General features: G+C 39.8%; 4 protein-coding genes and 1 long non-coding RNA gene across 8 annotated transcripts; 3 read left to right on the top strand and 2 right to left on the bottom strand.

Annotated features, from left to right (window-relative positions):
• The first annotated feature begins 1,436 nt into the window (after nt 1-1,436).
• On the top strand, nt 1,437-31,116 carry RHPN2 (rhophilin Rho GTPase binding protein 2). The gene is made up of 15 exons (XM_063410671.1): nt 1,437-1,628; nt 11,529-11,644; nt 14,773-14,901; nt 17,593-17,668; nt 18,662-18,739; nt 19,404-19,528; nt 20,457-20,623; nt 22,883-23,070; nt 24,345-24,501; nt 25,355-25,474; nt 25,571-25,765; nt 26,546-26,622; nt 27,365-27,511; nt 28,241-28,396; nt 29,674-31,116. Exons 1-15 carry the CDS (start codon nt 1,560-1,562, stop codon nt 29,923-29,925), a joined length of 2,052 nt encoding a protein of 683 aa, XP_063266741.1. The 5' UTR covers nt 1,437-1,559; the 3' UTR covers nt 29,926-31,116.
• A 1,970-nt stretch (nt 31,117-33,086) lies between these two features.
• On the bottom strand, nt 33,087-36,362 carry FAAP24 (FA core complex associated protein 24). 2 transcript variants are annotated; one of them, XM_063410672.1, is made up of 5 exons: nt 35,821-36,362; nt 35,376-35,527; nt 34,609-34,748; nt 34,147-34,299; nt 33,087-33,573 (listed from the first exon to the last, which is right to left on the bottom strand). In XM_063410672.1, the coding sequence occupies exons 2-5, from the start codon at nt 35,485-35,487 to the stop codon at nt 33,331-33,333; spliced, it is 648 nt and encodes a 215-aa protein (XP_063266742.1). In that variant the 5' UTR covers nt 35,488-35,527; nt 35,821-36,362; the 3' UTR covers nt 33,087-33,330. The 2 variants fall into 2 exon arrangements, with proteins under 2 accessions (XP_063266742.1, XP_063266744.1); XM_063410674.1 differs by lacking the exon at nt 35,821-36,362 and adding an exon at nt 35,658-35,757.
• Nucleotides 36,363-36,476: 114 nt separating this feature from the next.
• CEP89 (centrosomal protein 89) lies at nt 36,477-76,092 on the top strand. Of its 2 annotated transcripts, XM_063410669.1 has the most exons (19): nt 36,477-36,611; nt 38,351-38,457; nt 39,644-39,799; nt 42,193-42,364; nt 43,628-43,733; nt 45,668-45,696; nt 46,882-46,936; nt 48,251-48,469; nt 48,852-48,994; nt 49,346-49,396; nt 50,505-50,588; nt 51,483-51,584; nt 54,817-54,928; nt 55,562-55,742; nt 56,679-56,846; nt 57,548-57,689; nt 58,980-59,069; nt 68,419-68,588; nt 74,786-76,092. In XM_063410669.1, exons 1-19 carry the CDS (start codon nt 36,573-36,575, stop codon nt 75,009-75,011), a joined length of 2,352 nt encoding a protein of 783 aa, XP_063266739.1. In that variant the 5' UTR covers nt 36,477-36,572; the 3' UTR covers nt 75,012-76,092. The 2 variants fall into 2 exon arrangements, with proteins under 2 accessions (XP_063266739.1, XP_063266740.1); XM_063410670.1 differs by lacking the exon at nt 38,351-38,457 and having other exon boundaries at nt 36,478-36,611.
• Nucleotides 53,928-68,412, bottom strand: LOC134557562 (uncharacterized). Of its 2 annotated transcripts, none has more exons than XR_010082065.1 (2): nt 60,857-68,412; nt 53,928-54,230 (listed from the first exon to the last, which is right to left on the bottom strand). It is a non-coding gene; the product is annotated as an uncharacterized LOC134557562 (long non-coding RNA). The 2 variants fall into 2 exon arrangements; XR_010082066.1 differs by having other exon boundaries at nt 60,851-68,412.
• A 15,725-nt stretch (nt 76,093-91,817) lies between the features above and the next one.
• SLC7A9 (solute carrier family 7 member 9) lies at nt 91,818-110,675 on the top strand. The gene is made up of 13 exons (XM_063410954.1): nt 91,818-91,919; nt 92,015-92,140; nt 93,368-93,515; nt 94,439-94,681; nt 95,238-95,363; nt 95,694-95,793; nt 97,200-97,244; nt 97,801-97,924; nt 99,680-99,783; nt 100,580-100,676; nt 108,562-108,711; nt 109,268-109,442; nt 110,386-110,675. Exons 2-13 carry the CDS (start codon nt 92,036-92,038, stop codon nt 110,448-110,450), a joined length of 1,482 nt encoding a protein of 493 aa, XP_063267024.1. The 5' UTR covers nt 91,818-91,919; nt 92,015-92,035; the 3' UTR covers nt 110,451-110,675.
• Nucleotides 110,676-143,845: the final 33,170 nt, after the last annotated feature.

Below are 143,845 nucleotides of genomic sequence, written 5' to 3' on the forward strand. Positions count from 1 at the left end.
ATCCTTTTTGTAAGATAAGTATCTTTTCTAATAGCTTAACATTTAAAACATTTTTACACACTCAAAACAGAAATTGGAGCAAGTTTTCTACTTTAACCTATTTGTATTTAATGCATATTTTGATACATTCATCCAGTATCTTTAGAATGATTGGGGGGAAAATAGTGAGGTGAGTGAGCAAAATCACAATGAACAAACTTTGGCTGCTTTCAAGACAGCAAATCTTTGGAACCTGATTTCTGAGTTGCTGACTCTAGTATTCTTCCTTAAAAACATGCAGTAGACAATTAATTAATTAATTTAACCAGCCTGCCCTTTGGAGACCCCAAGTAGTTTCAAAGAACTGTTTCCATTCCATATAATTACAATTATGTTTTTTCCTTTGATAAAATAAAAAGTTCTCCAGGTTTTTTTTTTGCCTGACACAGCTACACCATAATTCGAAGAAAGCTAAAAACAGAGAAGTAAGGCCGGGAGAAGTGGAGAGGAAGGTAAGTTGGGTCGTAGCAATAGAAGTATTGCATCTTTCAATGCTAAATGCGCAGCAAGCTCTGTAGGTTAGGCATGGCTAGGAATAGGAACCAATACTGGCAAATTCCTCAGAGAAGTGTCCAACATTTGTGAGACCGGGTACGCAATATTGTTTCAGCCACGGGGTGCCTCTGCAGCACGAACACCTGCGATGTTGAGGCTAGTCCCGCCGCAGTTCCCTGGAGCAGGGCCAGCCCTGCCTTTCCCTGAGATACCGCTGCCCTGTGGAGGGGCCCGGCTCCGGGACCTCTCCCAGGCTCCTGCCTTTACACACAGCAGGGTGCGGGCAGCAGGGATCCCGCAGAGGGCCCGGGGAGAGAGCAGTCCTGCGAACCGTGCCGGCAGGTCGATGCGCACCCCAGAGCCAGCCGCTGCAGCGCCCGTGGCCGTGAGGGCCCTGGGCACCGCCACGGCGATCCTCGCTGCGGCGGCACCGCGGGGCTGGGAGCAGCAGCAGAACGAGCCTGCTCCGAGGGGCAGCCACCCGCGGGCAGCCCCGTCTCCCCACGGCGGTCCCCGAGGAAAGCTGGTGGCGGCCCCACGGTGCCGGGAGCAGCCGCTCCGGGTGGCCACCCGCAGGGGCTGTCGCCAGGCTCGGCGGCGCGGGAGGCCGCGGGGAAGCGCCGGGAGGCGAGCAGCGCCTTGCGGGCGGCCCGCCAGACTCCGGCACGCTCCAGCGGAGAACGGCCGGAGGGCCGAGGAGGAGCGAGGCGAGGCGAGCCGCCACCGCGCAGCGGGGCACCGGGCTCGGCGCTCGGTCAGCCACAGCCAGCGCCCGTGGGGCACCTCAGCCACCCCGCCAGGGCTTCCCGGGAAGGGGCGCGGGGGTCGCTGCAGGAGGCTCGACAGGAGCACCGGGCGGCGGAGGAGCAGCGCCGTGGGGCGGGGCAGCTCCTCCCCGCCACCGCCGGAGGTGGGGCCGGGCGGTGCCGAGGGGCAGCGGTGGCATTTCCGCAGGGTCGTGGCTTCACGGACAACAGCTCGTCTCGTAGCAGTGGCGGAAGGACGGCTGGCCGGCCCGCCCGAGGATGACAGACGCCCTGCTGCCCCGCGGCTGCCCGGCGGCGGAGCCGGCGGGGGACGGCTACTTTCGGAAGGTGGGAAGCTCGGTAGCCAGCCCGGGGCGGGTGGGTTGCGTGCGGACTGCGCTGTGTGCCCGGGGCAGCGCCTCCCGAGGCCGGTTCGGGGCTGGGGGTCCCCTCACCGTCGCTCGCGGTCTGTTTTCTCCCGACGGAGCGTCGTGGGCTCCGTCCTGTGGCAGCTCACGGGTGGGGAGCAGCCTTGGGGGTCGGGACGGGACCCGGCGCTGACTGAGCGCGGCTGCCGGGACTGCCGGCGCGGCTCCGGCGAGGCCACACGCCTTGAGCTGGCGGAGCACTGCGAGGGGACCCTGGCGGCCCTCCCCTGCTCCTGAGCCGGGCGTCACCCCGAGGGACAGGAGCCCTCGTAACTTCCCAAAGTGAGTGAAATTGCACTCGTCAGCCTTCTTTTTGCTGTCTGTATTTATTTCCCCCCCCCCCCCCCTTTGCTCTCTTCCCCGTTTGCTACTCATTGCGTCTCCTCTCGCGCTCTCTAGTAAATTGCCTTATGTACCTGTAAGAAAGTTTACTGGAGCAAGGTAACGAAGTTAATAGATTCGTTAGGAAGTTCCTAATGAACATCTGCCCTAATTACTTTTGAGACTGACTGGGCGGCTTTTGCTATAAGCTGCACCTGAGTTCTTTCTGCACAACAGTAATTATAGTTAAATATTGCCTGTAATGCGGCCCTGTGGGGTCCTGTGAACTTCACTGGAGGTAAAGGGCAGTGAGTGCCGTTTTCAGAGAGCTTTCATTCGGCCTTCCCTTGCTGTTTTGAAGTTCCCAGCACCTGTAACTTCCGTCCGTATGTTTCAAGTCGCGGTGTAGGTACACGGGGGTTTCGGTGTAGGTTCCGGATCCAAGACCATGAGCTGTCTAGTCTATGGAGGGGGTAAAAAAAAGCTGCGTACATCAGGTTGTTGCTGCTTGTCTTTGCGCACAAACAGCCCCATTACGAACTTCAGCAGCCACCTGCATTACGTGGTAGGGAGGCGCATATGCTTTACTTTGTTGAACTCTTTACAGGCCGTTTGATTTTTTTACCACAGTATTTATCAAATTCATAAGCCTGCAGGAGCTTAAACAACAACATTGCCCTTTAGCAGAGGAACTGTTTCTAGTTGAAAAGAGCCAAGCTTTACCTGTGCCAGCCATGCTGCAAGGAATCACTCCCACCTTGTAAATAACTAGACAGACTGAAACAAAACTTGGACTAAATCTTGTCTGGCTTCCTCATTTGAGTAATCCTACTATAATATTTGGTGAGTAAGTCACTTTTCTCCTTAGCAGGACTTTTAGTCTTTAGCAGTCTTTCCCAATCATACAATGTGGCCAAGCTGTAATTACTTAGTTTTCATAGCTGTGTTTTCTACATTGTAGGAGGCTCGTGCCTTGAGGCATGTTAGTAAAAAAGTTGATTTTTCATGAACTTAAGTTAAATAAATCAACTCTTCCACCTATTTGTCTTTACTGATAAGGGCTAACTGAAATTTAGTAGCCAAGTTGCACCTCAGGTCATAAGAGTAGTAGATTTTCTACACTCAGATTTGCTAAATGACTGAGTTTATTTTAAATTAAGTTGTTGTATGTTACAGATTAACACAGTCACTGAAATAGTATAAGATCAGTGTAAAGCCTATTGGACAGGAATGAAGTTTTTCTCCTATATGAAAATACTGTAAGATCAATGTGCCCATGAGCATTTTTCCTAGTACTTATTGCTTTAAGATGTAAGTAATGAAAAAGTGGGAATCTGATAATATCTCAGTGAGCCACATGCTGCAGTGAAACATTCTTCCCTCTGATCCTGGAAAAGTTGAGCCAGCTCATAAGTATCTTTAATAAAGTTATGTACTTCAGATTAGGTTAGATGCCTTTGGCTCCTAAAAATAAGCAGGAAAACAGTATACCTTATATATGTTATATGTTAGTTGAATGGTCTCAAAAGTTAGAGCTTAAATTCTGACTTAGAAGTTTGAGGTGAAGGGGGAGGAAAAACAAAACACAAAAAAATGCACCAAAACAATCCCACTCCTGGAATGTTCAACAGGTACAAGCTGAACCCAAGGAGGTACTTTAAATGTGGTATCCACATGTCCCTTTGAATGGTATACTTGGTGATTTCATGGGACTAAAATTAGTGACAGAGCTTTTGAGGGTGTCCATGGGTCTTCCCCTCTGAGTTACCTTGGTATTGTTTTCTCCTTCCTTTCTAAATCACACTATTTGTTTCCTGAAATGATTTGAGGGTTGTTTTACCACTTTTGTTGGTACAGAATCACATCAGTTTCCAAGGATAGTCATTGTGTTTTTAGGTTAAAAGATACTTAATTGACCTTTTTAATCCTGTAAGCTGTGCAGCAAGGTGAAAACACTTGCTTTGCATTAGTCCTGCTCAAACATGGCTTCCAAGCACTACTTACACGGTGAGGTTGCCTCCCATACTTTCTAAGAATATTGTGCACAGTGAAATTTTATAATTGAGAAAAAATGGGCAATTTGTACAGTATCCAATTGTTTTAGACTCTTGATAATTTCTTTTGATGAATGGACTACTATGGGAAGTGTACTCAAAATCTCTCTTGCTCTTTGGTGTATTATGCTTTTTGAAGTTTTAAATACAGCATACCAGAAAGCAGCCCTCAGTATCCTCAAGATGCAGTATGTAAAACAACTTATTTATTTAAGTTTTCTTTAGTCTTTTTTTTTTTTAATGTAGGGAGTGGGCCCAGTAAAACTATGACTTACTAGAAATGGGGAAACAGATGCACAGTCATGTTTCCTGCTTTGACTTTTGTCACACTAAAAGGTGACTCTGCCATGTGAGTCTGAGATGTGATGTGTGCCAGCAACTGAGGTCCACTTGCACCCTTTCTCAGATTTACTCTCCCCATTCTCTTCCAGTGATGCAGAGCTGCTCCAGATGGACCTTTTCCCTTCCCTTACCCTTTTTCCATTTCTTTCCCCATAGCAAAGACCTATCATTTATATATGCAAAATTAAAGTTTTCCTTAAACCTGCAAGATGCTTTTAGTTGGCTCAATGTTGGTGTGTCTTTTGTTGTTGTTTTTTCTTTTTTAATAATCTAACTTTAAGGAATTACCTGTGCAGCCACACAGGGCATGTATAACTCTATCACTGTTGCCCCTATTCACTTCCTCTTATACTGCCTGTCCAGAACAGCCCTCTTTAGCTGTTTCATGAACTGCAACCAAACTTGTGAGAAGAACTTTACTTTTGAAAGCAAAACAGACAACAACAAAAAATATCCTTGCTAGTGTCCTGAAGAGGGTATGGCAAAATGGAAGAAGGACCTTACTTTCCATCAAAAAGAAGATGGAGAGTGTGCCTGTAACCTTTTAATTTCTGAGAAGATAATGTACCAGGAACTGGTTCTGCTACTGTTCTGTTTATCTTGGCGTAGTTCAGTGTACATTGCCAGGGCACACTGTACCTGTTCTCCTAGGTGGTGTGAGTATTCTTGGACCATGAGCCTCATAGCTTGACCTATTCTGTACAGAATTTCACATTCTTTCCCTGTTACTGATAGCAATCTGTGAATCAACAATGCATATCCCACACATCCATCCAAATCTTGCCCCCAGTCTTTCTTCTCTATGAAAATAATGATAAAACTAATGATAAGAGCAAAGAACAATTTGTTTTAAAAGTAGTGCAAAGTATTTAGACAAGAAGTATTTTTCAACAGACCAATAGTAATTAAAGGTCTGTTGTCATGTGCTGCTTTGCTTACATGAGATGCTTCTCTTAACCATGGTTATTTTTTACACCTGCCATGGTTCTGTGACTTGCTTGGCCTCTCAAATGTCTTCATGGGGTTTTTCAGTTACCTTTGAATTTTATTTTTTTTTTCAGCACACCACCTCACTTAACTGGTAAGCTTTTGCAAAGTAACTATCCCTGACACATATCAACATACAGAACTCAGGATATTTATAATGTAGTCCTCATCCAGTCACAGGATCCAGTGCTTACGTGATGACCTATTAGTAGGGCTATGCCTGCCTTATTGTTTGTTTGGGGGTGTTTTTTTGGTGGGTAGAAGCAGAGCAAGGAAGAGATACCTTGCAAGATCTTTCTACTATGTTTTTCCCATCTTGGCTTTGTGCTTTGTACCACCTTACACTGGTAATAACTGTTCAGATTTCTCTCACCAGCCAGAAAGTTGCAATAAATGGTAAGAAAAAGCCATAGTTACTTTTCCAAGCTTAACATTTCTGCAGCTCTCTAGGTATTGGGTGGCTCAACATGAAGCATCCCAGCTCCAATTTGGTTGTTCCAGATAGCAGTCCACTATGCTTCACAGAGGCAGAGCAGTAGGACAGCTAGCTTAATAAATCGTTAGATTCTGATCAGTTGAACAAAGGTGCAGTTTTTTTCCCTTTCTTTAAACTTTGCTTCCATCTGTGAGGTTAGATACTTATCATATAGACCAAGCTGATTCAGAAAGAATAATTGTATATTAGTCCCCTGTGCCAGGGAAGAAGGCTAAAAGTGGAATCAAGCATCTCCATAAGTGAAGCACCAGACTGAAGATGATAGGTATGGTAACTAGCTCATGAATCAGCACTTCCCTAATTAACTCTGTGTGCTTCCCCTCTTTTTGGGCTTTTTTCTGCAGGGCTTCCCCGCACCTGTTGTTAATGTATCAGTTTACCAACCTGCCACACCTGTCCTTCCACTGGGGTTTAGCTCATGGGGTTCTTTTTAAGTCATTAGTAGCCAGGCAACCATCAACATTAGCATTGACACAGGAATATTTATTTGGCTATTTGTTCTCTTTCCACTTGTCTGGCAAGACAGAAACAACATAGCAATGATTCATAACCCTTGTCATCCAAAGTCCACTTATTATATACAAATTCATAAAACCTGAAACAGAAAGTAGGCCTTGATGTGAAACTAAGAATCATCTGAAATGTGGTTAGTCAAGAGACAGATGTCTCTGATGAAATATAAATGTTAATTTTGCTTAGAGAGTGCTGTGACAAGATGGAGTTCATGTAGGAAATACATATTTGGAGTCTAATACAATAATTAGTTCTTTGACTTTATATTAATCTTTCGGCCAGGCACTTAGAACTATAAAATACTTTGTTCATGGCACAAGTAGACCAAGCTCTGGAAGACCAGATCTTCCCGACTTCTTTATTAAAACAAAAAACAACAACAAAACACGCAGATAAAACTTGTACTTCTGAAAGATCTGCAATATATAGCTACATTTTCAAAACTGAAGTAGTGGTAACATCCAAAAAGAAACATTAATTATAGTACTGCAAGAAGGTAAGGAAATGACAATTTAGCAGGACTTGGGATCAGTTCTAGACATCCTGGTGTGAAATATGCTGTTTGCTACAATTGCTATTAGAACCAAAGAAGTTGTGTGCACAAGTTCCGTACATACTTGTTATTTAAACATACGTGTTTAAATACCTGGAGGATATGGGCATTTGTGTACACTGTTGGGCTTGACAGGCAGCACAGGTTGCACTGGCTGGAAAGGACTGTTTTCCTTTAAGTAAGGAGGCACACCCAGTTTCAACTCTGTGTCACCTTCAGACAGTGTGGCTCATCTTAAAAGTTGAAACCACTACTCTGTAAATCATATTTATGTTAATTTTGAATACTTACTGCCATGACTCATTGTTTGGCAAACAGTCGTGATTTTTGCGTTCATCATGACTGGACTTCTGATGTGAACCATGTAGAAATCCTGTTTGGGAAAGGGATCTTCTACCTGCAGGAAGACAAAACTAAGCACTTGCTTGGGCCTGTTTGGTAAATGACCTTTTAGGATGCAGAAGTTGTGCTTTATGCAAGGGGGTATCTTTCCCAGACTGTATTTCTTGAGGGGTTGTTTCACATACTGGTTATTTTTGCTGTCCTCTACTCAGGCTTCTACCCATCAGTTTCATGGCAGCTTGATTAGAATAAAGAGTTTAAGCCAGCAATGGAACACAAATGAGCTGAGTGTCCTCATCTCCTGTGCAGGAGATGTAAAACACAACATTTTCCAGAAAGTTAAATATTAATTCCTTGAAGGGTTTGTGAAGTTAATGGGAGCCATATGCTTGCAGCAGGTTAGTGTACCCTGAAACAGACTCGTCTAGCCATAAGAAACATCGTACCAAAATTGTCATACTTGCAGACACACTGGGGGTTATATGGATACCTTGGTCTGTCAGTGCTTTGTCTTGTTAGGGCCCAGGGCTAGTTTTCCTTCCCACAGAGAACAGTGCCTGGGGACCTGAAATGAAGGGAAACATCTCTCATGCTTTTTCTCTTTGCAGAGTTTCAGATCACTGCAGTTTTGTACTTATTGTTCAGTGGGAGCTTGATCCAAAGTTCATTGAAATTAAGAGCTTCATGAGCTTGGGAATCAGGCAGTTGATCTTGCTTTAAAATTTCCCAGAAGTGAAGCTGCAAAGAAGTTATTTGAATGATGTCATCAAATGTGTTTGTCACACAGAAAGGGCCAGGGAGTTCTGGGAGGAAACTGCAGCTTTACAGAAAAACCTGAAGGGCAAGGCAAGGATACATTTTAGAAGGATGCTTGAACTAAGTGGTCAAGAAAGAAGTTGGAAGGAAATACCTGTGCATAAATATGGAAAGAACAGGTCTGAGATGATAATTAAATACTTAAAATGAATGCAAGAGCAAGAGGAAATAATGGGTGAGGTGCAAATGAAAAATGGCATGGATAGAATGGAAGGAGATAAAGCTTTGAATAGCAGTAGTAGAAAAAAATACAGAACACAAAAGGAAAGAAAAGCAAAGTGGGGAAGAACAGCTGCATCCCAGAAAAAGAACCAGACTAAGAGCAGAAAGCAACTTGTGGCTACAAGACTATGTTGACACTGAAGTGTGCCTTGCTTCTGTCTTAGTGTTTAATTGTGTGTAAAGGAGCATAAAGGGTTTGACAGTTAAAAGACTACTTCTAATCTGAGATGAATGAATGAGTTTGGTGCATTCCCTCCAGTGTGTATTCCCTCCAGTAAAAAGTTCATCTTCTCTGTGTGTCATGGTTTGACACTGGCCAAACACCAGGCACCCACAAAAGTTGTCTACTCACCGTGTCTTGCTCTCAGCTGGGCAGAGGAGAGGAAAAAAACAAAAAGGAAATTAAGGAAGGTCTCATGAGTTGAGATGAGGACTGGGACAAAACACTCTTAAGGGCAAAACAGGTTCAAATTTAAAGGTGTAAAGTAAATTTATTATTAACAGAATCAGAGGAGGATAATGAGAAGTAAAGTAAGCCTTTAAAACACCTATTTTCCCTGCAGCCCCTCCCTCCTTCCCACTGACGGCACAGGGAGACAGGGCATGGGAGTTTTGGTCAGTTCGTCACTCCAGATCTTTTTCTGTTTGCTTGGGAAGAGGAGTTTTTTCTCTGCTGTGCTGTGGGGTCCCTCCCACAGGCAAACAGTCATCCCAAAACTGTTGTGGTGTGGGTCATTCGTCCACAGGGTGCAGCTCTCTAAAGATAGACTGCTCTAGTTTGGAAGCAAGGATCCTCTCTATCTGTGAGAGCAGGGGCTCTCTCTCTCTGTTCGGGTCTCCACTGGATCACAGCTTGCTCTGGCATCCACCCGCTCTGGCTGAGCACTTTTCCCATGGGCTGTGAGTGGATCTCTGCATCCCCTGTGCACTTCATGTATCACAAATTGTTTGTTTCACCACGATCCTCACCACGGCTTGCAGAGGGAGCACCTCCGCCCCTCGTTCTCTCCCACTGGCCTTGCTGCTGCCCTGTTGTTTTCCCTCACTTCCTCGTCTTCTCTGATGAGCGGTAAAAGTGCTGCTCATAGGTACCACTGCCACCAAGTTCCGCTAATTCAGAGGTTCCTGCAGGATCCCCCAGTGCCCACAGGTTGATTTTGCCCGGGTTCCCTGTCACAATCGCTGGCTGTGTTTCCACTGTGTCCGGGCTGTGCCGCCTCTCGCCGCGAGGGAGGAGCGGCCGCGCTGCCCTCGCACCCGCACGGCCGGGCAGGGCTCGGCGTGGGCTGTCCGAGATGGGAAAAACCGCGTGTGCACTGTTGGATTTTCCTCTTACGTGTGTCATCACAGAGACGCTATCAACTTCTCTGAACGGGCCAGCAGCGTGTCCACCTTCGGAGCCATGAGATTGGCTCTGTCAGACGTGGTGGAAGTTTCTAGAAGCTTCTCACAGAAGCTACTTCTGTGGCCCTCCCCTGCTGCTAAAAACCTCGGCAGTGCCAAATCGGCACATGTCAAGCTTGCTGTGAGAGCTTTCTCAATGGAGAGAGCTGTGGGCTTGTGCTGTGAGTGGTATTTTACTGCAGAAACATTTCAATGTAGTAATTCAGTGTGGTGTGTTTTTTGAAGTTACGTGGCAATGGTGCTTCTGAAGATGTTTGCACAAACTTCCTGTTCCCTATTTATTATAAACTCTTCAAACTAGATATGTAAAATTAACATTATGGGCTATGTGCCTTCTCAGTTGAACTAAAGCAGTCTGGTTTGATTGGCTCATTTCTCTGTTTTCTAGTCAATTTGCTTTCCCTTGACAACAAAAACAAGACTTGAACTTCAAATACATGATCAGAATTTCATGTTCTATTTAAATATTCACTTTTGTTTTGCTGGTTTGTCATTGCTTGACCACTCAGAGCTCATTAAGAGACTTTCAAATGCTCTGAAAACAAAATTAATATTTTTTGTCAAAACTGAGAGGGAGAAGTCCAAAATAGCTCATAATTCAGTGGCTGGAGTAGTTGAAAGAAGACTTAGAGAGGTCTGAGCCTCCTTCTTGTGTAGTGGACAATACAGCAGGAATCTGATAAGCTTTGTAATGATACTCAGTGAAGCCACTCAAAAGGACATTCTTCATTTAAGGCTAAGCTTTAAAACAGTGATTTTATCTGCTTGAGAATTATTAGTTAAGGCTCCAGAGGTGCTGGTGGACTCTGAGTACTAAGATTCAAAGGCATTTAATACTTTTAAAAAAGGGGTGGCAGGGGCAAGGAATAAACTGTGGAAGGGAAATTTCTAACATATTTTAAAAAGGTGTTAAAATTGTGTTTCCCTTAAGTAAAAGAAAGACAAACATGCAGTCCTATTCATCCATAGCAGTTTTATCTTATCAGTGCTCAGAATACAATGGCTCAGTCCTGCTCAAACACAGGTTTCAGCTGTTTGAGTCTTGTAAGGTATGCACATAAATGGGGGCATTCTTGTGAATTCCAGATTTCACACTTGACTTTTTAAGAGTCTAATTTGATAAGAGTCTGAAGGTATAATCATTTTACGCTGTTAAGCTCTGTTTAGGTAAATTTGAGATGTGAAGAGAGGAGCCTAGGGAAGGAGGGGTAGGAATTGTATTGAAGGTGTGAGCTACTAGAAGGAAAGATCAGAGATCCTAAAACTGGGAGCTGGTTTTTGAGCCCCAAACTTTGAGCACCATTGTCTGTTTTGGACAGAGTTGTATTTCAAGGCTGCATATATCCCAGTATTGAACTCTGATATTTTGCAAGTGTTAAACAGAAGCTTTGATGGGAGTTGCTGTCTTACCAGATACTGTTTTCATAAAATCCTAGAAACTTTAAAACATTCTGTCAAATTTGATTGCATTTGCAAAATACCTTGAAAATATTTTTAGGGGAGAAGAGACTGGCTCACATGCGTACTTAAGATCCAAACCAAGTATTTTCTGTCTGAGTTTTGATGATAAAATATACTGTGGTCATGGTCTCTTTTGATTTTAATGAGTCTGAAACAAGAAATACTGTCATTGATGTCAGATCATCATTGTTGTCAAGGTAGTTCATTTGTATTCATACAGAAACTGTGCTATTAAAGTTCATTTAAATTCAATGTTAGTCCCTCAAGTTTTTTCCAACAGCAACAAAACCCTTGTTTTTTTAATTCTAGGGATGTAATCCTCTTGCCGAGACTGGACGAAGCAAACTGCAAAATCAAAGAGCTGTTCTAAACCAACAGATCTTAAGAGCAGTGAGAATGAGAGCTGGTGCTGAAAATCTCTTAAGGTATATGTCATGGTTTCTTAGTTTTCTTGCCAGAGCAACAGTTGTTTAATTTTCTTTTAATTTTGTAGAAGTCTCTTAGCTATTGTATGTTCTCTGTTTTTCCTGAAACATGCTGCATCTCTTACTGTAGAATGATTTGTGAATCTCCCTGTATTTTTTCAAGCTATAGCACTACAGAGTCATTGCTTGCTTTCAAGTGCATTTTGAGTACTGCTACGTTGTAGTACCTGAGCTGAATATTAGACTTTCTTAGGTTGTTCTCTTTGTTCAGCTTTATTGCTAATGATAATAGCAAGTCAACCTTGCTGAATATTGTAATGAGTCCCTTTTACTCCTCAAATTAAATCAAGTCAGGGTATTGCCGCTATGCTGTTGGCTTTTTCCAACACCCTTTGGTTCTGTGCTGCATAGTAGAAAGGACTGTCCACTGCCTTCTTGACTCCATGTAATAATGACACAGGAGTAGCAGGGTAGCACACGTAATTTAAGCTGAGTTACCACCAGTTGCCACCAAATTCTCTGACAGTTTGAGGTAACTTCATCTATTACATTTTTTAGGATATGTTTTCATATGTGACTGTCCCCATAGGAATAACCTTATGTGCACCCTGTCTTAAGGCTGTTACACCCTGTGAAAAGTGTTTGGCAAACAGCCTGTAGATTTCCAATCTTACACAGAAGAACTGAAAATTATCCCAATTCTCATCTGCAGTAGTTTCCTGTAGTGTCTGTTTCTCTGCAACTGGAGCAACAATGGATCTTCAAAAACAAAATCTAGTAAAGATAGTTAAAGAGGTGAAAATGCTTGGATAAATTAAGTTTCCTTAAACTTGTCATTAATCAATAGGTTGCCTATTGTCTGTTACCTGCTTTTATCTCCTATCATCAAGATGTGACAGGTTGAAAACTTAGGTAGTTTTAGCCTCTGTGACTGACTTAAGTTTGCTTTGTTTTCTGGTAATTGACTTAAGGAGTGAAACTTAGAATTTTACTACTTTTTGTATGGCTTGCAAACTGATTTTACCTGCTTTTGAAACTGAATGCTGCATTCAGTTAATGTTTCTGCTTGTCGATTCAGGAGTGCTTTGGAACGGCTTAAAGAGATGAGTGATATCGAATGTGAAAGCTGCTAACGTTTAACTTAGATATCCTAAAGTTCAGTTTCTGATGCCAGTATTAACTGCTCAAATACTGAAGTTGCTATTTACAGGAGTGGGAAGTAAATCTACTTAAGAGTAGAGGAACAGACTTATTTTTAAGATTTTAGAAATCTAGAATGAATTTACACCTGTTGAACTATTAAAACTTGCTAGTTCTTTGAAAGAAGCAATTTTAAAAGTAACCTGACCACTAGACAATTCACATGACTCGTTGTATCTACAGTCTGCTAAGGAAAAATGTAAACAATCTTTGTTTGCAGATTCTATTTGAATTTTATCAAGTTCTAAAAGAAACAAACCAATTGCTGTCTGCAAGAAGCCTCCTGGAGTAGGATTTGAGAAAAAAACTGGAAATACAGGTTTCTTTACTTTTGGCTGAAAGTAAGAGCTAGGCTTGAAGCACATGATCCATATAGGGCAAAGACTTTTGTTAGAACTTCTAAAATTTCCTCTCCTTTTTATTGTCTTTTGTTCTGGAAGTTGAGTTAAATTCAGTATGGAATTATGTGATTCTCGACAATATCACATTGTCCCTGTAGCTGTCTTTTGCTGGTTGTTGCTAAAAAGTGTCTACAGTGTAAAAACCATGAAAAGGTAATCAAATCGACATGGATGCTCATAGCAACAGGGCAAATAGAGAACTCAGTCTGGATGGAACTTTGGGGTTTCTGAAAAAGATATTAGAGTCTCTCCTGTGGAGGATGGTAAGCTAGACCAAACACAGAGCCTTAATATATCATAATTAAAGTGCTTGTAGCATCAAAACTTACCCATTTATCTGTGTGGTGCTGCTTTTATCAAGGAAGATCCACCCCACCATATGTTTGTATCCAGTTTGGCTTATGAAGGCAACAGATGTTAACATTGCTTAATTTAAACAATGTAAAGTATTCAGTAAAGTACAGCATAGAAAAATCACAGATAACTCATTTATAATATGAAAAACCAACTTAGAATTTTAGCCTTGGAATAATTAGTTCTTCATCAAAGTGCTCCATAAAACTACAGAATTGCTCTAAATGGAGCCTAGATTTATGAGATGGTTGTTCATAAATATTTATGAAAGTGAATTTTGTCTTAAAGGTAAATGCAAAGCTGCAAATTGAAGTTTGTTATTGTCTTAAGATTCAGACTCTAATATAGGGGTACAATATCTAAAGCATGGATAACTTTTATCTTAAACTCATACCTGTGGATTTATAGATACAGATGAACTTAGTATCTTGAAAAGAGTAATATTCTGATAAAATGGTTAGTATGGAGAATCAGTTTAGAAAATGTGATATAAATACACAAATAAGTAATCACACAGAAATGGTCAGGGGGTGTTAAATACTAACATCCATTGTACTTGCAGTTCAAAGTTTTGCCATTTAAATACACAAATGGCAAAGGAAACAAGCAAAATCATATTTACATCTAACAAAATCAAATTATAGAGAAAATTGTCTTGTATTAAAAAGATCTGGTTGAAAGATACTTCTGTAATAATTTTTTTGGGAAAGTTGTTTTCTTTTATTCTTAAGATCAGAAGTCTCAACAGATCTTTATTCAGTTTATAAGATGGGGAAGTCTTTGTTGAAAAATGTCTCCTGACTCCTCCTACCTCCACCCACCTATCTTCTTCGACAAGAAAAACCCCATAATCTGAAAATAGGATAGTGATTCTGTTTCAGATGCTTTAGTTTCGTTGATTATTGTATCTGAAAATAAGCTTGACCCTTAACCATACATGGAAGATCTGGCACCCAGGAAATCTTTTGTTGCTGCATGCTTTTATCTGCAAACTATCCCAGGCACTCTCTTGACAGAAAAACCTAATAAATTCTGAAACATGAGATCTTGTATCATCTCTTAAGGAGATAAAAAGAAATCTTAAAAATGCTGAGAATGCTTGCATTGGAGGTTGAAGGGGGTCAACCAAGCTTGTAGAAAACCCAGCAATAAAAAATTGTTATGTCTCTGCAGAGCAACCACCAACAACAAAGTACGAGAGCAGGTACTACTGGAACTGAGTTTTGTAAACTCAGACCTGCAGATCTTAAAGGAAGAATTGGAAGGACTTAATATCTCAGTAGAAGTTTACCAAAATGCAGAGTAAGTATAAAGCTAAGTTATTCAATTATTAACAGATGTTCTGTTTACCCTTGAAAACAAAATTGTTTCTAGGTGAGTGTGAATGTTGGACACTAATCATGTGAAGGAACAGAGAGCTGGATAGGAAGGGAACATACTTGATGGTAGATTTGTTGACTAAGGGTTAGTCTGCATATTTGTCCTTCTCTTGGGAAATGTGTGCCACTAGTCCTTGGATATGAAGTTCCTTTGAAGAGAAGAGTGTGGCAAGGATTGAAAGCTTTTGGGACTGTGCTGCAAACAGTTGGCACTTAGCAGAATTTCCAGAACTGGGATGGCTGATGGGCTCAGTGCATTCTGGAGTGAACAAACTTAGCGATACAGTAATATGTCTTCTCAAAGGTGCTGCATACAACAGTCCTCCCTTTAGCTGGAGAACAGAAACACAATGCTGATTTGATGTTTAGAGCAATCTAGGTAATCTTGAATGTGCCCTTCAGTGACAGAAAAACACAAATTCCTTGGCTAAAGCAGAGGAATTTTTAGTAGATGAAGTTGGATTTTTTTCCAAGATATTTTTCTCCACTTTGAAGAGCACACTAATTTTTAAATTGCAATGGATTCCTCAAAGATAAAACTTCAAAGTTAAGGAGTATTCATTGCCTGCATACTGAAATGATTTCTGCATCAGTTACACGTCTTGTTGCTTCTAAAATGAAATATTTACTATTTGATTAACAGCAGCTCAAGGTACAAATTGAAATGCTTCATAATTTTGGGTCCCTCTTAGCACTGCTCTCAGTTAGGTGTTAAACTTCCACATGGATTACAGGGGATTTCTTAACGTAACAGGATGAAGCACATTTCCAGAGAGGTAACTTCCACTGAATGCTGACTTGATGCAAAATATCTGTGTTGCAGTTTTCTCAAACACCAACTTGTGCTAAACTTCTTACCCTCTACCCCCATAGCAAACTTTGACAATTACTTGATGCAGAAATATTTTGGGGGTTTTGGTTGGTCTTTTTCTTTGATATTTGGGGTTCTTGTTCAAGATTTTACTGGTCTTTATAGATGCGTGTGAGCACAGAGAACATTTATGGCTTTGGAAACAAGAGCAGGGCTCCACAAGCACTATTTCTTTTTCTAGCTAAAGAATATTAAAAATATTTGGATTCTCACTGAAGGATGAGCAGTAGGTCAGGCCCCAAGGCAGCCAGAAGCCTTCAGGCTGGACAGCAGTATGCTTGTTATTCTCTCCTGATCCTACTTTCCCAATCTGTTTTGAATAATGTTTTCCTTTCTTATGCTTTCCATTCTAAGCTCTGAATGTTTCATCAGTGAAAATAGTTAATTTCCCTGTAACTGCTCTCCAGCCTTTAACAGCAAGTACCTATTAATAGTTGCTCTCTGACTATTGTGCACACAGTTGCCAACATAAGGTTACACCCATGGTTTACACCCATGGTTTACTGGATTAGCCTGTATTGTGTTAAAACAATCTGAAGGTTGGCCCTCCCAGTACTGGCACACATTTCAGCTGGATTGAGAAGTGTGATGCTGTTTCTAGTCAGTTCTGGAAATCCAACATCACTTCCCTAACTGTTCTGTACTCTCATGATGATGGCTCCATGGGTGTGGCACCTTAGCTGTGGAAAAAGATTGAGTTTCTTTGAATGACCAATGCTGATATCTACAGGGACTGTGGATGGTACTAGAATGGATTAAATTAGTCAGTTAGGATTTCTTTTCCATGTGTCTCACTTCCTTTTGAGGAAAAACCCTTGATGTAATCTGCAGTAAAGGTGTTGAGGTTTCTTCTAAAAGCCTCATCAGAAATCGGATAATTTCCACCATTTGGAATGGTGTTGTGGCTCTGTATCCTGGAAGTTCTTTTCATGCTAACAGAGCCACTTTCTGGATCATGAAGGACTCTTCCCTGCTGAAGAAGCTGCATGCCTAGTGCCACCCTCTCAAGATGAAATTTTCATAAGTAAGAAAGCTGGTTTTGCTGACAAGATCATAAATGAATGTGGGATTTTGTAGTTGGTAATGGAATGCTCTAAACAATGATTAGATAGTCAAAAAGTTGTTCTCAGGAAAAATGAAAATATTAGATGAACTTTATAATTGCTTGATAGTGATCTGTTAAAGCTACACAACAAACTATGTATCTGGAAGTTTTAAGTCAGTTCTCATCCTTATTGCCCTTTGATGTTCTAGGGTTGACTTGTCTAGAGGTTAACACCTAGCATTGTCTAGAAACTAAGTAGTTCTTGGACTTCTACTGCTAGACTTTTCACTGTGAAAGCTGGGATAGTTTGGCCCTGCTTCTCCCTGTGTTATGCACATAATTACTACATAGAAACCATTGGTAGCATCTAAAATACTGATTATTACTACTGATACTTACCATGGCTCTTATTGTGGTCTAGCAGCTCTGGAGTTAAATTGCAGTAAGGCAGCCTTTGAGAGTCTCCTTTTCTTTGCCTGAAGGAAAATAGGCTTAAATGAAAAAAAAAGTGCAAGCAAGTAGATTTCTTCACTCTCTCCTTCAGAAGTACAGGCCTTTAGGCAGATTTTCTTGTGCAGGAAGGAACTGTATATTTTTCTTTAACCCATCAGTGTATGAATTTCCTGTCATCAAATCAAATAAAAGTAATTATAACAGAAGCAGAAAAAAATCTGAATCTTTTTGCTTTTTTTCCATAGAGAGACTTTCAGTATTCCCTTGGTACCTCTTGGCCTAAAGGAAACCAAAGATGTAGACTTTACACTCCCCCTCAAGGTAAATTTTACATATACATTTCAGAATGAGTAGTTAACAGAAATAACTTCCATTTCAGATTTGTTTACAGAAACAGAAGTAATTTAGGTACAAATTATTTTTTGTTTTGCCCTAAAATTAAGATCATGATGTGTTAAAAATTAACTACCAATTATTTGGGTCATTGCTCCTATATAATTAGGACAAGAAGTCCAAAAATGTTGTAAGAAATTCCACTTTGAAGACACAGTTAAACCAAAGAATAAAAATTCTTTCCATGGTTTTGTTTCTAATAGGAGTATTGATTACTGATGTAAGTATGAAACGAAGTAGTAATTAAGGTTTTACTCTGCATAATGTAGTGATACACCAGCTCACACCAACCAAGATAGCTCAGCTGGGAAGCAGTGTTGCAGCATTAATGTTTGTTAATTAATATACTTTGCTGGCTACTTGAGCCATCTTCTGTATTTTGTGAACCTCTGTGTATTATGCAATATAGATTTTTATCTCATGGTAAACCCTCTTGTATCACTGTAACATTTGTCTCTATTTTTACTTTTGTGGGTTAAATTTCATGGTCAGATCATGGTACCACTTCCTGTCATCATTGCAGCTTTGTTATTTTAAGTGGAATTGCCCTAGTATAGCTCACAAGAAGTTGGCAGTCTCTTTCTGTTAACATTTTATGGTCACTTGATCTCCTGTCATTTTAGATAACAGGGTTTGTTTGTCCCTTTCAAAACCACTAAGTGTTGTTGTTTTAAAACCAGTTGGAGCTAATGTAGCAGATGTTTGGTTCCCTTACATCACAGTGAAATCTGTCTAAGATATAAATCATAGTTCCACTGTCTTATTGTAGTCTCATTGCTATTTTATATTGTGCTGTTGACTGAAAGGGAGTAGGCACCATTCAAATCACAACTGAATCAATTTCATACTGTTTCTAACTGCAGGAAAAAAGTTTAGGATCATTTCAGATGTTCCAATTTTTTATCTTTTTCCTTTTTTTAGGACTTTATTCAGGAACATTATAGTCAAGACAGTTCAGAGTATGAAGATGAAATAGCAGATCTCATGGACCTGAGACAAGTAAGTTCAAGTATGGTATACTATGAGGTCTTTCAATACTACAGGTGTATAGTATTTACATTTGTAAATGTTTGTATGGAATCAAAACACAACATTTTTGCTTAGATCTTACTGACTTCATTTCTGAGATGTGGTACATGAATCTCTATTGTCCAAGAGCTGTACAATCCGAGTAAAGAAAAAGTGAAGAAACGGGTGAAGTTATCCAAAATAATTGAGCTATTGATGTAACTTTGTAAATTTTGTTTATCCAAGTCTTGCCTATTGTCTTGTCTATTTTTTATTTTTAAGTATTTTAAATTTAGCAGAAAGAATGTTCAAGTGGATTAATCTAGCAAATTACTGTGGTAGAATGGTGGGTATTTCTAACTATTGTTTATTTCCTGTACTGTGCTAGAAACATAAAATACCTACAGTCTTTATTTAATTAACTTTGAGACTTTCCAAACAGATTCTGTTTGCTTTTTTAAAGGTTATGTGCTACTTATGTGCAGCTGAAAAACTTCTGGCATGAATCCATATGGCTTTAAGCTTACTGTTCTCAGATTCCACACATTTCTATGATATGCAGAAGCCCAAAGGAAGCAGAGCTTTATCTTTGGGGTTTCAGTATTCATCCTGTAACTCAACAGAATGCACTTAATTTTAATCTATTGTCTTTAAGGCCTGCCGCACTCCCAGCCGAGATGAAGCTGGCATTGAGATGTTGATAAGCTATTTCCTGCAACTTGGTTATGTAGAAAACAGATTTTTCCCACCCACCAGGCACATTGGAGTTTTGTTTACATGGTAAGTGTGTAGTTCATGTTTCTCTTTAGTCCTTTCCCACCCCCCAGAACACTGGTTGATCATTAGCTGTGTTTTAATCTGGAGTATGTCAGTGTCTGTCTCCTCTTGAATCCCTGCAGTGTGTGTGTTGTCCATTTTGTTTTTTGTAGTTAAGAGTAAACCTGAATACAATACACTCTTTTTTATATGCTGAGAGTGAAACCATTGGCTGGATTATGATTTGGGCTACAGGTTAGCACAAGGCAGAAAGAGAGAAAATAATCTTCATTTTGGACAGCTACAGATGTTTCCAAGTTCTGAACCTAGGTGTACAAAATGAGGACAAGCAACAGGGTCAGACCTTAATTCCCCTCCTTCAATTTATTAAGAAGACCACTTGGGCCAGAAGAGGGAAAGAAGCAACTCTTAACTTTTTATAAGGGAGTATTTACTACATTTGAGAGCAAAATTTGACTCTGAATTCAAAATTTTTGTGATGAAAAAAGATGACTACCATGTAGCCAAGAGGAACTGGTAAATTCCTGGTCAGAACTGCAAATAGAAACTTCAGACACCAGCAGCAGAGGATCTGACTGTGCCAATGGTTGATCTTTGGCAACATCTGAGAGAGTGTAGCAGCACATAGGGATACTTCCCCAGTATGTCCTCACCTCTGTGATGTTTTATGGGCACTTCTGAGTTAAATGTAATGACCTTAGGGAGGCACTATTGTAAAACCTGCTGAAAACTGTCTCAAGTAAAGCTGCTCCCTGGCTTGGGTTCATTATGTGGATTGTCCTTGCAGAACGTAATGGTGTTTCTGTTCACCTTCATTTTCACTAGCAGAACAGTTAAGAATTCCACTAGTCATTCAGAAAAACAGAATGAAAGTACTTGTTTTTTTAATGGACTCTGCTAATTATAACACTTCTAATATCTGTTTCCCAAGGTATGACTCCTTCACAGGTGTCCCAGTGTGTCAGCAAAATCTGTTGCTTGAAAAAGCCAGTGTTGTATTCAACATTGGAGCTCTCTACACACAGATTGGAACAAGATGCAACCGTCAGACCCAGGCCGGACTTGAAAATGCTGTTGATGCTTTTCAGAAAGCTGCAGGTACACATCTTAAAATACTGGAAAGGTCTTCATGCAAATGTCCCCAGTCTCATTCTGATGTTATACAGATTTCTGCATTTTCTACTGGCCTGATTACACAAAAAAGGAGGAATAGGGACATTCAAGAAGCCTAGTGAAGAGCTCAGATTAAGCTTTTATTCAAAACCTGGAACTGTAGTCTGAACATGCAGATAAGACAGTGAATACTGTGGTTAATGATTATTGAACTGCAGTTCAAAGGTCAGAGTTATAGCATGAGCATTAACTGCTTCAGTCCTTGTTTCACTGCATAACTGCTTTTACCTCAGTGACAGCACATTGTGTCAGATCTGTACAAGAGACAATGACAGGTTTGATAAAAACCCTGTAAGCCTAGTTTTCCATAGGAGGGTCTTAAAATTAATCTTGCTTTTTCTTCTGGTGAAAGTTGCAATTCATTGGAAGTTGACTACCTGTTTTCTGTAGATTCCAAAGGCAAACAAGTTCAAAATAATCAATCTCTGTCCCAAACAAGGAGAAATAGAAATTCTATTAAAGGGAATCAATCCTGTCCCTTGAACTAACATGTTACAAAGTCTTTTGTTTTCATTTGGGACTTTAAAATAGATTTTCTAATTTGTTTTTTAAGTATCATCTGTACTACACATACTATTTAAAGATGTCCTTTGTAATTAATATGTACTGTGAGATTTATTTCTGCACTAACATATGTGACTATTGGTTTGCACTGTATGGGAGATTTATCAGCTTAAAAGCCGTGGAGCACAGAGTTGAATTTTCATAAATCCCCTCCTTTGAATACACAGCTATCAAAAAAAAAAAAAAGAGTAGTATTTCTTCATGTGTATTTAAAATAAATAAATAAATTCTTTTTCAACCTTTGTGTTTTGTCCAAAAGAAATTTCAATAATTGTGAAATTTCTCCATTGTACTGCTGCTTCTTCCATTTTGCAAATTAAAAAAAATCACTGCTTTTCACTTCACCATGTTTGCAGAACAGAATTAACAGAACAAAACTGGAAAGGTGTTGTTTGCTGCCACAGTTACCTTTGCAGGGCCCCAAAGCAACACGCTCAGGAGGCATTTCATTGTACCTGTGCATGGTGCATAACACTTCTTTATGTTGGCAGAGCTGGGTCTAGATTCTGTTAACTGTTTCCCAGTGCTGAATGGAAGAGGATGCTCAGAATTTCTTCTCAACTCAAGCAGAAATATGTTGAGAACAAAAAATGTCATGTTTTTTTCCTCCTGTACTTCCAGTTCCTTTCAGTAGGGCACTCCATCAGTACTTGGGATATGCCTGGTAAATTTGGGATTAATTTTTTTAATACAAAAAGGTAGAGATGGCTATGTTTCAAATTTTTTTAATGGCACATTCAAAATTCAGATATGAGTGTAACATGGAAAATCAAAAATCCCAGACACTGTTTAGGAGGAAAATACTGCACAACATGGCCTGAACTGAGTGTAGTGGCAAGAAGTAAGATTACAGAAACTGGAATACTTCAAAGGCAGAGATCTTACTGTTGCAATTCTGCAGGACTGTCAGCATCAGCAGGCTGGGTGAACTCACTAAACCAGTCGGATGACGTGCCTGCTGAAGGTTAGCTCCCAGCCATGAAACTGTTACTCAGTATTGCACTACAGGCAGTGTTTGTTTGAAATCTGATATATGATACAAATTACTAATACTTTGGTGGAACCAAATGCTAGAGAAGAATCTTATTTTTGTGCTATTAAATATATTTATATATATATATAAATAAAATTTCTGATTTACGGGCATGAAATGGAGCTTTCATTGGGATACACAATGCACTTAGCAGCATCTGAAAAGAAGATTAATAGTTAAATAAGTTTGTGTTGTGTCTTTTCCATCTATCCAGAGATTCTACTACTGCCATCTCCTTATAGCTGTGCATTTTTCTCTTTTTTGTCCCCTGTATAAGCCACTCCCACATTTAAGTACATTCAGTTCAGCAAAGTCTTATGGTCAATCACAATTACAAACAAATCTGAAGGCAGTGCCCTTGCAGTTTCTGTTGCCCCTCTGAGGTGTCATTTTGACAGCTGTACTTGGGGATGGTTGATGGCAATGCAAAGCAAAACCTGTAGGTCAGTCTAGCTTCTAATGCACCAACAATCCCTTCAGATTGCTGTAGTGCAATATCCTTTAAATCCTAATTCTTATGGTACATACTAGAATTAAGTTCACTTGTTTATCTTTGTAACGCTGACCAAACCATTTTGTAATTGCAGGAGTTCTAAGCTATTTAAAGGAGACCTTTACTCACACACCCAGTTATGATATGAGCCCAGCCATGCTGAATGTACTGGTGAAAATGATGCTTGCACAAGCTCGGGAGTGTGTGTTTGAGCAGATCGGTCTTTCTGGAATACGCAACGAGTTTTTCACACTAGTCAAAATGACACAGGAAGTTGCCAAGGTAAAATATGGGACTTTAAATCTAGCTTTTGAAGTAACTGTTTACAGTGCTGTGTTACTACCTGCAGCTTTTAGTAATATTAACTGAATTTATTAAACTTAAATGTTAGCAACCATTACTGGAAACCAAAAATAACATGGGGCAGCTCACAAACTAGAGTGAGAAGCACAGCCTTTCAGAAGATCAAAATGTGAACAGATGAAATTTAAATATTTACAGTTGTTACAATTTATTTAATTCATAATTCATGGAGATTAACAGAAATAGGCAGTGAGGTTGCTGAAGGTTTTTTCAAGCTATTTGTGTTGGTCTTTCAAACACTACAGATTTCATCCTGAGAACTACATATAAAAGTCCATGGGTTGTTTGTGTGGTTTCCTGTTAACTGTTGAACACAATCTGTCTTGCTTCCAAGCTGCTGAAGGGTATGCAAACTTAAAAAGCTTAATCCAGAAGAATAGCTAAATTGTAACTGAGGCAAGGACCTTGACAAACAGTGTCAAATTGGTACCTGCAGAGCTGTCTTGGGACTTGCCAGGAAGTAGTGAGCTAGGCTTGCCCCAGTGTTAATACTGGATTGAGGTATGTACCACAAAATAAGTATGCCATGAAGATATTCCTATGCTTTCTCAGTTATTTCAGAGCAGCAGGTCCATAAGTGGTTCCATACTAGAGAAAAACAGGAAAAGCCTTTCATACCACCCCTGTAAAGCCACCATGACACATCCGTAGGATTGATCAGCTGCAGGGGGAAGATTTTTTTATCCTGTCAGTTGGAGTAGTTCGATCCATTAAAGCAGCATTCACTGCTTGAAAAACTATTTTATTTCCTCTACATAAAGGATAATGTTCCAGTTTTAACTAGACCACACAAACTTAAGGCTATGTATGACTCCTCAGTTTCAAAGTGTAGCACAAACCTACTGTTTGAATATGCTTCACTCTTTTTTTTCAACTGAATTAATGAAATACATTTGTAAATTAGGACCTGTTTGTTATATGGTGTTTTTATTTAACTATGAAGCCATACAGATTGACTGACTTAGTCCATCTGTTCTTGTACAAAATTGATTTACCTTTCTGGTGAGGGAAAAATCAGAGAAGACATTGCAAATTTTTTTCCAAACTTAATTGCAACCCATCCTAACCATATTTTTCCCTCCTTTGGTGTGATTGTACATGAAATTATCTTAAGCCTGAATATGATATCTCTTATTTGAGTTCCTAATACCTCATATTAAGTTCTCATACTTTAATTATTTGCTTTATTTTAGGTGGGAGAGGTTTACGTACTGGTTAACACTGCAATGAATCAGGAACCAGTGAAAGAGAATATTCCCTATTCCTGGTCCAAGCTGGCACAAATAAAGTCAGACCATTACAAAGCTCTGGCACACTACTTCACTGCCACCATTCTGTGCGACCATGAATGTAAGAATCATACTTCTTTATATGTTTGTACAAATAAAAATAATAAACACACCAACAGTTGTAATTTGGTCTGTGAATAAGTCTTGGAGCCAAGAACTTTGGTGCTTCATTATATGTTAAATTGTGGTAATTTCCCCCACTCAAATATGAGGCCATGCTCTTTTTGTCTTTTGAGAAAAATGTGAAAATTCAGTAAACTACCTTTTAAAGAAACAAAAGTTATTTATCCATTATATACTACTAAATAGTTCAGATTTTATCAATAGTTTTGGCATGTAAGTATTACTGGCATATTGTAAATACAACTAATACTTAAATGCCAAAACATATTGATAAATGCAAATTATTACTATTGACAATAGTAGGTATTACTTGCATATTTCAAAACTTGAAATTTTTGACCATGAGATTTCCTAGTTCTGAGCATTTATATTAAAGTAGAAGGTTTTCACCTTCTCACACTCTGTCAAGTAAACAGGAGATTGTGTTTATAAATATTACCATTGTTTTCACATTCTTCTCCAAGGAGAGGAGAGGTTGTGTGACAGTCCTTTTGACCAATGTGGTTGAGAGGTGGGGATTCCACTCTCCAATCCATGGTCACCTTTCAAATAGTATTTAAGAGTATGTAATAAACAAAGGTCAAACTGGCTCTACCCTGCTTTTCTCTCACAACTTCCAAGTCTGTGTGTGGTCATTTGAGCGTGGCTAACAGGGACAGAAATTCTTATTTATATACAAGTATTTTACTGCATTGGGAGAGAATGTAGTAATAACTACACAATAGTACACCTGAAGGAATAGGGGACCAAGAGCTGTGTATGGTTAATGTTTTTTTCATCCACTCTTACAGTGCAGCCTGGTGATGATGAAGATCAGCAGGAGAAAGCCTTGTCCCAGCTGTATGACCGTGTGCCTGAAGGGCTGATGGTTCTTGCTGTTTTAAAGGACAAAGTTCAGAGAAAACAATTAGGTAACTGCCAGTTTCACACAGCTACCAGCTGCAATTTGAAAATGACCTTGTGTTTGTTGTCTGTGGATGACAGCCGGTGATTTTGAATGTTTTCAGGGAAAGCACATTTACGCCAAGCCATTGTTTACCACGAGGAAGCTCTGAGGGTCTGTGGGCTGTGCAAAAAGCTGAGGAACATTGAGGTTCTCCAGGAGGTTCTGACAGCTGCACATAAGCGTTCACTTCTCAAATATGCTCAGCAAGAGACAGAAGATGACTTTCTGAGTCTGATTCAGGCTCCGGATATTCTCCGTAAGTGTTCACAGCCAGAAACAAAGGATACCTAACCATATACAAATATCCTTTCATGGGCATAGGCCTTGAATTGTATATAGGAATACAAATGTAATATGCTTCCATACATAAATAATGTATAAGTATATACTGTACCTTTGTAGAGTTCAGATTCCTTACATGTTCCCTCAGTCACAGATTAATATGTTTTGATCACTAAATTTTGTTAGAACTGTTTTACAGTATTCCTGTCTCTAGCAACACTGTTTTTTGGAGTAGATAACAATGGTGGTTAGTTAGAATCCAGCTTTTTTTGCTGACTGTCTTGTGAGCTAGAAAAAATAGGGAAACGTGAGAAGTTAAAATTATATGGGAGAAAAACTATAATAACCATTTCTTGAGCCCAACTCTTGTACTAGACTGGGTTATTAACTCAATTTGACTGCTATTTTTCTTTCTACCTTAGTCCAGCTCATACAACTTTTTCCTTTTTGGATGCAGTAGGAAACTATGAGTGCAGGTTTTAAAAACTTCTCAAAGAAAAATAAATCAAGGATGTGAATAGCATAATTTTGTTCAGATTTTTTTTTAAGTTTTCCATATTGATACTGTGAGCTCTGAAGATATTTTTAAGGCAGTTCTGATATTTAACAAAATTTCACAAAAATTAATTTTTCCACTGCCCAGTAAGAATTTAGGATAAATTCCTATCTAGTTTGCAGTGCAAGAAAAACAAATTTTGATGTCTTTTTACTAATACTTAAAAAGTAAATTAATTTTGTTTTCTTTTTATTTTAGCTAAAACAGAACATAAAATAGAAACGATTGCTCCTCAGTTTTCCAAGGTGAAGGTTAAAGACTTCTTTCACAAGCTGGTATGTAACATAGTAGTGCTGCCCAACCCCTGCCATTTTGACAGCAACTATAAATTCACTCTAACGTGAGGGAAGGGACACAAATATTTTAGCCTGAAAAAGTGCTCCTGTAGTAATTGAGTTTTGTTCAGAAGCTGTTGGAGAAATCACTCCTAGCTGTAGAGCTGTAAGTCAACTTGAGAAAAGCAAAGAATAAAAGTGCCATTTCTATATGGCTTGCACAACATTCAGTCTTGAAAACCTTCATAAAAGTCCCATGAAGTCTCAACAGATAATTGTACACAACTTAAAGGGTGGGAGAAATACGTAGAATGTGGAGACAGGCATGCAGAGCATGTGCCTTGCATGTGACACAGCCAGTCTTTCAGGTGGCTCTGTGTGTGTCAGTGAGCAAAAGGAACTGGGAGTTATGGTTAGGATCAGAATATGCAGTGTTTCATGAATCAGTTTCTCTCCTCTGAAACGGAGTAATACAGGACCTTACAGCCTATGCAGCCAAAAGCTTCTGCACACCTTAACAGAGATCCTGGAACAACTGGGCAGCTGCCTTTATCCCACTCTGTTTGAAGTATTGACTGAAGAGTCATGGAGTGGGACTTTGCATTTCCAGGGAATTAGCTGGAAGCTAACCTGAGTAAAATCTACAACAGATGAGCTTAAAGCATTATAACTTCCAAAACCAGAAATGCTTTGTTTCAAGTGACAGTAAGCCATAACATGCCTGCTGTTGTGTTACCTCCAGGGCCCACTGGCAGTGTTCTCAGCCAAGCAGAGATGGACAGCTCCACGCACCATTTGCCTTCACCATGAAGCAGGAGAGCTTGGATTCAGTCTAAAAGGAGGTGCTCCAGTACAGGTTTATTGTCTGGATCCAGCTTGTTCTGCAGCAGTAAGTATATTGGTGTATATTGAATTCTGTATGTTACTATGGTCAATTCACATAATCTGAAGGCATTTCAAGTGCTATATATGCTGGAGATTGTTACAGTACCTATACCCCCAACATCACCTGAAACTAGAGTTGATTTCTTTCTCTGTTCACTCTTAATAGTTAAAAAGTTACAAATAATAAAAGCAAATGTTACTTCCTGTCTTATTCAGGAAGTTAGAAGGGATAAACGCTTTCAAAAGTAGCAATAAGGATCAGGAAGGGAATGCAAGGTGTAGTTCTGCCTAAGGGAAGAGGGACCAGAATGTTTTATTGGCTTGTAATGTTGTTCTTTCAGGGAAAATCCAAAGGGATAAAGCAGCATGCAGAGATAAGCAGTTTACTTATAGAAAAGGCAGAAGTAACCACAGAAGTACAAATAAAAATAATGGAGAACAAGATTTAAACACTGCAGAAAATATCTTCTGGGGAATGATAGTGTAGCAAAACCCAGGGTTCATTTATTTAAAGAGAAAAGTAAAACCAGCCAAAATTTGAGTATAGCAGAATCTCATCAATTACCTCAAGAGGTATTTTGTGTACTTGAGAAAGTTGCACATGTGTGGCTAGAGGATGGGTTTGTAGCATCTTACGAGTGCAATGCTTTTGGGGCAGATACTTTATGGTGACAAAAACATTTTACATGTCTTTAAAATTCCAGATAATAACCTGTGCCAAATTTTTTGACAGGCAGCAGGCCTAAAAGAAGGTGACTACATTGTTTCAGTTGGTGGCATGGATTGCAAGTGGCTTGGTGTGAATGAGGTGCTGGAAAAATTGAAAAGTGTGGGAAAGCAGTCCCTGGAGCTTGAGGTTATCAGTTGCCAGGATACAGCGGCATCTCTGGTATGGAATGAGACAATATCTTCTGCAGATTTGACATGCTACAGTTTTTTCACTTGCCTGCCTTCAGTTCCTGATTGTTTACTTCCATGTAGTCAGATATTCCACTCAACCTGTGAATATATAAAGCCTTCAGATGTGTGTTCAGTTTTAAACCATTAAACCACTGTGACCTAGCAAGCTAAAGTAGTCTAGCATGCATGTCTGCATGAGAATGGTTGGGTGGTGGGCTTTTTTTGTAGTGGAGCTACTTAGATTAATTGCATGAAAAATTTCAAGACCTATTTCATTTCCTTTACTTGTCCCAGAGGGTGAATGCATCACCCTTTTCATCACTGGAAAAACCACAATGAAACAATAATGGAATGAAATAGAACATCCAAGACCACATATTTATTTTCTATGCACTGTTATCTAAATGATCTGTGACTTTTGTATTAGATCATGGATTATTGTATGTATTTTTTTATTTTGGTGAACTTTTAACTGTCTAGTCAGTTACTAAGCTACTGTAGAAGCTTTAGACTAATTGAAAGTCATCACATGATTAAAAAATATTAAGCTCTAAATAACTTACTAGTTGTGTGAAAGAACCTGTAGCTTAGCTAAATCCACTGCTCCGTGCTTTTAACATTCCCTGGCAAGCTTAGACACTCAAGTAGTGTTGCCTGAGGAGCTATTAAGGTGCCTCTGCTGCTGTTAGGTTTTCTTGTTTTATTAAAATTGGTTTTCCTTATTGAAAATAAGGAATTAGACATCTGCTATTCCAAGTTGCAACTGGAAAGAAAAAAATATAATCAAATTGCTTCAAGGCAAAGCTACAAGAAGCCAGAGAAGGCTGTGCCTTTCAGGTATCCAAGAGGATGTCACACAGGAGTTTTTATAGTTGTGATCAACACAGAACCTGTCCAAAGACAGCAAAAGGACCCCCCTTCACATCTATAAGATGTGAACTTGTATGTAGCAAGAACTACATCCTTGAGATTTGTAGGGAGGTTAGTGTGTATATTAAATAGTTATGTAGAAGCCAGCGAATGTTTAACAACCTAAGAAAAGACTGACAAGTTCCTTTCTGCTTACAGAGCATACCCTTGATTCTACATGTGCAAAATGCAGAATCAGAGCACTCTGAAGGGCCTTGTGCCCAGTAATGTAATTAGCACAGAAAACTTGCTGCAGTCTGCCCTGGAAAACCCTGGGCACAGTAACCTTTTGTTATTGTCAAAATTTTGACCCATTTTGGATGACTGATTCTTACAATGCTTCTCTTTTTCCTACAGCATAGCAAGAGTGCAACTTACTCTATGGGAATGCAGAAGACATACTCCTTGATCTGTTTGGCCATGGATGAGGACAAAATTGATCAGACCAAGAAAGCCCCACTAAAACTCCCTTTTCTAAGCTGGGGAACTAAAAACAGACAGAAAGCTGCAAGTACACTCTGCCTTCCTTCAGCTGTGGCTGGGAGTTCTCAGACTAAGAAGAAGCTTTCCCCCTTCACACTTTTCAATACAGAAAGTTCATTGTATTGAATCTTTTAGAAGTATCTGTTAATGTGACTTTTGTTTAAAATGTAGATAAAAATATTGATCAATTTTATCTTCATATGCATATGTACAAACTCAGACAAATACTGTTGACTTCATTTGCTGTGCATTGAACCACTTATGGTCAGAAGCTGACAGAACCTGTAAAACTTCAGTGTTTGAAGGTTAGAGTGAAGTGGTTTGGGAGGTATGCAATAATAAGATGTAGGTTATAGAATTGCTTACATGACGACTGGACTCCTTTGGAGTTTCAAAATACAGTTACAGTTACGACTGATTTTTCATAAAAATAGTCATAACTATGCTAGATGGGAGTTATTTATTACAAACTATGCTGAATGCAAAATAATAGGGGACACATTAAAGAATGATTTTGCTCTTAAAGTTTAGAGTCAATAATAAGTGACTTAACACTACTTTGAAGAATTATCTTAACAAACCACAGGTGAGAGGGAGTAATATTACTCAGAGAAACCAGTCTTGTGCCAAGGGGCAGTGTCATAGAGTTGTGTTTTATGCAGAGATGCTTCCTCAGAGTACTAGGTATAGCCCACTGAACAGCTGATTTAATTCTGGAAGAGAATTAAAAGGCTTAAAATTTAAAAGGTCTTTTGAACTCCAAAAGGCTTTTACTCTGTTCTTTTTCTGATTTAGGTAAAATTTTAAATGCCTGCTGATTGTTAAAACCAGACTTTATTCCAAATGTTATTTAAACTACTTACCTTAAGACTTGTATCTCACTAGTCTTGATAAAATGGATAGCTGTGAAACTAATCTCCAAATGGATATATTATAATATATTGATTCAAGGGCACGTAAATTGCAGTGATGCTTTAAAATATAAAAAAAGAAGTGCTTGTGCTAAGTGGCAGGATATTTATTTACTATCATATCAAGCAAAAAAAAAATCCTTCTACCCTGGGAAAAATTCATGAACAAGCTGTATCTATAGTAAGGAGGGGGACAAAAAATAACTGGTGAGCATTTCTTTGAGATTCTTCTGTTTCCTGAAATTAACTGACAATTGCTAACACTGTAGTGTTAGTTAACATTGCCATCTACAGAGTAGATAGATACTTAAAATTTACATGAATTGTCATTTATTTTTAATTTCTTATGTAGTAAGTGTAAATATCTTGATGAGCCTTATTTAAGAATAAAAATCAGATGCTGTCATTTAGTAGTAGCTTTTTGATTCTGCTGCAGATTGGATGATAAAGTATAATTCACATTGCTATTTACTGTTACCATACCTCTTGTGTGTTTTTCTAATGTTGCTGAGAAACTTGTAAGAAAAGTTCCTGTATTGTGCAATATCAAGTGTAAAACCAATTTCCTTACAGAGAGTGTAAACATATTTCTAGTTTCCCTATCAAGGTTACATAAAACAATAATGTGTAAATTACTTGTGACTTGCCTATCCTTAGAAGTTCCTTTTTACGTGTATTGGTAGTAGTGCTTCTTTTACACAGGAGCAGCAGCAGCCAGACACTGATCTGCACATACAGTATTCCAGACAGAGGAGATTTACTTTGCCTGTGTGCTGAAGTTGCTGTCCAAGTAAAACCTTTAGCAAAGTCACACCAATCACTCTTCCAGCTCTTCATTTCTCTTAAACCACTATGATAGTCTTCCTGGAAATACTTCCCCTCTTAGCTCCTGAGTAACTGCCTTTCCCTTCCCATCACCACACTCACTCGTCCTTGAGGAAAGCTTGGCTTTTCAAGTTTAAAACACACCCCTCCATTCAGGTAAAACTTTGCACCTCTCAGGTGCCACACACATACTCTTGGTTTTCTGCCAGCTAACTAAAGACTCATTCTACCCTGAGTGGCAGCCAAAAGCCAGCTTAACTTGCAGTGAAATGAGTGTGTGCCTGATGTTCTTGCTCAGACCACAGGAATTTCTGTAACAAGTGTCTTCCCACAAGGATGTATAAGGTTGCTGTAAAGCCCTAAGAAGAAAGGTTAGCAATAGATTAGTAGTTCAGCCTGTAAACTTCATTAATATTGTTCCTACTTCAGCTGAACTGTTTAATGCACTGAGCAGTTGGCCGTTTGTCTTGTAACATGCCTTTAGATGTGAAATCCAGTCTTCATAGCAAAGTGACAAATAGAGAGAATAAAGGGATTAAGGGAATAAATTCCTTTAGAGGGAATAAAATCTGAGCAAACTTCTTTTTATAAAGAAGCTTAAAGTACTCCCTTAGTTGCCTAAAAAAAAAAAAGTAGTATCTTTTTCTGTACTTTTGGAAATGTCTGATGTTTATTATTCACTAAATGAAATAATTATGTCCAAGTTACTGACAAATTTTCATCCCAAGTACAGAATCCATATAAATAATAGGTCCACCTGCTGTCCATGATAAACAGTGTAAGAGATGACTTTCAGAGGTGCCAAGGCCCCCACAAAAGGATTGGAAAATCCTACTCAGCTGCCTTCCTGCTGTGATCCAAACTCCCAAGTGGTATGAAAGATGCTTTTCACATACCTCCTCAAAGGCAATTTTACCCTTAGAAAATAGGGTAAGAATATAACTTAAAACAAAATGCAAGATGTCAGGAAAAAGAATCCTCTTAACAAATTTCAAAATACTACTTCTGGAAGAGTAGTATGAATTACAAATTTTGTTCAAAGCTTCCTGTATTTTTTTTTTGTAGTGTATATTATAGTAAAACTGATAGTGCAATTAACATACTAAAAGTTACAATTCATATATCAAAATATTTTGCAATTTATTATTAGTATGCCAACCTATATTCAAAAGGACAACATGAATTAACCAATATTTTGGATATCAGGCACATGGGAATAAATTTGTTTACACCCTGTGAACTGAAGGGGTGACCAAAGAAATAAGTTAGTGTAAAGTCAAACCTGTATTCCAGTAGGACTTTCCAAAGGAACTCCAAAAAGTTATAAATCAGAGATGTTACTGTAAAGCAATATATGCTAACTTTTTAAAAACATGTAACATATTTCCAGTTACTGAGAAGTTACTATGCATAGATTTATATGGTGGGTTTTTTTCTGGAAGAGCAAAGTAAGCAAGGATATTGCTCTTCCATTTTTTTAAACACAGGTGCAGAAGAAGACAGCTTTCTTGTTTGGTTGTTTTGGGGGTTTTTGTTTTGTTTGTTTGTTTGTTTGGGTTTTTTTTCCCAGATATATGCAAAATACTTTACAGACTTCTTTCCATGGGAATCTGCACAGCTTAATCTATATATCTATATGAACAGAGCAGATGTAAAAAAGAAACATCAGAGTCCAGTTGCTGCTAGCCATGATTACAAAAATTAGCATAATATGTGTTTATCAAAACAAAAAAAATTATAATTCAGAAGAAAAACTCCAAGTTTTTATTTTGCAAAATACCACTGCACACGCACATCAGGAGTGTAAAAAAGTGTAAATCTGTTGTGCTACTGTTGGTCCAACTACCTGCTCCAGCTCATTGCTGGACGCGTTACAGAGCCGATGGATGCTGCCCAAGTGCTGCAGTAAGAGCAGGGCTTTGGTTCTCCCCACGCCGGGGATGTGCAGCAGCGCCTGCAGCACGGCGGGCTCGGGCGGCGGAGCGCGCTGCCGCCGGACGAAGGGGTTGGAGCCGCGATCCCGGCCCTGCTCCCGCACCTGCGGCCAGAGAGAGCTGTCAGCGACACCCGGCGCCTCTGCGGGACCTCTGCTCAGGGCTCACAGGGGTTCATCTCACAACGCTTCAACGCTACCACCCGGGAAGCTTTAAAAGCAAGCGCCCTCCTTAGAGAGAATGAAGTCTGACAAAATCTTACTAGGAAACAAGCAATTTCTTAATAGTGGCAACAAATGAAAATTATTTTTGTCGCCTTTCTGATGCAGTCAGAGAAAGGGTAAAAAGAAGCAATTTTAAAACAGTTTCCCTAGCCTTAGAGAAAGCAAAATCTCAAGTTGATTTTGATAGTGACATTTGCCTAACGCTACCTAGTGGTACCTCAGTACAAGATTAAACTTTAAAAATCCAGGATAATTTCAGCCTTTTTCCTTTGTTCCCAAATGAGCCTTCTTTCCACTGAACTATACTACATCACTGTTGCAAAAGATTTATTCCTTACATTCAAATGATGTTGTGTTCCTTTAAGATCCCATATCTTCTCTCTGAAATAATCACTGAGGAGATCTACCTGCTTTCCTATACAACCCATGTTTTAATATAACACAGAAACTTACTAGTTGAATAATAAGCTGAGAGGCTTCTCCTTGATTTGCCACAGGAAGCAACACCATTCCAAGTTCCAGTACTACAAGTTTTTGTACTCCTGAGTAGTACTGATCACTGATTTGGGTTTTCTCTACAATTACAATTCCCCTAAGACTGCTGGCCTGTATTGAAAGGAAAAAGATATTAGAAAAAAACCTTGTTAATGACAAATTAATGCAATGTAACAGAGAGAAATTCTTTCAGGTATGAGCTGCCTAATAGCAAATCAGAGGAAGAAGATAAGTTGCTGCAACAGGACTGAGGTTTGATACAACATTATCACATAGCTGCAGAATTTTTCAGTTTTCAAGTGAAAATTATCCCAAAAGGTCAGATTCAATGGAATTTAAAAAAAACACAAGAAGAATGTTTTCAGAAGCATGGAATAAACAAATATGAAGTGAAAACTTTTCTCTTTATATAGCACTTACATTTCTAAACTTAACCAATCTTCGTTTGAATTCATCCCCTGCAACCAAATCTGCTTCAGAAATAAATAAAATGCAAGTTTTGTTTGAAAGATGAAAGTCCACCAGTCCCAAGCCATCTTCAAAGATGAGTCTAACTTTCCCTTAGGGTGAGAAAAGATACAGTAGTTAAAAATACAGAAAGAAGAAAAAATACAGTAGTTAAAAATATACCAACAATTACAGCACAGCCTTCTTAAAGTGTCAATCATTCTAGTAACTTCTAATGAACTTTATAAAAAGACTTTTTCCATTTAAGTAAATCTATTACAAGCAGCCCGAACTACTGTGTGATGTCTTTAGTAATGCAAATTAATAGAAGTTCCAATCTACAGATTTAAAAGTACTAGAGCCGCTCAGTAAACTCTGGACTTGAACAAAAATACCACACGCTTTTCTGGAGGGATCATCATAACTGAGTTTGTTGTGCCAGCAAGACGGTGGCAGAGTATAAATGTAAAATCAAGAGAGTTCCGTGGAGATGCAGATCTGCAAAGCCCCACAACAGCAGATTCTCTGCAGACTGCTCTGCAACTATGCAACCGAGCCGATCACACAGATACCTGAGAAACAAACGGGACCTTCCAGCCTGCTAACACAGTCCGTACCACAAAGACGGGAGCAGTCAGGCACAGAGTAAAACACACTCCAGCCGTTCTCAGCGTTACTGGGCAGTAGAGGGGAAGGGTTTGCCTGACTTACTTTTCTTCTTTCAGTTTGTTAGTGCTTACCTTGTAGTCTTTGGGCTACCTCTGACCCTCTCCACTTCTCATTTCCAATCACATGCCCGTAGGGGACAACTATAGCTCCTGCTGTCACAGGAGAGTTTGCTTTCGTTGTCATCAGACCCCCTTTAAAATCCTCCTTCAGTAGCAGTTACGTCCTAGAAAGAAATATGGAAAAATAGCAACACATTTTACAAACCTCTTCCAAGCTTATAAATTTTAATCATAAACTTAGGATGCAATATTCTGGAAGAGACATTATGTCCTTCCTCAAGGAAGCTTCCTTACAGTTAAGGTGAACATATCGAAATCGGCCAGCAACTCCGTTCACTTTAATACAGGCTATTGTGTTGGCTTGCAAATTCCACTTTCAGCTTTACCACTCAATCTGAAAAACGCCTGAATTAAAACACACAGATCGTGAAAAAAAACCCCATTGCCTTTTCCGTACCTCCATCCACCCTTGCTAGGAGAAAATCTTCCTGAATTGCAAAGCCAACTCCAGAGGCACCTCCGTCCCTCGGCTGGTGGAAGTCTCCAGACCAGTTATTAAAAAGTTGTTGCTGGGAGAGATTATTTTCAGGTTTGCCAGCTTTCCGCGCTGTTAAGGGGAATGTGAGCCTTGGAGGCTAAGGCACGATCAAAGGACAAGCAGCAGCGGTACCACCGCCGAAACACATCCCCGAGCGGAGCCGCACTCTGAGGGCCGGGGAGAGGCCGCAGGGGCGGCGGGCGGTCCGCGCTGCCCGGCCCACAGGGCTGCCAGCCTTTGTCTGCTCCGGGCCCAGAGGAGCCGCCCGCAGCAGGCAAGGGCCCGGCGGACAGCGGGGCCGGGAACCGGCAAGGGCCCGGCGGACAGCGGGGCCGGGAACCGGCAAGGGCCCGGCGGACAGCGGGGCCGGGAACCGGCAAGGGCCCGGCGGACAGCGGGGCCGGGAACCGGCAAGGGCCGGGCGGACAGCGCGGCCGGGAACCGGCAGCCGGAGCTCGGCGGGCCGCGAGTAGAGGGGCGGCGGGCGGGGCGGGCCTCGCCGCGGGCGGTTGCTAGGGCCGGGCTCGGGCTGAGTAAGGCGTGTGCTGACTGGAGGAGAGCGAGCCCGCAGCAAATCCGCCGTGGCCTTGTTTTCAGGCGGGTCGCGGGGGCGAAGCGCTCGGCGCGGCGGGGAGGCGGCCGCGGGGCAGTGTTGGAGCCGTCCCGTCCTGATGGCGTTCCTGTTCAGGAGAGGCCGGAGGGGCCCCTTCGTGAGTATCGCTCCGCCACGCCGGGCTCCGTGACCGCGAGCGGGGCCAGCAGCACCACGGGGCTCTGTGGGACCAGGGGTGGTTTCCCGGGAAGGCGGCCGCGCCCTGCGGCTGATGCCGGTTATCACTTTGAAGTGAAAATCGGGGAGAAAAACGAAGCCCAGGCAAAGACAAAATGGTATCGGGGGGTTCCTTTGCCTCAGTCCCAGGCCTGCCCGGCTTCTTGAGAAACGCCGAGGTTCGGCGGGGCGGGGGCAGCGCCGCGTCCCCCTGCGGGAGGCTGCGGGCGCTGGCCAGGGCTGGCACTGCACCCGCAGCGATCCCCGGAGCGCCCGCTCAGTGCTGCCAGGTGAACTCATAGAAGTTCTGATCGAGGGCTCAGGGCAGCCAAGGGCTGTAGGACTGCCAGCAGTTGTCCAGGTGTTCTCTTCCAATGTACTTGAACTGACTGAATTTTTGTTACTGGAATGAAAGTGTTGATCTTCTCTCGTCATACTTTTACCGTGGAAAGACTTTTAGTTCAGCTGTGTTCCCTGGTAGCCACAGGAGGGTCATTCATAGGCCTATCTACAGTCAACCGGCTGTAGTAAACGAAATAGTGCATGGCAGACATGCAGAGTCAGGGAGCAGTGCGTTTGCAAGACTGAGTAAAAAGACAGTCTTTTGATGCACCATTTAATTATTTGATGTGTCTTTCTGTAAAAACAAATATTTCCCGGTTCGCATCTTCATTCTCCTGTTGGAGAAATCAATCAAAGAATAATTGGGGGAAAAAAGATCTGTAGCAGAAAAAGCAGGAACTTATCTGTTTCACTCCATAAAAAACATCTGCCCAAAGGTGATGGACTTTATTATGGCATAGTATTTTCTGATACTAGAGAGAGACAAGAGGCAATGAGCACAAACTCAAAACACAGACAATTCAACTTAAACATAATAAAATACTGTGAGGTGGTTGAGCACTGGACCAGGTTGGAGATACACAGAACATGAGAGGATACCAAGCAACCCTGTCGTGGTTGGCCCAGCTTTGAGCAGGAACTTGAACTAGACAATCTCCGGAGCTCCCTTCCAACCTCAGCTAGGCTATGGTTTCCTTCACAGTACTTTAGTAGGAACTCTAATCCCGGTTTTTCTGAGCTGGTATTTAATGCTATACCATTAAAAAAAAATACTGTGCTTGTGGATGAAAAAAATGTATTAGGTTTTGTTTTGTTTTTTAAATTATGGTTGAATCTTTGACTGCAAGACTTAGTGGTAGGGTTTTTTTTCCATCTCGTACTGCTGTGACTGAGGACTGACAAACTCTAGAAGAAAGGGACAATATTGTTACTCTGAAGCAGTATTCAGATATTTTCAGAATATCTGCTGAAAAAGTTATTTTCTAGCCCAGCTTTTCTTGTATATATATAGGGAAAAGATGAGTAAGTTAAAATTCTGATTTTGCAAGTTGCGATATAGTGGGTAGAAAACATACATTCATGGGTCTCATGTAAATTACATTTCTAACCTTCAAGAGCAGCAGTTCATAAATGTTAAATGAACTTGCCGAATTTACATGGTGTTCTGACTTTAAGGGGAATGAAATACCATTTCAAGTTTTCTGTTTACATTAATTGCATGTACTTGTTCTTCCTTTTATATTATTTTGCATTGTTAGTTTCTGTGCGCATTCTGTGATTTTTTTTCATTGTGATCCCTAAAGTCATTGTCAACTAATTTTATTTTAAATCATTTAGAAACATATAGCTCATGGCCTGGTCCCTGCTGCTACCGTAGCTCCTAAACCTGCAGTTCCCCGCACCCCTCCCCCTCGTAGTCCAAACCCTTCTCCAGAAAGGCCCAGGTATGTTTTGATTTTTCTTTAAATTCTTTCTTGTTTTGTAGGTATTGTAGCATACTAGAAAAGCCTGATTAGAAGAATTGCGTGCCATTACAATACTTACAAAACTTTTCAGAAAAATAGTATATTTTTAAGGGGGGCTGGTTTCCCACTCTGAACTTCTTTCCCCATTCCTGAGCTTGGTAAATATTCAGGACAGTAACAATTATGATCATGTGACTTATCTGAGTCAATTAAAGATGAATGGATTATTTAAAGTTAGCCTAATTTTTAATTTGGCTGCTACAGTAGAGTGTAGGACTGCAGCAGCACTAGTGCTGTGAGTCAGAAAATATTAGCTCATTAGAAGAACATGCAATTAAACCTTTCTACCGTACCAGGGACTTAAAAAACTGGCATGTAAAACCACGCTGGATTGGAAAAATGCAGATTCTTTTTCTTTTAAGTTTGTAGTTTCTTACAGTTTTTATTCTACGTTTTCTCTGCATTTAGTTCAATTCTGGTTGTTTTCCATGGTCTTTCTAGTGTCTGTAACATTCCTACTTACTTCTACTTAATTTCTTCTTCCTTTCTGGTCTCAAGTTCTTGTCATTCATTTTACACTTCTCAGCATTTCACTGCTTTAATCGTAGTTACTACTTATTTTTCCTTTCCATCATACCCTTCTCTGTACTCCACAGCACCACACAAATAGGCACTTTTGCTTGCTTGTCCTGATTTGCAGTGTGCCAACATTTGTTAACATCTTCAGAGTCAGCAGTAAAAGGTTTAGAGTAGGGAATAATGGAGACAAAATAGCAGGACATGGAGGACCTTTTCAACTCAACACCAGGTAGTATTGTTATAGCTAAAGTGAATGCTAAATACTGTAAATTATTCATGTGAATTTTGGGAAAGTAACTCAATATATTCCATGATTTTCATTGCATGTGATTTGAGAAAACCAGTAGATATTGCACCTTACTCTTGGATAGCTGCATTAAAATAGCTTGCCTTATTTTGTGTTTTACTTTGGGATGTAATCGTTTATAACCAATCCCATAGCATTCAGTGATATTTAAGCTTGTTAACTGTGAATATTTTGCTTTGATTAAATAGTGAAGACATTTTGCAAAGGAAAATATATAAAATGTGGAGCACAGAGATTGCCATCAGTATTGCTTCATTGCTTTGTTCTGCTCTCTTCCAGGTCTGCTCTAGCAGCAGCGATCCTTGCAACGACACTAACGGGGCGCACTGTTGCTATTCCCCAGCCTCGGCAGCGATCGCTTTCTGAGGGTGATTCGACCTGCTTGGAACAGGAATGTTTTGAACCATATGCAACAGTCACAGAGCTCAGAACAGGGTAGTGTATACTTTCTGATTTGATATCTTAAGTTAGAAATGGAGTGTCTCAGTGATCAATTGTACCAAAGAGTGATAGCAAACTCCTGCCATTACAGCTACTTAGTTTTTCTTACCACATCATAAATTCAGTCTGAAGTGTCTAACAATCCTTATTCCATTTCTTGTAAAATGGTGTCACACATACAATCTTAAGAGAGGCAGATTTGAATTGTACAGTAGTCATAAGTGAAATAATATACTATTTCTGTCAAATGATCAATTTTACAGAATGTGATGAGCTGAGGAATCACTTGAATTATATGTAAGATATTTCTTTTGTGCTACCATGATTATTTCAGACTGTCTTTTTGGCAGAATTAGGAACCTTCTATCTCTAATCTGGCATTTTAAGATAGAGAGGAAAAGGTAGTACCAGTATTAACTGTCTATTTTAGAGTACACACATAGACTACTGTCTTGGAGATGGTTTGTTATCCCATACCATTTTTGGGGTTTTTTATCAGTTTTGTTTAGTTTGTGCCCAGGGTGACCGTTGTCCCCTCCCACCCCCACGCTCCCTGGCTCTGGGACTGTCACGATGAGTGGGAGCCGAGCTGGGGTTTCTGGAGAGAGTCTAGGGCAGTGAGAGAGGCAGCCCTTCCCTTTCAGTGTGGGCTGTTCCACGGGACACACGCAGCCAGTATCTCTGACAGGGATCCTGCTCTTTCTGTGGGGTTTGCCTGCTTTTTTCTTTTCTTTTCTTTTTTTTTTCTTTTTTTTTTCTTTTTTTTTTCTTTTTTTTTTTCCTTTGGCACTGTGACTGAGTTTGCTGGCTTGGCTTCTTTTGCTGCTCTGCTGTTGGGAAGCCCACAGCCAGTGTGTGGACACCAGGACCTGGGAACACTCCGCTTCCTGCCAGGGGGCTGCCCCCACGCTCTGCACAGCCCAGACCCAGGGACCAGCCAGCACCAGAGAGAAATACCAGGGGGTCTCTGTCTCTGCCCTGTTTGGGACCCAGCCCACTCCACAGTGCCCGGGCTACTGCTCCGGGATTTTTTTCTACACTGGAGCTGTTTTGCCCCTCCCTTCCAGGAGGTAAAAAGTTCAGCTACAGCTGCAGAGTTTCTGCTGCCTCTTGCTTGCTGACCGGGGGAGGTCCACCCTGCAGTTCTGGCTCGCTGGTTTGAGGTTTGCTGCTGCAGCCCCTTTCGCTGTCCATGGGGCGCAGTGGGACTGGCTGCTCCTGTGAGTTTATAAAGGAAGCACCTTCCGCATGCCTTGCTGCCAGCTGTGCCCGCCATTGTCCGTGTGACATGGCCAGCCTGGCGCCACAGCGCCCCTGCAGCCGAGGAGGAACCACTGCAGCTGCCCCGCCCGGCTGGGAGCCACCAGCGCCCCTGCAGCCGAGGAGGAACCACTGCAGCTGCCCCGCCCGGCTGGGAGCCACCGGTGCCCCTGCAGCCGAGGAGGAACCACTGCAGCTGCCCTGCCCGGCCGGGAGCCACCGGCGCCCCTGCAGCCATGGAGGAACCACTGCAGCTGCCCCGCCCGGCCGGGAGCCACCGGTGCCCCTGCAGCCATGGAGGAACCACTGCAGCTGCCCTGCCCGGCCGGGAGCCACCGGCGCCCCTGCAGCCATGGAGGAACCACTGCAGCTGCCCCGCCCGGCCAGGAGCCACCGGCGCCCCTGCAGCCATGGAGGAACCACTGCAGCTGCCCCGCCCGGCTGGGAACCACCGGCGCCCCTGCAGCCATGGAGGAACTGCTGCAGCTGCCCTGCCCGGCCGGGAGCCACCGGCGCCCCTGCAGCCATGGAGGAACCACTGCAGCTGCCCCGCCCGGCCGGGAGCCACCGGTGCCCCTGCAGCCGAGGAGGAACCACTGCAGCTGCCCTGCCCGGCTGGGAGCCACCAGCGCCCTGCCGGCTGCAGTCAGAACTGCACCACCGGGGGAAGGGCCTGCAGCCAAGAGAAGGCTGTCACTGGGTTTCTTGGTGGGGACTTGAGGTTCCACAATTTCAATATTTAGCATGTATTCAATTCTTCTTGTTTCTGTGTCTTGCAGGCATACCTTTTTTTTGTTGTTAATAAACAGGATTTTTTTTGTTTCCACCCCGGTATCCATTTCTCTCATTGGCAGAAGAAAAGGGAGTTATTGAAGCCCTTTCTCTTTAGAGGAGACACTCATTCCAGGGCATTTTCTCCTGAAATTGTCTCGAAAGCAAGACAACGGTATCCCCTGTTTGGAGCTAGCAGAAGCTTAGGTGTCTGTCTGTCACTTTGGACTTTTGTATATTGTAAGACTGGTGGTTCTACTTTACTGGTGTTGGGTTTTTTTGAAGAGTAAGCAGTGCTGAAACAGGCATTAAATTACTTTTTGCAAGTCTAACTGGAAACTTGATGGTTGTGACAGGTCTCCTCTACAGTCCCTGGAGATATCAGGCAATTATGGTGAAGATGAGGATATGGATACATACCTTTCAGATGCTGATAAAGAGGCAGAGTCCAGCTGTCAGAGTAATGAGAAAAGGGAAGGAAGCTTTAGCACCAATGCTATTTATTCTGTGCCCTGCAAAACTAAAAAGGTAAGATTTTTAAATGCATTAGTTCCTTTATCATATTTTAATATATTAAGGCATGTTAATATTTTGCATGTTTTGTGTTCTCTTCTTACTCTTCAGACATGTATTCAATATTTATTTCACATGCTAATTTTTGTGATTCATGTACTCTTACATGAGTTAGATAGGTTTGTTGGTTGTCACAGAGCCTTTCTCTCTGATTATTATGACTACACTGGTATTGTATATAATTATCATGCATAATTTAGTCTTGTAAAATGTCCAGTAATTTATATTGAGCATGGTACTTACATAGTAGATGATTTGTTAAAAGCACTAGTAACTTCACTGTTAAATGATGAAAGCTTAGTTCATGGCTGAGTATTGTGCTAATGAGCACAGACCTATATAGAAGTAGGGAGATTTAGAATCAAACAAAATAAATTAACTTATTCTTGAAGACCAGGGAATTTTTGTAAGCTGTAGTTTTGGATTGTCTTAACCAGCAACGAACTTAGTACTCCTAAGGCACATTTAAAGTTGAATCAAAAATGATACAAAATTTAACAAACAGGAAGAATTACTGAGTAGGAAAAAGGCAATGAAAGTTCTCTTAAAAATGCCTCTTCAAAAAAATCCAGCACTAGTAAAGTGGAACCATCAGTCTTAGGATATACACGACAAATCTCAGAATGTGGCAGAATCAGAACACACCCCAAGATGAAGAGATGGTAGCTAAGAGGAGGGAAGGGGGAAAAAATGAAAAAGGGAGTGAGCAGATTATATGTAACACTGGTGTGTGATGAATGGGAATATCAGCAAGGATAGTGTTAAAAATGGTTCATTAATCCCTCATAGCTGTGATATAGCAGATGAATGGGTGACGATCAAGATTAAGTGCACCACAGGAAACAAGCAAACAGAATGATTTCATGGACTCTTGTAACCAAATAAGGTGACAGAGAGTACTTGCCCTGTGAACTAATCACTTCATACTTGCTAGTCTCCTGTGGATCATTGTAAAGTTTAGATTTTACTTACATAGAGCCCTAAACAACAACACAAAAACCAAAACAAAAAAGCACCAAAAAAACCCCAAGAAAACAACAACAGGAGAAGCAGCAAATCTTATCATTTATTATCTTAAAATATTAGTGAACAATTCTGAATGTGACTGGGATGTCATTTAATGTTAATACATTAAATGTGTAATACTGATATCAAGATACATGGGCTATTTTAACAGTGATCTCATGATTTAGAGAGGTTTGTCTTATTTTTACATAGGAAGAGTGTCCACCATCTCCTATTGCTAATGCTGACAAGAAAGAGGTTTCTTCCCATGAAACTGAGTGTCAGGTGGTAGTGCATAAGTCAGGTGTGCAAATAGAAGGTAAGTAAACTTTAAGTCAAAATGCCTTTTAATACCATTGGGAAAAATAATTCTTTAATAAAATAAGTGTAATTCTATATTGTAATATTACATTCTTTTTTAAAAGGGCAATTAAAGAAATACTTTGCAACTTCTAATAGTTACAGAAAACTAAAAACCTGCATAAAGAGGAGGGATTGGTCTGTATTCACTGTGAAATGAACTGTAAGTCAGTGTAAAATGAGGGGCAGGGAGAAAAGTTTTGTGAACTCTTGTCTTGTAAAGTATGGTCATTCTTTACTATGTTTTTGTTGATATATGTGCTAGAAGCAGACAGGTTTATAATCTGGAACTTCTTGAAGTGTTATTGTGTTCAAAAAAAAAAAGGAAAAAAGTATAAACTATAGAAACTAGCAATGTTAAAAAAAGCTAGAGATAAAGGAAAACATTTTTAATCAGTTATTTTATTTGTATGAAAAAATGCCATATCTGAAAAACAATAGTAAAAACTTCTTGAGTTTTTTAATAATCAAATAGAATGATAGTAGTGTTGTTTATACTTTCTACAAAAGTTGTATCATTATTGCTGTCAGGATGTTTCTTCAGAATAGAGAAATAAACATGATCATCAGTCTCAGGCTATCAGCCTAAGCACTGAATTGTTACGCTTCACAAATAATTTTTTCTCAAGAAGTAATTTTGTTAGATTAGGAACATTTGGGTTGTTACTGGATTATAACAACAGAGCAAGACCTATCTACTGGTATAGTAGTTTTCTTGCATAATTGTCTTGTCTGTTATTTTAAAATGAGGAAAAGGGAAATAAGAGTTAGTTTCAGCGCTGGAAAATGCAGTTTTTACAGAGGATGGTTGTAGCAATGACAAATGAAAAAACTCCCCTTAGCAGTTGCAAAGTAAAATCATTTTTTGCAAAAAACCAGGCCTTTTTATGCTGTATACAGACACTAAACTCTCGCCTGCTTACATTCTCGTGGCATAAAACAAACGTGTATTGGCTGCCAGTCACTGCAGGTGTTGCTGTTCACATGTTCCTTTACCCAATCACCTTTTGGATCACACAGTGTCCACGTGTGCCCTTGTCCATGCAGAATCCAAAACGTGAGCTGACCACACACTGGTTATAGAACTTCTTTCCTGGTTATCTAACTTGGTTTTTAGGTTATGTAACTTGCTTTTTGCGTTAGCTGAAGCTTTCCTAGAGTGCTTTCTGGTGAGCAGAAGTGACAGAAATGAACAGAAGTGAACAGAGGCCTGTAAGGTCCTTATTCTATAAGACTGTTCTTATCTCCCACAGATGGTAGCACTCTGTAGCTAGTGGATAAGAAAGAGGAAGCAAAACTGAGTCAATTTTGGCAAATTGTGTCTTTCAAATTTTACTCATTTTGGATCCCAGCCTTTTTTCAGTTTTATTTCAGTGGAGTAATTTGAAAAGTTTTATAGAGAACAATATTCAGAAAGAGTGGTTGCTTTGATCAAACTATTTGGGAAGTGAAGGCATTAAACTGAAAAAATACAGGATATATGCACTATTTCTAATCCTTCCTCTACACAGATACTGCAGGTCTTGAAAGCTGTCAGAATTACACTTGTTTGGTTCAGAAATGCAACAGGATTAGAGTTCAGTAAAATCAATGAAAATGTTTCATTTGTTCTTCAGTCAAATTCTAAACTTATAATGGAAGCCAACAATACAGCTTCATTTCTTCCACACTTGCACCTATCCAGTGTGAGGTAAAGTGAGGTCTCACATCAGTGTCCTGATACACCATGAAAGTAATGGAAAGTCAGTGATCTAATATGTGGTTTGGGAAGTACTTTCTGGTATTTATTTGCATGTATAATATGTGTTCACATGTCCTTATGAACCCTTATAGCTTATAGACTTAAAATAATTTTTGTTGTAATTGACTGAAAGATCTGTTTTTCGTTAACAGAAGACCAAAATCTGGGCTTGAATTTAAAGGTAAGACTTAAATAAAAGTTGATTTATGATGCATCTTGGAAAATAGGGTGTCATAAAAAGCTGTTAAGTTTGCAGTCACTTCAAAGAAAACTAATTTATTGCCACTACAGAATCTTTTGCTTTTGGAGTACAAGTATGGCTAATCATTCCTTTAGAAAAAATGCAACTATGTATAAAAATGTGCCATACAAAAGTGTTGGTCTTTTTTAAAAATTATGTTGTCTGTTATTCCTCATGTGAAAGAAAGAAACTGAGAATGAGAGATAACATACTATAGCAAGAGATAGCTCGTACTGTTAATTTTCAAATTCTGAGCCTGACTTTACCACATTTTTCAATAGTTGTCTATTTGAGTTGATCTGACTGCTTTCATAAGCTTGAAAAAGAATACCCAAAAACTTAGTTTCTCAGGTCAACTTGCAAGAAGCTTGTTTATGAAAATGGTCAATTCTTCCATTGTTATGATAACTTTTTTCTAAAAGTTCTTAACCACGTCTTTTTCTTTAAAATTGTTCATGAGTTTTGTCTCGTTTAGTCATTGGTGTCACTCAGTATCATCAGTGTGTTAAATTATATGAGAGCATATCCTTACAAAACTTCACTGCTTTCATAAAAACATGGAGAAAGTCTCTATGTCACCTTTACCTAAAGTAAATACATTGGCATAAAGGACACTGTAATTTTTTCCTGGTGAAAGGACCTTCTAAAAATGTACAAATACTTTTGTTTTTTTTCCAGAAAAGCAAGAACAAAGTTCTTCAACTTTGAAAAACATTTTACATTTTAATTGATTTGCTGATATGCAGTTAGGGACTGACATATTTGACTGGTCTAAAGTCTTGCTCTATACAAACTAACAATTGGGAAGAATAATCTTCCTGTTTTGTCAGGATGCTTTGTGTTTATTTGACTTTTATGTCAGCCATAAAAAAATTGTTCTGAGAACGGTACATTTCTGACTAGTAAAGATAATAGTGAGTTTCAGGTGTCCACAAGTGACTGATGGCAGTGATAACTGACAAAATGATGTCTAGATGAGTAGATGATAAATTGTGTGTTATTAGCAGTGAATCGAACCTTCAATTTTGTTGATATAAAAGAAACTCCTTCAAAAGTTTTATTTCTTAAGTTCTCCAGCAGTGATGATATTAAAGCAAATGGTCTCATTTTTTATTTCTCTGCTAGGGGGAAAAATTAATAGCTGAAAATCTGGTACATGGCAAACCTCCACCATCCCCAGGTACTTTGGAGTTTTCTATGGCTTCACTACACATTTTCACTTTATTAATATGCTTGTGTATATGAAAACACATTTTCCTGTTTGTATTCTCTAAGCCTAATTTGTGTGCATGCATGTGTGTGTGTGAGTATTTTTCCTCTATAGGAGATGAGAAAGTGCTCAAGTGATATGTATAAAAACAGTAGTTTCAGGCTTTTTAGGTAAGGTGGTTTAGACTTGTTACTTTCCAATCTGAGTGACTTTTGAGGTCTAAATTAAATAAAACGTGAAATGATGTAATGAAATTAGTCATATCAGACCTCTCCAATACATTAAGTTCAATCTACACTCAAAGATGTCACCATTATGAAGTATCCTATCACAACTGAAATTGTAAACACAGAGTCATGAGATACATGGTCTGTCATCAGCTTACTTGTGTGTTTCTGGATCCACCTGACAACTTCAGGCACAGTGTTTCTGAGCTCTGTTTGTCATGATGGGATATGTGCCTGTTACAAGTTCATGGGGGTTTGTGTATGCCTGTGCTGTCCAAGTATCTGGTGCCTTTCCACAGGAATTTAACAGTGGCCAGAATTGCCTGAGATATTACTGAACACATGAAGTTGTCACGCATCATCAGTACAGGAGAGAGCTCTGTATTGGGTTTTATATATATCCTATTCTAAGGAGCTGTCCTGCACTGAGTTTTATTGATGCCTGCATGCTGTTAGATTGTGCTGGTGAGGTTAAAATCTCTGCCTTCATTTCAGCTATTTACTCCATACAGATGGAAGGGAAAACTCGGAAGTGAGATCCATTATTACTTATGCAACAATATATGCAGAGTTTTCCACAGATGATCTAAAAGTTTACTTTTGTAAGAATTGTTCAGTAACTTCTATTCAGTAGCTCTGAAGCTGTCCAGTGGGAAGGAATGTAAAGCTTTCATTGTATGGATGATTAAAATTTGTAGGGATCAAGAACACTGACTGGTCCATGCAGGGCACAAACACTTTGCTGATTGCAGTGGACATTTGAGTCACTGATGTTTGGGAGAGAGAGATCTGCTGACAGGATATTTTCCATTTAAAGAAGGAATGTTTCTAGTGTCTGAGAGAAAAGATGGGAACTTGCAGCCACTTCACAACTCTATTTCCAGATCCACTATTTTTGTTCTTTCTGGTCTTTGCTTTTGGGAGCCATCAGCTGATTTAGATCTTATAAAGCATCACTCATATATAATGTTAAAATCAGAAAGAATGAATTGTAATTTGCTGAAACTCCTATTCCAGTCTGGATACCATTTAAATACCTTGTTCTGTGGCATTACAGATGTGTCCGTTCGGGCAAGGCAAGTACGGGAAAATATAAGCAAAGAAAAGTTGAGAGAACTAAAACAAGAAAACTGGTCTCTGAGCAAGGCATACCAAGCTATGGTCCAACAATTTGAGGGAGCAAAACAGCACATAGAGGAACAGCAATTAAAGCTGAAGGAACTAGAAAAAGAAAACAGAAGACTTAAAGAAGCTGCAGAAAACTCACATAGAGAAGGTGGGAGAAACATAAAAGCTATTCTGTATTTATCTTGTTTCAATTTTTCTAATTTCTTATCACCTTTTCGTCTAGCAGTAGGTTTCTAGTCATTGATTTAGATAAATATGCATGCAGAAGTAGTTTCCAAAGAGTATTTTCTACATTTGTAGCAATTTTGTCAAAGAATAAGTATATTATAAGAAAAAAATTACTTCTTGATTGAACTATAATAAATGTTTTGCTAGTAGTTTTTCATGGAATTTTCCCATAACAGTATTTTGAGAGAAGTTGCTGGTTATTATTCTAGTTTATTAAATTTTTTTTCATTACAATTAACAAATTGTTGTGAACACTTCTTGAATTTTAATAGAACTTTCTTGTTGGGTATTTGTTTTAATAGAGGAGGCAGCAGAATTACTTTCTCTCAGACAACAAGCACAAGAACTGGTAGATGAAAATGATAGTTTGAAAACGCTGGTCCATCGTTTAAATGTAGAATTAAGTCGCTATCAAACGAAATTCAGGCCGTTATCCCAAGAAGAGGTGAGAATCTTGGTTATCCAGGCAATTTCTACTGAAATGTCCCATTGTCTGTTATTTAATCTTTGAGTTTTTCTCCAAATTTGCCATAAAGTCTACAAATTGCACAGGCTTTTTCTGAAATTTAAAATAATTTAAAATAAGCATATCATTAAGTGTAATATTAAGAATTCAGTATTATTTTGTATCAGTAAGATACTGAACTTTCAGTTTTATTGGATGTGTGTTACATATGCAACACATGAAATCAAAACATAAGCTTGTTTGGGGTGATAATTGTGACTTTAGTGGACAGCTCCTGGTGCTTCAAAAAGCAGGAAGTAATATCAGCATCTTTTAAAATATCTACTCTAGAATCTGAAGCTGACGAGCTTACCCATGAAAGGACCACGACCACCATGGCTGGTAAGTCAAATAATATTTTCACTTAACAGTTCTTTCCTCTCCAAGTAAAGTAGTAGAATTTTTAAACTGGAGTCAAAGTATTCACATCTTACTCTGCTGAACTATCACATACTAACAGAATATTATAAACATTTGTTTGTTACAGAAAAATATTATGGCAGAACTTTGTAATGAATGTGTGCAGTTCCAGTTGAATGTACAGCAAGCTACAAACTGTACAGTCACCAACTTTGAACTGTTAAAAAGTATTGTTACACTGAGAATCCTAAATGCCATCTTCACTTAGAATTGTCTGCCAGATAGTTTGCTTCAAGCTCTTTCACGGTCTATTGCTTAATTGTTAATCTTTTGCTGTTACTTTTTCTAAGATTATTAAGATTATTCTGTTCTCTAAAAGAGAACAGAATATTTCTGATTGTAGGAATGGTCATGGATCCAGTAGTAGCCTGTGAATTTCTGCCAAGGGGGAGGCAAATAGTCCGTGAAAGGGAATGCATTTGTAATATGTAAAACAATTTCTCCTTGAAATGCTAATCAGATCTTCCATTTATCTTATTCATATATCAGATCTCTCCTTCCTCACTGTTACTGAGAACTGTACAGAACGGGAAAGTTCTCCTTCTCTGTCTTTTTAGCCAAAACAGCCAATAATCACATATGTAGGTATTTAGTCTTAAAAGATGCAGATTTGAGAGTGTAAAAATTCCTTTCCCACTTACAAATGACTCTGGGATAATTTTTTTAGCAGTAGTATTCCCTGTGATGTTTGAATCTTGTTTTGTATTCATTTGCATCCATATTGTGCTGTGTTACATATAGTGATAAGTTAAAGCTGCTTTTTAGAAGAAAAATGCAAGTAAAGCATGCAGTCTCTTCCTTTCCAAAGCTTGCTCCTAACACAGCACTGTGAACTCTTTCTGCAGCATAGTTCTGATTATGGTGGTCTGCATGCTTGTGTAAGTTCTGCACTTTAGTCTGCAAGTCGTACATGAAACCCCTCGAACAGCTTTCAAAACTAATAATCTATGGCTGAAGTAAAACATACAGATGAAATTATGGCTTATGAATTATGTAAGTAATTTACATGTATTTATTTTTAAATTTTAAGGTGGATATGAAGTATTTGTCACCTCTTCTGTTGGCATATGAAGATAGAATAAGAGAAAAGGAAGATTTTATTCTTGAACATGAGGCAAGTTGCCATTTAGAAAAAATATACACTAAAGCAGAAATAAACTACTGAATTTTTTTAAAGGGATTTGCCAATGCTGTTGTGTGCCTAAAATTTAAAGTGACTTTGTTTTACTTTTCCATGCATGGTTATTGTGCTGTCTTATCCTGCTTGACTTGGTTGTTTTTGTCAGCCTGTTCACATTTAGGAGCATGCACTACACTGAGATACAGAAGATGTGCTCCAAAAATAGAGCAAACTGTAAACTAGTACATGGTAGAAAGAATTTACAACTGTCATTCATAATGGGAACACAGTGCTCTGTGTAGCTGCTCTTGCAGCTGCTTGTGGGTTTTGTGGTAGAAGAATACTTATTCCTAGGTATTAAAGGAATGGGTACTCTTTTGCCTTTTTACAAGTATTTTTTGTGACTGAATCTTTAAAAAAAAGGTATTTGCTTCAGATTACAGCTTTCCTAAGCTTTGAAAAGAAATGTATTTCCTTCAAAAAATTAAGCCATAAATTAAAGAGAAAACAGCAAGGATTTTTTATATTACTGTAAATTCACTGTGTTGGCTTTTATTCAAATCCATGTCACTCCTCCTAATAATGGATAGTATCATCCAGTAATTTCCAGAATTCAGCTTTTTAAACATATCTTCTAAAGGTCTACAACTTGCAAAAATGTGGCACAAAATTAGTATTATTTTTAATCAAATATTACTAGATTAATGAAACTATTTAGAAATCAAATAGGCACACCTGAATTAGAGATGAGTGAGTAGTGAGATAATACTCTATTACGACAAGAACTAGAAGGCACCTAAGCATGTGTACTTGCAAAAATTTTTCTTGGTGTAAAACTTAAAGCAAAATAATTATAAAGAGTTTTATATTAAATCCTGTGTCTTCCAGGAGGATATGAAGAATTTTAAAGCACGAGTTGAAGAGTTGGTGAAGGAGAACGAAGATCTGCATGAGCAATTAAAAAACTTCATTGCCCCTACAGAATGGCAAGTTATATTACTAGAAATGAGTTTAAAAGTTAAAAATTATTTTGCTTATTTCATGCAAACTTTTAAAATTACAGATCTTAAGGAAATTTTTTTTGTCCTATTGTTTTTCTGAAGAATTAATAGCGTCACAATTGTCATGTTGAAACATTACTGATCTGCAATGCCTGGAATAATTTTAGAGTAAAGATTAAATATGCATGTGGAGTTATGCACCGGAAGCACATGTAATTCTGTCCTAGATATTGCAGGTTACATACCTTTACAGTGTGCAAATAACATAAGTTTTCTTCTAATATAAAATAGCACTGGAATATGGCTTTAGAAGAATTTGATGTTCTTGAGACAATGCCAACATAATGAAGTTAAGTAGTTGTTGGAGTTAGGTTTTTTTTTCTCTCAGGGAGTTTTCTCCCATTTGTCGTCTAAGAGATGGGAAGGATGATGCTTGGGAGACGAAAGATGTGGCTGGGAGGAAGAGGAGGGGGAAGGGTGCAGCTGGCTACTCTCTTAGCTGGGGCACTTTCCCTTGGGAAGTGCAGAGATACCAGGAGGTTTTGTCTGGGGCTGGGCTCAGCTCCTCACTCTCTCAGGATTGGATTGGGGTGGACAGGTGTGGTTTTGGTGCCAGACTTGCTGCCGCTGCGGAGTTTTCATCCTGCACTGATTCTCCTTACAGTGGGTGAGCTGCTGCTCGCGAGAGCAGCTGTTGAACAGGGACCTTTTCCAACACCCGACCTCCCTGGGAAGGGGACCTCAACCCTCAATCCCTTGCTGGAGGGAGCATCTCCTGGCTGCCTGCAGCAGCCTGTCTGCCCCTGCTTCAGCATTTTCGCTACATTTTAACACCCCACAGCTTCTGGCAGGGCTCCGGACTCTTTGCTGCACCCTGTGGCCGCCTCTGCTGTCCCAGCCGCTGCTGGCCGTTCCTGCTGCGGCCATTTTGCCATCCTGAGGGCAGCGGGTCCGGCCGCCCCTGCGGGTTTGCCCGGGAAGCCCCTTTTCCATCCCTGCCCGTCCGCCACAGCGCCCCCTGCAGGCGCGGGAGCCACGGCGCCCCCTGCAGGCGCGGCAGCCACGGCGCCCCCTGCAGGCGCGGGAGCCACGGCCCGGCCGGCAGCCACGGCGCCCCCTGCAGGCGCGGGAGCCACGGCGCCCCCTGCAGGCGCGGGAGCCACGGCGCCCCCTGCAGGCGCGGGAGCCACGGCGCCCCCTGCAGGCGCGGCAGCCACGGCGCCCCCTGCAGGCGCGGCAGCCACGGCGCCCCCTGCAGGCGCGGGAGCCACGGCGCCCCCTGCAGGCGCGGGAGCCACGGCGCCCCCTGCAGGCGCGGGAGCCGCGGCCTGGCCGGCAGCCACGGCGCCCCTGGCGGCCGTGCCCGGAGCTGCCTGGCAGGGGAAGGCGCCGCAGGCCAGAGACGGCCGGGACTGCGTGCCTGGGCTGGGTGGAGGTTGTTTGTTGGCCTTGTTATACATATATACATATATATATTCTAGTAAAGAACTGCTTTTCCTTTTCCCATATCTTTGCCTGAAAGCCCGGTGGTTTCAAAGTTATAATAATTCAGAGGAAAGGGGCTCATATTTTTCATTCCAAGGGAGGTTCCAACCTTCCTTGGAAGACACCTGTTGTTTAAACCAGGACAGTAGTAAAAAATACTTGAGACTTACTAACAATTTACCTAAGTGAGATTGGTTGGTAACTGAGATAGAGAAGATTCATCAGTTGGTAACTGAGATGGAGAAGAATCTGTTTGTACTGGGTCATTGCAAGATGACTGTGAGGTTTTTAGGGCAGCAGCAATAAAGAGAAAGAAAGGTCATGGAGTATATTAGAATAGGTCCTTCTAGTATTGGCTGGGCAATACCAATACAGTTGTCTGGAAATCTCCAGAGAGTATGTATCTTTAAGTACAGAGAATCAAAGCTTGAAAGGGTTTGTGGTGTAGCCAAGGAAATGGAAAGCCTCTTTTATTTGGAGCTTATGCAGATTGGCCTTTCTTACTTAAACAACAACGGCTGGAAAAGGACAGTGTTGCTCTCTGTATGTGCAGCAGGAACAGGAGCCACAGCATACACAAAAAATTCTTATGCTACAATTATGGTACTCGGGATAGTGTAGCTGGAACAACAGCTGGGTATTCATTCACCAAAAACAAACTCAAAGTGGAAAATGGAAGATAATTCCTAATCAGTGTAACAAGTTTTGGAACAGCATCCACTATGTGAACATAAAAATTCTTGCACCCATGACACACGTAGTAGTTGCACGCAAGGGCTCAGATGACACAGGAGGACTTTGGAAGAGACAGCATGAATCTGTTATAAATGCCAATCCACTTTGCCAATTAAATATAATTTGGTTTATTAAAATAATAAAGTTACAGAATTTCGGTAAAACCAACAAGCAGAGTTACAGTGACGATACCTGGGATCGTCAGAGGGTGAACGGAAAGCAGCCTCCATTGCACTGCAATCCCCCAGAGTTCACAAATTGGCCCCTTCTGGGGTCCAGGTTTTATACAGTTTATTTCGCCCCTGGCATAGGATTTCCTCACAGTTCTTTGCTTTCTTGGGTTGGTTATTCGAATGTGTCTCGTTTATCTGCTGAATGGGGCTTCCTCTTGGAGGGAGGAGTGTTAATTTCTTTCCTGGGTGGGAGAATGGAAGATGAAATTACAAATGGACAGGCATTCCCCTCCTAGATAAGTGTGATGGCTGGGCGTTCACAGGTCCAGTGTTTTGGGAGGACTGATTTCTTATCTTGATGTGTGCTCTATTCTGATGCCAATGGCAAAGTCTCCAGTTCCTGGCATTGCATTGTCCTCCTCTGAATGGCCATTTCTGGGTGTTGCCTGTCTTGAGATTAGTCAGTTCCGTGCCTGACTTTAACCAGTGTTACATTTTACAGAACATATTTAGAGTTTGCAGGCACCAAAACATGAATTAACATACTATATTTACTACACATCATCATCTTAAGTCTTTTGGTAGATTGACCCAGTGGCATAGACCTACTTTCAATGAGGCAGAAATACAGGTGTTAGTATCTGTATAGATTTGGTTACTTCAGGTCCTGGATATTGCTTTCAAGAAAGGTTTTTAAACTGTTTTTTAAAGAGGTTCAAATACAATTATTTCAGTTTACACTGTTGCAAGTCAGTTTTGTTAGTTCTTTGGACATAATTTAACATTTGAGTTATATTTTATTTACAAGCCGGTTATCATTGCAGGCAGCTGCTGCAGTCTCAGGCCAAGCTGGTCTTGGAGGAAAATGGACTGCTGATTGAGCAACTCAAAATTCAACAAGCTAAAGCAAAAGAGAGTTACAGAGAGCATGTTCAAGAAGGTAAAAGTGCTTTGAGTGGCCAGTCATCTGAACTACACTAAAGATGGTACTGCAGGTTGTGATTTTTGTAGGGGTTTTTGTTTGTTTTGTGTTGTCATTATTTGTTTTGGCAAGCTTAGCGGAGTTTTGGGTTTGGTTGGCTGTGGTTTTTTGCAACTTTATATATGCCTGAAACATGTCCTTAAATGTAGGTAACATTAATAGAAGATTAAGCTCTGGATGTCAACTGATACTTAAAAAAAAAAAGTCATTATCACCTATTGACACTCTAAAAAATACTCCATTTTGACTTAACTTCTGCAGAAGTGAGAACTATTGAACAGCAATAGTCATGTGCATAATTGAAGAGCACTTTAGACTGAGTCAGAATTTTTCAGAGTAAAATGACATTTCAATAAGCTTATGTAAGTCTTGAAAAATTTACTCTTGAAGGTTTTGCACTTTTCCAAAACAAGTTGCTTGAGACAGCAAAAAATCAAGTCCAAACTGTTAAAACACAAACTGACAAATCCTCTGTTACATAATGTTGTAAACAACTAGGAATTAACGTACTAATGGTTTTGTTGAAGTTTTACTAAGTGGTTGAATTAGTTCTTCTATACACAGTTGACTTTTTTTTCCTCCTTCCGAAAGCTGCAAAGTTGACCAAACAAATAGTAGTCTTAGAAGACAAGAAACGGAGTCAAGAGGAAGAAATAACAGAGTATCAGAAGCAGCTAGAAGCTTTGTGTTGTACATGTGAAGAGCTGAAAGCCAAAATGGATAGCAGAATACCAGCAGAGGAGCACGTGGCTTTGGTGAATGATTTAAAAAGGTATGAGTTTATATATGGTGAACAGAGAAACATTGATGCAAAAACATGCACATGACCAAGGCTGTGCATTTAGTGCTCTGTAGGTGGGAAGCCAGTGGAAACATATGGTGGCAATCCAGGAAGATAACTTCCAAAGCACAAAGAAAGGGAGAGAAGTATTTAGAAAAGACTGTCTTGGCTTTTAGAGACATTTAAAATTACAAAAGGAAATCCTAGTTCTAGAAACATTGGTAGAAGTGTTTTTTCCATAGAGTACCTACTGGTAATTGTACCATTTTAAGCAGTAGAAGAGGTGGCATTAAAAATACCATTTTTCTCAAATCTATTTTCCTCTGTCAATGCTACATATAAAACATTCTCATTCTTGTGTTCCTGTCTTTGGAACATGTCTGAAGAATCCTGAAATTCTGAACTAGAAGTTTTAAGTTTCTTCAGTTGTTACAATATGGAAATTACACAAAACAGCTCAACTCAAAAGTGCTGCCATGCAGCATAATCTGCAGAGTAATATTTCCATGAAGACATTCCATAAATTTGTATGCTTTCAAGCCTTGGGTAGTGCAGGTTACTGTGTCATGGTACAGTGCCATCCTGAGAAGTCCTCAGACCTTGTATTTTGGCGTGGATAGTATTTTCTTTGAAAAAAAAAGAAGCACAAAGGGCTGGACTACACACCTGTGTACAAAATATGTAGTCCACACCTGGACTACATATTTTTATTATTTAAATAAAGTGCAGTCAGAAGGAATTATTTCAATAATTTAGTAATGATTTTGATATGAGATTGTAATCAATCTCATTGATGTAACCAGTGAACATTGAGGATTCTCAGTGTATCTTATTTCATAACTTCAACATGGGTATCTTCCTGTAACTTAGCCTTTTAGTGAAGTAGATCTATACATGATATCTGTTCTACACTGTTGGTTTTTGCAGGTGTTTACAAGAGGAGCAGGAGAAAAAGCGCTGTGAGGTGGAAGCTGTAATGGGAAAGATAACATCACTGCAAACTGAAAACAAGAAACTGCTCTTGGAGAAAAATAACTTCATGGCTGACAAGAAAATCCTGGAAACTGAGCTGCAAGTGACTCAAAAGACGAACAGGTCCTATCACAGTCTCATTTACTTGTACAGAAATACTTTTATATCTTAAAAAATGGAAATATCTCCAAAATATTGTCTAACTTCCCATAATGTGAATTTCTACCTACTGCAAAAACCCCATGTTTCCTAAACTTTGTATCTTTGTCACGTCTAGAGGCCTGGTTGCCAAGTTTTGTTAACCTTTGTACGTTTACATGCCCACTTTTCTGTGTCTATGTGCAAATTAAGAATACATCTTTAATTTAGTAGTTAGCTATAGCAATTAATCATTAGGTGTACTTATCTGAAAATGAGTAGACTACACTATGAGTAGTACATTATCCTTATCTAATGAGTTAGATAAGGATAACACTATTTGCAGATCTTCTCATGCACCTAGTTGTTTAGAGATGAGCTCAGAGTATTTTAAAAAGTAAAGACAATATTATTGTCCTGTATCTTAAGAGATGCAAGCTTGTAGCCATTGCACAAACTGTTCTTTTGAGTCATTGTTACTGTTGTTATTCAGATAACATAGTGTAAAGAAAAAACAGCCCCAAAAATTGGAACACGATCTTGTTGGCACTGCAAATATTCTGAGCCAGTGCATTTTTAACAGTATGTATGATTGAAACTTGTACATGTTGATTTGCACGTGTGATACAAGTTTTTTAAGGCCGTTACCAATCCCCAATCCAAAGATTTTCCTTTTTCTTTTTCAGACGATTAAAGAAGAAAATAGATCTTTTGCAACTGCAGCTGGAGGAAGCAATGGAAAAAGAAGTCACAGCCCATCACTATCTAACAAACCTTATTGGGCTGGTGGAGAAGATAGCTAAGGAACGTGATCATCTTGTATTATTGGTAATTATCTTTAAATAATTAACATGAGTTAATTGATATTTCACACAATTATCATGCTACTGGCACAAGTTATTATTAATCTGAATTATCAAAGAATAAAGCTGTAAGTCCAGTTTAAGGATTTAGTTCTATTTAAGTAAACTTTAGCAAATAGGAAAGGAGCAGTGAAAGATTTTTTTCCAGAGGAGTGATTAAATGCAACTACTCCTATTTCTGGAGATAATATAATTAAGCCTTAATTCACATGAGCATTAAGGTTTGCAATGCAACATCTCAAGTTTAAAAGATTTTTTTAACGTAATTTTACAAGTTGTTGTTGAGCTACATGTATTTAAAGATAGCACACAATCATAAAATTTTAATATTTGTTTTTGAGTCTAAGGGTGTACTGTTATCCTTGAAGTGATCTGTATGGAGCTTCTGCTGTGGATGCATATGCATATTATTGCTCCTTACTGGTCAGCAGTCATTTTAACACGCTGATCAAGAGTTTTGGAACAACTCTTTAGTGCAAGTGCCTGGCGTGGAGGTTGCTGGGCTTTTGGTAAGCCCATTTTGGTTGTGTTACAAAATACTGGGCACAATTTCAATTTTCCATTTTCATACTCTTGTCTTCCAACTGAATCTGAAATAACTTCACAAACCTTTGTTGAAATAAAGCTTCTTTTATTTGTTGTTCAGGTAGTAGACAAAGGTTGTCATCAACATTGGATAAAAAGATAGAGGAGTTAATTCCTAATTCTAGAAGAGCAACTAGACACAATGCAAATCCTTGTCTACTGCAAACTGGGCTTCAGGACTGTGAAACTGGGCACAATAAATTTCTCCTAGAAACAGGGGCAAATGATTCTTAGATCCCAGTCTCTGGGATATCTACTTTTAAATATAAAGCATACCCTATTAGAAATATCCTTGCCTGAACCCCTGCCGATTTCAAGGGCTTGTTTGAGAGCACATTACTCAATGTGACCCAAAGGATGAGTCTCATGCATAAAAATGGGATCCCTGCGTATACATATGTATATCTGTAGAAAAAACCACAGAATTGGTTGGGTTTACATAAGTATGTTTCATTTCAGAATAATACTGCTTCACAGTATTAACAGTCAGCAGACAAATTATTAATGAGCTGTTACGAGAGTAATTTCTAGGACTCTTTATCCCTGTTGGTTATTCAGATTCTTAGAGTTGAAAGTGGAATTGCTGTGTCTCCCTCACTGTATGCATTTTGTTTGCCCTGACAAACAAACAGAATGGTTACATGTAGCTTTGTATACTGCATGGTTCCAGGCCAGATGTTTGGAAAATGAGAATCATGGTGTTCTCAAGAAAATTATAGAAGGCAGTCTACGCTTAGGAAGACTGGAAGAAAAAGTTAAGGTAAGCAGTGTTTTTATGCTAAATATCTACTGTGAAATGTTTGGGGTTTTTAATGAGAAAAGTGTTAATCTGTGTCAATGTTTTTATGAAAGAGTTATGTATAGATTATCTTTAAAAGTTTTGAAAAAACAAAATAGATCATCATTATTATTTTTACGAGTGCCTTCTTCCGTTGTATTTGTACATTGCGTATCTGCAAGATCATTGCATTTACATCATTACCTGGAGAATGATGAGTAGTTGTAATAATACTTAAAGATTATTTGTATTTCATTTTTTGCTCTGTATTGAAACCCAAATATTCTGTCTTTACTTTTTTGAGGCTTTACCATTCCTTCAGCTTGAAGTCCATTACAACTAGATTTGGAAGAATTAAAAGTGTTATCTCAAGTGTACATCAAGTACTTTCTTGTGACCATAGGGTAGAAGGTTGAGAAACTCAGAGAATGTTCAGACATCCAGCCTAGTTTGAGAATACATTATAATTTATCTTTCCAACTCTCTAAACAAATAAAAAGCTCAGCATGTAATTGCAATATTACAGTTTCAGCATTTTTGGTGCTATCATGATTGTTTTTACTGTAATCTTAGAAAGGAGAAAGATACCTGGTATTCTTGGTTTCTATATCTAGAAAGTAGTGTATATATTACTTTCAAAAGGTGTTTTGTATTAAGTCAAGTTTGTTCAGTGTGTCCTAAAGCAGAGGGTCTCCATATTATACTTTGCCCGTCAAGACTCCCACTGCTATTCCTGCATCAAATGACACAAATGTGCCCCAACGCTGTGTTAATGGAGACTGACTCCATCTGCACCTTCATTGTAAGGATCAATGCAGCATAGAAAGTAGCAACCAAGAAAATAAATGAAATTGTAAGTGTAAAGAGAGAGCAGTAAGCTGAAAAAGAGCTTGAATTTGTAAGGAACCCTTCATAAAATATCTGAATGCATGAAACACTACCGTAAAAAAATTTACATAATTATACGAATACAGCCATAAAATATATTTAGCTTTTTTCACCATCATTCATGCCTCCCCTACTAAGACAGTGGCTTGTATTCTTCTGCAATGCAATGGATCTGTGACTACTGTAAGGGATAGAGAAGGCATTGGCATAAAATTAAGAACATTTACATGTAGTGAATTTTAAGTGCAAAACAAAATTAAAAAGTCTTTACCCACTCTTAATGGAAATTAGAAAAAAATCTGTAAATAAAGTTCTTAAATAATGTGTTTCTATTTAGCAGAAGTAAGACTAATCTACTTGCAAAACCTTTCCATTCTTTATTTTTGTCAGTAAAGCAGAGGATTTAAACAGTCACACAACGCCTACCATATGCTCTTTGGTTATTGTATTAATGGAACTATTCTAAAAGCTAATATGATTTATTTCTTTGCTGTTCCAGGAAATCACAAATTGGGTAACTGCCCTGTATTGAGTTTCAGGATAAACCTCTTATGAAGTATTTAAGTGTAATCCATCTGCAGTGATAATAGTACTTAAAACACATCCATTTTTCTGAAAAGGTGACACAGTTATTGATAACATGTTGGGCTAGTTCTTATCTTAGAAAAGGTTATTTTGCCTTGGCTTTTAGCTATCTTCAGATATTTCTGCAAGATACAAGATCTGAAATACAAATTATCACATATGAAGTAGAGCATAGAGTTCTCAGGTTATGAGGAGAGAAAAGTTTCTAACCTACAGCACTGAGTTACTGACAGACTCGCACTGTAGGCACTTGTATTGTCTATTTTTTAGATATAATTATGTATACTTACATTTACCTTTTGTGGAGTTTGTTGCCTTGTATCTCAGGAACAAGCTCATCCAAAACTGTTGCAGGTCAGATGCAAGTGTGTGTGTCTCAAAACATTTTTCTGGGGCTTCTTTCACCTCAATGCAAGTCTTTCTTGGTGGAAGGAGAGAGGGAAGGCTAGGTGGGACAGCCATTCTCCACTGGAAACACGTGGCACACACTTCCCTCTGAAGTCAGGTAATTTGCACAAGCCTTGCATGTAAGAGTGGATCTAGCATCTCCTACTGTAACTGCCCCCATTTTCATGCAAGTTTACTAATTTGGCCTTAATTTTTTTCCTGCCATCTTGCTGCCTTTGCATTTAGAATACAAAGTTGTCATTGATGAAGAGGAAGCAATAAAGATTTGTTCCTAGCACTTCCTGATCCCTGAGGAGCTGTGTATTTCAGAACTACGTGTACTCATTGCACAACGTCCTGTTTGTGTTACCAGTTGCTCATGCCAGCACATTTGAAGGAGACAATGTTCCTATAATCAATGTTCCTTTGCCATGTTCCTATCAACATTAATCTGGACTTGGAGAAAGGTGCTTTGTGTCTGAAATCAGGGCACCGTGGATTGATTTAAGTCTTGCTGCATACGTGGTGTTTCTGTTCAGAGTATTCGTTCTGCTTTGTTAGACTCTAGATTCTTCTAGTATGGGACCCTTGAAAATTGATGGAGCATTGCTAGTTTTTTAAATGCAGTTACTTAAGAAACTGCTTCTGTTGTTTTGTCAGTCCTAAAGATGAATTGTTTTTTCCCCAAATCTTTTAATTATCATCCCTTTTTTTTTGTCCCAGATTACCAATTGGAAAATACAAGGGCCCAGGTAATACAGCGTATAATATTGCAACACCTGTTTTCCCTTCATTCCTTTCATTCATTCCCTTTGTTCCCCTCATTCATATGTTCAAAACCTTTCACACTTTGTGATGTTAGCTGATGTATACAAAGAATCTCTGAATTATTGTGGTGTGTGTCACTATTTTGTATACTAAGTAGCTTATTTCCCAGAGTTAACCATGTTTGCGTAGAAAACATAACCAAAATTGAAAGGAAATACATTCATCTTACTGGTAAGGAAACATTGGATTCTGTTTCACAGATAAGTTGATCAGTATGCAGAAGAGAGAGAAATGTACCCAAATTTTTGATGGCTTTTGTCTGAAACTGTTTCAGTTTCTCACACTTCTCCACTCAACTGTGAACTCTGAAGATGACTTGCACACTCTGCACAAAAGTGCCTCCATAAATCAGGGAGGAGATCAATATCCCCAGGAAGGTTGGTTATGTGTCTCAGGCATTCTGAGCCTGCTGATTATAACCCATCTTGCCATGACTGCAACAAAATCATCTATTTCCAAGATCTCTGTAACAAACCCAGGAGCCAAGGTCCTCCTAGGAGGCTAGCCAGAATGACAGCATAGTGTCTACCCTGCTGTCCTAGGTTACCTAAAAAAATCGTGTGTGCATATTTCCTCTAAGTTACCTGCAGTCTGTTTTACTGTCTCTTTACCACCTAGGGCTGGAAAGAGACATCAGAACCAGCGTGTTTTACCATGGTTCAGGGAAAGGAGGGGGTGGCTGGGTCCCTTTAAGAGCAGGGAACTGACATCTGGAGTTCTGTCAAGTTTCCTGCATGTTCTCATTGAAGACTGTGGCAATGGGTAGTTGTAAAAGCAAAGTCCTTTATTGCATGGCTAAATCAGTCCCATGAAGGAAAAGTTATCAGAGCCCACAGTAGTATGCAGGAGCCTTCTAACATAAAGCTTGTAAGTCTCAAGCAGAAGCAGCAGCCACAGCACTCAATCTGTGTTCTGTGAGTGTTTTATCAATACTACTCGCAGCAATAGCAACAGCAGCAGCATTGGTGTTTTTCGTGAGCCTGTGTGTTTTAGCATTCTCAAAACAGTGCATTTTATTCCATTTTTAGCCAATCTGGTACCTACACAAATTTTCTACAGTCCTGCTGGGCCAATCCTAAATTAAGATTGATATACGACAATATTGGCAAATTCTTACATAAATTCTATGCATATAGCTCTATCTGTTATATCTAGGAGTTTTTAGCAAGGCTACATTATTTTTGTTATGACTAGAATTTACCTAACTTTGCAAAAGGCAATATTGCTAAACTTTAAACTAGACTTTTGGGCTTCTCTTACTAGCTAATACAGGCTGTTATTTCTTTTAAGGCACTTAAAAATCCTCTATTTATTTAAAACTAAGCTTGCATTTCTACCGCATGTCTGTGCGGATTGATGTATTTTAGTTTTTCTGGAGGTTCTAATTCAATCCTCACATTTCTGGGCACTCCTGGGCTTGTGTAGATTTGGCCCAGGGGGATTCATACTCAAACAAGGCTCTCTTTTGTTCTCTCTGGGCTGTGGAGGGGGCTCTCCTCGGGCAGGTGATAAGTCACAACCTAAGGAACTGTGTGTGGAAGTCTGAAGTTACCTGGGAGCTGCTTTGGTGATAGCCATGCTGCGCCTGCCTGCCTTGCTGTGCTGGTTTGAAAGCAAAACCAGTGAGACTCCAATCAGAAATACAATTTAATAGAGAGAGAACAAACAACAAGAAAGGTAAAAATAAAATAAAAATAAAATAAGACAAATGTAATAGTACAAAGGAGCACTGACAGAGTCAGAATGCAACCCTGACACCCTGTTGGTCAGGGTGTTGGTAGCAGCCCGCAGTGAGTCCTCCCAGAGTGACAGATGTGGCTCCATTGGAGTAGAGATGACCCTCAAGAAAGGCTCCAGTCATCCTCTGGGAATCCAGTGGGAACAGGCTCCCTTGGTGTTTGGGATTTCTGGTTTTATCCCTGTGGAAAGGCTTTGGCTCCTCCCGCTGGGTGGAGCATCTCACAATGGGATGAGGTGATGTTATCAGTCCTGTGAGAGCCTTCAATGGCCCATTCACAGGTGATGTCCCTCGGAGGAGGATGGGTGGAGCAAGAGATAAGGAGGCACTGCCTTATCTGGTGTTATCAGGTGTCCCATTAACAGAGGGCATCAGCCCTCTTTCCACCCCTAGAGTTACAAGAGATAAAGAGCAATATCTCCCAACTGACTTCAACAGACGAAAATAGAATACACATTTTTGGTTACATTTTTCAACCCAGGACACTTGGCGAGGAGGGCTTGGAGGGCTGCGAGAGCTCCAGCCATGGAAACCAGAACAGGCAGTTTGCAGAGACACTAGAAGCACCTTCTATGCAGAACATTTCAAATTAGTTACTAGATACCAAAGGGATGTTAGTTTAAAGCCTCAAATTTATCGCAACAACAAACTAAAATGTCATTTTTCCTACAGCTACATTTTGTATAATTACAGTTCCTGACAGGAATGGAATTGTGTCTGTGTGTGTGTTTGGATTATTAGTGGGTTTTTTTTCCTTTTGTTTTCTTTTGTTTTTAACAAACCTTGAGTTGTATTTTAAATAAAAACTAAAGAAATTGGATTTGGTTGCTGTCATCAACGTGTTATTTCTGAAATAAGAGATTGCACATGATGGCAGATCACTAAATTTATGTATTTTTAAAGGATTTTTTTATCCAAACCACATCTGAGATCCACTTATATCTCCTTGAGGCAGAAGAAACTTTATTTATCAAGTTTAATAAGAATCTTTCCTACTAGAGTTTGAGGAAGAAGAGCAGACTAGAAAATTTCTTCCAGAAGCAGTGGAATTACTACTAAACATTTAGCATTAGCCCATTCTAGTATCTTTTAAAAGTTTGTTAAGTCTTTTGAACTTCTTAGGAGAAATCTGAAATGCAACAGAAGCAAATACTTTCTAGAAATTGCTGAGGTGCTATAAGGCCAGTATTTGAGTTACTCATCTCTCTTACTATTGTAGCAGTGCTCTTTTTCATAAAATTCGTAAGACTAAGTTACTTGCTGTGTTGCTCAGAAAATGGATTTTGCTTTGCCCTATCCTTCCTCAGCTCATAAAAGTTTGCTATTGCCATGGAAAATCCCACTTTCCTTAGAAGTTTCTAGCCTTCCTGGTTTATATATATTTTTAAAACTTTGCAAGTTCAACCTACAACTTCAAAAAATAGGGGACAGATTAAAGGAAACTCAAGGCTTCTCCTCTATTTATGCAAATTCTGTAGCATATGGGAATAGAATACTTCATTATAACCCCTTTTTCTGGTAAGAGAAGAGAATCAAGATAAAAGTAGATTGGAGATACATAAGTTAAAGAAATAGGATAAGATAAAAATAGGTTAAAGAATGGAGTAAGATAAGAGTAAGGAAATACCCTGTATAAAGTGATTTCTCTAGTAAGGCATTAATTTTAACGATAATTCCAATTTTAAAGTTGTTTCACAATATTGGATTATTTTGCGAAGTGTTTCCTGCTCGTGGTGTTCATGATTAAAGCAAGGCTTAAGTAACAGATATTTCAATTTCCTTTTCTTCTGTTGGTTTTATCTTGTCTCAAAATTCTGTTTAATACTAGATTATTTTTTGTCAAAGGTCATGTACCGACAGTTCTCTCATACCTTTAGTTTTGAAGAATCTCCAGTATAAATCTTTTCCCTTTTTGATTGTTTTCCCAACTATTTACTGTTCATCTCTGTGCCAATATCAATATGCAAATAAGGAAGTTTATTTACTCTAGCAGATAATACTACAGATTAACTTTTTCCCAAACAATTAACATTGACCTTTTGGCTTTGATATTAAAAGTTTCTACAGTTAGCCCATATCTTTTTTACTGAGAATAGAGGAAGTATTTTGTTTCCTATTAACACCACAATACTACCTGACTAAACTTTCACTAAACCTTATGAATAAATAGGCTGTCCCTTTTCTGCTATCACAGTCCAGTTGATCTGGGAAGGTTATAGGTACAAGCACTGTTACCATTACTACTAAAAAGGAATTTCCTCCCCCAACCCCCATATATGATTTTTTTACAGAGCCTTGAAGATAATTATCAGTGATCTTAATTAAAGTATTTTAGAAGTTTTTAGGTACTGTGGGAGAAAATTTGCTGTGTTCTGTAGCACACAGTAAAAATTTCATCAGTACTCACAGGGCTATTCTGTGAGGATCAGACTTACAGCAGTCTTTATAGAGAAGTGGGACAGTTTTCTTCAGATAGTACTTTGCTCTCTTTTGGAAGGAACAATACTAGTTTTACTGGTGAAGGATGGGAGAGAAACAACACAATTGACAAAAAACAGCTTTGTTACTTCAACAAATGACCAGATCATTACATAGGGCATACCCAACAGCCTGTGTTTGTAGAAATAATGTTATGTTGGCTCTTTATTCAGAATTCTCCAACTTTAGCTTCTATTTAAATATAAAGGTGTAACAGAACTGCAGTGATGAAGAGGATACCTTCCTGAAACAACTTCATATGGGAGTAAATGATGTCCTCTTCAGTACCAGCACCTATCCCTGATCATTCCATGACTATTCCTCATTCTCCTTACTGTGTACATGGGATGCCATGACCTTGGGCATGGCATACCTTATCCAGCTCTAGAGGAAAATATTTTGACTTCCAGCTATGTGTTAACATCTTCTTCCTGAAAACTATCATCTCCACCAGTGTGTTTGCTGCTACCTGCTTCACTTCAGAAACATTAATAAGTTATCTTGACCAATTGAAAGGCAGTAGCCTGCTGTGAAGGATCTGTAAGTGCCAGCAGCTGCCTCTGTCAATGTACTCAGAACCATCCCACCTGCCCAGGCTGCATTTTACACAGACTTGATTATAATCCATCCGTAGAGGCAAGATCAGAGCAATGTCTCATACCTAGTTTCAGACTATAATCACAGGGCCATAAGAAAAAGGTGCATTTTTGCCCTCTGGTTTTGCAACCGTTCTGCACACGGGACTCAGCTTCAGCTGGCAAAGGTAGAGGGGGAGTGCAGAGCCAGCAGAGGCGGCTGTGGGGAAGGGAGGAGCCAGAGCCTGAAGCATCTCAGGCAGAGTGCAGCTTGAAACACAAACCTCAGCTTAAAACAGACCACGCTGTAGCTGGATGGTCAGTGACCACATGGTGGAAAACAGAGTTTCACCAGTGCTACAGTTCAGCAGCCTTCTGCATGACAAAATTGAGAGAAGAAGTTTTCTCTTGTTCTTTGAAATTATTATGAGCATCTGACCTACAGAGGGCATTTCAGGTCCCACACCTGGGCTGAACCTGATAAGTGCTGGAGCTTTTACTGACAGAGGGGAAGGTTCAGCTGTTTCCCTATACCCTGCACTTCCTCTGGCTCTGAGCAACCTTCTGTTCAGAAGGAACTTGTTTACTTTTAGCCTTCCATAACATTACTCTGCATTTTGAAGACTTCCCTGGGAATCTAAAAGTTGGGTGATGTTGCTGTTTAACTTGCAGGCTTCTTATTCTTCTGTTAGAACTGTCAGGGAAAAGTTAGGATAAAAACCCTATTTAGGTCAGCCTTAAATATTGAATTACTAATATTCTAGGTAAATGTTATCTATTATTATCCTATTACCTCTAGAAAATTAAACATCACAATTACTCAATTTTACAAGAGTTAAAGGGAAACAATTTGTGGAAAGGATTATATGGCCTTATATAAAGCACATGTAAATATGTTTTTTTTAAAATTCCTCCCAAAGGCAAACTCAAATTTTTCTCTCCTGATTCAGATGAAGATAAAACCTTAGTGATTAGCACCTGAGATCAAGCTTCATATTAGTGAGATATAAATAGCAGTATTTTCAAAGTTTCACTAAATTACTTTACAGTTTTATTAAAGGAGGTGTTTCCATCCCAAAACTCTGCTCTATAGCCTGTAGGAAACATCACAATCTGCAGAGAAAATAACAGTTTTAGCATTTTACTTGTAATCATGACAAGATAAGTTAATAGTGGATTTTGTTATTGTCAAGAGCAGCAGCATCTAGAAATGTTGTAACAATACACAAACCAATTTTCAGTTTCTTGTGTGCTTATGCAATTTAATGGGGATGTTATTTCAGAAACCAAAGCTACTTTGTACAAAAATAATTTCTTATTTTTGAGATAAGATCAGTCATTAGTTATCATTTAGTTATAGCTATTAATCAAAAAATCACTTGTGCTTCACTGAACAAGTGGACTGTTATATGAATAGCAAGTGAAGCTATTATTTTCTTTCTTTTAGTATTAAGATTAAACAACTAAGAAAGCAAACACCTTTTCATGGTATGTACTGGTAAGTACGACTTCAGCAAGTGGTAAACAACGTGCTATGAAGTGTAGCTTTGTGTCTTGGAAAACAAACCTTTTTTTGCAGGTGATTGTGTTCACAGTAAAACAAACATACAGTATGGTATTCATTGTACACACTAGTTCCATATGCAGAACAAAATGGAGTGTGATACCTTCAAATTAACAAATAGGTTAAAAATATCTCATAATGCAACCTACCTGACATAACTGAGCAAGGCAGCATTGGTGTAAAGATTCAACTGAAATTCAGTATATCTAGCTGTTTCATTTGTTGGTAATGACTTGTCCTTATTTGTCTTATAATCCCACTCTTTTCTATTAACTTTAACCCTTACAGGTGTATAAAAAGAAAGTGTCTGGGAAGCTTGGAGATATCAGTCTCAAGATGACTGAGCAGGAGAAAGAGTTTGAAAGGAAGACTGCTCAGTATGAGCAAGAGAGGAAGCAGCTGCAGCGTCTGCTGCAAGACAAGCAGGAAACCCTCAATGAAGTGCTGGAGAAGAGCAGGTGAGTGGGGCACAGCCACGAGCAGTCCAAGTACGTCTGACAGGTAAAGGGACAAGGAAAAGCACCTGCACACAGCCACCAGTGCTTGCTTTCCAGCAGTCTCCTGTGGTAAGTTCTGGGTTGCTTTCTCCCTCATTTTAGCTCTACTGAAAATGCTGAAACCCTGCTCATGATTCCCAGCTCCCAGAAAGATTTTTTGAAGGAGGAATTTATTTTGTATGGCTGCTCCTGTTCTTAAGACTTCTTAAGAAGGATACCAATCTGAGAAGGATATCAGTCTAAGAAGGATATCAATCTGAGTGAATCTTTGATTATTTGAAAGGATTCTGTAAATCAAGATGTTAATTTATTTTAATAGCACCTTCTGCTAAAGGCTGAACACTTTCCCATTCACACTCCTGAATAGTTTTCAGAATAGTAGGAAATGAAGGGAATCTAATGAGTACACCAAAGATCTGTTTTCTTTTGAATCTGTCTTACTGATCTATTCATAAGTGACTTAGATTGGTCTATAAATAAAGAGAAAAAAATTTAACAGTTTATAAAAGATGATGACTGCAGTGTTGAAATATCCTTTAAATATAGAGTCCTTTAAACGTATTTTTTCCTTCTGTTAGTGTTAAGCTTCATAGCGCATTCATATTATCAGCATAAAAGAAAAACTGTTTACAACTGAAGGAAAGTAATAAGCAGTCATTTCTCAAGTCATCACTGCCATTGTGAAATAATAGATTTAAATAGATTTGAACAGACAATAATAAAACAGGGCTTGGTATCATCTGCCTTATATCAGCACAGTCCCTCTCATTACTTTATACAGTGCAATTAAACAGGTGTTAGTAGCAGAATGGTACAACAAACATTCCATTAATCTCTGAAATTTGCATTAAAAACCTGATTGAACTGATCCATATTTCTCTGGAAATAGTTATTTAGGATTTTTGACTAATTAAATGACTTTTATATCTCTGGGCTCATGTTACAATTTTTTACTGTAGAGAACAGCAATTAAATAAAGAGGGCTTTTTTTCAATGTAGCATAGAGTATAGTTTGAAGTCCCATAATATGGATCATTCAAAATTTACCCTTCTAGCCCCAAAGTCGGCAAATTAGATGATGTGACACAGATGTGTAAAATAATTAATTACACTTTCCATACAGTATACTAAATCACTTTTACCTTTTCAGTCTAAATTAATTAATTTTTTCTTATGTAAACACACACAATTAATACTCTACCTTTTAAGAAACAAGATCTGCACCTGGAACTACACCATTGTAGTCCATTTAACTGTATGATGATGAAGAAAAGTGGTTTATGGAAACAAACTCAAGATGAATCCCATTAAGATATGTCTTTCACTTTTGTAGTCTCCAATATTATTAAACAGTGTAACAAGTGACTGCTTTTTTCAGGTGGTAGTTAAATCTTAACAGTGATTATTAGAATATGATATAATGAACACAATTCTAAAAGTGAAAAAGAATTTTTACGGTCATCTTCCAAGTAGTATTTGGGTTAACCTCATGATTTCACTTTTTTCTTTTGATGACTATATTAAAAAATGTAGATTAAAATAAATAAAATGTTATTGAGAAGTCAGCTGAATTCTACACCTATATAAGAAATAATAAGTTTTTATGCTTATGAAACAAAATCAATAAAACCAACTAACACCATGGCTGATACTGTTCATATGAACTAGTTTCTTCATATTCCATTATTCTTCTCGAGTGCTGCAACATAAAGTAGTTCCTCAAGGTAATCTAAATATGTATCTACTCTTCTGTGCCTATCAGCCAGAAATTAAACATATATTTGGGTCAGCTTTGTGTATTTCTGATTTTACAAGGCTTATTATTTTCTCTCTTCCTTCCCTCCACACAGTCACAGGAGTAAAGAAGAGAAAATTATTTGTAGTTCAGATGTTGCTCATGATCTGTAGCTTGGCATCCAAAGTTGCTAGTGCTAGGAGGGTACCAAACATTTAGATTTATTGTGCCTAGCTGTGTTTACAGAGTAGATTTTTAGTCCAGAATACTGTCTAGCTGATAATGTTTCTGTGCAAAATGCCTACATAGATATTAAGATAAGTGCATACAATAAATGTTTATTCTCTAATTTCTAGTTTATTCTCTAATTTCACTGTTAGATAGTAAAAATCAGAGTAGCATGCCACATTTTAAGCAGAAAAGCCCGTTTACTTTAAAATCTACCTGAAGATATGATGAATCACTGTAAGCAGGTGAAGACAGGAAGCTATTTCATATCATTTATTGTGCTCTTGCATTTAGTTTAATAATATGGAGTTAGGAAATAGGGGCAAGTCTGACTTAGCTACCACCATGAAATTCTTTACCATAAAAGCATTCTGTACCTATTGTTGCTGCTAAGTTTTCTTGTAAAGCAAAGGAAAATCCCTCTTCTGATCTGGAAGCAGCACTGTTCTTTCAGTGAGACCCTGCTCAGACAGAAGCAGCCCCACCTTGTTGATCTGAACAGGAGCACAGCACACCTGAGCAGTGTCACAGCACATGGCACACCCTGCGTGCCCAGAGGCAGAGCTGCTGCAGCCACAGCATGGTCAAAAGCAGTGCATGTGGACGCAAAGAGATGTGTTCATGTGCTGCTTCTCTCACTCTGTTTTTAACAAGTCTGTATCCAAACTAGCATGGGCTTTCGTCAAACATAACAGAGATGACCTGCCTCCTTTGGATTTTTCTCCCCTCCTGCATTCTTTCACCTCATAACAAAAATCAGGAATTCCACTACTTATCCATTGCCTCCAAGAGATTAGAATTTTTCTACTTGGTTTTCAAAAAGAAACACATATAGATATAGTTGTACTTTAGATAAATAAAAGTTGGAAGATAGGCAGATTTCCCTTAATGGAAGGTGCTCTGTAGAGCCTTGTCAGTAATTACAGCTGATAAATAAAAGCTTTGAAAGATAGGCAGATTTCCCTTTCTATAAGCTGCTCTGTAGAGCCTTCTCTATACAGCCTTTGCTAGAAAATATTGCAAATTCACAGCAACCTTTCACCTAAAGCAACAGCATTTTGTTCTTCAAGCAGCTGATAATGCCATCTTTATTTGTCACTGAGTAACCTTGAGAGATACCAGTATCTCATACCTTTCTATAAAGAAGAGGTCTGAGATATAAACAAAGTTCATGGTGTGATCCTAGGGTAAAAAAACAGGTTCGTAAATGTTTCCAGTCTCATTTGACAGGACACTTAGGTCAGAGTTTATTTTGTAAGACTTCTGCAGAGGAGCAGTACCTCAGTTACAGCTGCTGTGCTTTGGATGCAGAATGTGAGTTTGAGAGTGCATTAAACTGTCCTTGGAAAAGGGTCAACAGCAACAAAGCTTTGCAGTTGTGCATAGGCAAGTGGGAGAAGCTGTCTTACCTGTGATGTGACGTACAAAATAATAACCATAATAAAAACTGTTGATCTTTGTGATGAGGAATATTTAAATAAACTGTTACAGGATAGATGAAAATGAATTCTCGAGCCAGCCCAAATAAGACTCTGAGATTAAGGCTGAATGAATTTAGTTCAATGAGGGCAGAAAGCTGTCTTTTTTAAAGAAGAATTTACTTTCAGAAACTACTTCTAGTAATTTTTTCATCCTCAAACATCATTGGGGCACTGGCATTTTGCTTAATCTCAACAAGTTATAAAATCCTACATTTTGGGTAGGTTAGGTGTTGAATGAAATTTTTATTTTTACTTAATTAATAATAGCCTACATTAATAAGAAATTAATTTAATGCCTTTTGTCTAAAGACATCTGGAAACAGCATATGTGTCTAAACTGAGCATGTATCTAGTTTTAAATGCCAAGTGGCAAAGACTTGTGCTTTAAGAGGCAAAATAGCCGTAGAGGCAAGGAAATTTTGGTGTTGAGAAAAATGTACAGAGCATCAGCAGCTGTAGTAACCAAGCTGCCCTGAAATCCGAATTCCTGAAGGGAAGGGAGCTTGTGACTAGCAAGGAGACACCCTCTCCCCAACCCATTCTGCTGAATGCATTTTTAAATTTCAATCAGGTCAGCATTTTCAAACAAAGCCCCCTTGTGTAACTGCACTGGAGATGCCAGCACTTCTCAGAGGCTCAGCTGGCAAAGAGCTGAGCTGTGGAGCAGGGCACTGTGCCCCACTGAGAATCCTTCCCTGTGACTGCAGCGTGCCTGTGCCCTTTCCTGGCAGCAGTGTGCTCTGACTGCTTGTCCCAAAGCCAAGTCATTAGAACTCCCTGCCCCTGCATCTCCCAGCTCCGTTTAAAAATCAGTCCTCCAAGTTCGGATAAACCTCTAAAGGCATCTGTTTTCTGAAGTAATTGTAACCATGAGGACACTTTTAAACTAATATCTTTGAATTATTTTTTTTCTAAAATCAATGCAGTTGCCATTAAACTGAACATATGGACTGAAAATGGCAATCCTATTTGTCAGGCATACTGACAGCATTAAAGTATAATTCAGAACTTGCTGATCTTTAGTTTCATAATTTTACCTCAAATCTTCCATGCCTCAGGCTCATGAAGCATTAACAATGAAACAACCTTAAAAAGCCAAAGAGGTCTTGATTTCAGAAATTAGCGGATGAAATTAACCCTGGGTAAAGATCTGTACTACAATAATGATAAAGCAGATTAAGCTCTCCTGTATTAATTGTCAAACGTAAGAGTGCTGTGCACAGTGCCTGAAGACTCCTATGGAGACAAGGGACAACAGAGAACAGGGCTGTGTCCCTCTCAAGATATACAAGTTCACTTAAAAACCAAGATGCTGAAAATGTTCCAAGATCACAATACAGACATCAACCAATGGCTGCCAGCTGGGGGAGTTCAGACCTGAGATGTATATGCCTCAATCTCTCCAAATGTAGGCTGGGGATAATGGTAAATGCCATAGTGTAAAGCATTTTGAAGCGTATTCTGAGCACTGGTAGTATTAGACCATCTTATCCCATCTCAAGGAGAAGTACGCTTCGTAGAATAAAGTCATCTACAGTTTTGGTGTTCCAAAAATGAGAGATTGCTTCTTAATGGCTTTTTAGGGGCTTGGCAGAAATGGAATAGTCCAACTCTCATTAACTGTAGCTGCTCACGTTCTTGGGCAGAGTCTTTCACCTGCCACCTTTTGCATTAATTCCATTCTCAATGGCTACTGATCTTGTCCACCACAGTTCATTCCAAGCAGTATGTACAAAAATAGTTTTAAGCCCTTCTCCATAAGTTTTTTTTAATCTTCCGTCTATATATCCAGTCATAAGGTGAAACACAAATTGGGCTGGTACTATGTCTGGGCCACTTTCATCACTTCGTTTTCAGTGTTATTGACCACAAAGGATGTAAGATGTAATCCGTAAGATGTACTGATTCAATATTTTCTGGTGTACACCTTTTGCCTGCAATGTAGACTGAAGCATTTAATCTCAATACTCTCTACAATCTTAATTGATTTTTTTTCTCATTTTTAGAGCCCAGTATTGGGGAAAACTTGTATAGAAAGCTAGTTCTGTTCGGTGCTTCAAGAAGTGCCCTCGGGGAACTCTATTAGTCTGTAGTATTAAAATATGTGAGCTCATTTTCCATGCAACAGCTATGCTTTCCACATCAATTGAGCTTCATTTCCTTATTATTTTGTGTTTTGACATATGCTAGGAGTCAAAGGAAACCCAAGCTCTTGGGCTTTGTCTGCCTTCCAAGTTTATAGCGGTTTTGTTTGTCTCCCACAAAGGTGCATCATTAGCTGGGCACAGTCTGACACTGATCAGACCCTTTGGGCCTTGGAGAGCACAGGGCTCTGGGCAGAAGGGGCAGTGTCCTGTGGGAAGCAGAGCTGTGCTCACCAGCCAGCCCGAGTCAGTGGGGAGTGATAGTCACAGGATTTGGGTCTCACGTGCACTGCTCCATGTGCAGACTTACTCCAGCTTGTTACATGGGTCCAATAATGGGTGGTTTTACATGGGTAATTTTCTGGTCATATTCTATTTAGCATTATAGTTCATCAGCTATTTAATGACATTATCAGCTATTGAAGCTACCTATCAGCTTTTTCAAAAGCAAAATAAGAATGAATTTCAGTCAGATAATTTCAAGCATTTCTAATTTGCTTATCCACATACTGTAATTCTGTTCTGCTGAAACATTGTTGAAGTTAGGATTTCTCTTCATTTTTTTCCTAGGAAAACAGAAGGGAAACTTGAAGTCATGTGGGAGTCCACGGCCAAAGAAAACAGGAGAATGAGAGAACTCTTACATAAATCCCTGAGGAAGAACAACATGCAGAGTGCTGTCACAGTTCATGAACCACATTCTCAGAAGGACCTAATTTATGGATATGATTTTAGCTATTGTGATGTGAAAACTTCATCCCCTACTGAAAATGAAATTCAGCAAGAGTGTCAGTGATAAGAATCCACATCTCATCCAAGAAAGAGAACTTGGTGCCTGAATTTGACTTTTTCAGCAACACAAGGTGTAGTGGAATGTTTACTGTTCAATATTACTGTATTTCTCAGGTCATCAAAATGACAACAGCATATTTTTTACTTGTATTGTGAATAATGTAAATCTAGCCTAAAATATGACTTTGCTATTTGAAGAAAAGGCTATTTCTTCTTAAGACAAAATATGATACAGCTTTAACATGTAAAGACAAGTAACTAGTTAACAGGCTAAGCAGCTGGTAAGCTTGGTGTTTAGCACAGACATGCACTATGCCACAAAACAAGTGAACAGCAAGACAGTGCTTGTTAAAATTAAAAGGACAAGTTTCAGTAAATTCTCCCTAAAATGCCAGATGGAGTATGATCCAAGGTGAAAAAAAAGTGTGGCTTGTACTTTTTCTCGTGAGGAAGCATCTTGACTTCCTAAGATGCAGGGATGTCCTTACACTAGGTCATGTGCCAAAAATCTTGTCATCTCAGGGACAGAGAAAAATTTGACTGTGGAGGAGACAAGACTGGAACATCCTGATGACAACTGCTGGTGCCTGAATGCACAACTGTCCACTGTGTCGATTGACAGGATCCCTGCAGTCCTTGGGAAGCTCCTACCATCTTTTGTTTGCTAAGGGGACCAGCTGCCAGCACAGGATGCAGCTCTCCTCCAGACTGTTTTCTTCATTCTACTTTAGATTCAGTGGCTTCAAAAGCCACCCAAAGCATTCTCTGAAGCAGTGCTTATTGTATATGCCTTTAGATTATTGACTTATATTTGTCTTAGCTTTCAGGTTTGTTGATTTTTCACAGTATTGCACATCAACTTTGTAGTAGTATTTATTACTATGATGTGACTTTATTTTGGATATACATATAACTTGCTGGATCAGCTTTTTGGTGTTGCTTCATTTTCATAACAAAATGTAAATGGTACCAGAAAACTGTAACACTACAAAAAACATGTAACTGTCATAGTTGTGTATTAGAAATAATGAAGAATTTCATTGGCTTTGAAATGAAATAAAATAAATAAATTTTTTAAAAAATAATGTTTGTGTCTGGAAAGGTTCCTGCAGCCTTTTCCTTCAGGGTAAGGCCATGGCTCAGCAGAATGGCTTTATTCAGGAGAGGGTGGGGACAGCACTTCCTATCACCCCGTGATGTTCAGGGACAGGCAGATGTACAGCTTGAAAAGCCAGGGTCTGCAGTACAGTGCAAAGATTAAAAATCTACAAAGCACTTTCAAAGCACTGGCAGAATCTCAGTGCACTCAGATACTACCCTGATTAGAGGAAACCACCAAAGTATGTGCAACTGAGATTTCGGGATGTACTTTAATTACTTCTCCTTAACAGGAATAAAACGGGTGCAACAACCTTACCAGTTCAAGATACAACTTCAGCATGCCAGAGCCTTGAGACACTCATTAACAGAACTGCTCCCTAACAGTACACTATGTTTTGGTCTCTGCCCAGAGACTTAACAGGAGCTACACCTTCAAATCCTTTCATTCTCCTGGCTTTTTCAACTTTATTTTAGGACTCTGTGCCTAAACATAACAACCAGAAACTATTTTTAAGCACTTTCCTTAATAACTTCATTAATATGTGAAATTTTCATGGGGATGATCTATCACTAAACCAATCCTGTCCCTTATCTTCCTTCAATTTGAAAAAAAACCCCTAATTTGAAATGTCAGGTCTGAAATACCTCTTCAGATAAGTTGGACAGGCATACACACTCCCCATTTCCACACAAGCTGCAATCTGCAGGTGTGCAGACTCTGCAAGTGCATCAAACATAGCTATACCCACAGCTTTTCACCTTTTTAAAGGCAGGTTTGGAAAATGAACCCTTTCATGCCATATCTTTTAATATAAGCATCTCTGAATGTGCAAATACAACCTCATAACTGATTTAATATTTACAATATCTGGTTTTAATTGCCCTTTTGAGTCTGTTTTAAGAGTTCGTGAAAATAAGCAGCCTCACAAGGAAAAGCTATTATATTGGAAATTCCTTAGAAGCAAGATTTTCAAAACTCTCAATATTGGCCTAACAGTTCTTCCACTGAAGTGACCTGGGAGTGTCTTAGAACTGTTCTTTTGCCACACCTCCTGCACATTTTCACAGCTCTTGTTTTAGAGCAGGTTTTAATACATGGTCCAAAGAGCAGCACCTTGACAGTGACACTCTTAAGGTTTTGTTCAGAAATGCTACACTTTGCCATTTGGATATCATTAAAATATGACATTGAACTTTAAATGAACTAACATTTTATCAAATCCCTGGGTGATTCTCCATACTCAGTTTCCACAGGAAGAAAACTGAGAAAATGTTATGTCCCATGGATGAAAAAGTCCTGTAGCTCAGAAACATTCTGGCATAACAAAAATCCTGTTAAAGGATATTTTAAATACATATGAACATCTTTAAATACATATCAACCCATTTGTAAAATGCTGAATTGTTTCAGATCAGCAAAAGTAAACACATTTGCAAGTGTGCCAGGTGTTGTACAAATAGAATTGATGATTAGACAGGTGCTTCCCTCAAGTTCCTTCTGACAGGAAAGAAGTGGATTCTCTCTTTTATTAACAGCTGAATTTCCTGTAAATCTCTTTCAGATGAAACTTAAATCTTATGCTCTGTATGTTTTTCATCGTGCATTAAACCACTTGGTTTTAGCTTATTTCTATGTACAGAAAGTACAAAATATAATGCTTCTCACTGTTCATTGATTGTAGGACTAGAAAAAACATTAAAAGACTATCATTACATGTAAAAATATTATTTTGAAAAAAAAATTATTAAAACATGCAACATTTAAACATAAAGGAAAAAAAACCAACAGGGAAGTCCTGCTAAGATTACTAACAAAGTTGATAATTTTAGGAGCTAAATTGCCTAGTGGGCAATACCACAACCTAATAAAACCAAAATCCAATGTCTCGAAAGCTAGCTAGGAGGAAGAACTCAAAGGGTGTGTTGCAGGGCCAGGAACTGGACTCAGTGATCCTTGTGGGTTCCTTCCCACCCAGGATATGCTGTGATTCTGTAAGTCATCTCTCACTCCGTGGAGGAAAGATAAGATAACCAGATCCCAGCAGTTAACTAGGGTTCAGCTGCAGCTGTATCTAATACTGGATGAGATAACACATTTATATTTCTTAATTCTGTAAAAATTTGCTCTAGTAAAATACTCTATATTGTTTACTCTCTATTCTTTCGCACTCTTTGCATTCTCTCTTTCTCAGCTCAGGTGGGTGGAGCTCACGTCAGTACAGATCGGCTGAGTAGCTTTTTGCACTAGATGGCAGAAGGGTTTTACTGAGTGTCAGCTTGCATTGGATCAGTGTAAATGCAAAAGCAGCAGTCAGCAGATGTAGGTGCAGTGTAACACAGTGAGTGCTTTTTCATCTAAGTAAAAGCACAGCATCCCTTGCAATCAAAAAAAAAGTCAAAGATATGCAAAGGTGTTGTTAAGATCACAGGAGATCAGATCCTATCTTGATATTGTAGCCCTTGACTGATTTCACATGCATTTTCCTGCTCTCATTTTTTATACCTGTACTCAGTCTAGATTATGTTCATACCCTCTAAGTGTATCCTGTTGTAAACAACTCAGTGTTCTGGAAACTGAAAGTTATAGTCTTAAAACCATTTAATGATTTATGACACTGTCATAAATCTTATTGAGTACTGTCACATGGCACATACGGGACAACCAAGAGATCAGACCCAGCCAGCATGGATTTAGGGGACAGGTCCTGCTTGACAAGCCTGATCTCCTTTTATGACCAGATGACCCAGTTATTGGATGAGGGAAAGGTTGTGTTGTGATATCCACCACCAAGACTTCAGCAAGGCTTTTGATAGTGTCTCTCAAAACATGCTCCTGGAGAAGCTGGCAGCTCATGGTTTGGACACCTTGGTTAAAAACTGGATAGATGGGAGTGGTGGTGAGTGAAGTGAAATCCAGTTGGTAGCTGGTAATTAGTGGGGCTCTCTAAGGCTCAGTGTTGGGGCCAGTACTGTTTAATATTGCCATGGGTGGAGTGGAAACTTCAGATAAAGTTTATTAGAGAAGCTCCCTCTGAGTCATGAGGTGCAGAGAGTACCCTGTGCTTTCTGAACTTCCCTGGAGCACAGGGGCAGCTGCATCCAATCTTAGTCCCAAACTGTCAGCAACTTAAATCTAAGGAATTATAGAAGCATGACTGAATATTTGTACAACTTTGCCCTGCAGAATTAAGGATACCAAATTAGATATATAAAACTTCATTATTTATTATGATAAATTATTAGACAAAATATCTTAAGCAGAAGTAATTGCTGCATAGTATAGAATCTAAAACTACTAGCATAGGACAGGATAGTGCACCATATCAAAACAGTCATATTACAGCAATTGTATTAAAGCTATCAAAACCCCAAATTATTAAGTAGAGATTGATGTAACTCACCCATACTCAGGTTTGGGGCAAATCCTGTTCATTCAGTCTTGAGGTGCAATTTTGAGGGGTGTTTCCACCCAAAGAAGGAACCTCCATACACATTCCAAGAAGGGGTACGTCAGAACCTGCCTTTTGGAAGTGGGACTGAACTTTTATAGTGTCAAGTGATTGACTGCCAGTCATATGACTCCAGGTAGCTTATCAGCTTATCTGCTGAATCTTTGCCTCACTGTCAGGATATTATTTTGTGATTGATGTGTAATGCTGGTTTTAGGTTAATTCAACACCAAAAGCAACCCAGAGCCCCTCTCAATCCACCACTGACAGCCTTGTAAATAGGCATTGTCCCAGGTGCTTGACCACATTCCAGGGCAGAGCACCCTGCTCCAAGCATCCTTTCTTTTGATGACAGGATCTGGGAGACCCTCAGTCAGTTCGAAGGCACCATCATTAAGTTGGGTGAGAGTGTGGATGTGCTGGAGGGCGGGAAGGCTCTGCAGAGGGACGTGGACAGGCTGGATCTGTGGGCTGAGGTTCAACAAGGTGCAGTGCTGGGTCCCATCTTTGGGTCACAAACCCATGCAGTGCTACAGGCTGGGGGAAGAGTGGTTGGGATGCTGGTCAACAGCGACTGAACCTGAGCCCAGGAGTGCCCGGGCAGCCAAAGCACCTGGCTTGTATCAAAAAGAGCAGTATCAAAAATAGTGACTGTCTCCCACGGGCACACAGCCCTCCCAAACTGCTGCTGTGGGTCACTGTTCCACGGGGTGCAGCCCTGCAAGGACAGGCTGCTCCAGCCTGGGAGCAGGGCCCCTCTCCACTGGGTCACAGCCTGCTCCAGGCATCACCTGCTCCGGCATGGACACCTCCCCAGGGGCTGTGGGTGGATCTCTGCATCCCCTGTGGATCCCCAGGGGCTGTGGGTGGATCTCTGCATCCCCTGTGGATCCCCAGGGGCTGTGGGTGGATCTCTGCATCCCCTGTGGATTCCCATGGACTCTGCATGGATCTCTGCATCCCCTGTGGATCCCCAGGGGCTGCAGGGGCACAGCTGCCTCACCATGGTCATCACCAGGGTCTGCAGAGAAATCTTGGCTCTGGTGCCTGGAGCAGCTCCTGCCCCTCCTTCTGCACTGACCCTGGTGTCTGCAGAGTTGTTTCCCTCATATGTTCTCACCTCCTCCTCTTCTCTAGATGGAATTCAAACTGTGTCCCCACTTTGTTGTGATTTTCTTCTTAAATCTGCCATCACAGAGGCGTTACCAACCTCTCTCATGGGCCCAGCCTTGGCCAGCAGCAGGTCCATCCTCAGAGCCATCAGGGACTGGCTCTGCTGGACATGGTGGGAGCTTCCAGCAGCTTCTCACAGAAGCCACTTCTGTGGCCCCCCTGCTACCAAAACCCAGGCCATGCAAAACCAACAAGTGTAACATTGTCTTGCCTCATCACTTCTCACAAATCCTTGGTGGCTGTACCCAAGAACTGCTAATCACTGTATTCTTTAGTGTTTCACACTATGATGAAATGCATCTTTGTCTTCAAGCCTGTCTGCCTGATACCCCTTTATTTAAACTATTTTTCCTGTTGCTCTGATAAAATAAAATGAGTTTCAGAAATCTTGTTCCTTGTGACATTTGTTTATAATAATAATGCTGTTACACTATCCTTAATTGCATCTCCTGGAATTATCCTCAGTTTTTGATATTCTGAAGCTGAAAAGATTAACTGACAAAAAGTACAAAATACCTCTAACTGGATTGGTTTCTAGTGCCTCTTCTTTCTCTTTCAGTGATAAAAGATTATTTTCTTCTCATTTTAAACTATTTCTTAAGCTCAGTAGCGATGGAGACACAATCCCACCCTCTGCCTAAGAACATTGTCCAAATGCTCCTTGAGCTCTGTCAGCCTTGGAGCCATGACCACTGCCCTGGGAAAGCCTGTTCCAGTGCCTGACTGCCTTCTGGGGGAAGAATGTTTTTCCTAATACCAGCCTAAACATCCCTTGATACCGTGTCATCGCTGCTCTTTGTGACCAGTGATAGGACCATTGGGATCCCATCCTTGGCTACTTGCCCCTCCACTGCCCTTTGTGAGGATGTTGAAGATCTCAATGAAGTCTCCCCTCAGTCTTCTCTTCTGCAGGCTGAACAAACAAAAGGCCCTCAGGTGCTCCTCATACAACTTTCCCTCCAGACCCTTCACCATCTTCATAGCCTTCTTTGCACACTCTTTCATATCTTGTATTTATATCTTGTATTGTGCAGCACACCAAAGTGACCCCAGCACTCGAAGTGAGGCTGCCCCAACGCAGAGCCAAGCAGGACAGTCCCTCCCTGGCCTGGCTGCCAGTGCTGGGCCTGATGCCCCAGAACAGGGATGTCCCTCCTGGCTGCCAGGGCACTGCTGACTCACACTCCACTTGGCATTGACAGGGCCCCCCAGGCCCTGTTTTGTGGTTCTGCTTTCCAGCCTCTCATTCCCTAGTCAATTCATACATACAGGTTTGCCCCATCCCACATGGAGAATACAGCACTTCCCCATGTTAAACTTCACACAGTTGGTGATTGCTCAGCCCTCTAATTTGTCCAGGGCCTGCCTTCAAGGGATTCAACAGCTCTTCCCAATTCAGTGTCAGTCACAAACTTGCCTAATATCCCTTTGAGTCCTACATCCAAATTGTCCATGAAGATGTTGGAGAGCCCCTGTTGAACTCCCTCTAGTGACTGGACTTCCTCTGCTACTACTGTTTTTTAAATCCCCTAGCTCTAGTATTGCTCACTACTAGCCATTGACCAGTTTAATTTTCTCCACTCCTTGCTGCTGCATACAAAACTGACATAGTGCTAAAGGATAAGCAAGCTAATACTCTGATAACATTGACTGTAGTGTCATCTTTGGAGAGAACCTATGGGAAACACAAAGTTATAGATTTCAGACTTGATGGAGGAGATCACGAATGGGACATCACGCCATGATCCATATGATCAAATGAAGCCGTTTATTACCAAGTTGTGTACATCTTTATACATTTTAAGGCACTAATCACGCTTACATGCTGCTTTACAATTGGTCAAGCCCTAAAAGCACGAGTGTCTCTGTTTGCAGTGATTGGTTTAACATATATTGCGCACACAGTGGTTTTGCAAATTTCTGTATGTTACTTTTTATCCATTTATGCATCCAGGAGTTCTTTTCTTACATCGCATCTTTCTTTTCTCAAGGCCTTGCAAGTTCTTGGTCCAACTGGTTACTTATCCAAATACACTGAATCTCTCAAGTAGGCTGATTGCTCACATCTCCAAATATGATGAACCTTGCATGTAGGTTGGAGTTGGATTGCTTATGTTCACGTGTCCTTGCTCTTGCAGAAAATTCTCTACACAAACTCTTGTGGTGTCTTGCTTTAAATGAAAGCTGTCTGCCAAGGAAGGCGGGAACCTCCATGGAATGGGGAATATGACTGTCTCCTCTCCAATTTATTATAACTTTGAAAATACAGAATTTCAGGCAAAGATATGGGAGAAGGAATAACAGTTCTTTATAGTATGTGTATGTATAACAGGACAAACAAACACCACCGGCAGCAAGAGCTGCCCGAACAGAGCCCCCAGCGCGGGCTGTGCCTGCTCCCTGCGCACTCCCTGGGCGCAGTGCCAGGCACGGCCAGTGGGGCGCTGGCGGCTCCCGGCCGGGCTGTGCCTGCTCCCTGCGCACTCCCTGGGCGCAGTGCCGGCTGTGGCCAGCGGGGGCGCTGGCGGCTCCCGGCCGGGCTGTGCCCGTTCCCTGCGCACTCCCTGGGCGCAGTGCCGGCTGTGGCCAGCGGGGGCGCTGGCGGCTCCCGGCTGGGCGGGGGCTGTGCCCGTTCCCTGCGCACTCCCTGGGCGCAGTGCCGGCTGTGGCCAGCGGGGGCGCTGGCGGCTCCCGGCCGGGCTGTGCCTGCTCCGTATGCACTCCCTGGGCGCAGTGCCAGGCACGGCCAGTGGGGGCGCTGGCGGCTCCCGGCCGGGCTGTGCCTGCTCCCTGCACACTCCCTGGGCGCAGTGCCGGCTGTGGCCAGCGGGGGCGCTGGCGGCTCCCGGCCGGGCGGGGGCTGTGCCCGCTCCCTCAGGGTGATGGCGGCTCGGCGGCCATGATCACTCACGGTGAGTCACGGCGCAGCTTGGCGCAGCTGCCGGGCTGCCCTGCTGAGGTGGCACATGTGGGGACACCCCATACGTCAGTTCTGGACCCTCCAAACATCCAAGAAACAAAAAAATTGAGCAGACTCGCAGTGCAGGAAGAGCGCAGCAGACTGGGATCTCAGAGTGCACGGCCCAGGAGAGGCCGTGGGCCACGCTGAGGGCAGAGGGTCTGGCGTGGGCTGGTCCCGGTGTTTCAGCACCACACGCCTGGTCCTGAGCTCCGAGCGGCCGGGCGGGCGGCAGGGGAACAGGGAGAGAGCTCCTTCATCCCCTGGACCCGCCAACACGGCCGAGCAGTGTGGGAATAGAGCTGGGCAGCAGGACTCAAGGTACTGCCGAGCTCATGACAGAGGTAATGTGCTAGAGGGCCACACGGCCTGGCAAGAGGAGGCAGGGCCCTGAGGGAGGAAGAGGTCAGGCTGTGTGTATGAACATTTGTGTGCAAGATAGTACAGGCCTGTGCAAGTCTGTGCTAGCCCACAGTTAAGCAACATTACTAAGAAACATAGATATGGTTGTTATTGTTGTTATTGCTTAAGCAAGTAGTTATTTTTAGCTCATGCTTGAAAGGTATATAAACCAGCAGGATGTTCAACAAAATCAGCTTCATTGATGCAAACCACAGAGACCCCTTATCTTCAGTTGCCTGGAAAAGCAAAACCAGCCCAACCTAGGAGAGCCCCTTCACCTTTTTTCTCTCAGTATCATCCCCAGTCTGCCCCCAGCCAGGACTCTTTCAGTGCAATGTCACGACACAAACTACAGTTTTGTTTCCTAAGTGCCCCATTTGTCTCTCAGGCAATGTCCTCCCCAAGCGTTGTCCTGCTTCCAGATAGCAGATGGGAGAAAACTGCACTGAAAAAACCAAACCCAAAATATGTGGGAAAAGTAAGGAAGAAAAAAACCCCACCTTGTAATCATTCTTCATTTTTCTTTAAATATCGAGAACGGAAATAAATTACTTTTAGTAACCTTTGAGCCACACTAAGTTAATGAGATCAAGTTCACGGAAGAAAATAACATCAAAAGCACAATCTGACCTGTACAACCACCTTAACAAACTCAAAGGCAGAGGGTGCAGAGCTTCTGTCACGAACATTCAGAACTCTTCCTAATCTCTAGTGTACTCTGTGGACACGATATGGATACTGTAAACCTTTAAAGCTTGCACGTCCTGCGGCAATCAGCCAAACAAAGGGCTGCCTCTTCTCGCCAGCTGGCGTGATTTGCATAGAAATCACTCCACACATACCAAGGCACATACTGGAATCCTGCTTGATGTTCACAACCCTGAATTCAAAGCTGTCAGGAAATCTTCTATACATGAAAACTGAAGAGCTGCAAAAGCTTTTCTCGATTCTAACTGTTGTGTCTCATGAAGGTGGCACACTTGTTCTCATTTCTTTCCCGTGCTTGGCGTAGTTTTCAGCACACTACGGAAAATCGAGGATGACTAAAAAATGCCTTTATAGGAGGATTTACTGGGCTGCTACAGCCAGCTGATGTTTCATTAAAAGTGTGTAACTTATGAGAATATTAAAATCATAGCTTTGCCTTGTTTCATAGATACTATGCTAAATTTAGATGATACAACACTAAAGAATTTATTTGACTGTTTTATTCTAGTACAATAACTCTACCCATGCCAGTTTATCCTTTCTGTTATCCACCTGACAACAGCAGCTTGCTATTTTCCCTTGCCCACAGCTGACAGAGCATCCTGACTCCGTTACATTGCACCTGCCTCCTACTTACAGTATCTTCCAGACCTTCCAGTCGGTAAATTGAAACCATGAAGTAGTTTCAGCTTCCTTCCACAAGACAACATAAAAACGTTCTTCCATTCCTACCAAGTAAAGGAGAAAACTATTCAGGATTTGTGGAACTGTAGTCACATTCAAGTTTCACTGATGAATTTACAGAGTGTATTCCGTCCATAATAACTGAACATAATTTTGCCATAATTTGGAATAAATAAGGTGATTATATATTCAAAAAGCAAACCTCGCTATTGCCTTTTCAAAACTAAAACCACAGGAGAATTCGGAGTGAAAGGAGTGAGGGACTTGTCTTTACAAACAAACCGTGGCTCTGCTGGTAAACAGAGCTAGATACTGGGAGATAAAAGGAACAATGGGAAGGACACCACTGACTGATAAATGGAATGAGAGATTTGTCTTTACAAACAAACACACTAGGTCTGCTGATAAATAAAACTGAACTGAGAAAGGAAAAAACAATGGGAAGAGCCATAAATTGCATAAGGAATTCCACTGAGTGACACACGGAAAAGACAAAAAGGGGGGTATACATTAGAAGGGAGTCTTGGGTATGAGGCAGTTCAGGGAGTCTGTACCTCTGAAGTACCTCAGCCAATGGGGAAAGAGAGAAGGAAATGCGGCCAGGAAATCAGGATAAAAAGGAGGCTGCATCCTTCAAAAATTTGAGAGACCCCAGGGGAAATTCCCCATGGCCTTTCCCTTTATCCAAATAAAGTTACAGGACTCCTCTGTCTCCTTTTTGGACATAAACCTCTGGTGTTTGTGGATTAATTTTCCTGACAGGAGTAAATCTCAGTAGTTCCAATGCATTTGCCAACTACAGCTGAAATAATAGCATTACTTCTTACTCCACTGCCAGAACAGAGCACTTCATACTCTGTGTTCTGGTTGTGTAAATAGCAGGGGGGTCTGACACTCAGCAGTCACACTAAGGTCAATAGGTACCAGTGTTATGTGAGCTGACAGAGCATTGATGTACACTTACCTTATATTTTTTTCTTCTTGAAAATTTCCTCTGACCATTAAGGAGCTGTTTAAACCCAGCTGTTTCCATTTCTCCTACTTCTATTTTCAAGCCAGAAAATTGCCATTTTTCAGGCCAGAGATTGCCTTTCACCAGCTCTGAAGAGAGAACCTCCTAAGACATTTTCACCATGAAAAATTCATGCCCCTATCCTGGCACATTGCATCAGGAGTTCTAAGAGCTTTTCCCTCGGGACTGCAAATCCTTCCTTGGGCAGGCATGGCTCCTCCTTTTAGGAGAGTTCTAAGCACCGATCCTTCTCTGCAAATCTAGAGTAAATAAGTATGGTAAATACTCCATGGTGTCAATCAGCTGGAATCTAGAAAGGCAGATGCACTTTGAAGGCTTCTTTATGTTTAAAAATGTGGTTTCTCAGGGAGTGAGCTCTCCAGATTTTTTAGTCCTGAACTAGTTTCTTCTGTACTAAATTTATTTCAACATACCTATATAAGCACATGTTCAGGTATGAAATATAGAAAGAAATATATTTTAGCTATTAGAATTGTTTTATACCTGAAATATTTGGTTTTGGTGAAATTAAAATGAGACTTTAAAAGTAGCACAGAACATCATACCTCAGTGGAGTGCTTCAATATTCAGTGCTTCCTTCCTCAGCTAGAGATGGGCACAAGACAGATATGTCTTCCACAACCAGTGTGAACTGGTAACCCCTCCTTGGTGGGAGGCCAGTGGAATGCAACCTGAGTTTTGGACTCAGAAAGGAGATCAAAGTCAGGCTTTGTTTTTAAAACAGAAAAACAGGAGGAGCTGGCTGTTTATCAAAAAAGCATTGATTCTGATCAGACTTTGAAGCACTGTTAAAAACTTGGCAATCTTTGAAAAGAAAAACTAGTGTGACATACTAAAGCTAGTTTTCTCCAGAGGCCATCAAAATTCCTTTAAAACATCCTTGAGAAGAGATTTCTTGATTTTTTTGTGACCTTTTGGATATAGTAACATACCCAGCATTTACGAGTTTACTAAGAATCTCTGAATGGCTCTGCTTAACAAATGCATGGCACAAAAAGAAATCTCTGGTTGGACTAAAGACTGCACTATACAGGCAGATCTAGTACAAAACCTTTAGCAGGCAGACCTGAATATCCTTTCAAAAGCCTTACTTGTCACAGAAGAAAAACCAATTGCATTGTAACCAAGAACTAAGTAGGGAAAAAATATGGGTATTTAAACCCCAGACATTCTGTTAAGAGCTATAGTTTATTCAATAGTTCTATTACAAACTACAGTCACCTAATATTTCCTACTGACTTCCACAAGATGCAAAGATCTTGCAAACCAGTAGCATATCCCAGCATCACCACACCTATTAAATAATACCATTTCTATATATTCCACTTGCAGCACACCTGCAATTACTTAGAAAAAAATATTTAAAGGATGACAATACTAAGATCAAATCTTAGAACGCATCTATTAATGGTCAAATTCAAAGAAGATGAAATGCAAGGTAACACACTGGTCCTCTCATTAAAATTAAATAACCTATAAGCAGGAAGGTTAGAATGGAAAGTATTTACTCTGAGGTAGTGCTAAGTTATCCTTATCATAAGATCCTTACGATTTGCTTTAGTATTGGTCAAAGCAGAACATGCATTACTGGAAGCAGTAAATACCAACCCTAACAAACATTAACCTTTATTATTAGTAACTAAGGATAATAAAAGGTGTATTTATATACTGTGCCCTTGTTATTTCCTGAATTAAAGTTGAAAATTACTTTTTACAATTTAATTGGTAAATAGCATTTTAAAATGCTCCAGCTACAGTGTTTAAATAGGACAAGCTCTCAAAGTGTTTGCCTCTGTAGTCCCTTGGAATTTGAACTCATTCATGGGTTCATCTGTGTACCTATTTGAGAGGGAAAGATTCTTTTCCCACGGCTGTGAAACATAATTTCTCTTGTCTATGAAGAAAATAATATTAGAATCCTTGAAATCAATTTTTATTTTTTCATTCAATGGCTGAAGAAAAAAAGATTTCTGATAAAATTAAAAATCGTTAATAGGTTTACAGCATCCCAAGGAGAATAACCCCTAAAACAAAACTAGACAATAAACAAAGATACTTTTCTATTTTTATAAAGAAACACAGACTAGTTAAGGTCAAATCACTGGAGAGACTTAAAACACCTATTGAACAGGTGGGAAGTCTCCAGACAGACATTCCAGGCTGACTGAAGAAACCAGTTGCTTAGACAAAAACTCAAACAACATATTTTCAATGTTGCTTTTGTGGGATATGAAGAAACAAAATGGAGTACAGATATGAAGGAGAAAGAGAAGACAACTGACACACACATCTACACAGAAAAATCAGAGATTACCTATATTAAATCTAAGAAAAATTCCTCAACAAAACTTCACTTAACAGAACATTAAAGATTACATACCCCATTATCTTTTCATCAAAACCACTTTATTGTTTTTGTTGGTCCGTGAGTTCCAGAATAGAGATGATATGAAAGATGTGCCTGCTTCATTTCAAGGAACAGTGCTAGCCCCATAATATGACCCCCTCTTTTTTTTTTTCTTTTCACATTTTAAAGAGTCTCTGTGGCATTTCAGGAACAACACAGGTTTGATAAGATTATAAACCTTCATTTCAAAATTATCAGAGTAGGAAACACAGAAGTACATTACATAATATCTGACCCCAAATGAGGCAGGTGAAATTGAAGGATATAAAAACATTGGTTAATTTAGTTGCACATCACAGTTACCATAAAAAACCATTTAAAAAGTCCTTGTAAAACTTGCAGAAAAATGAGCAACTTGTTCAAACTCACCTCTTCATGTGGTTGTACAAGACTATAATCATAATATGTTTTATTCTCTTTATCTGTAGGCAAAAAAAAAAAAAAAGCCCAAAAAGGACATTTGTCCGGCTATACTTACTGTAGCAATTTTTCAATAGGAAGTTATTTAAGATGGTAGGAAGAGCTCCTCTTGTATCTTAATCTTATTTCTGTGAGAATCAAACAAGAAAAACAAAGAGAGGAAAAGCCAGTGACTAAAAAACTACAGTTTTGATTTTGTTTTACGTACCAACATTACTTTGCAACCTCAGTCTTGGCGAAAAACATTCCCAGCACAGTCTGGCTCAACCATCAGAAAACATGGCAAATATAAACTAACAAGTGTTTCACATGTTCTTAAGAGTCCATCTTTAGTCACAGATTTACATCATCATTGCAGAGGGAATTCCTGGTGATCAATCCTGCATGCTTAAAAAGTTAAAAAAAAGGTGAGGAAAACATTTGTCAAATTATACTTCAGATAGTTTTGTTGATACTCAGGCCCAACAATTTGGTCTTATTTCCAGCCCTGTACTGCCTGTTTATGAGCCATTATTTCAACAAGGCAACAAATGTTAAATGCTAACATCAGGAACCAGTACCTGGACATCTTCTAGCTTTTAACAGTAGATGTTTATTGAAAGACTCAGCTGCATTTAGAGGGATTTGGTCAGGACTTACTGATTTGAATGTCATACAGCAAAGGAGCTGTACAACTGCTAATTGCTAAAAACAATTAAGTGATTAACATGATTAAGAGTCTTTTTGCAAATGTTGTAGGGATGATTAGCTCAAGTGAAAGAAGTTACCTTATTACAGAATTCTGGATGCTAATACTTTTTTTCCTGGATATACAACTGCATAGAAACAGAGAATGGCATTTTTCACTGAAGCAAGATCTTTAAATATTTACAAAAATGGAAAATATTTGTAACTGCAAGCAAAGGGAGCACAAGCTGCCCACTCAGCTGCCTCAGGTTAATGAAAAACAAAGGAAATATTTTTGCTCATGCTGCTCTACAGTCCAAAGATAAAAACATCAACTATTTTTAATAAGATTCAAATAACATCTGAACACATGGTTTTAATGCACCCATAATATGACAATACTTCAAGGTTATTTTTTGAAAGCATTTCTAAATTAGCAGCTGCTTGCTATAAATATCATCCAAATAGACTCTCCAAATTATGGTTCACTCTCACTGTGTAATACACTTCTTAGGCACTGGACAAACATTCTCACAAATGGAACAAAGATGGATTTGCTTGTTTTTAAAGATAAATCAATTGGACTATCACTTTACCTGTGGTTCCTAACTCAAAACTTCTTGGTAGAGAATGGGTTTAATAATTACCTTTTATAACCTCTGTACTTAAGCTGCTGCTTCTGCATATTCTGTTTTTAGACATGGACATGCCTTGCTTGTAACTCGCTGGGAAATCTAACAGGAGAAATACACCTAACAGGGATTCCTGGACCTGATGAACACAAAACAGATACAAACAAATAAGGTAAGTGAAAGCAAAAATTGCGGAAGGTAATGATTGAAGCAGTCTAAAGACATGATTTTAAATAGAGACATTGGGCACAAAGCTGCAGTGAAGTTCAGTCACTCAAGCCCTGCATTCTTCATGAGTGCACTTTTCTATCATGGGTTTAATCTTAAAAGTTGGATTAATTATGATTCTTTAAAAAAATCTTTAACTCAAAAGATAAAATTGGTGTCTTTGTAGCCTAAATGTTCTGAAGACCAACAATACTGAAATAGGTGTTCTGTCAATTTAAAATGCTGCAGTTTTTGTAGCCAGTTACTATTTTATTTACAAAAACCCCCAACTTATTGTGCCTAAACATGATGGCTTCCAGAATTACCATCTGTATAAAAGCATAAGGATCTTCAGCATTCAAATTCAAGTACTTATAGTTGTAGAGTCTCTTAGGAGAGAAGAGACTTTTGACTGAATCTACTTTAGAGACTCAGCACCTAACCCTGACCTAACCTAATTTCCTTCACTGTCTCAGATTGTATTTTAGACCAATACTAGGGTTTAAATACTTTTTTCCTCATGGAAAAAAAATCGTAAATGTAAATTTAAATTTGAAAACAAACTCTTTGCATTCCAGTTCTAAAAAAGACAAAGCATTGCGTGGAAGACATTCACCCTGAATCAACACAGAGAAGACTGGTGACTCTTTCTGAGGCAAAGAGCTGCTAAATACATGATTATAATAGCCCACACTGTTTAGCAGATGCTCCCATCTCCAAGGAACTGAGACAAGGCCTAATTTATTGAAGAATGGCAAGAAGGCCTCCTAGATAAGAAGAAAACACACTAGCTTTTGGGAGGAAGATAAAATCTGACTGGACCTTCGGAGGAATTCAAAGGAAGGACTGGCTGTAAAAGCTTGATTGTTCCAGGACATCATCGAAACTGAATGTAAGCTGCGAGGGAAGACACAGACATTCACTTGCCAGGTGGGTATGATCCAAATCCACAGCAAGGCAGACGGAGGAGGTGAAGTGACATAATTCTCTTTGTTTTCCTCCCTGAGGAGGTAGTTCAGGGAAGGGAAGCCCTTTGCCGATGAGTGAGTGCGTGCATGTGTTTGTTTTCTGGTAGTATTTACCTATACTATTTTGTACCCACATATATCAGCAAAATTCAAGCAGCAATAATATGCTAGAGTAAGATTTTGTTTTTATTTCATTAGAAACTTCAACAAGAAAGACAAATGGCTGAAGAAAGCTTGAAGAGACGAAAGGGAAAGGACAAAGGAGGAGAGGACAGACAATCCATTCAGAGTAATGAACCCCAAAGGATGAACCTACAAAAGCAGGCAAACCTTTTTCTTTTCCCCCTTTGATCCACGTGTGAGGGGTTGGCAGAGGGAGGCGGAAGGGGGATATTTGTGCACATGTATCAGCACACAGAAACCACTACTGTGTCCCTATTTAGCAAAAATATGCTAACATCTCAAAAATGTGGTTGGTTGACATTTTCAGAAACTGCTAATTGCTAAAGTTAATTAACTCTGATATAAACAGATGAAACCCCCAAGAATATGTCGTTGAAGTTATCAGATATAAAAATAATTCAGACTTATTCTAAGTTGATCAACTGAAGCATTTCATAAACTTTTTTCCACATGTACTTTTCAGAAGTGTAGTGGGTTGTCCAGCTGATTGTTTATGGAAGTTTTTGAGTGTTTATAGCCAAGAAACAAGCACTGGTACTTGAAGACAAGCGAAAATCTGTCTCCTCCAGAAAATTACAGATGCTTTAGAAAACAGTTGTCACTTCATCTCAGGAGGGAGAGGCACGTCTCTTAAAATTAATTTAAGTAGCCTGGAAAAAGATTATCTATGTGGTTTTAGTTTGGTGCTAAGACTGCAAAAACACTGATGTTATTGGAGTAGCCATAGCTATCAGAAAATATTAAGTAGTCCATGCCACTTGTTTTAGTAATACATCCTCAATTTCAGTGGTTTCAGTCACCTTATTGCAGATCACTACAAACTTAGGAGAACATGATCTTATCACCACCTAGTGGTATCAAGACAATTCCCAGGCACAAATATTTAAAGCAAGGAAAGGAAAACAGGTGCTCAACAAAAACAAAACAAGACAAAAAACCACCCAAAACAAAACAACAAACTCCATCCATGAAAGATGATTTCTGAATCTTAGAAAATTCAGGATTCATCAAGTGCTTGTAAAAGAATGCCATTGCTTAATCAGAGGGGAAAGAGCAAGTTCACCCATTCAAAGTTGTATTTGAGATTCAGATAATCCAAAAGACAGTTAAATAAAGGAAATAGGCAGGAAATACATTTGTATTAGATGTACTTTTGAAAACAGAAAGAGTACACCACAAGGTACATACAGATCTTGGAAAGAAGAGTGAAACTTTGCAAAATTGTTTAATGTGTTTCTTTATAGAACTAACATATTGAGAGCCAATAACAATAAGTCAGTAATGATAATTACTGTAGTTCTATGATATTGAGAAGTGATTGGTGAATTAATAGAAATTCCTTATAAAACCATCTCATTTTATTTCCAGGTGGGCCTCATTAGTGGAATCTGTATGATTGTTGGTACAATCATTGGCTCAGGTATCTTCGTCTCTCCAAAGTCAGTGCTTGCCAATGTTGAAGCTGTGGGTCCTTGTTTAATCGTCTGGGCAGGCTGTGGAATTCTGGCAACATTAGGTAAAGGACTCAACAGAGAATCTGAATCTTTGCCTTAAATCTTCATATCTGCTGTTTCTGCATACTACTCTCATTTCACAAATTAGCTACTAGCATGTAGACCAACATGAACTAATTCCTGCTGTGTATGTGCATAGCAGTACTCAACCATAAATTTAATATGGGGTGTTTATAGAAGACAAACTAAGTTTTAAAATTGTAAATCACACTCAATTTATTTTGAAAGAAAGTTTTAGTTTTTCCTGCTTTATCCACTGACTGTAATAAAGAGAATATGACAATATGTGAAATTTACTGGTAGTGAGCTAGGTACTTTCTGCTAGCTTTCTACTCCTGTAATTCTAATTCTACTATCTGAAAATTTAGCACTAAGCACTTCAAAATATTTCAAGAAGTAAAACAAAGAAATTTTTTGAGCATTGTGTCAAATGGGACAGCATAAAAGAAAACCCTTAATTCAAGATGCCACATACAGCATAGAACAGGAAGTATCACTGTACTTTAATGTTGAGCTTAGCAGACATTTTATGTCAAAATTGTGCAGGAAGTCTCTTTTTTCAAGGTTCCAAGGTGTATCAGCCAGGGCAGTTCTCACTTAAATGCTCTTTATACTGTTCATTTCTTAAACAGAAATGGAATTAAATCAAATTGTTTGTTTATACTGGTTTTGGTGAAGTCTTAAATATCAATGGTAGTAATTTTTAGACTACATCTGAATAATTTCAGGGTATTTTTTTCAATTGCTCACGAATAACTAAAATTTTATTTTGCATATACAGTAACATATACAGAAACATGAAGAGAGTAATGATGCACTGTATAGATCAATTTCCTTAACTTTTCTACCTTAAAAAGTGATCATCTGTTCAAGCAGCCCCAGGTTCAAAAGTGTCTGAACTAAACCCGCGTTTCTTGTTCTTCAGGTGCACTTTGTTTTGCTGAGCTTGGTACAATGATCACAAAGTCTGGGGGAGAATATCCTTACCTTATGGAGGCTTTTGGCCCAATCCCAGCGTTTTTGTTTTCCTGGACAAGCTTACTGGTTACAAAACCCAGTTCATTTGCAATCATTTGTCTCAGCTTTGCGGAATACGCATCAGCTCCTTTTTATCCAGGCTGTGATCCCCCCCAGGTTGTCATCAAGTGTCTTGCAGCAGCTGCTATTGGTAAGAGTCACACTTTTTCAGACAGACAAGACCCAAAATTGCCTAGTGACTTGTGTCTGGCCCCATCAATAAGTGCACTTCAGTACTCTGAAACTGCCTTAGGTTCATCTTCACAAAGGCACCAGAAATCTTTAAGACAAAGTCCAGCGAGTGCTTCCCACAATAACTAAATAAGCAACATAAAAAAGAGGTTTAAAAATGTTTTTTTTTCTAGTCTGAGGTTTTTTAAATTCTTCATTAAGATATATACAGCTGTATCATGATTGCTTATCTCTAGCAGTAAAGGAAGAAAAAATAAGTGTGGAAATACTATATCTTTATTATCAGAATGCTGTGAAACTTAAAAATATTTTTTGTTAAAGATACTATCAAAATCTAATTCATAAGTCTGTTTTTCCTCACTATTGTTAAAGTTATCCAAGCACAAGCAAGTAAAAGCTGTATCTAATATAGACAAAAAGTGTGATGGGAAAGCAGTATAGTAAATAAGGGGAGGGGCAACTTTTCATTGAATTCTGACAAACAGTGCAAACATTTATAATTTGATTTCTTTTAGTGGTGATTACAATTGTGAATTCATTGAGTGTGAAGCTGGGAAGTTACCTCCAGAATTTTCTCACAGCTGCTAAAATGATCATTGTCACAATCATTATTGTAAGTGGAATTGTTCTCCTTGCACAAGGTAATAAAATATATGTTACTTGAAAAAATTATTTTAGCTTTTGCTATGATCATTAAAAATTACTCACTGACAAAAGTGGCACAGTAATAAGGCACAGTCCTGAATCTCTTAATTCAGGGTTTTATCTCTTGGAAATTATGGTATTTTCTTTTACAGAAGAGGGATGTTTGGAAAATGCAACACTACAGATCAATGAATACAAAAGGGTATTAATTAATTTTATTGGTGAAAAGTTTCAAAACATGAGACATGTGTTGGAATGTTTTTCATCTGGAGGGAATTACAAGAATTAATTTCAACACAGGTCAGTAATCTTCCTCTTATTTGCAGGAAGAACTGAAAACTTCAAAGATGCTTTCAAGGACAGTAAAATTTCTGCTGGTTCTATCAGTTTGGCATTTTATAATGGACTCTGGGCATATGATGGATGGTAAGGAATCTTTATTAGCCTTGACAGTCACAGTTAAACAGCCTTTAACTGCTTTACTCTCTCCCTGCAGAACTATCTGAAGAATTTAACAGCTGACTCATAATTAAGAATGTCTTGATGAATTCTGGAAGAATATCACTAGTTTGCTTAAAAAAACCCCAAAACTCTGCCCTCTTTTAGTTGCAGTTTATTAGGGAAAGAAAATATATTAGATCCCAAAAGGATTACTACTACTGCTTTGTTGCTGAAGGTGCTTAGATAACGTAGTAATGAGGAGAATATAATGCAGTTTAATTCCATTGTGTTAGATAAAATAGCTTTCCCTGCAGGTTACCCCATCAAATTCCATTTCCTATGAAATATGTAGTGCTGTTTGATTAGTACAGGAGAACATAAAAAGGAACTGAGTGTCAGAAATTATAAGGTTCAAATTGCAGATTTTTTCTTAGGGAATGTCAGTTGGCATAGTTCTGTTGGCACAAATCCATTGTTATTCTTAAATGTACAAACTGCACAAGTCTGCATATAAGTCTGTACTTTGGAAGCAAATAAGAATATAATCTTGGTCTATCACACAGCAATTCCCATTTAAAAGCTTTTGAAACTGAATTTATTTTAAATAGATGATTCTTTAGGTTCTGTTTCCAAGCTTGAGTATCTCAACTCAGGCATGTAAATCTGCTGATTCAGGCATTTATATGGACTCTTTAAGATTTATATGGACTTCTTAAGAGGGCATAGAAGCTGATCCCTAAATAATTATTTGTGTATGTAACTGCCGGGCACTAACATTTGAAAATTTACCTTTGAACTGTAAATACTTACTCTTCAGATTTTCACAGTGGATAAATATAAAAACCTTTTTTCAATTGGTCTACATGCTCTGGCAAAAATGAATATTCGGAAATTATAATTCAGATAGGTATAATCCTTAAAAAAGTTTTCATGCCTGTTTTCTAAAGACAGTATGACTTACAGAACCACTGTAAAACACCAGCAGACTTGCTTTACTCTTTGCCCTCAGCACACTTGTGCTTTTATTTGAAAAGACTCAGGTACTGCAAAGCTTGAAGTTGAAAGGCAATCCTGTAAATCTAAGATCAAACAAATTTTTGTTTGATTATTCTGAGATATTTTATCCAAGATTTAGAGTCTCAGAGATGCTAGAGATAATGAGTACTGAAAAAGAGATGGTGAATCAAGAGGCTGACTTTTGGATAAGAAGCTCACATAGGTTTTGTCATGTAGTTTTCCCACTTAAAAGATTGATTTTACATTTTTTTTTCTTTTTTTTTTTAAGTGAAAAGATTAAAAACAATAACACAAGAAAAAACATCTCACTTCATAGTATAGTCATATTTAAACACCTGATTGCTAAAATTCTCTATGAATATTTTTCTTTACAGGAATCAACTCAATTACATCACAGAAGAACTTAAAAATCCTTACAGGTAAAACTATGAAGAAAAACAGTGTTTTTACTGGCAACAAATCAAACACTATATATTTTTCTATAAGCAAGCCTGTATTTTGGTTTGTTTTTAAAAAACACTAATAGTCTAGTATTCAAGGTTTGAGCACTAACAGACAAAACTAATTATTCTGTATTACAGGCTTTGTATCTTTGCATGATTTGTATTTTTCCTTTTTTATAATCCTGATTTACAGTAAATAATATATATATAATATATATATAATATAGATATATATTTATATTTATTAATATTTTATATTTATATAATATAAATATATTTATATAATATATATAAATATATTATATTTATATTTATATAATATATATATTTATAATATTTATTAATATTTTATATTTATATAATATATATAAATATATATATATATATATAATCCTGATTTTCTACAGTAAAAAAAAAAATAAATAAATACACCTAAAGAGCATATCAGGAAAAGTAAGAATCCAGAGTTTACTATGACAACTGTACCAGTGATACAGCAATGCTGACGGGGTCTTACTTTTCCATTCTTTAGAAATCTTCCACTGTCTATAATTATTGGAATCCCCTTTGTTACGGTTTGTTACGTTCTGATAAACGTTTCCTATTTCACCGTAATGACTTCAACAGAGCTCCTGCAGTCCCAGGCAGTTGCTGTGGTAAGCTACTTAACTTTGTAATTGAAATCTGAAGAGGACTGTGTGCACTGAAGTGATGTAAGTCCTTAAGTTCCATTAATTTTTTGTAAGATAAAATTAATTTTAGTCTAAGCTGTTAGTGCCACCTTTCCCCCCATTATCTACCATCATTGCTTAATCTGAAATTTCAGTAATGCCTGTTAAAGAGTAGCTCTATCATATCCAAATGGGAATAAAAGAAGGAAGCAAAAGTAATGCAGTCTTCAGCAAACATTTTGTAAGCATTGCTGGTCAGAGGGTGACTGCTTTCTACAGGCATCAAAAAGATGGAAAGAGAAATAACATCTGACAGTTGCTTTGCCATTTTCAGTGTTTGCAGGACTTCTGAGAAAGCACATGCCAAATGACAGTAGATCAAAGCTTGTTGTTATGGAGATAACAACAAATAGTCCATCATTCATTTCCACCTTATTCTTTTTGGGCTTTTATCCTTAACAAATTTTGAAGATATTATTTTTACATTTTTGCAAGACATACTCTTAGAGGTAAAATTAGAAATTATGTAAATTTCTGAAACCGTGGAAAATACATCTGCCCCTTCAGTTCCACTCAGTAAATTTTCCATTTCTCTGAAACAACTGTTGAGGTCCTGCAACAATTTTCCTAATGCTAGTTTTTGGGGAAAACAAACAGTATGTGACAAGCATTTAAATATATACTCTAGCATAGTGAAGAAGTGCAGTAATGTTGAAATGCTTTTTTTTTTTTTTTTTTTTAATAAAAGCTTTTAAAATTTAGATCTTCTGTGTTTTCAGTAGCTTGTCAGCACCAGAAGGTACAGTAAAGAATGTAGGAAGTTAAATCTTGTATAAGAACTAGTCCTCTTCAATATATCCTTAAATTTACAATCTCAACAACTATCAACAATTACAATCTGAACACACATCAACTAGCACTGAAATGATCAGACTAAATTAACAAAATCTCAGAACTGGCACTGAGCAGAGGCAGCACAACAAAGGGAGTGCACTGTGCAGGGCGGTCTACGTAGCTGTAAGTACCCTTTGAGTGTCCCACTTCTGGACCAAGAAACATTACTGATGTCAGATTTGTGCAAAACCAAAGCTCTTTATGCTTGACTTACTAAAAAAAACCCCAAACAAACAACTAAAACCCCAAACCTACCTGTCAAAACCATTTAAATTCAAATTAATTTGCTGTCGGTCAATGTTACCTACATGAGATCTACAGCAACAAGTACCATACCCTGCCACAGGTGAGAACTCAGATGTGGTGAAAGACCAGAGGGAGCTTGTCCAATACTTGTTTGCCCTCAGGCTCAGGCTGTCATGCTGTCACTACTAATGTTACTCCTTCTGGAGAGGCTGGAAACAGCTTCTTGTATGGACAATGCTCTGCAGCAATGCCATCTTCCTTCCTTCTGTCTTTGCAGTCACATCCCAAACCAGATCTCTGTAACAGAATTTAATTTCTTCGTAGTTCTACACCTGTCTTCCAATGTTTTCTACAGATGTTGCATCTTAAACATCATGACAATAATGCTCCACTCCATTTTATAGTAGTCAATGAATTACTCCAGGTCTTTATTTGGCATAGATATTATTCCTTAATAACTACATGAAATATACAGCATAGTTGTTTTCAACATAGCTCAGATACCCATTTTCTCTACCAACAAAGAAGCTCTAACATTACTGAATATACTAAATGGAAGTTAAAATGACAGAAGTGATTAATTCTAATTCCATATCCCAGACATTTGGAGACAGAGTCCTTTATCCAGCCTCTTGGATAGTTCCTCTCTTTGTGGTATGTTCGACACTTGGAGCCGCCAATGGCACCTGTTTTACTGCAGGCAGGTAAGTCCTCATTCTAAATATCTTCAATTGAAAGGTTTTGAAGGATGGAAAAATTTATATATGTGTATCTACAGACATAAGGACATTCTTCTGATCCATATTGTACAAAATGTAATTTAAGATTGCTTGTAAATCTAGCTATATTGTTTACCTTTCAAAAATAAACAGTGGCTATTCAGGTTTGAAAAATCAGAAAACATAGTCTCTTCTCAGTTCAATGAATGTATACCACTATAGCACAAAAGGTTTTTTCATCTCTCATCAATTTTAAAGCTGAGAAACAAAGAGTTAAAAGGTACCAGTAAAAACATGACTACACCAGCAAAGGTAACTGAGAAGCTATTCCTTTCTATCAGTTGTTCAGTGCTTCAATTACTATTTAAAATATTTTAAAATTTCAAAAGCATCTGAATAAAAAATGGCTGTAAAGACTATTTTTTGACAGAAAGTTGTCAGTATAGCTTATTGCTATGAAACACAAGAAAAAGGAAATATTTAATTAAAAGGGACACCGTAGGTAACATTTCCCAAAATAATTTTAAATTACATGTGCAAAATAATGATTCTGAAATTAGTTTCAAGTGTATTATTTTAATACTGGTTCAGAATTTGTTTTAGCTCACTACTTTAATACTAGTTTTTTAATTTCCCTTATTTTAAACTGCTACAATACTCTTTAAATCCCAATGCATATCAAAGAAAATACTGATGAAATTAGTTGGATGTCTATATTTAGTAACACCACTTAAAGTCTGGGTTCCACACTAACTGCATTGCCTTGTTTTTGTTTTGTCAGACTTGTTTATGTTGCAGGTCGTGAAGGGCACATGCTAAAGGTACTATCTTACATTAGTGTTAAGCACTTAACACCAGCACCTGCTCTCATATTTTATGTAAGTATATATTCTAAGTACAGAAAAAATATCACAAAAATTTCTCCAGTAATACATACTTTCACAGCTTCTTACAAGCATTTTTGACAAACATTTTAAACTATCTAGACAAGAAAATTGCTAAATACCTTTTGGAAAAAAGATTACCTAAAACCCCCAACTTCTCTGATTTGAACATGTTCATTCCAGAACTGGATTTTAAAAATCAAAGTGGTTAAGAATCAATTGCATGAAAGCAAAACCTTAACTGAACAGTTAGTATTAGGGAATCCTTTCACAGGATGCTTGCAAGCAAGCTATCACTACCCTGTTTCCTCCCTGTAGGAATATTTCTTCCATGTAGAAAATTTACATATCACTAAAAAAAAATCCAGTCAGGAAATACATTTAAGAATAAATCTAGAATATCTTGTTATTTTAATTTTACCCATTTATCTTCAAGGCAAAACCAAATATATTCAATTCTGCCAGGAAAATTAATCCACAAACTAGAGGTTTATGTCCAAAGAAGAGACAAAGGGCGCCTGTAACTTTATTCAAATAAAGGGAGAGGTCGTGGGCATTTCCCCTGAGGTCTCTCAAATTATTAGAGGATGCAGCCTCCTTTTCATGTTAATTTCCCAGCCACACGTCCCTCTCTCTTTCCCCATTAGTTGAGGTACTTGAGAGGTACAGACCTCCTTTCTCATGTGTGCCCCTCTGTTTTTGCTTTTTCTTTGTGTCTCTGTTCTTTTTCTCTAAATCCAGAGATTTAGTGCAGTCTTGAGTGAGTAACAGTCTCTGTCAATTAGTGGAATTCCTATGGAATTTATGGTTCCCCCATTGCTTCTATCACGTCTCCCTATCTGGCCTTATCTACCATCAGCCCCACAGTTTGTTTGTAAAGACACCTTCTTCTCATTCCTTTCAATCCCTCCTCTTCTTCTTTTCTCAGTAATTGCCTTTGCAAACTTTAGTTATCATTGATTTAACTGTCTATTCCTGGGTCCTTTTTGGTTTTGCAATTATTTGAAGGGACATAATTTTCTGTCCCTTGTAGCCATTTCTGGATCTGTAGGCATGGCTACCACCTGCATCCCTTTGATCACATGTTGAATAAGTTGCACTAAGCAAGGGATCATACAAGGTAAAAAGATTAGAACTGATATAGCACATAAGAGGAAAAAAAGCTTTCATTTAACCTATAGCCCACTAGGTAATGACAAAAACATGTACCATTCCCATTCTTTCCATGTTTGGACTGGTACATGAGCTAACTTTCTTATTCTTTTCGTTATTTAGTTCACCACTTTTTGCAAACAGCAGTTAGAGTAATTTAATTTTCCACACACTTCTCCTTCTTCTGCTAATAGATAATCTAATACCATCCAATGTTGAAATATTTAATTCCTCATCTGAGTGGATTGGTCAGCAAGAAGGTCAAGAGCTGCAGCTGTCCAGCTGGTTATTATTTTAAAGACAGCTTGTAACTTAATTATCTGATTTAAATGATAAATAGGTTCTCTGGCACCTGATATAAATTAATTAGGATTCCAAGTGGCTGGTCCATAGTGTTGTATGATTTGCTTAAGTGGCCATTCATCTTTTCCCCTCTTTTGGGTGCTCCCTCCAGCCAGAGACACGTCGATTGACTGCTTCTCTCTAAGCATATACCTCGATTCTTAACTGATTGCCCTGAAGTTGTGGTAGCAAAAAGAACAAGGGCTTAATATATTCTACATAACATTTTAACCAGTTGGGAGGTAACCTGCAATAAACGTGTTGGCCAAAAATCCAGTTATGCCCTTTCAAAGCCCAGGTCCCATTGAGCCCTCTCAATTTGCATCATCAATTAGTGGGTCAAAATGCAGTTTTTTTTCCTGGGCCTAATGGTCCTCCAGCAATACCTACCCCACCATAAGATCATAATATTTGAATTTTCAAGCTCCCACATGAGATTTCCATCTACAGTTATGTCCCAGATCTGTTTTGTTGGATCTGGACCAGAATTTATTAAGAGGGTTTGAATTCTGGGGTTGCCACTTCTACTGATAGTCATGGACAACGTGTGTCCTACTTGTGGAATTATCTCAGGGGCAGCTTAGAAATAAGTGGTCAAAGCCCCCTGTCCTTCCCCACTGCTTTACAGCCTTCAAAATCCTTTTGGTAATTGTGTAGGAACACCTTACCCAGCTACCATTACTGAGCTTAACCTGTGTTTGACTCCATCTGCCTTGATATGTAGAACAGTCACAAGAAGGACAGTTAGGGGCCCAACAATCTAAACCCAAAGATAAACTGCAGTCACAAACACTTTTTCCCATGTATATGCCTGCTGTTCTATTTAGACAATAAATACCTCTTTCAGAAGAATGAAGCTGTCATGGACTTCCTTCCTCATCCAAAAATCCTGTTCCATTATGGTCCTCACTCAGGGTCCTGACCCACCATTTAGGTTCAACTGACCTATGGCCAGTCTTCAGATCCTTCTGGCCCTCTGCAGAACCAACAATTGCTAAAGTTAAAGGTTTTTGCTACTTTTTCTCCTAGGATTTAAAAACAATTCTCCCACCTCTTGCCCAAACCTAATTGACAATACAAAGGTAAGATTATTAAGAGAAACATTCTAGTGGTGTAATCTAATTTCATAATCTCATTTTCATGTTGTCTTCTGCATCATCTTCTGTGGTGAGTGAAGGCACAGCAACCACTTAACATAATGAAAACAGTGACAGCAAGTATTAGCCCCTAGTGAGTGGAGATCCTAGAGAAGGATTGAAATAGCCACACAGGTTATTTCAGCAGGAAGTCTGTGGGTAGGCAACCGAGGCGTCCCCTCATGTCGATGCAGTGGGTGCTGCTCCGGTGCACTCCTGCAGAGTGTCAGTCATGGCCTGCTGTCCTTCTCCTCCAGCTGAGAAGTCCAAACCCCTGGGGCCTCAGAGACCTTGACCAGGGTGTGGTGGGCTCCCCCCGTGCTCAGCTGCCTTGACGGCTGTTTCTGTGGTCAGTAACACTTGGAAAGGTCCACACCACTTCAGCACCAGTGGTGCTTCTTTCCGCTCCTCAACCAGGACTAAACTCCCTGGCTGGATGTTATGAACAGCAAAGTTCAAAGGGAGGGTCTGAGCTTCTTGTTGAAGAAATTTCACAAAAGGCAGTATGCTGGCCACGTATCATTTTAAATATACATCACGTATTTCCAACCCCCCCACTAGGTTTAGAATTAGAAGGGTAAGGAATTCCAATCATCATTTTAAAGGGACATAATTGAATATCTCTTCTGGGTCTGGCCCTTATTCTTGTTGAAGTCAGTGGCAAGAGCTGTACCCATGGCATCTTAGTTTCTATCACCAGTTTCAAAAAGTGTTTCTTTATTTCTCCTTCCATTCTTCCAACCCAGTTCAATTCAGGGAATATGGGGGTTCCATTGTATTCCTAAAGCAGTCATAACTCCTTGAAGAATTTTTCTTATAAAATGAGTTCCCTTATTTGAGTCTATTGTTTCCACAATCCCATATCTTGGAATTATTTGTTCCAAAAATACCTTAATAACTGATGCTGTAGTTGCTGAAGTAGTTGGAAATGTTTCTGTCCACCCTGTTAGCTGATATACTATTATCAGAAGATATTTAAACCTTGCCACTAGGGGCATTTTTGGTAAAATTCATCTGGCGTCTTTGGAAGGGATGTACAGCCTAAGGTCTCCCTCCCCTGGGAATTTTCTTTGTAACCCTATTATTGGTTTTAGCACAAATCAAACAACCCTCAATAGCTCTCCTTGCCAGAGTAAAAAGACCCACAGCAACATACATTTTGAGGAAGGCTTCTGCCAGTCCTTGAGAGCCCCAATGTCTCCCTTTATGGAGTTGTTTTAATATCTGTAAGGCCAGAGCTTTTGGTATCCACTGCTCAGCAACCCTTGTAAACCAATTATCCCCTCTTTCTTCTGCCCCACTCTTTTTAATTATCTGGAGCTCCTCTGGCAGAAAAGACAGTTTCTCTGGCAGTGCTGGGGTTACTGGGAGCAAAGGGGGGATCTTAGAGATTTCTGGCAACAGTGCAGCTTTCAGAGCTTCTTTATCAGCCAGTTGGTTTCCTATTGCCTCCTCTGAGCACCCTGCCTGGTGTCCCCTAACTTGTCCTATTTGCCACCCCTTTTGGCCAATTTACCACCTCCAACAGGTGAGAAATTAAGTTCTCATCAGCTAACGTTTTTCCCCTACAGGTTAACAAACCTCTTTCTTCCCATAATTCCCCAAAGGCATGTATCACTCCATATGCATATTTAGAATCAGTAAAAACATTCACTCTCTTGTCCCAATAGAATTCCCAGGCTCTCACAAGCACACACAGCTATCTGAGCTGACCATGTGGGCAGCAATATCTCCTGTTTTAATTCCTTTCCATTAATGATAGCATATCCTGTAAATTGCTTCCCTTCTACCACCCTTGAAGACCCATCAATAAACACATTTTCTCCCTCAGGCTAGGCAGTGTCTCATCAATTTTCCCTAGCCCGGGTCTGGAGATCTATCTCTTGGATCTATCTCATGGGTTTCTTCCTGGCCCCCTCTTCAGGGCTGTTCAGACAGGAGGCTGGGTTAAACCCTTCCCCACTTTTCAATTCTAACTCCTCCTGTTCCATTAAACAAGATTCATACTGTAATAACCCAGCACTGGTCATCCACTTAGAGGCTCTTTCAGTTAACAAAGCTGTAACCTGATGTGAGAGTGTAACACTCAGATACCCTCCCCTTGTCAGATTTCGTGCCTCAGTTACCATCAAGGCTGTGGCTGCACAGTTCTGCAGACAATGGGGCCAGCCTCTGGCCACTGGCTCTAACAGTTTAGAAAAATAAGCAACAGGCTGCCATGTTCCCCCATGTTGTTGTACCAAAATTCCTTTAGCATGGCCTTGTTTGACATGCACATATAACTCAAATTCCTTTTCTGAGTCTGGAAGAGCTAAGACTGGGACATTAACCAATTTGTCTTTTAATTTTCTAAAGCTTTGCTCTCCTTCTGGTGTCCGTACCACAACATTCAGACTGTCTTGGGTTAAAAAGTCATATAAGGGCTGACTAAACCAGAAAAATCCTCAATCCATGATCTGCAGTACCTCACCAACCCTAAAAAATTGCCGTAACTCCTTCTTTGTCTGGGGTAAAAGTACTTGTAAAATTTCTTGTATTCTCTCTGGATCAATACACTGCAACCCTCCAGTCAAAATATGTCTCAAATATTTAACCTTTTTCTCTACCAACTGCACCTTCTTTTCAGACACTCTAAGTCTCTTTTTAGCAAGAAAATTAAGCAGCTTCACAGTAGCCTCTTCAATCACCTTTCCTGTTCCCCTGATAAAAGCAAATTATCCACATACTGCAACAACCTAACTGAGGGTGGAGCAAACTCTCCTCATATTTTCTGCAAGGCTTGCCTGAACAAAACCAGTGATCCTGTGGGACAACTGTCTATGTCAATTGTTGTTTTACCATTTTCCCTCCTTCCTCCTGTTCACCATCAATAGCAAAATACAGTTTACTGTAATCATACACTTCCAGAAAGCATCCTTCAAATCCAGTACTGAATAATACTGATGTGAAGAAGGGCTTTGATTCAGGACGATACAGGGATCTGGAACTGTGGGATGCCTTGGTTTGACAATTTCATTTATTCTTAGATCCTGCACCTTTCTAAAGGTTCCATCTGGTTTCTTAATTGGCGGGATAGGAGAGTTAGAGGGAGACATACATGGCTGCCTTTAGCAGGCACTCAATGACAGGCTGTAACCCCTTCCTTCCTTCCTTCCCTTGAAGTAGGGTTTTGCTTTATAGACACCACTCGTCCTGATTGCTTCAAACTAATTTGGAGAGGCTCTATGTCTAATTTTCCCTATTTCCCTGGGGTTGCCCACACTTCTGGGTTTATTTCAGCATAAGCTTTCTCAGACATTCTGCACAAAGTTACCACAGTGTTGGACTCTGTATCATTTTTCGCAATACTAATTTGCAATCCCACTTTAATCATCAAATCCCTTCCCAGTAAATTACAATCACAATTAGGAACAAAGAGGAATTAATGCATTTCAAACCTATCCCCCACACCTATTAACAGCAGTTGAAAAAAATGCACCCGCTCATCCTTTACACTCATCCCTTGAATAATCAAGGACCTTTTTGACAATCTTCCCCTCTTGGGAATAAAATTCAAGGTTGATTGAGAGGCCCCTGTGTCTATCAGGAAACACACTTCCTCTTGATCTGGACCCACCTTAAAAGTTAGCAAGGGCTCCACTGTGATGGTTCCCTGCTATAGTGTGAGCCCCTGACACCCCTGACAATCCATCTCCATTATCCTCTGGACTTCCTCCTCCCGAGAGTTCAGCTGTCTCTGCAGACTGCCCTGCTTCCAGTGTCCCTCTGCCCTGCAGACAGCACACTGATTCTCTCCCACTTGCTGTTTGGGTTGGCTCTCCCCTGCTGGGGAGGGAATGCTTCTGCCCCTTCCTTGAGGCTGACCCTGTCCCCCCTGTCCCCAGGAGACCCCTTGGACCCTGTGAAACCTCTGCCATCATGTTTGCCTTTGCTTTTGCCTTTTCTTCATCCCTTCTTACATATATCTGTGTTGCTTTCTAACCAGTTCCTCCAGAGGCTTATTTTCCCCCTCTTCATCTTTCTGTGCTCCTTTCCTTATCTCAGGCCATTTAGTAACAAATGGTACCTTCAGCAATGTGTCAAAGCTGGTCCCTCAGGATCCATCCCCCCGTGCTTCCACAAGGCATCCCTAATCCTCTCCAAAGAATGGAGAGGGGCTTTCATGATTTTCCTGTTCTAATGACATAGCCTCAGCTGTGTTGCTAGTTCTAGGAGCTGCTGATTCGATTGCCCCAATCAAATACGCACAGTAATTGTGGAGGTGAGCCAGACTGGCCTGATTATTTGTGTCCCACTGGGGGCCCACCTGGGGGATGGCATCATCCACTGTAGGTGCACTGGGTCCAGCCCCGCCTCTGCTTGAGGATGCTCATCCTCCCACAGCTGCTGAACTTTCTGCAAAATCATTCATTTCTCTCACAAAAATCCCCCAAAGAAAATCCCAATCCTTCCATGTATTTCCCAAATATACCTTTATCTTTTCTCCCACCCCTGTGGGATCATCCAAATTTGGGGGGTAATTCCTTTTTCAAGCCTCTTATATCCTGGATAGTAAGTGGTACAATTACAAACCCTTTTCCTTTTCCTTTTCCTTTTCCTTTTCCTTTTCCTTTTCCTTTTCCTTTTCCTTTTCCTTTTCCTTTTCCTTTTCCTTTTCCTTTTCCTTTTCCTTTTCCTTTTCCTTTTCCTTTTCCTTTTCCTTTTCCTTTTCCTTTTCCTTTTCCTTTTCCTTTTCCTTTTCCTTTTCCTGTCTCTGCTCTTCTCTAAATCCACAGACTTAGCATGGTCTTGACTAACAGTCTGTGTCAATTAATGGAATTCTTATGGAATTTATGGTTCTCCCCATTGCTTCTTTCACATCCCCCTATCTGGCCTTATCTACCATCAGCCCCACAGTTTGTATGTAAAGACACCTCCTCCTCATTCCTTTCCATCCCAGTAACATTAAAAACCCAAAAATATATTTTGTACCTTCAAGATATTCAGTCAACAATAAAACTGACTAATGCATAAAAATTTTAAGCATTTTGACTTAAAATAGAATTAAGATTGCACACAAAAGTAGCCACATGTTGGCAGGATGTAGTCACAATCTTTAATGGTGCTGCAATACACTTACACCCAAATGTTTAAGCAAAAGCATTCACAGTTCATACTCTAGAACATTACACATGCAGCTGTATTGAAACAGAAGTAATATTCAGCCTTCTTCTACAATGGACTACATTAATTTTTGTTTTCATTTTTAGGGGATCATTGCTATTATTTATATTATTCCTGGTGACATTGATACTCTCATAAATTACTTTAGTTTTGCGGTCTGGATATTTTATGGTTTAACTGTACTTGCACTAATTGTTATGAGGTTTACAAGGAAGGAAGCCACCAGACCTATCAGGGTAAGTTCTGTATGGCTTTTCCTCCATTCCATAGATGCTGTAGCATGAATTCCCACTAGCTACCTGGATATTTAAACAGCATCCTTGGGCAGTATCCTTGTTTTTCATTCCCCTTAGCTGAAATCTAGTCGTTTAATAGCAGATCTGCAGTAGGACTAAGCTCATAAGGACTAGGAAAAGATTTCAGAATGTTGATTTTCACTTGCACAGACTACAGGGCACAAGCCAATTTTTCAGAGATGAGTAATTACAGTCAGCAGACTGGCATTCAAAGAATATCCAAAATAAGACCCTAGGTCCTTGCATGTAAGTCAGTTCCCACATTTATTAAAGTGCAAGCTTGTCCACTGCAATTTGAAATATTCACTAAGAGATATTTGGGAATAATTCAGCATGTTCTGTCCATATTTCTGCTACTCTTCCAATTGTCCTGTCTGATTCCAGAAAATTTTAAATTAAAAAATGCATAAGGCAATCAAAATATTCTTTCACACAGGCAATTTCTCTATGAACAGCTAAAGAATGAAGAAGTGATTTTATTCTTTATATCTTGCAGATACCCATCATCATTCCTGTCATAGTAACAGGGGTTGCAATTGTACTGATATTGGCACCGATCATCAGTGCACCTGAACTGGCCTATTTGTACTGTGCTTTATTTATTCTTAGTGGACTTATAGTTTATGCACTTTTTGTTCATTTAAAATTCAAGTGGCCACAAAAAATATCAAGTAAGTATACCTCAGGTAGCCATCTCCAAACTCAACAGAACAGTTGCTAAACTTGAGATTAATTAGTATAATGAAGCTTACTCTCTGGTCAATCCCTTCTAAAGCATGTGAGCAGAATGGAGGGAAGGAATTTTCCTAGCATGCAGTGAGTTTTATTGAAGACTGTATTTTACCTCTTCCTGTTGAAAAGAAGTAATGCCTGCCTTGAGGAAAAATTAAACTTAATTCACAAAAAACAACACATTACTGCATTACTGTAGTAGCACAAAGAAACAGAACTAATTAATCTGTAAAGTTAGTTTTTGAATTAGCTGTATTTTAAAACATTGCTTTAGTGATTAACTAAAGATTAGCAGACAAAAATTCTTACACCACCAAACACTGGGCTTTGAGCTTTTAAATTAATTTTATTATTTTAAAATTAATTTTACTATCCTTACTAAAAAAATGCTAACAGCATTAAAATAAAAAATAATCCCAGAGCTGAGTACAGTGAAAACCAGCATGACCATTTATGAACTGATTGCATAGTTCCTAGAGAAACTCTGATATTATCTCAGGTAGAACAGGATACACAGGTATTTCTAAGAGGCTAACTGGAATTAGCTGAATACAACAGCATTAGTAGTTCTACAGACATTAAAAAAGTTCATAATCTGTCTCTCTTGTCCCCAGGACTATTAATTGTAATGTAATAATTATAATCAATTATAATTTTAATTATGTAATTGGAAGCATTGTACTCTAATGTAAGTTTGGAATTGTGGAATGCTGTAGTTTGGATCTGAAGACTGTTTATTCCCCTCCCTTTATTTTTCATTCTGAAATAGGAATACACATAAAAAACCAATTATGAGGAAGAATAGTGTTCTCACTTAGAAAAATATTTTGAATTGAAATATTGTTCTCTTATAAAGCTTCTAACAATAAATCTTTTCCTCAGAGCCCATCACAATGCACCTCCAGATGCTTTTGGAAGTTGTTCCAGAAGAGGAAGTTACTGAATGAAGTATTTTATACCCACCAGGTTGTTTTTAAGTGCTGAACTGGTTGAAGTAGATTCAGTTTTGTTTGGCACTCATATATAGTTGCTAAATTGTTATGTTTGTACTGGTGTATTAGTTTTGCAACACTTGAGTACTGCAAAGCATCAAACATATATAATAAAAGATTTCTAAGCCAGACTACAGTGTCCAGCAAAGCTGGTTTCCTTGTTTGTTAATAAGTTATGGTGCCTTATTTTCTGAATTAAAATTTTTACCAAAGATGTGTTTTAATATCTTTACAAACGATCCCACGGGTGAAGGTGTGTGTGTGTTAATGTCTTTGAAATGGGTGTCAGTGTCTCTACCAGCTTCAAGCCACAGGTTTGTTACAGAGCTCAGACAGTTTGACTCCCGAAAGAGACAAAGCGTCTGCACAAGCCTGAGCTGCTGAACTTTGGGGGAAATGGCAGGTTCAGGGGGGATGTGTGGTAGGTGGTTTGGGAAGGCTGTGCCTTCGGAGCACCTCAGCACTGGGGAAGGGGAGAGGGCACCGTGCAGCCGGGAGCTTGGGATAAAGGAGGCTGCACCCCCCGAAACCCCCAGAGAAAACCCCCTGGGCTGTGCCCCAGTGGCCTCTCTCCTGTTATTCAAATAAAGTCACAGCACTCTGTCTCCTTTATGGACACTGGCTTTTCAGAGTGTGATTTTCCATACAAATTACTCAAAAAACCTTCTCAGTTATGAAGATGGCAAAACGTAGCAGCAGCAGTTTCAAGATGCTTCTGATGACACTAAGGAAAAATAACACAGCTCTTACAGCATCACAGAAAGGAAAAAAGTCACATTAATGCCAGCCTAACTCTGTCCTTAGGTTCTTAGACTGAATACTAGCTACCAAAACATCAGTCTTTGATGTTGGATATTGCATCCTATAACTTCAGCCTCACAGAGAGACAGTCAGGGTCTGCTGCCTTAAAAAAAGATTGTAGCACAACAAAAAAGGGCAGCACTGAGCATCAGTTTTTCCAATGCAGCTTTAAGCTGTACAACAGACATTGGTGTTATGTTTTTTGATATCAGCTGCATACACCTTTACATTTTTGCTGTCTCACTGAGCCCAGATCCATAATCTTAATCTGGAAACAAAAGAGGAGTAAACATCTGCTGAGTTTCACATTCGCTTCGAAGGACATCAACACCACCAAGCAAACCGGGGCTATGAGCTTCTTTCACATTATGTACTATCAGGTTCTTTAAATCATGCAGAGCTCCTGAACCTAAACTAACTGTACCAAGTATAAATATTGGTCAAAAAGGTGCCTGCTCAGCAAACTGTTGCTGTCTCCACTTTTAACTTGCATCATGTGAAAAGCAACACACCCCGTGGAGCGATGCACTTCATCTGCTGCATGTGCCATCACATTCTTTCACTTTTGCCGAGCCCAGCTTCAAAAGTTTCTATGTCCAGCAATTGCTCCCTGTCCAAAGGTCCTAGAACTAAAAGTGTGCGCTGGTCTTCACTTTCCCTTTTCCTTCTTTCACTTTCCTGCCGCTTATGAAGTGCAGCACACACAGGTCTGTGCGCTCCGCTCTCTGCACCCCTCATGCACTTCCACGGAGTTTAGTTGCAAAACTAGGAACATTCAGCAGCTGGTCCCAGAGAAGAGGTTCCGGGAGAAAGAGGCTGCACTAGAATTCACCTTCGTTTTGCACAGCCAGCGAGACGATTCCTCCTCCATCCCCGCTGCCTGCAGGAGCACACGCTGTCGGTCTCCAGGAGCCGGGGTGCTCAGGGAGCTCTGCCCGCAGTGCCCCCACCGGAGCCGGGCAGGAAAGCGCCCGGCTTTTCCCGGGCACTGTCAGCCTCAGCAGAACAACCACACGATGCCGCTGCCGCCCCGCAAAAGAAGGAAACGCTCCGAGCCCTGCTCGAAACCACCCCGAGCGCAGAGCCGGGTTGGAAAAGAGCTGCTCCCACATCTACTGAGCCAGCACAAAAACATTTCTCTGATCTTCCCCTTCCAAGCGCATATTCCTCATTGCAGCACACTAAAAGGGCAACACGAACTCCTTTATTCTAACAAAGCTTTTCACTCTCGCAGAGTCCTTTTACAAGCCTGAAAACATGTGGCAAAAACAGAGCTCACAAGAGTGCCAGCTGAGAAAGCTCTTGCTGCCTACGATTTCAACCGAACCCGTGAAACTTCCAGCACAACCCTGCTATGGGCATTTCCTTCTCAGCTCTAGGTACCATCCTAAGCCTTCAGTCTCCCAGTTAGGATCTAAAGGGAACAGCACCAGGCACTGGTCACATACGAAAGGTACAAAGCTCAGGAGCTTGGTGTCTGCATTCCCACTGACAGAGTTCCACAGCTCTAACCCAGAAAACTGCCTATTGGCAAAAGCCTTTAAATTCACTGAGTGAATTCACTAATGTGTGGATCTAAACTTGCTTTCTTTGTCAAAGAGAGGAACTAGAAGCCCATAAAAAAAAAAAAAAAAAAAAAAAAAAAAAAAAAAAAAAAAAAAAAAAAAGCAACCCCTTCCCCAAAATCCAAAACATCCAGGGACTGACCCCATACAAAGGTGCCAGAACACTGTTACTGGGCATTACCTGCCCGGGGCACTAGATCAGCTGCACACCAAGACTGAGCATAGCTGCTTTAGCTGCTTACCTTATCCAAATGAAGTGTGTTGCCAGAATTTCAGAAGGCCACTTCTGAAGAGTGGAACCACTTGCTAAATTGAATCTTTCAGGAGACTGCCTTCCAAAGATGGATACTGCCTCCTTAACTGTACATATTGAAGCACTGCTTCCAAACCAAATATGCCAGGACAGAAAGTTGCTGCCACCCTTGACCTCCACGAGGCAGCTTCTTATCTGCACCTCCAACACTGGGGCTCTGTGCTTTCCTTCCCATGAAAATGCATTTCCATTCTCCTTCAGGATCTTACCCAGCTGAAGCTGCACACCACCTCCAGTATTGCATACGTCCAACAATTGCTGCTACACAGAAGGGACCAGGACAAAAATGTCTTGCTGGACTCTACCTCCCCATGGGACCTTAACATCTGCTGCAACAAGGCTGGCACTATGTCCTTTGCTTCCCAAGGAAAGGCACTCCAAGTCACTTGTACCATTCCTAGTTTTTCCTAGCCTACCCTTGTTGCTTCCCTTGCCTTCCTGTGCCCTTGACTGTCTTGCCTTGCCCTACCTACAACTTCCTTGCTTTGCTTTGCCTTGCCTACCACTCCTTGCCTTGGCTTCCATGCAGGCAAGGCTGTGCAAACCATGTGCAGGCAGTTGTGGGCAAGTCAAGGGAGCAGCTGGCAAGGCCAGAGGAGTGAGGGGAAAGCAAAAGGAGCGACAGGTGAGAGAAGGCCCAGAAGCTGTGGGGATAGGGAGGTAAGTCCAGTGGTGGGTAAACCAGAGAGGAACAGGAAGGGCCAGGCAGGTCAAGGGTGGGGCATGGGCATGCAAGGGAATGCAAGGCTAGGGAGAGTTAGCAGGGCAAGGCAAGGAAAGTGTTAGATTGCCAAGGGAAGGCAAAGCAAGGCAGGTGAAAGGTACATTCAAGGATTGCTGGGAAACAAAAGTAGCCAGGACACACTGATCTGACCATGTGACCATCCTCAGTCTCATCTGGATTGTCCATAACACATCTGGGCACCTAAAACACATGGGCTGCCTGCTTTCCTTCATATACAAAAGAGCTTCACTACAAAATACAAATTCTAGTCTCAGAGCCCAAGGGTGAAATGTAGATTGCCTGTCCAAAATTCAATACCTTCTAACACTGGTCCCAGACAAAAGCTGCCAGGACGGGCAGGTCTGGCTGTCTGAGGTCTCCTGGGTTGCCTCATGTGTGCTCCTGTTATACTGGTGGTAGGTGAAGGTTTGAGAGTCCTAGGGGGAACAGGCAGGTCAAGGCAAGTCCAGGAAATACCAGGAGAAAAGAGGTCTTGCATTCCAGGCAGGGGAGGGTGAGCAAGGTAATGCAAGGCAAGGGAGGGCTTCAAAGGCAAGGCTAGGCAGAAGTGATTGCTGCACCAGTACTTCTGTCTCCAAGCTTTCCAACAGTCCACTGCAAACTGGAGCTACACAAGAAGGAAAGTGCTTTAAGGAGCAGATGGTCTGGGTACTCTGAGGTCTCCAGCTTGTTAAGGGGACAGTGAGTAGTGCCTTCATGTGGCACAAATGGAAGTTTTCAAATATCATGAAGAGCAAGGTCAGCAAAAACTCTCTATCCCAGCACATGTCTTGGTGTGAGTCTGTTTGGATCCACTTACAGGGAGGAGAGGCAAGTTTACCTCAGTCTGCAACTGCGGAAAGGGACTGGGTGCTAAACCTACCTGAAAGGGACATTAAAACACAAACGGCATTAAATGTGGGGATCCAAAGTGATAATACAACTTTTTTTTTTTTTTTTTTTTTTTTTTTTTTTAATTAGAAGAAAGAAAGAAAGAGAGAAAATAGAAAAACAGGAAAAATGCCCAGAATAACTCTGAGAAGTGCAGGAAATGTGTTACCACCACCACAGGTCCACAGCTTTGATGGGTGAGATGTGTGTTGAGGATGATGGATCTTTCTCTGGTCCCTCCGACAGCAGCCAAGTGAGCCAGTGAGGGAGCAGGGCAGCAGCAGCAGCACCAGTGGTGGGGGGTGGTGGTTGTGGCTAGGGTAGCACGAGCAGACCTGCAGGAATAGCCAGGACAGTGAAGGACAGCACAGCACAGCAAAAATTCTGGCACTTTGTAGATTCTAGCAGTGCAGCTATGTGTGACCAGTTGGGGACCTGCTTAGGGAGAGTTTTGAGAGTGGCAATTGTCGTGTCCACAAGGTTCCTTGGCTGGCTCAATTGGTGTATGGAAACGTTTACTGCTAGCTCACTTGATGTATCAGAAGTTTGTTTGTTCACCCCATGTACAGAAATCTGCTGCTAGCTTGCTAAATGAATCAACAGTTTGTTGCTCTCTCGCCTGCTGTATCCAAAGGCCAACCACAAGCTCTAGTAATAACTTTCAACAGGGTGCCTCATTTTCTAAAAAAAAAAGCACTTAGTAAAGTTTTTGTTAGAGGCAACTTTAATCTTCAAAGAGGCAATGGGGAAACATTCTTAACTTTTTACTCTTTCACTGCAGCAGTTGCTGGAAACCTTTCAGTTTAGATTCAGACTGCAGGCATGCCCAAAGGCGACAGCTCTAGGAGAAGTGCACAGCACCAGTCTCTTCTAGGACCAGTGGTGTCAGCTGAAAATGATCTTCCCTGCTCAGTCTAGCTTGCACTGATGCCTTTTCCTTGGTCCTAAAAATGAAGAGTTAGACACGGCTAAGGGATGAAAGGTTTTTACCTCGATGTTTAATAAGGATCCTTACGGTGCCAAGGCAGAATGCGCCGTAATGCACACATGCAATAGAGTGTGCATACAATTTGTAGACCTTAAAGATTAGCATATCTGACAAAGATGCCCCAATGAGAGGTTGAATGAATAGCGTGATATCCTCCCATCCTGAGAAATATTCCCCTGGATGGGCCAAGTTTTTGGTTTACAGGATGTACTCTAGAGAGGACCTTGGTTTTTCAAGATACTGTAGGGCTTTCTGGCCTCTAGCTGTGAGGCCTTTAGGATGTTTGGTCTCCTGGCCTAACAAAATACCAGGACTATGCCAAGTTATCAGATTTAAGGAATTACAAGTATGCATGCTAAGAGTACTGAGGATGCACGAAAGGTATATTAAAGGTATATAAAAGAAAAGGCAAAAAATCATCTTGGCATCAGCACCCGATGTGTCACATACTCTGGAAATGTGCGCCCTCCCTCTAGGGTTCTAGGTACCAGCATAGTCTTTCACTCCTGCAGATACCAAAAGCCTAAAACATCCAGCAGATGATTCCTTGCAAAAAGTCCCACAACCAAAAGCCAGGCCTGGCCTTCACCCTCCCCTTGCAGCCTACAAATTCTGCCACACGTACAGGTGATTCTCATTTTCCTTCTCAGCTACGTGGAAAAGCACATTCTCTGTGTTACAGAGTCCTTGGCAAAACCAAACAGCAGTTCCACTTCAAACAGCTCAATGTGCCAGGACAGAAGGCTTTTGCTGACCTGTCCTCTTGCCCCATGTGTCCATCTCCTTGCACGGACAAACTGCTTCTGTTGACACATGCTGATGCTATGTGCTCTCTTGTGGGAACTGAGAGAGGTCAGATTTTAGGCTTCAGGCACTGGCTGTAGTTTGTGAAAGACAAACGGACAACTCTCTCATTCTGGCCTGGGAGAATCCTAAAGAGGAATCCAAACAATCCTTGGGAGGGGAAAAACCATCAGCAGGTGGTGTTTTTCTAACTTGTTTACTGGCAAAGATGTTTACAAAGAGGTGTAGGCTCTAAATGACCAATCATATTTATTGCACAGTACTGTGTAAAAAGAAAGCCTTGAAGAATAAAGATCACTCTCACTTGCTAAATAAGCTGGGAGTCATGTTGTTATTATCATGCTGTCCTTAAAACAATAACTACATTTTCTTGCTCAGCTATTTGCACCCACTGTGTCCCACTTGCAGCCTGAATGTAAATTGAGAAGTTTCTGGCTACATCTTTTATTCACAGATGTGCCAGGAGGAAGAGGTTGCTCAGACTTTGCCACTTCCATTTGGCAACATCCATTCACTCTGCAATCAAATGACAGCTTTCTTTGCTTTACATCCTGCAGACTTCACTCACACACGCACTGGAGCTACGCCCTTCCTTCCTTCCTCAGCTGAACTCACCCATGCCCAGTCCTGACACCTTCCTGGGTGTCCATGGAACACTCTCCATGTTCCCAGCTGCTCTCAGGAGAGCTGCACGGGCGCTCCTGGCTCTGGCCCTGGCTGCATGGCCTTGGCTGCATGGCCCTGGCTGCATGGCCCTGGCTGCATGGCCTTGGCTGCATGGCCCTGGCTGCATGTCCCTGGCTGCATGGCCCTGGCTGCATGGCCCTGGCTGCATGGCCCTGGCTGCATGGCCCTGGCTGCATGGCTGCTCATGGTGCTGGGATGGCTCCTGGTGCCATGGCCCAGCCACCCCTCCAAGGAGAGAAAGAAAAAGAGATTGTGCAGCTTCCTCTGCCCCCACTAAAGGCCAGGTTGTGTTAACCTAAGACAATCATATCCCAAGCTTCCTGCATTTCTAGATTACTATTGTTGTTTTTTACCTGTCCTGTACATTTCTCATCATCCCTATCCATGGATGCCCATCCATCTGAATGTGGGTGATACTGTGGGGATCACTTCACACCCCTCTGATTAAAAGAGGAAAATGGTGCAAGGGCACCAAAAGAGCAGAAATCTCCCTAGGCTGACTGGAAATGGGTTTGAGCTCTGTGGATGTTCAACATGGTACCAGATAAAATAACTCTCCTGGCAAGAAATACCCAAATCTTCCAAATTGTTTAGATGGTGGAACTTTAGATACTTTCAAAATCTAGATTCATATCAATGAATCATGAAATGGTTGGGTTGGAAGGGACATTAAAGCTCATCCAGCCCCACCCCAGCCATGGCAGGGACACCTCCCCCTGTCCCAGGCTGCTCCAGCCCCAGTGTCCAGCCTGGCCTTGGGCACTGCCAGGGATCCAGGGGCAGCCACAGCTGCTCTGGGCACCCTGTGCCAGGGCCTGCCCACCCTCACAGGGAGGAATTTTTACAAAACAAAGATTTCATGCTTGGTTTTTACAGGAACAAACTAGCAGTCCATGCTCAAGGCCAAATTAAATATTTACTAATGAATTATAACAAAGTAATTAGTGTCAAGTTAGAATATATAAGATTTGATTAAAACTTAATTGTTTTTACTCACCTGGGAATGTTGTTTCTGTACTTTCTGCCAAGTTAAAATACAAGAGGGAAAAAATGTTAATTCTATTGAGTGATACTTAATTTTTGAAGGTTTTCATCAAGTAAGGAAGACAGCAGAGCTAATAGATACTTACATTCAAATTTTAAAAATCTTCATTTTACTAACAATCCTGGAAGTTGCCTCCTAATTTAAAGACTCAGTTCTTCTATAGTATAATGTATATTATTCTTCTAGTGAATGTGGTAGCAGGAGCACACCCAGGATTCATCTCACCTACCTTCTAGATTGGTAAAACTAAATCTGGTTCAATGGTAACAGGAGTTTAAGTAGCCAGTTTAGACCAGCTTGCAGAACTGACATGAGGTTAAATAAAAACCTAAACCTCAAAAGTCACTCTTGTCAACAGCCTATGGGAAAAGGTAACATGGATTTAAAAGGTAGGAGTAAGATAACCTTAATTTAGAAAATGAGAAATCTTGTGCAAACCTGGTAAATTGAGCCATAAGTTGTACAACTCTGCAAGGATTACAATGAAAATGTGAGTCTGGCTTTAGCAACCATCTCTAATCAAAAGGTCTAATTCTCTGGGAATGCCCGAGACTTGGACTGCATTCTTGATTATGGAAAACACAGAACTGAGGTCTGTCTGATAAAATCAGATTTCAAACCCTGCTCACTCTGCTTTAATTGCATCTAATGAAAGTCAAGAGAAAGGAAACAGTTCATGAGAGTTTATGAGCTACAGACACCCAGTTACAAGAAAATAAACAAAACAGGCTGATCACTGTCACCTCACACTTTTTTCAGGCAAAGTGATGGGTCATTTTTGCCTCCTGGTGTCTCAAAAGGAGTTAGAAATTCTAAACATTTAAACATGGATGTCTTTGTCCTGCTCTGGAGCCAGAGTAATAAAAACCCACAATATTTAAGTAATGCCTATATTCCCATGTTTTTTTAATAAGCTTTTGCCAATTCTCATTAAAGCTAAGACCCATGCCTCTTAGGATTTCATCATCATCTTCTGTACCTTTAATATTGCTGGATTTACCAAAATATATGCAACAGATAATTTGTCAAGGCTGACATTGTAACTTGATAAATACTTTAACCCAATGTTTGTGTATAGAGGAAGGAAATTTTGGATCTATTGCTGGAAATTCAGTTGGGCAGTCACCTCTTACATGATTAGTGAACAAGCCAAGAAAAAGAACAAAAGAATGAACATTTATTTTTACTCAGTTGTGTAACCATTCACATACAACTGTCCCTATCATACATTTGCTTCCTCAAAAAGAGGTGGAAATCAAAATGACAGTTTGTATTTATAAAAGTCAAGTAAGTGTTCAGATAAAATATTAACCTTTTTCCAAATCAGTGAGGTACCTGCTTTATCTCAATGCAAATACATAATAAATTCACTACAGCATGACCTTCATCTTCACCTTCCTTGTATGTAGGAAAGTCAACTTCATGGAACATCAGCAATAGGTTTTAAAAGATATAGACTTTATCTACTTTTAGTTTATCAACATAGAGTGAAGGAGATTAAGGTTTTGTTGAACATTTACAAATAAGACATATACACTGAACATGTCCAGAAAAGAAGCAAGAATGCCTCCAGAGCCAAACTGTACTGCAGGAGAGCACTCAGACACAGGATTGCAGTCTTGTGCAGTGAAATATTTACACCTCATGGAGATTCCCTTGGCTGAAGGCCTCTGCCCAATATACCTGGTCACTGGAGGCCTCCTGTATGCACAGCAGAGAAAGGCAACTTCCAGGGATGATGCAGCTCATGAACACCACAAGGCGTTTATTGACTATGGGAGCTTTGTTTTCAAGCATTTTCATTTCTTTCCTCCATCTAATTTTGCTGAATGGACACAGACCAGAGATTGATGAGGGCTCAGATGCTGAAATCCTCTGCTTGGACAGGGGGATTGAGCTCCTCATCAGGCGTGATGGGCATCTAAACCTCAGGAACATCAACCTACCAGCACTATCCATGTCCAAAATCATGAATCATAAACTCGTGGAATGGTTTGGGTTGAAAAGAATCTTAACACTCATCCAGCCCCACCCCAGCCATGGCAGGGACACCTCCCCCTGTCCCAGGCTGCTCCAGCCCCAGTGTCCAGCCTGGCCTTGGGCACTGCCAGGGATCCAGGGGCAGCCACAGCTGCTCTGGGCACCCTGTGCCAGGGCCTGCCCACCCTGCCAGGGAACAATTCCTGCCTAAAACTTAATCCAAACCTCTTCTCTGTCAGTGTGAAACCATTTCCTCTTGTCCTGTCCCTCCAGCCCTTGTAAATAGTCTCTCTTCCACTTTCCTGTTAGCTCCTTCAGGCATTGGAAGTAAAGAAGGACTACCAGCTCTATTCTTTCACTTAGTTACTGAATTTGATAAAGAATTTTGATTAGGGAGCATTTCTCTAAAAAACAAGAAAAGAAATCTAAATATAGATTTTTATTTAATGTATATTTGTGTGGATTTTTTGTTAGAATTTTCTTTGCTTTTGAGGCAATTGAAAAGCTTCATCATGTAGCAGCATACAGGAATAAGCTCTCAGAAATATATTTTTAAATGTGAGAGGTATTAAATACATGGTACAAATTCTTTGGAGAAACACCTATTTGCCATCAGTTTGCCATACTAGGACATGTTTAGCATCACTGAATATTAGGAGTTTTATTGAAGTGCTTAACTTCAAGCAAACATTCATACAGACCTGTGAAAAATATGAATGTTCAAAATATTTCAACTTGGACCCTTCCTGGACTTACAGAACTTCGACAGAGGGAAAGAAGAGAAATGTTATTGACAGCATTTTATGTAATAGAAATTCCACTGTATCAATGATCAGCTGAAAATTTTGAATGTTTTAAATAAGGTCAGCAAGGTTTGAATGTAAATTTATGCTTTCTATTTTATAATCCTATTATATTTCTGTCAACAAGAGGATGGCAAAGCAACCAACTTCTGTCCCAGCTTTGCTCTGATCCAAATTAAATTTCCAAATAAGCATCAGATGCAAAGAGCACAGTTTCTTAAAGGCCTGAACTTCCAGGAACTCATTCTGCTATTGCCATCTTGTGGATGACCTGCAGCATGATGCTGCTCAATTTACATCTCTGTCATCCTGCTTTTGTGAGGAATGTTTCCTGATATTCCACATTGCCATGGTAATCCATTACCTGAAAGTTACAAAGTTCTTTACGTCAAAATAATTGAATTTATTAATTTCAATTAACCCATTAAAGAAAATTAAACTTGTCTCGATAAACTGTGAGTTACTTTGTCCAAGTAAGATATTGAACAGTGGTAGTATGTGAACTGAACTTTAAACATTATCAGCTGTGCCATAAAAGTGGTTTTAATTACCTTTGTATAGTTCCCTCTCTGTTAGAGGGTTGCATTGTTCTGAAGAAGAATGAGCCATTGTTTAAGGCACAAGGCTTATGTGAATCACTATTCAAAGTCACAAAGCCTTGAAGATAAAAGATTTAAATATGAATGTATAAGAGATTGTGCAAAACTCAGAGATCCTCCATTAAGAGGTGCTTAATGGGAGGAGCTATATTATACATAAAAAAGCTTTTCAGCAATATTGTGGACCTGTTATTTTTGTTCTCACATTTTACATGTGAGAACTGTCGTGAAAACCAACCTCACAAATAAGAACATCAACCACTTTATAACACATATGATTATCTTAACATTAACAACATTATAATATATAATATCAATTCATATAATATCCTGCGAAAGCCAATTCCCATTGTTTCCCACACTCTCTATCTGTGGTAGGGGCCCACTCTATTGGGGTCTCCACTGGATCACAGCTTGCTCTGGCATCCACCCGCTCTGGCTGAGCACTTTTCCCATGGGCTGTGAGTGGATCTCTGCATCCCCTGTGGACTTCATGCATCACAAATTGTTTGTTTCACCACGATCCTCACCACGGCTTGCAGAGGGAGCACCTCCTCCCCTCGTTCTCTCCCACTGGCCTTGCTGCTGCCCTGTTGTTTTCCCTCACTTGCCCTCCCTTCCTCGTCTTCTCTGACGAGCGGTAAAAGTGCTGCTCGTAGGTACCACTGCCACCAATTTCAGCTAATTCAGAGGTTCCTGCAGGATCCCCCAGTGCCCACAGGTTGATTTTGCCTGGGTTCTGTGTCAGAATCACTGGCCCTCGCACCCGCACGGCCGGGCAGGGCCGGGCAGGTGCCCCTGGGAAAAACCGCGTGTGCACTGTTTGATTTTCCTTACGTGTGTCATCACAGAGGCACTATCAACCTCTGAGCGGGCCAGCAGCGTGTCCATCTTCAGAGCCATCAGAGATTGGCTCCATGGTGGAAGCTTCTAGTAGCTTCTCACAGAAACTACCCCGTGGCTCCCTTACTGCTACCAAAAACCAGCGGTGCCAAACCAACACAAAGCCTGTGAGTTTTTGCACCATAGCAGAATTTTGAATCATAGAAGGACACGTGCTTTGTAAGGTGGACCCTATTTCTACAAAATTAAAATAGTGCAGCTTTTATAAATATGAAAGCCATGACCAGGGCAGAAATATGCCAATAAAAAGATTCAAAAGATAAAAACAAACCCTAGAAAAAACTCAAGGAGTAAAGACAAGACATGAAAGAAAAGACAACCCCTTTTCAGGCATCACACTATATATTTTGTCAGCCATTTTCTGATTAGAAGAAAAAAATCTGTCTTTAAAAATAAATTACAAAAGCAGTTTTTTCCATATGGTTTTCCCTACACAGTAATTTCTGAATTTTCCACTGCTAGTACATGATTAGTCAGTGCCTATTTACACAAACTCTGTGAGCTTGCAGAACACTATTCAGGAAAAGGAGGGCTGAGAGAAAATCCTTTTAAATCAACACACATTGTGGAGTACCTCAACATTGCTGTCAGAATTAGAGTACTCAGAATTTTGCCAAGTGGAAAGAGCCTCCCAAAAGTTCTGCACTTGGACAGAGGGGCAACCCATGTGGTACCTGACAGCATCACTTCTATAGCAATGGTTATATAAAGATCCGTGTTACTTAGAATATTCTGTACCTCTCTCCCAGTCTAGTTTTACACCCTGCACCCACAGATTTGAAAGATCCCTGATGGAGAGGACCCCTGGAGAGGAACAACAGATATGAAGGTGGACACTGAGGGTTCTAAGTTTCACACAATGAAGATCCTGGAGCTCAAGGTTTAGGAGTACAGGTGTGAAGCACACTGGAACCTGCCAGCTTCAGTGGTCAATTCATGTGGCCCTCTCCAGGATCACCACATTTTGTCACCTGGCACCATACAACATCTCCCCTGGGGCCTGGGGCTCTTGCCAGCCCACTGACATTATAATTAATGTTCATAAAGCTTCACTTGCCCTCCAGACCTGCTGCTACCTCTCCCTGACTCAGTGCAACATGCCTAGACACAAGTTAGTGAATGTAAAACAGCTTTGGGAGAGAAGATTTTGTTTTCTAAACTGATTCCATGGCTTAAAACAAATATCTAAAATTTGTCTGAAATTATTAACTTGGTATTCCTCACATAAAGATATTTAGAGGCTTCCGAGGTAACACAGGCAAGCTGTCTGGTGCTTAAAACTGACACAAACATTCAAGTTCACAATATTTTGCATGTTGTATTTTATTCATGTCAAAAATTATCTTCTGAAAATAAATTATTAAAGAGGGCAGTGGTAGACACTTTGAAAGTTGTTTTGCACCTTCCTCTGAAAAAAGCTGTTACAGTTCATTAGGGTTATGGTTTACTAGGAGAAGGGAACAAAGACTCATCCCTGGTGGTGTCCAAGACCAGGTTGGATGGAGCTTAGAGCACTTGGATAGCGGAAGGTGGAAGTGGAAGGTGTCCCTGCCCATGGCAGGGGGTGGGACTGGATGGTCCCTTCCAACCCAAAACATTTTGTGATTCTTGGATCTCTCTTTGCAATAGATCTTGAAATATGGCAAGCAAAATTTTGGTGCTTTTTTGTTATACATTATTAAAAATTATATATAATTTTTAATTGCACTCTGGGTAAGCTGAGCTCTGTGCAGTTTGTTTCCCTCCCTTTGGGGTGATGGCTCTTCTGCCTGGTGTCCCAATGTCCAGTTAAACCTGTGCAGGGAGATGGCAGAGCCCCCTCACAGGGGCCAAACCTTCTGGACTTACTACAACTGGTTAATGCCCAGGGAGGGCAACAGGAAAAATGATTATGCACACTTATGTACAATTTATATTGTCCAGCCCAGCAATCCATAATTAAGATGCAAAACATATAAATGCATATTTGTCATCTTTAATGTATTTCTCTGGCCGTATGATTTATTGCCCAGACATTAATTACTTGATTGAATCCTATTTTCCACTCCCTGCCTTCTCACCCTCAGGATCTCTAGCACACTATTTTTGTATTTCTTTAGGGATTTAGAACCTATCAAGTGATAGCCATGTGCATTTAACAGGAACACCAATGATTTCAGCTGCAGGACTCTTTCCATGAATGAACTACAAACTGAGTTTTAGAACCCTGAACAAGATGTCTAAAGTAATTCTTTTAACAAGCTCCCACTTACATTGCTTAAAAGATCTGAGGAGTTGTTTATTTTCAGAAGGCATTTTGAAGTTCTGATATTTCAGGAATTCAGAACAGAAACAGTTTTCATATAAACCCTGAATTTCATTAGAGATTATTAGAACAATTGAAAAGCCTTGCAATAGAGAAGTAATTGATCTGTTCTATTCAAATGAAGAACACTTCTGTACAGTTTAATAAAAAGCATCTGTCATAAAGATTATGTCCTACACATTGTGGGAATTCTCTCACCACAGACAACGTAGATTAATTGTAATAAACAGAAATTGTCACTAAAGCTCTCAGCTTATGCCATCTAATATTGTGTGAATAAATTTCATTTTCTAACATTATGAAACAGTAAGAGTATAATAAATCAACTACCTAAGTCCTTTGAGAATTTTTGCATAATTTACCAAAACAAATTGATTTTAGCAGTAAAGCTACTAATTTACATGGGGAAGAATTGTTTTCCTAGCGTGATGAATTTAATTTCTATTTCCCTATTTGTATGAATTTACTCAAGCAATTCATCACTGCTAGAGTTAAACTACAACCATGTTTTAGTTGAGCAGGCACAGAACCTACACCTGGATGACAATAAAGTGTCTTTCAAAGGTAGGATGTGAAATTTAATGAAATTGGAAAGGCCACACTACCTGTCCAAAATATAAACAATGAGATGCTGCACAGAAATGTGAAGTATTTGGAGAATTTTATCCATAGATTGGTTGACAACTTTTAATTTCTGAGGTCCAATCTTTCTGATAATGTATAAGGTTTCGTTTTACAATGGGATATTTTCTTATAAAGAATAAAGGTGTAAAAGAGAGTTTGTAAAATGAATAGGTTTAAACTAGGACAGAATTAACTTTCTTTTCAGATTTTTAAAATGAGTCATCCATCCAAACACTTACAACATCCACAATATGGGAATAAATTCTATTTTGCTGTCAGTGCAAGTTGGTTCAACTTGGGACTGAAAAGTAAAATAATACTGCTGGCAACCCAAGTGTGAAAGGAATGAATTTGCAGCTTTATGTCCATAGTCCAGCATTAAATAATCCAGTGGCTGCTGGAAGCCCAGAGTGAGTTTATAGATCTGGAAAGCAGTGCAAGGATGTGTTTTCCATGCCTGCTCTCCTTGGTAAGTGCAGCTCTCAGGCAGGAGGCTCCTTCCCTGAGGTCCCCTTAGCTGGGATTCACTCAGCATTGTGCAAAGGTTCCGCCCTTCCAACAGGGCAGGGCAGGAGAAAAACCATCCAGGGTTGTTCCTTGCCCAGTCAAGAAAGACTTAAAATACTTACATGCCTTTTCTTCATATATCAAACCAAATTGAAAGCTGCAGGAATCCAGGACAGAAAGCACAGTAGCTAAAAATGGACCCCTTTTTTCCCCTATCACGGGCAGCATCAGATCCAGTGTTCACTAACAAACACAGACGTAGGAAACTAAACAATAAAGGAAGTTTCCTTTTTTGCCCACTGAGCTGAAGGCAGTTGGTTATATTTTAAGACATAATAGAGATTGGATTGTGCCTGTAGATATTCCAGGAATAACATAATACAAAAGAAAAAGATCCAGATTCTTACAGGAATGGACACAGTGATCAGACTGGCTACTTTTCAGCTTCTCACCTCCCTCCATCCTTAGGATAAGAAGCAGAACACTTCATTGTCATGATTCAGAAGTGGTTTATCAGGCCACTGACCTCTCTATTTATAAATTGATGCCCATGTTAAATTACAATGGTGCAAAACCTGTTCGCTAGGTAATGACACAACGTGTTTGAAAAGAGAGCTGTCACTTACTCTGTTGAGCACACACAATATGGAAATGAATTTCACAGAAAGTAACTTGCTCCTCCAGGGGAAAAGGACACTGCAGATATTTATAGAGTATTTGATTAGTTCCTTTCAGCAGCATCAAATAGGATGACGCTGGAGCAGTCTGTATTTACTTAATGCCGAACCTATAAAGAATCCATCATTTACATATTCTCCTCAAAAGCACCAGCTGTACATTCTTAAATAAAGTCATAAATGGCACTGACAAGGCTTCATTCTTTTAATAAAAGAAAAGACACTCTGTGGTACAGACTGTGCCTGTACTTCACTCTCCAGACTTTATATGCTCAAAACTATGAATGTTCTCAATTGGAATAAGAAGAAGGCAAGTTGAGACTTCACTTGAAAATGAATTTGTCTGCTTGTGGAGTCTATGTACATTCAACAACATTTGATTTACATATGTTATGGATAATTATTCCAAATATAAGAGTTAACATGTAAAAGAAAACATGAAAGACAGCAGAGTAATTCTTGCCTCCAGCCATCAGTTCTACTTCACCCTTGCAAGATTCACATCTATGCACTGCAGGCATTGCTTGGAATCTACTGTTTAATGGGAAATTTTCCTTTGTGTAAGTTTTAGTAGTGCCAAGAGCAAGACAGAGCTGTTTTTTGAAAGAGTGTGTCCCTGTTTCCTACGTAGGATATAGGGTTATCCAACTAGATGTGAATCCTTTCTGGGGTCAGCATTTTGTTCTTTGCTTATGGCAACAGAGTCCTGGAACTCCTGGATGCTTCTATAGCACACCAAGAGTGATTCTTATTCAGACATATTGTTAAGTCTCCTAAAAATATTTGTCACATTTCCCAAACAACTCATTCCAACTACTTTCCATCTTTATATTTTTATTTCTTTGGTTTTCCTGATAACCACTTACAGATGTTACTGTGTGACTGTCAGATTTCCCCCACCCCCCATTTTTTCTCCTTTTTTTCTTTTTTTCCTTTTCATTCTGACTTGTAAGATCACATCTTGCTTCCCCTATGGAAGCTCTCAAAATACAGAATGTTCCTGCTACACTTTCATGGCTATTTCAAATATCCCAAGCCCTCCTACAAAAGGAGACATTAATGTCCTGAACACAGAGTAATGCTTGCATTGTACATTAGACTATTTCCTGTATTTTCTTAAAAAAAAAAAAAAAAAAAAAAAAGGCAGATGGAAGGGACAGAAGCAAGGATGGAGAAATTATTCTGTTAAGGAAGCTCAACAAAACCTCAAGGGTCTTCTAGAATAAATCCTTTTAAACCCAGCCTTTTATGTCCTTGATATTGCAGGCTGCATCTTCCCTTTAATAATTTCTTCCCGTGGAGTGATTTGGAATTACATGATCTGTGGCATGGAGCTGTATAGCAAGCAAGACACCCAAAAGCAGAAATTCTTTATCAAGAAATTGAGCTTTCCTTTGATTAGAAAAGCAATTCTGTAGCCATTAGTCTAACACATCAAGTCTTGGAAAGTAGATACAAAACTCAGCAGAACAGGCCCAAATGGCCACAAGACTCTGAACTTTTTGTACAGTGTCACATTTTGACAGCTCCACAAGCTTATAAAAACGTCAGAGCAATACGGCAACAGAGGCTTTGGGGATGTGGTTTGTATTTTTTTTTTAAATTTAATTTCAGTTCACTGCAGAAGAAAGTTGGACCTGTGAAAATAAATAATTTCCTGCCCTCTGCACACCATCATGCTATATTAAGCATACATTACCAATAAAGACTGCTTGAATCATACACAAAAACATTGGAAAATGCTTAAGACTGAAGTAAAATTTTCTAAATCATGAACTGTTAACACTCATGTTCTTTGCTACAACTTGAATGCCTGCTAAATGGACGCATTATTGCCACGGCTTTCATCACCAGCTCCTGCAGTAATCCTTCTGTTTAATGATCCTGATTTAAAAATCGTTACAGTTAACAGCTCCTGATATTTTACTTTCAGCATTTTGGCATTCAGAACTGCTTAAATGAAACAGTTCAATCTTCTAAGTGACAATAATAGTTCTCATTATACCAACTTGCAGGATTTCCATTCTGCTACATTTTGATATATTATGGCCCTGCTTGTCTATGATCATTAGCATTGTATTAAAAATACACTTAATCTTTGTCAGAAAGCTCATCAAATATTGAGGTTTTTGTTTGGAAATACAACTTTCTTCCCGGGAATTACTCTTCCTTTTCCAACACTGGGCATCAGCTAGAGTTTAGCTTCAATCTAAAGATCTGACTGGATCACAGTGCTGTTGCAAGTGTGTACAAAAATGCATTAAAGCTTCCAGTTGTTAGACTAATTCATTGATATTACTCATTAATGTCTGTATTTATTAGATAATAAATAATTAAAATAGAGAGGACTTGGGTAAAGTGGTGTCCTTGAAGCCTGTCAAAGTACCTACACTTTCCTGTTTTCATGATTTTATAGTGAAAAGGGGAGGAAAGGAAAAAGCCAAAACAATTTGCTAGTCAGTCACCAGGAAAGGAGACAACACTGTTTTCTGTGTAATTGCAGCATCTATTTGTCTATACAGCAGTTCATTTGAATTTGACAAATGGGCAATGGTTTCACAGAAAATAAACTACCAGGAATGCTGTGAAAACATGGAGCTACACAGTTCCAAACAGATACAGTTCCATTTGTTCGTTTCTACCTCTTGCTGATTAATAGATAGGGAACAGAAATGAATGAGTGTACTAAGAAACAATTGTGTGTGATGGAGAGGAAAATTAGCATGATTCAGAAGATGAAAATTAAAAGGGGGATGGAAGAACAAGAGAGAAAGAAACAGCAGCTTTGACTTTTTCCTTTTAATTGGGGACTATTTGAATCACAGAATCACTAGGTTGGAAGAGACCTGCAAGATCATCAAGTCTATCAAACCATGGCAAGGAAATTTTCCAAGCACAGGAATAGGACAAGTGATAACAGAAGTACAGAATGTCTTTAATACAAAAACTTCCTTTTTGTAGAAAAACCAGAAAGATTGCTCAGGCCTTGGCAGGGGCTGCCCAGAGAGGTTTGGAGTGCCCATCCCTGGAGGTGTCCCAGGAAGGGCTGGAGGTGGCCCTGAGGGCTCTGGGCTGGGTACAGGCACAGCTGGGACTCCATGGGCTGGGAAGGCTTTCCCAACTTTACTGATTCTGGGTTTCTGTGATAATGAAGACTTCAGTGACCACATGAAACTGATAAGGCCTTGGGAATTCCATGTACAATTCCATGCACAGCTGCTGTAGATGTAGAAAGGGCTCTCTGGGTGTGTGTATTACAGTTTTATGTAACACATCCAACCCGTGTTCCTCTGCACTGAGGCTGTCCCACACCCTTGTGGTCTATCCCAGTTCTCATGGATCTCATTCATGTGCTTAAAAGGATTTTGGAAAAGGACCATCAGCTTTTGTGTTGGCAGTGAAATTCTATTGGCCCTGAAGAGAGGAATGTAATGAAATCCTTCTAGTTTTGAGTTTCTGGAGAGCTCTGAACCGCTCCTAGTAACTCAGGGTAGCCAACACTACATTTAGAAGCTGTCTGTGCAGTCCTAGTACACATTAGTATTTTATGTGATGGAATATGAGAATTAGAGACAAGTTACTTTCCCTGGTACCTTGTTCCTGGACATACTCCAAGGAATAGAGCTCATGCATAGCAAGGCTATACAAAGTGCCAACTGTTTCATAACCACCTGCTATAAGCAATTTCAGCCTCATCCAAAAAATGTAACTTACGCTGGTAAAAAAAAATCACAGTTGTCAATTCTAATTATTCATCTCAAAGGGAACCTTGGCTCCATATAATTTTCTTTTCATCGATGAATCAGTCCAGTTAAATCTTCTAATTATCATTTACTTCAAAAAATGAAATGTTATTTAGGTAACAGTTCTTTCAATTCTAAAGGAACAGTGTATGTAGACTTTAATATAATTTGAGTGTATGATCCAATATGTATGTAACTATTTAATTAGGGTTTGGTTTAGGGCATACCATACATTTTTATGCTAAGGAGATTGAAATAAAGAAACTGAATAAAGAAATTAACTCGTTACAGAGACTGTGTCATTGGAGGGTGACTGCAAGGTTAAAATTTCTGCTGAAAGCTGTGGAAGACCAAATGGCATTCCCTGGATTCTACTTTCAATTATTCATACTACATGCCATATACCTATAACTCACCCTGATGACAACCTCAGCTGACTCCTGCTGCTGTGGATAAATAAACAAACCAAATCACCAGTGTGTTCTTCATCTACAGTTAAAGCAAAGCCAGGGTTTGAATGTCACAGGAGTTCAGCCTGACCCCCATTAACTGAAGCAGTGGCAAAGAACATTTTCATATGAGCAAGGAGAACATGGTTCTTCTAGAACAGCACAGTGAAAGTAGCCATAATTAATTGGCTACAAACAATGCTTAAATAGCAGGCAGAAGAAAAATTAATGACTGAGATTGATTTGGGTTGGTTTTGCTCAATCTGCTGCACAAAGATGTGTCACAATACAACAGATTAAATTTGTATCTCATCTTCCTACTTAGATAAAGTGAATAATCAGGTTTATGTGTTCCTTGCTCTCTGGCCTTGCAGTGGAAGCCCTTCTGCAGTCTGGAAAAGGTTCTGAGGCAGCACTTGTCAGAATGACCTGGGGTAACTTAGAACACAAATTCACAGATTAATGAGATTTATTTTAAATTCTTGTATCACATTTAAAAATTTATTTGCAAGCCAAAATAGAGCAACAGCACTATGTATTCAAATTACTAACTTTGTCATCTCCTCCTAAATACAGAATATTATTTTGATTCACTGCCTAAAGAATCAGAACCTATTCCCAATTCTGAAGGCTTAATTTTTCAGCAAAAATTTTGTTGAATGTGAAACTGATTTTTTTTCTTTTCTCCTGTAGCTGCAAGGGACTCTCCCTGAAAGTAATGGCAGCTTTGCTGTCTCACCTTTGTCTGTCCCCAAAACCCTTACCTGGCCATCAGAGCATGAGAAGATTATCCATAGGGTCGAGCTGTCAGCAGATCAATAACTGTCTGCTTAGGGACACAGAGTGGAGGAGGCTGAAACATCAACAGAGCACCACTGGAGAAATCCCACCTAACCACAGATTTTCTCAGATTTCTGCACTAGTTACACTTCTTGGTGCATAACTCAATTGGGACAGGATTGGACTCAACCCCAGGGACAGGATGGTACCACAAAGGTTTATTCAGCAAAGGGTTTTCAAAATGAAAGCTGCTGTTATTTTTGAGTGAATCAAGAAAAAAACAAAAAAACCAAAAAACACAAAAAAACCACACAACAACAAAACAAACAAACAAGCAAAAAAAAACCCCCCAAAAACCACCCAAAAAACAAAACAAAACAACAAAACCCCACAAAAAACCACACCACACAATCCACAAGTCCCAAGTTCTGAATTATGTACAATATTTGCATATCAGAGAATGAATCGCCCAAGGCAAAATTAAGATATTGTGCATAGAAGTTTATTCAGTCGGAGAAAAATGCAACATTACAGAGAAGAATATGATGGGATATCTAGATGTGTATTTCACTTGGAAAGACTGATAGGAATGCTTTGAGAAAGCTAGTCTTATGAAGAAGTGGTTTGGTAGAACTAAGAGCAACAGCTGAGGATGAAATTCTCTACCTGTGTTTGGCAGATCTCGAAATCAAGTTACTGCTTCTTCCTGTTTTCTGCTGGGTTTTGAGAACCTGCATGAGAAGGTAAGCCCTGACTAGACTTTTTACTGGGTTTTTCATCCTCCAGATCTAGAAGAAGGAGGAATAGAAGGAGTTTCTTCTAAAAAGATCTCCGAATGCCTTCTGTTTGTGCAGGCATTATTTCCTCCAATCTCTGTGCTAAGAGAAGAAATGAAGAGGTGGGTTGGCTTTATTTTTTATAACTTTATGCTAATTACTACCATCTTTATTCTAATTACTAAGCCACTACTGACAGAATCAGTAGGGTACACAAAAAATGGTAAACAGTCTTTTTTTCAGGTTAATCCTGATGTCTAATAAAACAGCCCAATTCATACAAAGATGTATTTTAATAGAGCTGAGCATCCATGGGCAGGAAATACAAGACGTACAAACAGAAAGAGAACAGCCTGGAAAAGACAGACTTGCCTGGTCTTAATATTAATGTCACACCGATTGAGCAATTCACAGTTCAAACCTAAAGGAAACAAATATCTTTACTCCTCTGCCAAGGAATATTTCTCATGGATTGGGTGTTCACATGTTTAAAATCATGCTCAGAAAGTGGAGCAGGCTCAGAGAAAGACATGTTATATAAGGGTTGCAGAAAAATCCTTGTAGTGAAAGATTGAAAGAGTTCAATCTATTCAGCTTTTCAAAAGGAAGATTGAAAGCAATTAAAAATTGTTGTATAAGCAATTTTATGAGAAGAAAATATCGGTTAAAAAGAGCTCTACAACTAAGCAAAGAACAGTACAACATGAAAAGAGAAGTCTGGCAAATAAAACCTGTTAAAAACAGTTAGCTTTAACAGTGACTGTATTAGAATAACAGCAGTAAAACTATTGAGGGAAAGAGAGAATTTTCCATCTCTTCAAGAATACAGATTGCATGCCAAGAGAAATTCATCCACACAGAAATTCATCTGATCAAGGCAGAGTCATTAGGGTAAGCATATGATAAACTTAAAAAAAGGTAATTTCAGCCAAGAGAGGTCTGCTAAACTATAAAATATACATCTGAACAGTCTGAATGTGAGAAGCTGCTTTAATGAATCCATGGACACAAAATATGAATCAGTTACCAGATAATTCAGACTTGTGTGTAGCCAAAGGGCAGAAATAATTTTGATGTCCAGAACTGACTCAGGACATTTCACAGAGTCACAGAATGGTTTGGGTTGGAAGAGGCTTCAAAGTTTTCAACCTCTCCTGGCAATTTTCCTTTAAAATAACCAAAATTTCTCACTAATTTGGCATGAATATGCTATTATTTTCTCTTTTGGGGAACTTGGGTTTTCTGGTGTTTTGTTGTTGGTTTTTTTTTTTTTTAATTTTATTTTAAATCAATAAATATGAACTTTTAAACACCAGGTCCCTGTGTTCACATTTATTTACATACATCATCTCTTCACAAGGCAGGTGCTGGTTTGGGATTTCATTCAAAAACCAAGAATTCACTCAGTATTTCCTATCTAGATTCTTGTTTGATTGTTGTTCTTATGAAATATTTAGGACCAAAAATAAATCAATATGGAAAAAAATGTCTATTGAAGTGAACCAAAGTTGCATATTTGAGACAAGGTTAGTGTTATTAGGACATCATAAGTATTTTGGTATATCATTTGTCTTGGGTTATGTAACAAAAAACCCCATGTGTATTCTGCTTCATCTGTTGAAAGCAGTTGGGGAGATGTTTTTCTTTATCTCTTGTACCTCCAGGATGGAGGAGGGTGGATGCCTTCTGATAACAGACCAGCTGTTAAAACCAGGTGGGGCAATGTTTCTTATCTCTTTCATCAGCTGTCCACCCTCTGGGGGATATCTTCTGTTAATGGGCCATTGAGGCTCACCAGTGCCATGACACATTACACCATCCCATTGTGGGGAGGAGACAACCATTCCCTACCCAGATAAAAACTGAGATGTAGGAACACCAGGACAGCCTGTTTTTCTCTGGATTCTCAGAGGAAGACTGGACCCATCTCTCTATCACTGGACCCTTTTTTACAGGATCATCTCTACTCCAACAGAACCACATCTGTCACTCCAGGAGGATTTATTTAGACTCCTTCCAACACCCTGGCTGACAGGGTGCCAGGTCGTATGCCTGACTCCATCAGGGTTTCCTAGGACTTTTGTTTGTTTGCTTGTTTGTTTCTTTGTACTACTGCATTTGTATTTTTAATATTCATAGTAAAGAACTGTTATTCCTATTCCCATATTTTAGCCTGAAAGCCCCTAATTTCAAAGTTATAATAATTTGGAGAGAAGGTGTTTTACATTCTCCATTCCAAGGGGAGCTTCAATTTTCCCTGACAGATACCTGTCTTGCCAAACCAAGAGATCATTATATACCAGTAGCATAAGAAACAAGATTCTGTTAGGTCCTACACTGGTTTTCCAACCATACTATGCTGCTAATTAAGACATAAAGCAGGCCAATGCTAATTGCATAAGGAAGCATTGTAAGGCTTTCCACAAAACCCCTAAGTGTACTGATTGCCTCAGTGAATAAAAGGAATTTCTTTTTCTACCCTTAGGATTCCTCGGAACCAGCACTCTTGTTTCCCTGCTTCACTGACTCAGTGGCTGCACTGATATTTGGCACATCAGATTCAGCAGTGCTGATTTTCTCCTTGCCTGCCCTCTCCGGGCCGTGTCGGAGCCAAGGTGTGCCCGGCTGGGCAGGAGGGTCCATGACACTGAAAGCAGGGTGGGAGCAGGCCCAGGGCAGGGCCCGGCCCCTGGGCTGGGCCAGAGGGGCTGCAGAGCTGCTGGGAAAGGCCCTGGGGGTGCTGCTGACAGGGGCTGGCACAGCCCAGGGGTGCCAGAGGCCAAGGGCACCCGGCTGTGCCAGCCCTGGGGTGGCAGCAGGCCCAGGGCAGGGCCCGGCCCCTGGGCTGGCCCCGCTGAGGGACCCCAGGGCTGTGCCCGGCTCTGGGCCCTCACAGAGAGGGACACGGAGGGGCTGGGGGTGTCCAGGGCAGGGAACGGGGCTGGGGAAGGGAACGGAGCCCAGCAGGGGCTGAGGGAGCTGGGAAGGGGCTGAGCCTGGAGAAAAGGAGGCTCAGGGGGACCTTGTGGCTCTGCACAGCTCCTGACAGGAGGGGACAGCCGGGGGGTCGGGCTGTGCTCCCAGGGAACAGGGACAGGAGGAGAGGGAACGGCCTCAGGCTGGGCCAGGGGAGGCTCAGCTTGGGCAGCAGCAGGAATTTGTGCATGGAAAGGGAGCTCAGGCCTTGGCAGGGGCTGCCCAGGGAGGTTTGGAGTGCCCATCCCTGGAGGTGTCCCAGGAAGGGCTGGAGGTGGCCCTGAGTGCTCTGGGCTGGGGACAAGGTGGGCACAGCTGGGACTCCACGGGCTGGGAGGGCTTTCCCAACCTCAATGACTCTGGGATTCTGTGATATACAACTCGGACAAAAACGTTTCCCAGCTCTGACTGGTTTCATAACGAGAAAGGAATATTCTCAAAGTACCTTGACCTTCATAAATATGAAAAATGATCCTTGTGCTAAAATTTTGCTCTGCATTTAGCAAACAGAAGAAAGCTTAGGATGTATCTGCTTTCCCTAAAAATAGAGTAGGAAAAAATTAACATCTGAAAACAGTTAAATATGCACATTTGTCCTTCATTGAGGAGCAAATAACAGACTGCTTAGCTTTAAACATATGGCCTTGAGTTCTCCTGACTTTGTGAGAATGAAAGCCTTAAATCAGATTTGCATGGATGGAAGTATCTGAGTACAGAAATGAATACAAGATCAATGTTATGCAATGAAGTCACACTTCCTGGAGAGTCTCTTTTGCATTTGTTGACCAAAGAAGATATTAATTGTTTCACCTGTAGAAATTTCACTGGTGCCTGAATTTCAGAAAGGTAAATATTTAAGCAAGAAAAAAAACCCCACTGGCAATAAAAATTGGATATTTCTAAAGCCACTAGTAAAAGCTTCATCAAATTTCAGGTGAAAATAGAATAGTTTTCTAAAAAGCAAAAAAACCCCCTCATACATCAGTCACAGTTTGACAAGAAAAAGCAGTTCTTCAGAAATTTTCCCAATCTTAAATGAAAATGTTTCAAAAAAATAAAGAAAATTAGAAAATGGAGCAAGAAATCCCTACAGATTGGTCATATCAGGAAAATGCTGATAGGCAATAGATGATACTTGACCCTGATAACCTCTGATCAAAATTTAAATAGTTCTCTGTAGAAATCATTATATTGTAATTATTCTCTCAAAAGACTCATTATTATTTAAATGGAATAGGATTCATCACTAAGTGATATTCCCAGAATGAAAATAGTATTATTAGAATAATAATAATCATCCTAGAAATATCAGTACAATAGAGAGTTTGTACCAAATCAAAATAATTTAAAAATTAATACATCTGGTGCTGAAAATTTTTACCTGCACAGCATGGAAGAACACTGAGCTATATAAGGGGCTGCATCTGAGAATTTTAATAAGAAAAGCATCTGATTGGTACTCTTTAATATTATGAATACCATCTTGGTAACATTTTTTTTTTGGACTCTGCTGGTTTTAACTACAATCCAAAGAACAGAAAATTGGTAAATCTATCTCCAAGTGCCTGAAGTGCCAGGACAAGGGGGAATGCCTTCAAACTGACAGAAAGCAGGGTTTTTTCCCCTTCCCCTTCCCCTTCCCCTTCCCCTTCCCCTTCCCCTTCCCCTTCCCCTTCCCCTTCCCCTTCCCCTTCCCCTTCCCCTTCCCCTTCCCCTTCCCCTTCCCCTTCCCCTTCCCCTTCCCCTTCCCCTTCCCCTTCCCCTTCCCCTTCCCCTTCCCCCTACATGACATCCATATAAGAGAAGAACGTGTTGCTACAAGGCTGTACAAAACTCAGAGTATAACATTTACAGGATGGTTTAACCACTCCAAACAAGAGCTTCATGTTGTGCTTTGGGCTCTGAACACCTTTTTCACCCACAAAAACCTTGCACAGACATGAGAACACTTCTCACAGAAGAATGTTTTTCTTTTAAGGCATTGTTCTGCCCATATAAATATAATTTTCCAGGTTTGAAAGTACACACTAATTGTGGATTTTTATTAATGTCCACGTTTCTTCTGCTTGGAAATCTGTACAATGAAATTCCTCAAACTCTGGATGTGAATATCAGCATGAATCATAGTGAGTGTTGATGTGTCCTAACACTTAAAAACAAGTTGAATTCTCCAGTAATCTACTCACTCCCTCACCTCTTCAAGGTTCCCCTAAAGCAGCTGCCACCATCACAACACCTGGTAGGGCAGATAGGCAGTTCTATTTGTGACACTGCAGTCAGAAGCTCTCTCCAGAAAACTGAATCTGTCACTTCAGCCAGACATCCACCTTCTTGCCACTCCTTGGCTTCACATCCCCAGGCAATGCTGCAAACAGGGCAGCCTGGACTGGGACCTGATGGTGTCCCACAGCCTGGCCTGGCTGGAAATGGAGCAGCTCAAAGAAAAGAGCAGAACTGATCCCAAGAATGCAGTAGGATAAAGACACACAAACATAAATCTACTCTATGTTCACTGTACAGCATTATAGAAATTTTTTAAAAATATGCCAAATTCTATGTGATTCAGTGGAAAATGCATGTATCAACCTTTGAAGTTAAAGGGAAGTGTTCCCTGAGGTCAAGGCATGCTGCTGAGGACACTCAGCACCATTTGAAGTGCACTTGATACTATTATCAAAACCTGGTCTAGACAGACTACAAAACTTCATTCCTTCACGTTTTTCACTCCTTTGAGTGGCATTTGTTATACAGTCCCTTCTGGTTCCAAAATACCAGGAATTTTCCTCAATTAAGGTCTTGTTAGAGAAAAGACTTAGTCAAAACCACTTAATATTTCCTGTGTCTTTGAAGACATGGAGAAATGTGTTGAGAACTGGATTGAGAAGGACTTTACTTCCTTGTTGAGGCTCGTGCCTAATCAATATTTGAATTTTTTTTTCCACATAAGTTTTAATGTTTTCTGCATAAGTTTTATCAATTTCTTACCAGGCCAGGTTGGATGGGACTTGGAGCAACCTGGTCTAGTGGCAAGTGTTCCTGCCCATGGCAGGGGGTGAAACTGGATGATCTTTAAGGTCCCTTCCAGCCCAAACCAGTCTGTGATTCTATAATGCAAGACGAAGAAATGTAATGTTTTCTGGGGGGAGATTATTTTAATTTTGAGTCAAATTTAAAATAATACTTGAAAAACATAGAATTTAAACTTTCAACGTGTAAAATTAATGATCCGTGCCAACTTGCATGAATCCCATGGTCCATATGCAGACTTACATTTTTAATCCTTTCAAGTCTTTTAAAAAAGGACCTTTTGGATAACCCACAGCTGCAGAAATGGCAAGAGCACTTGGAAATGTATATGTGACAATCAAAAGAATAATAAATGAGGTTCAGTTGGGCCAAGTACTGGCCCTGTTGTTAGAACAAAGAACTCCTGAAGTTTGGACAGCCTTGGATGTGTGTGTAGGGTCTTCATATCTAACAAAATAAGTGACTTGGAAGCAACCAAAACATTAAGCTGAGATCTCTGAGGAAATTTCCAGAAATAGAAGCGACCAATATTTATTCACTGAGCTACTTGTTTTCCACAAAGCAAACTAATAATTTAAATAAAAGGCCCATGAAGAGCTGCTTGACAAGCTGTTGTCAAGAGAGGGAATTGCTGACGTGGAGATGGGAGGATTGCTCTCTGCAGGCATTAAAGGCACAACATTTTTCATGGAAAGGTAATGACCCTGGTACACAGGTAAAATTACACCACACAGAGCCTAGGTTAGCTTGCCCCTTCTTTCCCTGGATGTCTCAAAAATTATTTCTAAAGGTATTTTCCTCACAGGAAGTCTGAAAACTGAAGCCTGCTCAGTGAGTTTCTTGCCTTCTGTGATTGCTTGGCTCTCATTGCAATTGAGGTAGCTAGCATTTCACACCTCCTGTTTTTTAATGATACTCTTAAAATCCCTATCAACAATCATTTTGTGGCTAATCACTGTTCTAATGGCTGCATTTCACTTTAGAGGTGGCTGGATTTCTGTAATGCTGGAACCAGTCTTCCCTTGGTGCACTCATAAAGCAAAACCCCTCAAAATTGTCGAAACAAAAGAGAAATAAAACTGGACGCAGTTTTTAATCTCTATAAAATAAATTCTCAAAATATTTTAATTCCTGTCATTCTACAAAGCACAAGACCAGCACAATTACAACAGTTTAACGTACGGAAGACCTGAAATAAAGTCTGCTTCAGGAATTTCTTGTGATTCACCTAACTGGGATTTGGAGTGCTTAATCCCATTTCTACTACCCTGATACTCTGATCAGCTATGTTCTCTATTTTATTTGCTTCCCAGGAATGCAGAGCATTCTTAGTAGCTGTTTTATAGAAATTTTTGCTGCTCCACTGCCTCACAACAAAAAGTATTTTTGACAAAACCCTGTTGAGTACAAGTAAAACATTTACCTCCAGCTGATCAAACCCACAGGAAGACACGAGGTATTCTCTTCTGTATATTTACCCTCCTCTGTTCAGGCTTTCTGTGAGATGGTATTTTTTGATAATATTTTGTATTCAGGCCATAGGAATTTGTACTTTGGCTCATTTCTGAAAACAGAAGTTGCATGAGGGCTTGAGGGAACCTGAGCCATGCTAAGGTGAATAACCATTTGACCTCTGATTTATGCTGTGAGTAACAGGAACATTAATGCCCTTTCCAGGTAATCCATTAGTCTTATTTTCATATTATGCTTCCATAAATCTTTGCAATAGCTTTTCTAAAGGTGAAACACTATGCAGGCTCTGTTGAGACAATAATAGGATGTTTGCAAACCATGGCCAGTGGAAACGCCATTAACCCACATATCAGCTCAGCAATGTTTTTACTGAAATTGTCTGCAGCTGGGTGATTGGAGTGCAATTTATTTTCATAAGCCATCATTTCAGGCAGTTTCAGATGGCTTTTTATGGACATTAGTGACATTACCCTGTGTTAATTGTAGGTATTATATTTATTTCTGTTGTTTCTGTGCTGCTATTTATGAGTAGGGACCTGTTGGAGGGGTCACCACAGGATCCCACCCTGGATAAGACTGGGTCCTCTGGAGATTTTCTAATCCACCCTCCAGCCCAGCCCAGGGTCAGATAGAGCTGCCTTCACAGGTTTTTGGTATCTCCAAGTATGGAGAACCCAAAATCCCTTTGGACAACCTGTCCCAGGTTTGACTGTCCTCACCATGAAAAGGTTTTCTTATGTTTAAGTGGAATTTCCTGCATTTCAGATTCCTGAGATTACCTCCTCTCCTTTAACTGCATAGCACTGAGAAGGGTTTGGCTCCATCTTCCTTGCTACCCCTGTCAGGCATTTACACATTCCTGCAATGTTCACAATTGCCTTCAGCAAAGGATAAACTGGAAGGAAAAAAACCCTGGAATTTCAGTTGCTTCAGCCTCTTCCTGTTTCAATGATTTGTTCTACTTCTCATGGAACAATTTTACTTAGTAGTACTGCCTGAAGACTTGAAACAGGCTGGAGGCTCCTCTGGGCTGGAGCAGAAGAACAATTCCTCTGCTTCTATTCAGTGGAATAAACAGAATTGTAACAGAGACTAAATTAACCTCTGAGAATAAAGGCAGAGTTCCACTCTTTATGCCTTTATGACAATGAGAAGTTCCTGTGCTCCTTCTCACCAGGCTGACAGAATACACAAATAAGAGGAACCTCAATTTCCCCTCTGCACAAGGAAAATTTTGACAACAAAGTAACACCTTTTTCCATGAATTTTCAAATTTTCTATGAGAATGATATATTTAAATTCAATTTATAAATGAGTTAAAATAGCAAAAAGGCAAAGAAAGGTTTGGTACCAGAAACTAAGGAATAGAGAGAGAACTTCGGGCATTTTAGCAGCTTGCTCACTGTCCTCCACCCCCACAGTGTGATGAGGGAGAAAATAGGAAGAACTAGAGTGGGAAAAACTTGTGGGTCAAAATAAAGACAAGGAAATAACTTATCAAGTACTACTGAGAGGAAACCAAACTCTCACCCCAAATCTTCTTCTCTCCCGGCTGAACAATCCCAGCTCTCTCACCACAGCTGCTGCATCCCTCTGCTCACTCTGGTGCCTCCTCTGGGCTCTCTCCAGCAGCTCCAAATCTTATGCAAGAACAGGAAGGATCTTGGTGGATAAAAACAGGAATATTCACCTCTTGTTACAAAGGCAGCCTGGCCAAGCTGTGTGATTTACAGAACCCTGAGCTACTTAATATTATTTCCCTTTACTCTTCTGACAAATCTCTACTTGTACTATCTATTTAAGTTGTTTTGCAGAAATGCAGCAGCTCAGGGTCAGCTGAAGTAGCAAGGCAAGACCAATAATGACCTCACAGCTGTATCACACAGTCTGCAAGGAAAGCAGAGGGTTTGTATCTGAAACCCTGAAAATTTCACAGAATGAATTAAAGTTCTAGTGCAAGCCTGCATTTTAAAAGACTGAAAAGAATCCCTGTTTTGGCACATGACACTGAAACTTTGAATTTCAGCATTTCTTCAAAGGCATTCACACATATAACAGGAAATAATTCTGTGCATATTTAGTGAGCATTTATAGCAAGAGTCATCACTTCTGTTCTCTGTATCATCACAATATTCATCACAATGAATTTTAGTCTAGACAGTCTTTTCTCATGATTAAAAATGTTTATTCATAAAATAATTTAGTTTCACATTTGCATTAAATAACAGTTTTAGTGGCTTTAAAAAGGAAACAACTCTACTTATTTTCTGTACACACACCTCTTATAAAAGGACTTGAATATTTAGGTAGCTATCATTTATAGCTGCTACCACCTTGGATTTCAGTGTAATTTATCAGGCTTTGTAAAAGTATTTCTACAATACCTTGATTACACAAACATTCCATTGCTAGATTAATCAGAGCTTTCATAATATATCCACAAAATATTTATCTGAGTTAGGACTGGTTTTCACTCAGATACCTTCATGATCAAAGACTGAAATAGGCATTTAATAAAACAAGCACATACTTGACTGTTTTTATTCTGTGCTTAGACATTATTGCAGCTCCTGCTGACTAGATTGTAAGTGGTGTTAAGGAAGATTTAGATTAATGAAACAACATGTAAAATCATGGGAGAATATATTAATAGAAAACCACACAGTTCTCACACAATCTGTTCTTGCCCATTAACACAGATTTATAGTGTCTCTACACAAATGAGTGCCAGTGTGCTTGACTCTAAAGGCTTGGACCAAAGATTATTGACATCACCAGAAAATTCTTGTGACTTCAAAGAGCTTTGCAGCAGAGTTTATATCATCTGTGAGACAAAACTGCCATACAAAAAGATATTCAGCATCAGATCTTCTAATTTAGACTCCAACTGTTATCCTTCAAACCAGGGTTTATGCTAAAAGCAGATCTGATAATTAATGGAATTGGACACCTGACTCTTTCCAGAGTACCAATGGTCTCTGCCTGTTCAGAGCAAGGCTTGAGTCCAGGACACCCAGAGACAGCCCTGTCACACTGGTGGCAGGTAGGGACACCAGGAATGAAGTCACAGCCTGTTCCCATGGGGAAGTAACACACCCTATTGAAGAAATAAACATCCCCCAGAATAAGGAATGCTTTGGAAAAATTTAAATATACACTGACAAAGAAAAGCTCCTGGTTTGAATCTGTCTATACCTTAATTCTTTGTGCTAGTTTCCATCTAAGAAGGCTTCACGCCACAATTAAGGTTCTTGTCTAGACCAAAGACAATGCTTTTGTTAATCTGTAATAACGGGACATGTTTATAGCCCTGTTTAAACCAGAATATCACTCAGAGTTGTGATGTGTCCTCTGCTGTCTCAGTGATCCGGGGCAATATGAAATGTTGCTGGCAAATAAATTCTGACAGCCCCAGATTTCCCACAAGCTCTGAAGTACAGCCAGCACTTGACACCCGTTTGTACTGACCCAAAGCAAAGGACAGCCTTTTCTTACTCTTTCTAATACTTACACAGGTTCAGACCACAGACTCTGCAGTTCTACTTTCTTCAAGTGCTTCTCTTTTTAGGAAAAATTGCCCTGCATGCCATGTAATTGCACTGCTCAGTGTGGCTGAGGAATTGGATTTGGACTATGAATAGAATACAGTCATCCTGAATATTTTCCCAGTTAATGATCTGTATTAAAATAAACCTGCAACTTCATCCATTAGCTCTCCTCTCTGCAGAAGAAGGGAAATGCAATCAAAACAGAACAGGAAAAAATTAGTTTTGGCTTCAGGGTATCATTGTTCTAACCTAGCTATGGCATCATCTAAAATCAGGAAATTATCGGTATTCTAGGACTGTAAATCACCTTAAATGGTGAGTAACATCATAGACTTGGGTGTCAATCTTGCTTCATATTTTTG

This window comes from Prinia subflava, chromosome 13 (genome assembly GCF_021018805.1).
Source record: "Prinia subflava isolate CZ2003 ecotype Zambia chromosome 13, Cam_Psub_1.2, whole genome shotgun sequence".
In the NCBI taxonomy this organism is placed as follows: Eukaryota; Metazoa; Chordata; class Aves; order Passeriformes; family Cisticolidae; genus Prinia; species Prinia subflava.

Excerpts from the sequence above, each read along its gene's own strand:
- RHPN2 (XM_063410671.1), top strand. The coding sequence starts at position 1,560 with ATGACAGACGCCCTGCTGCCCCGCGGCTGCCCGGCGGCGGAGCCGGCG. Across the intron at positions 1,629-11,528 it reads GGGACGGCTACTTTCGGAAG|GGATGTAATCCTCTTGCCGA; the intron begins GTGGGAAGCTCG and ends TTTTAATTCTAG. Across the intron at positions 25,475-25,570 it reads AGTTCAGAGAAAACAATTAG|GGAAAGCACATTTACGCCAA; the intron begins GTAACTGCCAGT and ends GAATGTTTTCAG.
- FAAP24 (XM_063410672.1), bottom strand. The coding sequence starts at position 35,487 with ATGACAACGAAAGCAAACTCTCCTGTGACAGCAGGAGCTATAGTTGTC. Across the intron at positions 34,749-35,375 it reads GGTAGCCCAAAGACTACAAG|GGAAAGTTAGACTCATCTTT; the intron begins GTAAGCACTAAC and ends TCTCACCCTAAG. Across the intron at positions 34,300-34,608 it reads GATTGGTTAAGTTTAGAAAT|GCCAGCAGTCTTAGGGGAAT; the intron begins GTAAGTGCTATA and ends CTTTCAATACAG.
- CEP89 (XM_063410669.1), top strand. The coding sequence starts at position 36,573 with ATGGCGTTCCTGTTCAGGAGAGGCCGGAGGGGCCCCTTC. Across the intron at positions 48,470-48,851 it reads AGAAAACTCACATAGAGAAG|AGGAGGCAGCAGAATTACTT; the intron begins GTGGGAGAAACA and ends TTGTTTTAATAG. Across the intron at positions 54,929-55,561 it reads CAGAGAGCATGTTCAAGAAG|CTGCAAAGTTGACCAAACAA; the intron begins GTAAAAGTGCTT and ends TCCTTCCGAAAG.
- SLC7A9 (XM_063410954.1), top strand. The coding sequence starts at position 92,036 with ATGGCTGAAGAAAGCTTGAAGAGACGAAAGGGAAAGGACAAAGGAGGA. Across the intron at positions 100,677-108,561 it reads CACCTGCTCTCATATTTTAT|GGGATCATTGCTATTATTTA; the intron begins GTAAGTATATAT and ends TTTCATTTTTAG. Across the intron at positions 109,443-110,385 it reads GTGGCCACAAAAAATATCAA|AGCCCATCACAATGCACCTC; the intron begins GTAAGTATACCT and ends TCTTTTCCTCAG.